The 118,533-nt window shown below is 36.2% G+C and overlaps 9 protein-coding genes, 2 long non-coding RNA genes and 2 pseudogenes across 20 annotated transcripts; 8 read left to right on the top strand and 5 right to left on the bottom strand.

The window, feature by feature from the left end:
- Window positions 1-278: 278 nt before the first annotated feature.
- Window positions 279-1,125, bottom strand: LOC147507363 (uncharacterized). Its single transcript, XR_015216180.1, has 3 exons — window positions 912-1,125; window positions 737-835; window positions 279-642 (listed from the first exon to the last, which is right to left on the bottom strand). It is a non-coding gene; the product is annotated as an uncharacterized LOC147507363 (long non-coding RNA).
- Window positions 1,126-8,668: 7,543 nt separating this feature from the next.
- Window positions 8,669-11,098, top strand: LOC147507362 (beta-carotene 3-hydroxylase, chloroplastic-like). Its single transcript, XM_086599043.1, has 5 exons — window positions 8,669-9,123; window positions 9,204-9,263; window positions 9,350-9,421; window positions 9,511-9,645; window positions 10,966-11,098. Exons 1-5 carry the CDS (start codon window positions 9,055-9,057, stop codon window positions 11,086-11,088), a joined length of 459 nt encoding a protein of 152 aa, XP_086455169.1. The 5' UTR covers window positions 8,669-9,054; the 3' UTR covers window positions 11,089-11,098.
- Window positions 11,099-18,390: 7,292 nt separating this feature from the next.
- On the top strand, window positions 18,391-21,352 carry LOC147507361 (uncharacterized). The gene is made up of 2 exons (XM_086600090.1): window positions 18,391-18,420; window positions 19,000-21,352. The coding sequence occupies exon 2, from the start codon at window positions 19,002-19,004 to the stop codon at window positions 19,536-19,538; it is 537 nt and encodes a 178-aa protein (XP_086456216.1). The 5' UTR covers window positions 18,391-18,420; window positions 19,000-19,001; the 3' UTR covers window positions 19,539-21,352.
- On the bottom strand, window positions 20,563-31,103 carry LOC147507360 (ARM repeat superfamily protein). Of its 4 annotated transcripts, none has more exons than XM_086600085.1 (17): window positions 30,796-31,103; window positions 30,538-30,709; window positions 29,956-30,264; window positions 29,750-29,839; window positions 28,694-29,158; window positions 28,489-28,596; window positions 27,824-27,954; window positions 27,617-27,749; window positions 26,040-26,346; window positions 25,441-25,922; window positions 25,172-25,354; window positions 24,930-25,088; window positions 24,111-24,185; window positions 23,194-23,377; window positions 22,093-22,286; window positions 21,614-21,829; window positions 20,563-21,473 (listed from the first exon to the last, which is right to left on the bottom strand). In XM_086600085.1, exons 2-17 carry the CDS (start codon window positions 30,700-30,702, stop codon window positions 20,817-20,819), a joined length of 3,858 nt encoding a protein of 1,285 aa, XP_086456211.1. In that variant the 5' UTR covers window positions 30,703-30,709; window positions 30,796-31,103; the 3' UTR covers window positions 20,563-20,816. The 4 variants fall into 4 exon arrangements, with proteins under 4 accessions (XP_086456211.1, XP_086456212.1, XP_086456215.1 ...); XM_086600086.1 differs by having other exon boundaries at window positions 29,750-29,832; window positions 30,796-31,102; XM_086600089.1 differs by lacking the exons at window positions 30,538-30,709; window positions 30,796-31,103 and having other exon boundaries at window positions 28,694-29,172; window positions 29,750-29,832; window positions 29,956-29,970.
- A 2,059-nt stretch (window positions 31,104-33,162) lies between these two features.
- On the bottom strand, window positions 33,163-36,140 carry LOC147507359 (pentatricopeptide repeat-containing protein At1g77170, mitochondrial-like). Its single transcript, XM_086600084.1, has one exon. The coding sequence runs from the start codon at window positions 35,586-35,588 to the stop codon at window positions 34,161-34,163; it is 1,428 nt and encodes a 475-aa protein (XP_086456210.1). The 5' UTR covers window positions 35,589-36,140; the 3' UTR covers window positions 33,163-34,160.
- Window positions 36,141-39,786: 3,646 nt separating this feature from the next.
- Window positions 39,787-41,439, top strand: LOC147507358 (GATA transcription factor 9-like; annotated as a pseudogene). The gene is made up of 2 exons (XR_015217629.1): window positions 39,787-40,254; window positions 40,481-41,439. The product of XR_015217629.1 is annotated as a GATA transcription factor 9-like (transcript).
- Window positions 41,440-45,198: 3,759 nt separating this feature from the next.
- LOC147507357 (uncharacterized) lies at window positions 45,199-45,771 on the top strand. Its single transcript, XM_086596261.1, has one exon. The coding sequence runs from the start codon at window positions 45,199-45,201 to the stop codon at window positions 45,769-45,771; it is 573 nt and encodes a 190-aa protein (XP_086452387.1).
- A 15,926-nt stretch (window positions 45,772-61,697) lies between these two features.
- Window positions 61,698-62,721, top strand: LOC147507356 (uncharacterized). Its single transcript, XR_015216179.1, has 3 exons — window positions 61,698-61,799; window positions 61,882-61,977; window positions 62,649-62,721. It is a non-coding gene; the product is annotated as an uncharacterized LOC147507356 (long non-coding RNA).
- Window positions 62,722-78,738: 16,017 nt separating this feature from the next.
- LOC147507355 (lariat debranching enzyme pseudogene) lies at window positions 78,739-80,111 on the bottom strand (annotated as a pseudogene).
- Window positions 80,112-82,013: 1,902 nt separating this feature from the next.
- LOC147507354 (F-box protein At3g59000-like) lies at window positions 82,014-84,054 on the bottom strand. The gene is made up of 6 exons (XM_086596253.1): window positions 83,242-84,054; window positions 82,900-83,067; window positions 82,731-82,781; window positions 82,507-82,647; window positions 82,374-82,376; window positions 82,014-82,160 (listed from the first exon to the last, which is right to left on the bottom strand). Exons 1-6 carry the CDS (start codon window positions 84,052-84,054, stop codon window positions 82,014-82,016), a joined length of 1,323 nt encoding a protein of 440 aa, XP_086452379.1.
- A 9,139-nt stretch (window positions 84,055-93,193) lies between these two features.
- Window positions 93,194-97,759, top strand: LOC147507353 (uncharacterized). Of its 4 annotated transcripts, none has more exons than XM_086600081.1 (8): window positions 93,194-93,487; window positions 93,653-93,713; window positions 93,804-93,840; window positions 94,476-94,553; window positions 94,694-94,766; window positions 95,300-95,339; window positions 95,940-95,993; window positions 97,496-97,759. In XM_086600081.1, exons 1-7 carry the CDS (start codon window positions 93,221-93,223, stop codon window positions 95,987-95,989), a joined length of 606 nt encoding a protein of 201 aa, XP_086456207.1. In that variant the 5' UTR covers window positions 93,194-93,220; the 3' UTR covers window positions 95,990-95,993; window positions 97,496-97,759. The 4 variants fall into 4 exon arrangements, with proteins under 4 accessions (XP_086456207.1, XP_086456205.1, XP_086456208.1 ...); XM_086600079.1 differs by having other exon boundaries at window positions 97,490-97,759; XM_086600082.1 differs by lacking the exon at window positions 97,496-97,759 and adding an exon at window positions 96,647-97,064.
- A 756-nt stretch (window positions 97,760-98,515) lies between these two features.
- Window positions 98,516-101,041, top strand: LOC147507352 (protein phosphatase 1 regulatory inhibitor subunit PPP1R7 homolog). Its single transcript, XM_086600078.1, has 6 exons — window positions 98,516-98,825; window positions 99,530-99,760; window positions 99,884-100,030; window positions 100,133-100,275; window positions 100,458-100,572; window positions 100,703-101,041. Exons 1-6 carry the CDS (start codon window positions 98,571-98,573, stop codon window positions 100,781-100,783), a joined length of 972 nt encoding a protein of 323 aa, XP_086456204.1. The 5' UTR covers window positions 98,516-98,570; the 3' UTR covers window positions 100,784-101,041.
- Window positions 101,042-101,606: 565 nt separating this feature from the next.
- Window positions 101,607-112,387, top strand: LOC147507351 (ultraviolet-B receptor UVR8-like). Of its 3 annotated transcripts, XM_086600076.1 has the most exons (6): window positions 101,607-101,669; window positions 109,260-109,348; window positions 109,430-109,597; window positions 110,609-110,644; window positions 110,752-110,876; window positions 110,985-112,387. In XM_086600076.1, exons 2-6 carry the CDS (start codon window positions 109,273-109,275, stop codon window positions 112,308-112,310), a joined length of 1,731 nt encoding a protein of 576 aa, XP_086456202.1. In that variant the 5' UTR covers window positions 101,607-101,669; window positions 109,260-109,272; the 3' UTR covers window positions 112,311-112,387. The 3 variants fall into 3 exon arrangements, with proteins under 3 accessions (XP_086456202.1, XP_086456201.1, XP_086456203.1); XM_086600075.1 differs by lacking the exon at window positions 101,607-101,669 and having other exon boundaries at window positions 109,159-109,348; XM_086600077.1 differs by lacking the exon at window positions 101,607-101,669 and having other exon boundaries at window positions 110,760-110,876.
- The last annotated feature ends 6,146 nt before the right edge of the window (window positions 112,388-118,533 follow it).

Genomic DNA, 118,533 nt, shown 5'->3' with positions numbered 1-118,533 from the left:
TACAACCGTGACAATAGGTGGTGTGGTATATAATAATAGCAAAACTGTGGTATATATGTTTAACGGATACCACGGTTTTTTAAAGAACCGTGGTTTGTAATGCCCATTATATACCACGGTTGTCAACATAACCGTGGCATATAAGCTATTGAAACCGTGGTTTATATTAGTGTATGTGTTATAATACCGTGGTATATAGTTATACTAAACACTACGGTTTATGCCAAACCGTGGTATATATATATATATTAATAATAATGCTAGTAACAGTTTTCCACTTAAAAACCGAACCTGCATAACAAAATTTACATAGCCTGCCTACATACAACATTTCCATCTTCCCAACAAATTCCAAAATGTACAATAAACTATCAAACATTGCAAAAAAATATAATAATAATAATAAAAAAAACTTCCATTAATTTTTTGAGTGCACTAAGAAAACAAACTTCAAATTCCTTTTCATAAATTAAAAATGTAAGACTCATAAATTAAACTGGAGGGATCCGAACATAGCTAAAACTCATCCTCATTCGCTTCGATTTGAAACACCCCATTTTCCCCGATGAACTGAATAATATCGAGTCGAACACCGTCAAGTTCATCTTGCGTGTATGTCTCCTTCAATTCTAAATTTGTTATCTGGATGAGTCAAAGCACAACATGTGGAGTTACTATATAAGAATAAGGCGAAGTCGTTGAGCCAAATAAAGTGTTTGTCAAAACTTTCGAATACCTTATTTTCAAATGATCCAGTTGAACAAGCTTCTACTATTTCCCTCATAAACTTCATTGTATAATACCCACACTCTGTGCCACCTAGTTGATATGGGCCCTAACATATAGACTCACAACATATGTAAACATATACTTTTCAAAGAAAAAGACAATAATGTGTAGGATTTGTTTACCTTGATCTTGTCCCACTTCAGCGGAACTCGTTTCCCATCAACCCTTTGCAATGTGAGGACCGCACTTCACAATAAGCGATTTTGAGAAGTATGTCTATTTCAAGTGCTCAATAGAAGGCATACATGAGAAACACAACTCCTTTATAAGTGCTAAGCATCTAAAAAAACTGATTGGATGGAAGTGTTAATATCTACAGCAGAGGCATTTTTATATATAAACTCATAATGTTAGGAGCAAAACATGAATGAGTGTTGATCGCAAAACTTACATGTCTCTGTCTAATCTCTCCGAGTTTGACGGTCACGCTCATTCTTTTCTACCAATGCTTTTGCTTGAGGACAGGGGACTCCATAAAAAACTTGACAACAATTTTCATAAAAAAGAGAAATAATATTGATGAATAATTTAGTATGAAACTAGTCAATGCACTTGAATAGGTTTTCTACATTTATAAGATGACAAGTAAAGATAATCATAAACACAAACAAATAGAGAAAAGCTAATCTCCACGGACAGCTGGCTCGCGGTATGCGTTGGTGGCGATCGGTCTCGCTCTTCGTCTTTCTTGGTTTCCCCTCAACGCCCCGGAATTCTCCGGATGATGAAGCACCTTTAACAAAGTAGAATTTAAGCAATTAGCATACTTTTCGGGAGCTCTCTTGATTACTATTGCCGGGAAGGCTTCTTCTTGGCACAAGAGAAAGTGTAAAATCAACAAGATTACCTCCAAAGATTGAAGTGAGATCATCAACAATATTTGTAGTTGAGGATGCCTTCCGCATGGTCGACGAGGTTCGAAGAAGATGTCCGGCCGGGTCGTTTCAGTCTTTGGTTTTTTTTTTCAATTGGGACTCAAAGTAGACTCGATGCAGAAAACAAAGGCGAAAATAATAGTCGCTAATATTTCAAAAAAAAAAAAAAACAATATCTTGCTTCTAATCTTATTCCCCTAAAGCGTACCGAAGTTGTGGTTCTGTTAGGCCTTGGTGCACTGCTAGCTCTACCGCCGAAGAAAGACTCAAGATCATTCTCATTCTTTTGTTGACTCTCTCTTGCAGCAGCCCTCTCACGAGCCTCTGTAGCAGCCCTCTCACAAGCCTCTGCAGTTGCCCTCTCAGCAGAAGCTTGCTCTGCTCTTTGCCGTGCGTCTGCTTCAACTCTTGCAACAGCAAAGCTCTCTCTTGCTTCGCGCAGCTACCTTCTGCTCTTTCCTTAGCATCGGCTGCTGCCCTTCGCGTGCTTCGAGCTTGTATTCTCTGCGACAAGAAGGCCGCGTTCGGCATGCTCACGTGCCTCGGCATTGACCTTATCAACGGCAGCCTTTTTACACCCTTAGCGAGCATCGTTGCTGCTCTCTCCGCGTGCCTCCCTAATTAGAGGCGGGGTATATAGTCCCAAGAGTGTGTCCTAATTCTTAAATTCGGTGTAGTGCAGGCAACTTAGGATCCACTCAAAGTTATCTGTACAACTTAGGATCCACTCAAAGTTAATTTTGAAAGATTCTCGGTGAAGACACTTTACGGTGCTTTAAACTTAATAGATTGCCAAGTTGCCCACCAAGGTATCCACCAATGTCAAGTCCACTAAAGCCGGATTGCTCTCTCACCTAATCCCCACAATCACCATAACTCAAATCTCTTTCATATTGGCCTAAAACATAAGCGTATTCATAACTAGTTGCAAAATAACAACCATTATTATTATTCCCACTACTATAAATCCCATTTTCCATAGTTGAAAATGTAGTATCTCTTCTATCCTCAAACCCACTCGAAATTTGTGACTTACTGTTTTAAATATCTGCTGCAGACCGAGGTTGTGAATTTGAAGGTGTCTTTGCTTGACCATGTTGAGTGGAAAGAACTTCAGCACACAACTCCTCGGGAAGAGCATCCAGAATGCGGGGATTGATTGAACTGAGTCAACTTCACTATTTATTTGTTGCTCTTGGTTGGACCATCGTGGAAGCGCCCGGGCCCAACACTTTCACGAAACCTCACTAACACTTTGAAGGGATGCATCTCGCTACTTGCAGGCATGGTGTTACCTAGTGATGCATTTGATCTCCTCATTCGTTTTGGTCGTAGATCGACCCAAAGGCAACACCTTCTTGGCGACCCGGAGCTTCCAAATACTCGACATTCTCGCAAACCCCTACAAGTAAATGTCGATGGAGTGAACAATAGTAAACATGACAAAGCGGACCTATTATAACATACTCCTAATATCTTCTCAAGATTCTATATTGTCATTCAGTCGTCTTATATACTAAGCGGAGATAAAACACTATACATGTTAACATTTGAAAGAATTTCCAAAACAAAAAGATAGAAACAAACCTATGCAATCCTTCTTCAAGATATGTGCATCCAATGACGAAATCACGAGGCATTTTGCTCTAATACCAATATATAAACAACCTATAATCAACATAAAATATTACGATGAAAAATTCCAAAGAAACACAATTTACACTAACTTTCATTCATTGTGCTCTAATGAAAACAATACTTTCAAAGGTTATACTTTTAACATGGTCTCTCTCCGAGAGAGCAAGATTCCCTACCTTTGCTTCGATAGTGCTTCTCTTGCTACTGCTGTCCACATCCCTCTTTAGAAAGTAGAGAGTCCAAGGTACAAACAGCTCCTTAGGCATCCTAACTCCATCTGTTTGCGGGCGGAAGCGATTTGTTGGTGTAGAAGCACGGGAAAAAGTGACCGAGGGAAACATCATTAACCAAAGCGAAGTTTTAGGAAAATGCGTGCTCATTGACCTTTTGGTGGATTAATCAATACAAATAAGAAGGAATCAAATGGGAGAATAAAAACGAAAAAAAAAAAATCCAATGGCTTGTAAGAGCGACAATAAGAAGGAATGCTTCAATTGCAAGTTCAAAGAGACAAATGGAAGCCTTTGCGCGTATAATATTGAAGTTCATCTCAAGATGAGACCTTCAGAAGATGCCTTAAAGTTCAAAAAGACAAGATCTATGGTTTTAAAATTATGAAAGTTTGGCAATCAAGAAAAAAGGTTATATAGTTCATGTTGGCTGTAGTACAAACGATTTAAACTTCCGAAACATACTAGTTAACCATTTCCGAAAGTAGACAGGCTAATCTCAAACTTACCAATCACTTTCAAGAATTTCATTCCTCAACCTTCTTAGGGAAACAACAATTAATCTAGGAATTATATCATCTGCATGAGAAGAAAAGCATGGAATGAACTAGAGTTGAACTACAAATTTCAGTATATTCTGGAAGGAAAGGTCTAATGACTCCTCAAGTAACTAGAGTAGCCAAAAAGACCGACTCACTTGCAATACTTATGTGGACACATAACTGGAGCAGCCTTCAGCAAGTTCTTTATATCAGTCTGTTGGAAGAGAGAAAAAGCTATGTAGCAGTCACAACCTAGGAAATCAAACATAAACAATTTGTAAGAAAAACTGAATCTTAGATCAACTGGAACTATTTAATTAATACCAAAATTCTTTTGATTTTTTATTAACCAATCGAACCCAAACCAACGAAATATCCCAATTGAGAAAGCGTAAATTTAGTCCAATCTTACGGTTCAACACAAAGCTTAATTTTCCCAAATTTATCAACAAGAGAACCAAATAAACCTAACTTGAGCAGTTCGTCTGCTTAAAAAAAACACTTATAAATTTGCTAGATGGGGTTTGGGTAGAAAAAAAAAAAGGAGATCGGGAGAGTGAGAGAGTGAGAGAGAAAGCATACTGGTTTATTTCCTTCTTCCTCTGTGAGGGTTTGAATGAGGAGACACGAATGGAAAATGGAAAATAAAGACCAAAAGCACAATTTTTTTCTATTTAATTTAATTTAGTCCGTTAGTTCGAATATACCCTTTTGGCTATTATTTTAGTTGTTTCCTAACGGACCGGACTGTTACAAAATATTAAAATACTGCTTTGATAATAATTGGAAAAATAAATTGAAATATACTAACGGAAACCAAAAAGCTCCACAGTTATATCCGTTAGAAAGGTAGTAACGGATATATTTGTTACAAATGAAAATTTTGCCCCTGTTACAAAATGGCCCTTATGGTGTAGTGATGGTGTAGTGATTGGGTTTCTCAGCATTGCGGGAATCCTAAGAGTAAATAGAAGCTGTAGAAGTTGTGGGGAGAGACCGAGAGAATAGCGGGAATCAATTTGAATGAGTTTAAATCTTTGTGTTTTTTTTTTCGCGTATTTGACTATTTGGCATAAAGTCATAAACCCACGATAGAAAGTGGAAAATTTATATACCACTATTTATGTTTAAGGTAGTGGGGATGTGGAGTACTCTCATCTTTGGAAAAAAACTAACCATGGTATATGGCCCAACTTATCCCACGTTTTCATCTAAGCGTGTGACATATACTAGTAAACCAATAACCAAAGAAATTTCCGCCGTGGTATATAAGTATTTCCCACGGTTTTTTAAAGAACCGTGGTATAAACGTTCTTATTGACCGTGGTATATGTGTCATTCTGTAGTAGTGCTTGTTTTCCGAGACTTGAAATTGAGTTTTTTTCTCGTGTTTATCTATAAGTTCCACTAATCCACTCTTGTAAATATAGTGGTCATCTCTCAATCAATTATTTGTTATTAGCGTTTAGCTCAACTGTCCTTTTATGTTTTCACAATACTTAATCAAAACAATATTTATCCAGGAAAAAACGTAGGCAAGGAGCCAAGGATTGAAGCCAAAGTAATTCACCTAATATAAACAAATTCATGAAAGCTATAAAAAACAGAACAAAGTAAACTGAAAGCAATGGTTCCACATTCACATTGGACTACTTTAAAGCATGAGAATTCCTATGGAATAGCTGTACAAAACTATTTAAAGAGAAATAGCTCAAACCCGGAATCCATTCATTCGCTTCATCTAAACCCGTTGTGGCGTCTGTTTTGAATAAAACCGCTTCCACCTTCGTCTTGTGTCTCCTTCGGTAAAATCTTGTCATCTTGTCCTCTAACCCGGCTAATAGTATCTTCTCTTACGCCTCTTTGGATAGTGGTTGCATACATATTTTACCATCCCTTTCCTTTGGAACCATCAAGTAGCCAACGGGGTCATCTTGGGTGTACTTAAAACCCCAAACCAATTGTTCCGCGGGACGAGGAATCTGGCGCTCTTTGTTTTCATCAACATCATTGTCAACCCTAGCGAGTACAGAAACCCACGGACAACCTATCTTTTACATCCCTTTGTTTGGAAATACACAAGTTCTTCAAACAAATAAATTAGAGAAAATATTAGGATTGAAAAAGAAAAAAAATGAGAACACAATAATTTAAAAAGTAAATATGGACCTTGCCTATTTTTAGGTCCGACTTTAGATAATACAAACCTTAGATTTCGATCTTGAGCCTTCTTCCCTGAGTTTGGTTGTGTGTGGCTTCAACTTGAAAGCGAAGAAGAAGCGAGCTTCAACTTTGAAATGAATATGGTGAGAGGAATAGTGAATAGCAAAGCTTCGACTCTTTTATCTGTTTAAATTTTATAGTATATAAACCTAGATGAAAAAAAATTGGAGAGAGTGGAGAGTGAAACCCTTTGTTGGTGGTTTTGGGAGTATTTCTAAAACCAAGAACTGAAAAAAAAGCATAAGTAAAAAAAAAAGAATTAGAATTATGTACGTAGTTTGAATTTGGGGATGTGATATTAATTTGAGAATAGACCAAGGAGAATTAAACAAATGCAGGGAGGTGTCACTAATTATTATTCCATCCGATTTTTTAGGAGCCAATCATATTGTTGGAAGTGTAAAATAGAGAGATATGGTGAGGAGAGAGAATGTGCGCGAGCTTTTATATATATATATATAGATTGGGTATTATATATCAAAACGAATTTCTTAAACAAAAAACATATAGTAGTATGTTGGTTTGGAGTTTGGACCATCTGCGTACAGGTGCACTCTGCACATACTAGACGTCCTCATAGTATAATACCTAGTAGAAATATTTGAATTTCGAGCTTTAATTTCTTCCCATCTTTGGCCTTTTAAATGCAATTTTCATGTGTAAAATTAGGTCTGGCAGACCGTCTGCGATAAATGGAATTTTGGTAAATTGACATAAATCTCATGATATGGAATATTCTTATATTCATGATAGGGAATCTCATTGGGAAGAAGAACTAACTAAACAAAATAGGCAAGTTGCTGTATATTACAAAATTTCGTGACATCTTGTCCTGTGTTCCACATGCAATCACCTTCCAGAGTTCCAGGGCATGGTGGTCATGGGCGTTCATAGCAATAGTTGATTCCCAAAAAATTAGGCATCTTTTTTTTCTCCGTCTCTCTTGTTATGGACTTTAGGGCAATGTGCAATGCATACAATTTTCTTGATAAAACATGAGATCAACGATAACTGAAGTTTTGAAGTTAGAATTTTTTATATAGTTTATCCATACATACACTGATACACATGCGCCAACTTACAGAATTATTGTTGAGCACATGGAAGCCAAAGAAATTTAAAGGAAATACTCTCGCATTCATTAATACATGTTTGTAAATACTAAGGAAATTTGGCCCTTACCTCTATATCAAGTTATCAACTAAGACATTAATACAGTTCCCAAAAACGCTATCGCATATTGTTTGAGTATATACTCAAACGGTTTATCCATGTCGTTTGAGTGTACATTTAAACGATCTCGCCATGTAATTTGAATGTACACTCAAATGACCTCATCACCATGTAGTTTGAGTGTATACTCAAGTGGTCTACGAGTTTGTTTAAGACAAAACTCTTGGTTTTTAGCTAGACGATAGGCGGGGTCGTTTGGGCAGTCTCCAGAACAACATGGCGGGGTCGTTTGGGGACTCTCTTGGGCGACATGGCTAGGTCGTTTGGACTTAAAAAAATTCGATTTGTTTGTCACGATGTTCATTTTAAAAATCAACTTCCACTTAATCAATCCGAACTCGAACTCGAACTCGAACTCAAACTCGGAACGACTTCATCAAGTTTGGGCAAACTCGAACTCAAGTTTAATAAACCCAATCTTCCACCCAAACTCCAAAAAAACATCAAGTTTGAAATCATCAAGTTTGATCAACTCAATCTTCCACGCAGTCAAATTTAATCAACCTAATCAAGTTTAATCAATTCAACTAAGTTTGAGTATATACTCAAACGGGACACGACTTGAATTGGGTGAAGTCGCCAACTTCAATTCCCATTGTTGATTCACAACTCAACACTCGAAGTATGAACACGACAGAAAACTCGAAGTTTTTTTTTTTTTTTTGGGTTCAGTCTCAAGAGAGAGATGATACCGACTAAAAATGTTTGAAAAAAATGGTAGCCGGCCGGTATGCGTTGAGGTGTGGGGAATCTTGGGCTATTATTGTTGGACTTAGTTGTTCGGGCTTGGGGCGGGAATTTTTAATACAATTTGATGAGTGTCCGATTAAATCACCTAGTTTAATTGGGCACTAATCAAATTGGATTGGGCAACCCCCCCAAAAAAAGAAAATATTATAAGTTTGCCATCAAAGCCTAGGCCCAACAACCAATTCACACTACACCATAATAAGATATTTGCAACACGCACCTTTTTTAATTTGCAACGGTTATTTAGCGTTAGTAAGTTTCCAACGTTAAATAAGCGTTGGCAATGTTGTAAAGCGTTGCTTTATTTGGGTGAATTTCTGTAATTAATTGCTAACGCTTAAAAAGCGTTGGAGAAGTGTTACAAACTTAAAAATTTTGCGAAAAACGAAAAAAATCGAAATATAAAACAAAACTTTTTTTTTTCTCTCCTCTCTCTCTCTCTCACCGCCGCATTATTTCAAGATCCCTAATTTTCGCAGTCATCAAAATCAAATTCCATATTGATCGAGTAAACAGTCAATCAAAGAAAGAAGAAGAAGCCCATTCTTCATTCCCAAGGCCACCATTCTCAACTCGTCATCATCTTTTCTTTTGACACAAAAGAGAAATGTTTCTTTGACTATCTGTTACGTTGCTGATGGAACAAGGAAGCAGTTGATTACCCAAATAGAAGAAGAGAATGTGGAGGAAAACTTGAATTCTACTTCATTACGTGTTGCTGAAAGATTAGCTAAGAAGAAATCCAAAAGGTCTACTTATCTTATTGCAGCACTTATGTGTAGTTTTGGAATTACTTCCCTGGCTATTCTCTCTGTTTATTATAGATTTTCATGGCAAATGGAGGTACTTATCTTCTCTTTGGAAACTTGGGGTTGTCTCTTTTTTTTTCTTTAGATTTTGTTTCTTATCTGAAGTTTTTTCAGGGTGGAGATATTCCTGTTGCGGAAATGTTGGGTACATTTGCTCTCTCTGTTGGTGCTGCTGTAAGTTGTTATTCTCTATATGTTCAATAATTGAGTATAGAAACATGGTTGTTTGAATTATTTTATGTTTATGGTTCATTTTTCAGGTGGGGATGGAGTTTTGGGCAAGATGGGCTCATAAAGCACTCTGGCATGCTTCTTTGTGGCATATGCACGAGGTTTGAATCTAACAAATTTGAAGCATTGATTGTTTGTGTAAAAATGAATTGTGCAAAGGGTTGATTGGAATTTGATTTATGAATTGCAGTCTCACCATAAACCGAGAGAAGGTGCGTTCGAACTGAACGACGTTTTCGCCATTATTAACGCTGTTCCTGCCATTGGTCTTATCAATTACGGTTTCTTCCATAAAGGCATCTTTCCTGGACTATGTTTTGGTGCTGTAAGTCTTCCTGTCTTTGAGTCGAGTTGTATGTTTAATTCTGATTACCGTTTTAAAGTAATCATCACGCTTAACTGTCAATTGATTAAATTAACAATACCCTTTTCAATATACTTAGTGAGATTGGTGTATTTAAAATATGATGTCCATATTGTTTAAGTTTTATATACCTCTCTTTATATAAGTCAAGTTGGTTGGTTGGAATGTTGGATCATATATTAGGAAAAGAGACAAATCTAATGGTTTGAAAGTCTCACATTATATTTGACTTGATAATTGTTAATTGCTAACTAATTTAAATTTTTCTAAGAAAGAGGATAAGCCATGCTTTCGATTATATAAATAATCTTAAAGTATGTTTAGTGGCATATTAGATGAATACGTCAATGGAACTAGGGAAGTACTTTCGGAAGCAATACACTTTGTCAAACTGTCAAAGTATACAAAACCAAATACAACACTACCAAATTGTTGGGAACTTTCGAGCTCACACCCTAAGGGGTGTGGTTGTTTGATATTTTATAAAAAAAATAAAATTTTCACGCTAAGTATATATGTCAATTAAGGTTTCTTCCATTTCCACTTAATCGTTTTTATGATTTTGATGTGATGTTTGCAACAAGTAAGAGTGGCGTTAGGGCTACAAGAAGGCTCACTATGGACTTGAACAAATACTTCCACGACAGTTTACCAAAGTCACTTTACGAGTAGCCATGAGGTAGTGCTAGTGATCAAAATCGGGTTGATTTAGGAATTTCGTGAATCGATAATGGTGTACATTGTGTTATTACTATCTTCTACTTTTATAAAAAATTATGTACTGCTATGTTAAAGAGTTGTGTCTTTTCACATCAACCCTATTTTTGATAAAGATTAAAGTTGGTTCAAATATTTGCATATCCTTTATCATGGTATCCGCATGTTTATGGTTTTCGATTCTTTCTTTTTTAATGTATATGGGGATTAGCGGGGCCATCATATGACCTCGTGTGGATTAAAATCAACCCGATAAAGATAGAGAGTAGTATATATATTTTTCTTCTTGGTGAAAATGGTGGCTAAACTAATAATCTTTAACTTGACCTCTTTAACGCGTCTGTTACTTCTTTGGGCTTTTAAAAATTCTATTTGAAGATGCAGGTATAAAGTATATGCATGCAATGTTGACCAATTTCAGCTTTTCTCGATGTTATTATGTGGTGGGAAAAATTGTTGGTTTTATGAACATTTCAGATGCTCCCATAGCTCTTATCCATTGTATATCTGAACTATATCTTATGGTCGGTGTCTCTGCTTTTAATTGTTGATTTGCTGATGCAGCCATGGGAATGCACCAATTGGAAAGGAATTTTCATGGAATCTTCTCTCTTTGTTTACAACTTCGGAATGCTTTTCTTGGAAATAAGCTTGTTGGCCTTTCTACTCCAAAGGAAGCTATGCTAGTGGGTTGGACGATTATTAACCACGAACTTTTGTTATTTGAGGGCATAATCCTATCGTGCCGATATACTTCTCAAAGGTATTGTTTTGTCTTGCATGAGAGCGGACTCAAACTTTCGTTTTTCGGTGGTTAGATGTCACTTATCATCCCTCATGTTAATTATTGTGATCCTTCCGGTAGCGTCATTCTTAGTTCATTTTTCTTAAATGCGGGTATTGGTTGGATAATCGACATAACAAGTTAGGAGTGGGATTAGTGTATTCGGGGAAAGGTGTAATCACTTGGTCGGTTGCATAATAACAACTTGTTTTGGTCCATTTGTAATACTACTAGGACACGATATCATTATATGTCGGAAGTTGATACGGAATACGACGTGTCGTTTATTTAGTGGAGGTGTAGAGTGATCTACCTGCTTTGCATAGTTGAGGCGATCTTAGAATGTATTAAGAAATGATGAGAAAGTGACCATTGATTTTTCACGATGTGAGAGTATGGGGATGACAAAAATCCCGCGTGTGAACTTTGCCTACCAAACTTTTAATATCTCTTGTCCTCATTGAGCTCTTTCTTCTATGTCGAAATTGAGAGAACATACCGCCATTTTCGGGATAGCTTGTAGCAAGTTCACCAGAACCAAGGCTACGGAACACTCCAAAGTAGAGGAAAAATTAAAAAACCAAGCAAAGATAAAAGGGGACCCCCTCCCCGCCTTGATTGAATCTTCAACCCCAAAAGGTCCTCGAGGAGACTTTGAGTTTTGTATTTTCTAGTTATGCATAACGCAATCCTGTGAGTGTGTAGTGAACACTTTCGGATGATTATTTGAGTGTGAGTTTTTGTTATCCGTGCAAATTATTATTTTTTGGGCAAAATTGCGGGTGAGCCGGTGAAGAAAGCAGTGCCAGCACGCACTTCTTGACAAATGTCTGCGCTGATTGTTGGAGGTAAAACTAAATGGTCCCATCACATTTTGCATCTTTTTAGTTTAAATTCAGTTAGGGGCATACGTTATGGAAAAAGTAGTATGGCTTAGTACTTAAAAATCAGCACTATTATCTAGAAATTAGAAACCGGTTTAAGCTGTTTAAGTAATCCTAGCTTGGATCGGCCGCTTTGATCCCCTCTTGCCCATACCCTACCCCCTAAAGGCTAAAATGAACCTAGTTGGTTGGTTCAAAGCCACTTCAAACCATCATATGTATGCTAGTTTACATCATCGATTAACTTGTCACATGAACTAGAAGGTTATTTTGTGATAAGCGTAGTCAGTCCGTCGCATCTCTTGGCATATGCATATAGATAGTTCAAGGATGGAAAGCAAGAATAAATATAGGGAAAAGTAAATTGGAAAATGCATAATTGACAAGTCTCACCTTTCTCATATTTACGGGACTTCTAGGTGTTTTCGATTTTTTGACCATCACTTTTTATTTAGAACGTTCCGCAAAGCACTTCTTATTGTTAATGACCATGGAGCGCCCTTAATTTGACAAACATGCTTTCCATTTTAATGTAAGGGTTGTAAAAATTTGGAACCTTTATATTTGCTTCACATATCGGCTATATGCAAATTATCAAACTTTTCGGTTCATGCCAACATTACTTTCGGTTTGTTCCTTGTCTTGTAATAGGTTTGAATTGGACAAAGAGCATCCGATATAAGAATAAACTACACAAAGAACAGATTGGTGTTTCTCTGTCCAAAAGCTCGATAGTTCCTCGTCATGAAAGCACCGGATCCAAGAATTCTGAGAACTCAATATAACACCCCGTGTTTTATTTCGTTTATTTTCCTAATAATAATAATAATGGATAATAGAAAAAATAAAAAATAGGATAAGTGTTAGTGGAAATAGGAGGCGTGGGTTTATGGGATAAACCTTCTTCCCTATTTCGGGGGTTTTGTTTTTAACAGAAAAGAAAACAGAATAGAGTTTTCTCACGAGAGTTTACGGGGAAAAACTTCGGTGAGAGTTTTACACGAAAAGCGGGATCTTCTTAGAAAGAAAAAAGAAAGAGTTTTATTTTGAGATCTAATTTGGTTCGGAGCGCTAAAGGTGAGTAGATCTTTTATCTTCCATCAACCAATATTACTAAGTCCGTTTAAAAACTTAAATGTCGATATCGGCTAATCGTCAAAATTTCTTTTCGTTCAATTATTCGGCAATGTTATTATACATCTTGTTCATTCTACATCTTTTGTTAGTTAGTTTTTCTTTGTGATCGACTTAATTAGGGTGCAGTGTAAACAAACTTAAGAAATAAAAAGATGATTTGAATCATATTTATTTATTGGTATACGCTGGATATAAGCCTGTTCTGCTGGAGTTTGGGTAAGCCGTTTTTATTGGGTTTTGGGTTGAGGTGTGATGTAGATCAAGTTGCTAGGGATTGTTGTTTGAATTGGAGATTTGAACTGTTGAACTGTTGGTGGAGGTATGTTATGAACGGTGAGAAGCTTAATGGCTGTTCAAACAAAAACCCAAACCGTCCTAAATTTTTGTGTTGTTTGGAATGTTTGTTGTGTGTGAATTTTGTTGCTGTTGTTGTTGGGTTTATGTTGATGGTTGGGGTTTGATTTGGGTCTTGTGAGAGGGGTGATTGAAGCTTGAATCAACCTTTAATGGCGTCGGTCGATTTTTTGCGATTATAAAGAATCAAGTATTGTTGATATGGGTAGATAGGGTTTTCTCCACGAACCAAACCCTGGGGTTTCTTTTTGCCATGGATGGCGGTGGTGGGTGGTGGTGGTCGGTGGTGGTTGTTTGAAATTGGAGAGGAAGGAGATGAGATGAAAAAAAAACGATTTTGGGCTTGGGCCAAAATCGTGGGCTATTATCTTTTGTTTTGGATTTTAAAATTTTGATTTTTAGATTAGACTATGGGCCTTAGGATTTGGGCTTTTGGGTTTTTGAGTTTAGGCATGGCTGACTTTGTTGTGATGACCGAGTGGACTTTGACTTTTTGACCGTGAGAGTGGACTTTGACTTTGACTTTGACGAGTTGACCGAAAATTTGACTTTTTCTAAAATTATGATTGGTCTATTAGGACAAGTCTAGGACTATTAGCTGTTTGACTTAGGCTAGGACTTTTCTAAATATACCTGTGTACGTGTATTAAATACTATGTGATATTTCAGTTTTATACACAACGTTATGACACTTATACATTCATGAAATTAATAACGCGTAAACCAAAAAAAATACGTGAATCAAGATATTCTGTCGTTCTCTGAAATAATATATACAATAGATTTCAATAATGCGTAAACAAAATATACCGCACCCTTTTAGAACTCTCTAAGCCTCAAGTTTTGGAAATTGAGTTTTATGACTGTTGATGTCATATGTTAGGTGGGCATTTATTGAATGTGCCATAAATGGCGGATTAAGCGTTATATAGGGGTATTCATTGAATGTGCCATGAATGACCCGTGATTGTTTGGATCCGCCTAGAGAGGAACTAAGGTATTAGCCGCCATGGGTTAGTTGTATTCTTTGATTATGCGAGTGTTTGGGTTACTTTTGAATACATAGGATATCTACATATGTTATATGAAAGTTCTAACTTTCTTTTGCAGGAAGGTAGGACTAAATAACATCTTGTGCAGGGACGCGGTCCTACCCTTATACAGCAGTGAATATCGGTAAGTTTTAATTCTGGTATTTAGATATTAAAATGAGATATTATAATGAGTTAAGATAATAGAAGTTTTGCTTAGGAAGAACTATCTTGGGGGTTGAGATTTAATTGGAACTACACCTCGTCTTCCAAGCTAAGAATGATTAGGTTATGATAGAGTTAAAGTGTTAGTTGGATAAGAAAAGTTTTAAAATGTTTATATGTGGTTAGTCTACTCATACCAAAAAGAAATTCCATTTTTGACCAATTTTCTTTGTTTTGTTTTGGCGTGGGTGTGCTCTTGGGAACATAGGTGGAAAAGCCGATGGAACCATGGCGTTTGATCGGGATTCTTGCCCGGAGGCGGTCAGGGAGTTTATTCTATTAGGTTTTTTTTGGAAGTATGTAATAACGTAGTTTCCTATTCATATGGAATGAGAATCACGATGTTGAGGGACTGTTATTATTAGAATGTTATATTGATGGTTTATGGGATGGAAGAAAGTTTTTAATAAAGTGATAGTTGTGGAATTTGGAGTTTTTCTTCGTTAAGTTGATCTGTTATGATGTGGGTTTTAGGTTTGGACATGTGTTGTATCCACCTGTCCGGTCATAGCACGGGTTTTAGACAATTGAACCAAGTGATGGTTGAGATATTTATATTTCAATTATTCATTTTAATTGTTTAGAATTGGGTACGTGACACTCAAGGTCTCAATCTCAAGCATGTACTCTCGAGCGAAAAATCTAGCGATTTTGGTAATTTAACACCACTTCTTGTATATGAAGAAATTGTATTATATCTTCACATAATATGGGAATCTATCTAGAGTAATGGTCTCGTGGGATCGACTTTTGTTCCTTGAAGATTCTTGAAAATTCTTGATCGGTTTAGTAATTTCTTTAGTTTGATATGATTTCAAATCAAGGTTGATATAGTTTCATCCTCAAAATTCAAAGTTATGATAAAACTTTCTTGCAATATAGTATCGGGGAAGGTTTTCATTATTGCCTGTGTGATTGTATTACTCGGTTATTGAATGCTCTTATATATTTTTACAGGTATAACTGGAGAAGTTCACATTATTTTATGATGGCGGAAGAATGAAGAAAGAACTTTTGCCCAAGAGTTGTATACTTGTTCAGTGATGAATTTTTCTAGTTTATATTATTTTTCTTTCATTTCATGAAGACAAAGTGCGAACAAAAATACGGTTCAGTTATAAATATTTTTAGAATTAGTTAGGTTTTGATTATATGAGTTATCATTTGTGGTAAGATCAATTGAATATATTGTTACTCATTTCCTAATTAGAGAAAAGATGTAATTTTTTATTCTTTTATAATAAGAAGTGTTTCAAGTTCAATTTGTTTAATTGCTTATTATTATTATTTTTTAATATATTTTTGCTGGAAAATGATTTGTTCAGGTTCATGAAAAGGAAAAATGGATAAGTTCATATATTTGTTTCTATATGCAACCTGTCATTTGCGCTGCTTCTAGGTGTATGGGGCAGGAAAAAAAATATATTTTTTTTTACCCTATCAACACATTAGTAACGGTTGTAAACCGTTGCAAAGCAAAAATAAATATTAAAGTATCTATTAATAATCGTTACAAATCAAACTACGCAACGCTTTTTAACCGTTAGTAATTGTTACTTTGCAACGGTTAATAACCGTTGGAAACTTGGTTTGCAACGCTTTGTAAACGTTAGTAATTGTCACTCTGCAACGGTTATTAACCGTTGGAAAATTTGATTTGCAACGCTTTTTAACCGTTGCAAATATTTCCAACGCTTTACCCACGCCCAATTTGCAACGCTTAAAAAGCGTTGCGAATAAAAGCGTTGCGAATATTATTCGCAACGCTTTTTTGCCGTTGCAAATAGCCTGTTATGGTGTACCGGTCTCGCCATAATGAAACCTTCGGGTCGTTGAAGTAAACGGTCTAGCCATGTCGTTTGAGTGTACACTCAAACGGTCTCGTCATGTCGTTTCAGTGTACACTCAAGCGGTATTCGCGTGCCGTTTAAGACAAAACTCTCAGGTTTTTAGCTAGACGATATGGCGGGATCGTTTGGGCAATCTCCAGGACGACATGGCCGGGTCGTTTGGGGACTCTCTTGGGCGACATGGCTCGGTCGTTTTGACTAAAAAAATTGGAGTGTCTATATAACCTAGCTTCAAACACTCAACATAACTCTCAAATCATTCAAAACGATCCTTCCATGCACAATTCAAATAACTCAAAATATTGTATTAATTAACTCATACAACTAATGTACAAAAGATATTCAAAAAAAAAAAACAATGACATTCAAACGACCTCATTGGGTCGTTTAGGTCATATACAAAACGACCTCATTGAGTCGTTTGAGGCACCTTGAAAATTACCTTACTAGGTCGTTTGGGGTTTTTTCAAGCAATAATTCGATTTGTTTGGACTAAAAAATCCGTCGGGATTGTCGCATGCTACATCAATAGATTTGTCAATGCTAGAATTTTCAAAACGAGAAGATTTTCAATTTCAATTTTTGGAAAAAAAAAATATTTTTCAATTTCAAAATTTGGATTCCTTTGGTATGCTTTCTTAATTCGGTCCAAGAACACCTCCCGAATAATGCATCCACCTTTCCAAATCTTTCCTAATTCACCAAAATTGAGATTCCAATCCTTTCAAGCTCATTAGAGAAGATGTTGTTGCTGGAAAAGATGAAGTTCGAAAAGGTTGTAACCGGTTTTCGGTTTCTCTTTTTAGATGGGGAGTGTATTGGGCTATTGCTATTGGACTTGGTTGTTGGGCTTGGGCTGGAGGCTGCCCAATGCAATTTGGTGAGTGCCCAATACAGGAACCGAAAAAAAGGACTAGGCGCGCAGCGCAATTTGCAGGGAGGTTGTCCTCCGATCCACCTTTGTTGTTTGAAGCCAGCTGTTTATTAGTTAGGCATCGATCTTAATTGTGCTTTTTTATTGTCCTATGGCCAAGTAAGCCAGGCCAGCTACTAATTCTATGCACTGTTTCTTCCTGATTTTGGACTTTGGCACACAGTTTTGTAGTGGTAATGAGATGTTTCTAATAAGAAGCTAGCCTTCAATACATAGAACCAACTTTTTCACATTTCCTGTGATAAAAAAGAGAATGGGAGTTTTATTTTCTTGTGATCTCTTTCTCTCAGAAACACACGTTCAATCCTTCGGCAGTATTGCATGGTTATTAAGATGTATTCCAAAAAGAAGCGCTAGGAAATCATCTAGTACATGGTTGTTGTAGGCCAACATGTGAGTACCCAAGTTGTATTTGTTTCAAGAGACAACTAAATTTATTGCTTTGTTCTAGAGTTAGTTGGATATATTACTTAACCTTTTTGTTTGTATTGTTTCCATTGTCTTCAAACATCAGTTAACGGAACTGATAAGTTGTTGTTTCCTTGGCCTTAGTGGCTAGTTGATTGAGTAGGTTAGCAAGGTCCAAACAGTCACAATCATTTGCACTTGGCAAATCAGCCAAGACATGTTGGGATTGTAGGGGGATGATTGCTATGTATCGGATAATGTAATTAAATGTAAACAAAAAAAAATTGGAAAAAAAACGTAGAAAATTAGAAAAAGTTAATAATTGATATCCATCTTTAGGCTTGTAAATGGTTTCATGAATTGATTGACTGGTGGACGAAATAGACTGCAATCCAGGGTTAAAGACATGTTGGTAAAGAACTCTAGCCTAATTACGTTTTTTCAATATTTATCACTTTTGTTTTGCCGACAAGTAATAAGGAATAGTTTTATTAATGTTACAAGATTTATCACACTGGCTAGAAATTCAGTGTGAGATTCATTTACCAATAACACTATTTAAAGATTGATTAGAATTGAGTGAATTCGTGTGGTATATACTCGTATAGTCGTAGTTTTCATTTCCAACTTTTATTTCCAACCGCCAAAATATTTACAAGTTAGCGTAACATCACACATCTAAAAGAAAATTAAAAGTTATTGTGGTTGGTTCTAGTTCTACATGTCGTTTCATGAAAAAACTAGGGCTTTCGTTATTTATCGTTTCACATTGATTACAAACACGAGAGTTACCAGTGTCCACAAAATTTTACTCTTTAGGATTCTAGCGATGCATAATGAATAGTATAAATTAGACCATAGGTACTTATCTTGCTGAGAACCTTGAGGCTGTTGAACTTGGTTACAACTTCTTGAAGTTTTAACTAGTTTTGAATATCTTCAACGACTATTGAAAAATCTCTGCAAGAATTTAACAAGCTAGTTTTCTTAGTCATGGCGCCGAATGCAGAAACCATTGTTACCACTTATTCTAGGAGCAACAACTTCAGCAAACCACCAAGACTTTCAATGGAAGGTCTTCAAAGGACAGTTTCTGATATTTCCTATGAATTGAGCAAAGAAGTGATGGACGTAAATAAGCTTCCACCTATATCCGAGGTGGAAGACGCCAAGTGTGAGTGTTGTGGTATGTGTGAAGAGTGCACACCTCAATACATTCAACGCGTCAAAGACAAGTTCTCAGGGAAGGTAATATGTGGTTTGTGTGCTGAGGCAGTGAAGGAAGAACTTACAAAGAACGGAGGAAAAGGAGAAGAAGCTTTGAATGCTCATATGAATGTCTGTGTAAAGTTCAATAGGCTTGGTAGAACACACCCTATCCTATATCAAGCTGAAGCCATGAGAGAGATCTTAAAGAAGAGAGCCAAGTCTATTAGTCCTAAAGAGAGGGTGGCAGTAAAGAAGGGTGGCATTATGAGGAGTTCAAGTTGCATTCCGGCAATTACAAAGGATATGACCGATAGGACGTAAAAAGGTCAACTAGATTGATCAAATACCAGAGTGTAGGTTGATTACCCGTCTAATTCCTTCTCAATGTAGTATTTAAATTCTCCCAACTAATGAATTTGTATTAGGTGCTAGCTAATTGCAGCTCAGAATGTAGAACTACTTATAATCAGAATGTAACAGTACAGTGTATATTGCCAACACAAAATACATTTTCGAAAACAAGAGACATTCCTTTATCAACTGGAATTCTCCCATAAAAATCAGAATGATTCTTACTGGCAGGAAGAATGATAAGAAGTAAGTTTTAGTTCATACTAAAGACACCCAACTCGTTCTTAGTATTAAAATCCCTCCAGCCATCTTTTTCCATCAACCCAATCAAAAAACAGTGGTGCTTACTAAATTGGCCCATGTTGCAGAAATCTTTCTGTAAGCACATAGCCTTACTGTTGTGCTCCGAATCGTCGCATGAAAAATCAGACTGCGCACAGCCGTACACCATATATTTACATCCTTGATGTGCATCACTCCAGGAAACAAGCACAATTACAATTTGATGGAGCATGAAACCTTTACGTAAAGAAGAAACCAAGGATTTTCATGAAAAAATGTCCTTCCAATTGCTAATTAGGAACCACTTTCAAACAACCCCCACACCCAAGTGAAATTGAGAATGGGTCCCAAGGCCGACGTTTTGGGCCCAAAGGCTTGACCAGCAGGCATCTGTTAGGGTCTGTGACTAAAATTGTACAGTCCAACATTGGGTAGCCCCTTGTGTGTGAGGCTTTCTGAGTTAGAACTTAGAACCCAGTTCCTTGAATGAGGCCCAGCTGCATTTTGGGGCAACTGTTGGTAATATATGCTGAGAAATCTGAGAGCACCATATGTTCGCCCTAAGTCTATCTCATTTCTCTTAGTATATATTCTTTTTGCATCAGTGAGTTGTCGTTTGGTTAATGGTGTCTTGAAACATTTGGTTTGTAATTGTCGTCAATGTGCTACGTTTGCCTGTCGAAACTGATTTGTAGTAAGTAGTAACCAACGCTAAAAAACCAGCCAAATTAACAAAACAATTCATCTCTCAAACACTTATAGCAACCACAAAGCTAAGAAAGCAGAGAATACTACTACAGTATTCCAATTTTTCCTCGACACTTTCCCCATGAATATGTTAGAGGATCATCTATATTTCATTCCTTTGCTTTTTTCACCAGTTGTTTTCTCTAGATTTCTGGAAACAATTTAGAAAATATATATAAGAGGGTAACAGCCTAACGGCAAAGCAACAAACTTACTGTGTTACACATCCCTAACTGTACATTGGCCAAGTGAACACTTCTGCATCTTCTGAAACACTCTTTCTACAGAAGGAACGTCGACCCCAAAACCAAAACTTTCTCCTCCATACTGAGCAAAGAGGAATTCTTTGTGAGATGATGGTGAGGGTAGTAGTTGAGATATCTCTGGTAAACCAGTGGACGGTGGCGAAGGAACATCTTTCTTCTTCAGAGAGTAGTATACATCAGCTAAGAGCAGCCAGATAAGATCAGGATCAATATATGCAAGCCCTGATAAGGCATTAATGGAAGCATCATGAAGACCCGCAATACTACTGCAAGCAATCCCCACAACGAGACCAGAGACTTTCTTCAGTACTGCCTGCAATGCAGACTCACTTTTTTTGTTCCTGGAAAGATCAGCTATCATGTTAAGTGCCGCTGCTTGGACTTTCAGACTTGAAGTTTCAGCCATTGAGTCCTCTGAAGATTTAGGAATGATCCGGTATGGAAGTTGTAGCGGGGTTTTCTCATCCCTCAATATAGGTTTATTGGTAAATGGAGATGTAGTAAGCAACTTCCAGAAGTGGGGCCCGTCACTGTGGAACCGTCGGGAAAAGAAATCACCTCCACAAATCTGCACTGTAGTACTCACCACGCTCAAGCATCTCCGTATTGCCTAAGAAGATAGAAAATTGAAACATAAATATGAACATGGCAAGATCTCTCATTGGCAAGTGATTAGGAAAAACGAAAAAGGAACAATAACACAAAATATAACTATAAACTGGAGAATAAATTCCAATAGAAGATACACACCAGTGGATTTTTATTTTTTATGCAAATAACCAAGTACGGCCATAATTTATTCATTGCTGGAAGCAATCTATTCTCGTCGGCTCCTTCATCAGCAGCATCCAGTGTGTCTTGAAGATCATGGAATGAGCATAACTGAATTGCATGTTTAATTTCTTCTTCTGTCCCTTTCTCATGCCTAAACGCTTCTTCCACTTTCGCTAGTGCGGTAATACCATCCTATAGAGGGTTGACATTGTGCAAGATACAGAGTTATTTTGTGATATAAATGGCACCAGGTCATGAGAAACTGGTTGAAGATCAGATATTGAATAATCAATGAGATACTTAAAGATCCGTGGATGTTCTGCTTCTCATTCACAAGTTCAATGAAAAATCTAAATATACTTTAGGTTTTACGTTCCGATGTCTTGAGTATGGAAAGAACCGCATAAGAAATAGTGAGAATGGAAAATCTTGAAATAGTTCAGTCGGAAATATACCTCGACAATGTCCAGGGTCACCAAACAGGCTGATTCATTCACAGAAGCAAGTAATGGGGATGCAGCTGTTAAGCACGACCCTGCAATAGATCCGACTATCCTTCTATATCTTCTAGATTCATTCAACTTGAACAGCATTTCCTCCAACTGCTCGAGCTCCATATCAGAACCTCTGCCGCTGGAACAGACATCCTCTGCATTTTCCATCACAGACTTCTAAGTTAATTAAAGTACCCCGCTCAACATTTGATCAGACCAAGACAATGAAACAGTGCAACGTTGAGACACTAGAACTGACAACCTGCAATGCCTAAGTGCATGCTGTTGTGGTCTGTAGAGCACTACTTATTTTTCTCTACTGTAGAACCCTAATACTTATATTTCTCTACCAGATCTATGGCTTGAAAGAATTGGAAGGGTATTGCCAATCACAAAGAAATGCAAGCTTCTTCTATTCAAAGTATGATTTGGAGCTGGGTTTTTGTGTACCCTGCTATGAAGGGAATTAGCTATGATGTATATATGGTGGGTTGGGGAGTCTTATACTGCAAAGTCACTGAGATGTATTCTACTGGACGTTTGATGTGGTTTCAAGTTCCCTTTCACACTACATCATCATTAATAAATTTAGTGTTTTACAGTTTTACTGGCCAAAACGAACAAAATTTAATCTGAGCCTCTGAATTGGAATCCTTTTACTTATCAAAGAATATAGTTCTTCTTATTATACATTGTGGTATATAGAACAAACGAAATAACAACTTCAGACTAGTAGGGTGTAGCAAAAAGGTAAAAAGTTCTAATTCAGGTCAAATCTTATGGTTGACTTCAATTAACTCGCCTCCAGAGTCCAGATCATTGAATCTCAAAAAATAGACTTTCTCCTCCACACTGGTGTAATGAATTTTATAGATATCTTTGCTTATGCATGCAGATGCTTGAGTATACACCAACACTTAATAATAAAACATACTAAAATCTCAAAATATAGATAAAGATTTAAATGTATCCATACTGAAAGCAGGAAGGACAATTCAACTAAGAATGTTAATGCACAATTCTATAATTAGAATAACAGTGTGTGGGAATAGAAAAAGAAACCTGTTTCCATGGAGTTTGCATTAGTATCACTGCCATAGTGAAATGCAAAACCATTTTCAAATTCCTTCCCCTTCGTCTTCTCAACATCAGACACCTTAGATCTGACATGCCTTGAATATTCCACAGCTTGAGTGGGCATTACACACGCTTCACACTTAGATGCCTTGATGATTTCTGCTACACCCTAAAGAAAAAATGTGACGATTATGAGTGAAAGAATAGCAGTCAGATGCATGACACTTTGAAACACGAAAAAGAATAACACGATTATATGAAGAACAATTGTTTTTTTCTAGAACAAAACATGTAGTCTGTGCCTCTATGGAACATATCGAGTACAATATTAAGCATAAAAGGTTGTCTTAAGGGGTGAATACCAAATTTATTGCAGAATGCCAAGCAATCTTGGAGAGTGTTGAAGTGGCTATATAAAAGAATTGGTTGGTTCTGTGGGCAGAGTCAGATTCCACTGCCGCTACTAGTGCTTTTGGTAACTCTGCCTTACCATGGAGAATGAAGCAGAGGTGGTATAACAGTAGGACAAAGCTACACTCATGTGTGATATCTAGTGCATGGAGGGAGGTAAAATTTTGCAGCAGACCTTGCTGCTAATCATGCCTCTACTCCCAATTATAGTGATAGAGTTTAGTATAATGGGAGACCCAGTTGGCTACACATGGAAAATCACCATATCAGTTGTATTTTAGGTTCTCCCAAGTGTTGTATGGGAATACAAAATTTTGCTTATTCAGGGGAAAAAATGGTTTTCTTAAGCTAACAATATGTTGACATGTGAATTTTCAGAGCAGTCAAGCATTTCTTTTATAAGCATGAGATTATTACTGACGTAAAAATAAAGAAGGAATAGCAAAGACAAAACCCTTTATTAATAACTTTGTAGTTAGTATAGATACAACCTTTAAGAATGGCATAGTTAAATTAGGATGCTGATGCCTGCCAAGAACCTCAAGCTCCAAGGAAACAGACCGCATCTGTGAGAGCTTAAAGAATCAGAAGCATGAAATACGAAACAGCTTGAATTACAAAAATATAGTAAGAACGTCAGCCCATTTTACTGGTGCAAGTAAAGCAAAATAAGATTAACACATAACTTTAAATAAGGGTGTCAGACACCGTATTGCTTTTTAAACATGCAACACCTTTCGATAGGCGTTGAAAATCAAATTCCACACATGGCAGTCCGACAATTTGTCCATGTACTATGTCAGTGTACACAGGAATTATAAACCATGGTTGGTTGGAGTAAAATCAGAGAGATTTTACGGGTGGGGACCATGAAGTTCCTTAGTTAATTCTTCACATTAAAGGTACGTTATTTCTACGGTGTAAGCGGTGGAGGGAGTTCAAGGAGATATACTTTGGGGTTTTGTGTTCCCTTGGCGATCTATAATTCAAGAGAGTTATTTTGAAGCTAGTCAAGCTACTCTTGTTGTCATTTATCCGTTTTGCTTTTGTTTGTAGCTTCTTGAGATTGCAGTAGGATAGCTCAGTCTACGCTGTACTCACTTATTATGAGTTATATAAGTTATGATCCTTGTATAGATTCTGTGATCCATAATGCAACCCATTCTTATATTCTGATAGTAGAAACTATCCTAATTATAACTCCTTAACCCTCAACCAGCACCTCCCCTCCCGCGCAAGTGAGGGTGAGAACTGATCCCAATACCAAGGGTTGCAACCCCCAAGGCTTGACCAAAATTTAAAAGGCATACCGGCTCCTCTAGTAATGGCAATATCTCATTAGCAACTCCAACATAAGAAAGCATGGCAGCAACAACATTTGCAACATGAGGATTCAGATCCAAATGGCGTAATTCCCGACATAAAGAATCAATTATGTAGTCTGCATTAGCCACAACAAGGCAACCAACCTGCCGAAAGGGCAGTTCAATATTATTAACAGGCTGAATTAAGTGAAGAATAGAGCAATGAATTTTTGTAATCAAAGACTCACAGTAGGATAACCAGATGAAGCAGAAATAACATGTAAGACAGCGTCAGAAGCCCTTCTTATTTCAGAGCTTGAACAGATAAGATTCTCAAGTAAGAGATAAAGCGATGAATGAAGAAATCCACTAGAAGAAAACTCTTTCCCAAGACACACATTAAATGTGCCTATTCCATCAATTATAACCTGTTGGAAGGAGGAGGGGTATTTCAAAACAGTGTACATAATAACACATTATCAAAAGCACTTGGTAAGAATGAAAAGTTCATTTCCTGGTGTAGCATTGTTGTATCGTGGAAAAGATGCAATGTGATATCTTCTGCGTCATAGTCCATTTGAGAGATGGCCAATTTCAAGTCTATTGGAATATCCCACACTTCAGGGGATAAGTATTCATGTAAAATACTTCCAATGCAATCAATCAAATGACCCCTCACATCCACCCCATGACAGACCTTCCACACAGATTCAATAGAGTACACAACTTCGTCACCCCGTGGTCTATCTCTGAACCTAGACCTACGGAACATCTTAGCAAAATCTTCAACTGATTGATCAGATAAACCATAAATGACTTCATTAAGAATACAAGCAGCAGTACTTGCTTGGCGCACCAGTTGCCCTAAACCACTTCTGCGATAAAAGGAATTCCAACTTTCTTTCCTGTACTGCTTCACCCGAACCTCAGAAATCAGCTGGCGCAAATAATTCAGAGGTATCTCGATGATGACAGATAATGATACTTCCCTTCTGGAGTCTAGCAAAACAAGACCAGGTACAAACAATGTAATACCAGAAACATTGAAAAGCATCAAGGTAGAAACAACTAAGAGTACCTATTATTGAGAGGCCATGTGCAATCAACCAATAGTACCTGCCATTATTGATAAGCCAACAAGTCTAAGAATGCCTGCAAGAACTTGGTAAAGCTTCTGGCTGCCACTTTGACGAAACCATGGAGGCATTTTTGGAACTTCGTAAGCTTGGTGCACGTTATCGAAGGGTGCTTGCAAATGCTTATAAGCAGTGGGAGTGTGAGAGCCAGACCTCAACTCAGTAATAGAGTGCAAGTATCCAACTGACAATGGCCTTTCCGAAATAAACTTGTCAAGAGAACCAGCAAATACAGAATTTTGATCAATGCATAGCGTAAGAACTTCCAAGAAGCGAGAAGCTGTTAACTGCAATTAGTAATCCTCAATATTAAAATGATGCAGAACAGATTCCAGCTGTTAACTGCAATTAGTAATTCTCAATGTTAAAATGATGCAGAACAGATTCCACACAGAGTACAGACATAGAGTGTTTCAATAAAAAAGAAAGGAAATGAGTAGATAAGATAATAACCTATATGGTGATGAAGATTTAAGAACATATTATTTCCGTCAATTTCTAAGCATCAGGGAAAAAAAATGTGTTGGGCAGTTAACGCAACTAAAATCACATGTCAAGACCAGATAAAGACCATACCACCATGTATGGAAAAACAGAAGATTGAAAAGGAAGCAGAAAAAAAATGGACAACTAATCCAGTCCAACAACCTCAAAGATGTTGTCTCCGTGAAATACCATAATCCTGCTCTGAACAAGTTCATTTTGTGGGATAACAAGTAAAATTACCCTGAAGCTACGTTATCAAGGGTAAGGTGAGGCGCTAGGTTTTCAATTGACACCTTCGGCTGCCTTGCTAACGCCTTTGACAACAGCCTGCAACTATTATCACTAATTGCCGCCTTGGCACCGCCTTTGACAACACAGCCGTGAAGCAAACACTTCACACAAGCTTAACGGAAAAAACATGACGAAGTAGAGAAAGAAAAGGTGGGTGGGTACACGGACACAAGTCTAGTGCAGAACTCACTTAACTCGTGGATTATGAGAATGAAAAAATCACAGAACAAGTAAACCATCGAAAGAAAAAGATAGCACACTTTTTACATATACAGAAGTCTATAAAAACATTGAAAATTTTCCCTTACAAAATAAAATTGTTGGAAGACCACAAAAATCAAAAAGTGTCAGTTCATGTAACAAGCCACTGATGAGATGTTGCCAAGCAAATAGATCTTCTATACATCCAGGTCTAAAACAGTATCCCATCAGATCAAGTTTGAGCACACTTACATAAGTGTAAAGGTCAAAGTACTTGAGCACTGAAAAATAACATATATCTAAGACTTCTACAAGTTGGACTGTATCTCAGAAGAAATGCAGTATGTATACAGGACCAGACATCGACGGAATTGGTTTGCTTTTTTTTTTCGTTTTTCAGAGAGTCGTTATAGTCAACAAGAAAGAAAAAATAAGATAAAATCATAATAATAACAATAATACTAACAATCATACTAATAAAAATAAGAATAAAATACTACAGCACAAACAGAGACAACCTTGGCAACAAAGAAATCTGGATCCTACAGAATTGCAGAATTCAAAAGCCCTGGCACTTACAGGAGATCGGAGAAGATTGTCAACGACAAGCTGAGGACCAGAATAGTACATGAAGGAAAGTAACTGTTGAGCATATGCTACTGCATTTGTTGCATCGCTCCCAAGCACAACTCTTGGAAGTTTTTCTATCAGCCTGTTGTACAAACGTAATTTAGTTTTAAGCTTTCATTACATGAACTTTAAACTTCCTACTTAGGAAACACCAACCTGTTAAAGATTTCAGCAATCTCACGCTCTATAAGATGTTTTTCACCCACCTTGAAAAAAGATTCAAGTAAGTCCTGCGCAACTACAGACACATCTTCTGAATCATCACAAACCAGGACACACAAGCACTCCTGTGTTAAACATAACAAGGGAGACATTTTACCAAATCTATTAGCAGTTAATAGAGATAAAGTGAAAGTCGAATAAATTACTTTGTTTCTGGAAAATTAAAATCTACTTTATCATAAGCTTAAATTGTCACTATTAAAAACACCAGTGTGATTTGTCCATGTATATGCCAAGATTTCACACCTGCGGCTTCAACCATTATAATGTAGACAGTAAAAAGTCGCAAACATTGACCAGTAACAACTCATATAACTCCTATAATAATCTTTAGGAACAAGAGTTAAAATCTGTTATCATCAGCATGGTAGTATCTATGTAATAAGGGTGGAGGATGATTTTCCAGCAAAATTTTTGCAATTAAGATGTAAGCATAATATTTACCTATTTGCCATTAAGCCATAAAGTCAATAAGGCTGCTTATTCCTTAAACACAAGACACCAGGGGCACCCACTAGTTACTTAAAAGGGATAGTGTGTCATCCAACCGTATACGCAAACTCAATATACATAACAATATTACAATATCTCTTACTCACCAGCATCATTAATCTACTTCTTTTCAAAGTGTGCTTGCATTCTGATAGCAGTCCCAGTATAGAATCTACAAGTCCTTGCCTCACCTTTTTTGCAGGATGGACACAAAGCTGGCAGACATCAGCAAAATAAAGGTCAGCAGTTTAAATTGGAACTTGTGAAGAAAACAAGTTATAAATTACCACAAAATAAGCAATGGGAAATTACATGAGGAAAAGTTGCAGACATCAGTTTATCCACATGTACTGAAGTTTCCTTGATCCAATCTTTTGTACGATTGACGCATAGAAATCCAACATTGTTGTTTCTGCTTTTATCTTTGGAATCAACTTTAAGGACAACTGCCTGATCACTAGAATCTGTTGCTAATGTTTCATCCTGATTTTCTCTATTGACAGGTAAGCGACGGAGTGCCTCTACAACCGACTTCATGGATTTATCTTCACTTAAGTGAAAGACAGTGCTTTCATTTACAAGCATATCAAGGCCTGAAAGATTTGCCTTGTCCTGAAGAACTATCATAAGAAACTCAACCAAACCTCTTGTTGCTTGCTCAATAGCCTCTGTGCTCCCAGCAGCACCACTAATCATCGTCTTTGAAATATGCAGGACTTTACCGAATTGACTAGCAACACCAGGTAAAAAGAAAGCTAATGCATCTGCTGTTCCAACCTGCAAAGACAAACCTACAGACACATAAAGACCTAGAAAACAAAATTGACGTTATTTATTTTAAACAGAAAGGTTAAGGACTTTGGAGATTCAGGAAAAGGGATAAGGGGCTGTAAGGGATTTTGAATAAGTTGATTTCGAAGGGAATGGGAATGGGAATGGGAATGTGGGAATGAAATGAGGAATAGTTGTTCAGTTGTCCTTGAAGTATCCAGATAGGTAAATGACGAAAGACATTTTCTCCTTATCCAATAAAATGCATGCATCCTCTTCTGGATTTGCGATGAGGATGACATCTGTGGGTTTCAGATTCAGAAGATCTGGAATAAAACAGGTAAAAGAACCAGAGCGAGATATATGATCTTAAGGGTTAAGAATTCACCCATCTTCCCCCTTTCAGATGCCGATAAGCGAAATTTCACAGGTAAAAAGAAAATTCTCTCTTGGCTTTCCTTTATACCTAATTTAACACCATGCACTCAAAAGGAACAAGGTGTAAATTCCACATGATTGCACACAAAATCACTTAAATATCTTTGTTACTCTAAACTAAAAGTCAAAATCATTTTAACTACTTACAAATAAAGTTACCTTAGCAATAAGCACACGAAGTGTAAGAAAGGCTTCTACACGTAGCCTTGCACTCCCGCGATGTCCTCGTGCAGCCTCAGTATCTGCAATCTTTATGTGGATACTTAATAGTAGAAGAATTATTAGACTGAAAAAATGTGTGTGAACGACCATCAATGAAAAACAGCTAACTAACCAATTCAAGGTTAGTTAGAAGTTACACATACCTTGAGAAGGAGCGAGAACCAATGTCCAACAGCTGCAGATGCATTTTGAGATTGAAGAAATGCAAGCAAGCATTCGACCGATTCTGATCTAGGCTTCAGATAAGCAGTATGTGGGATTTGTGAATTAGTACTAGATATTAGAGCAGGCAAGCCACGTATTTGACCACACACACAGGACTTATCAGAACAAGGATGCAGCTGCAAAATCAATGCTTTAAAACACCTTACTATTCCTTCCCTAAATTCCTCAGAAGCATCAGATGGTGAAAGCAATGCCCCATACGTTAACTTCTTCAGTATGACAACCATCTGCAAAAGCAATACCTCATTAAATAAGTAACCATTAAAAATAACATTGTAATCTCTTCTAAAAATGCACATGAATCCTATACGAAACTGTAAAAATGGTCCACAATGTCTCTCAAAGTCTCAACACAATGCTTTCCTATTGGATAAAAACATATATATCAAAAATAGTGTCCGTATACAAGTCTCCATCGTCTCCGCCTCGCTACACTCTCACGCCCACTGTATCTATGCTCCCTTTCATTAAGAAGAATGCATAAAAAAATGTTGGCGTACCTGGTCAACAGAACCTAAATGACATTTCTTTAAAACCTCCTCAAGACACAAAAGCACGCCTTCGGCCACACTATCACTAACCGTGTTTAGCTTTCCATCAGAACTAATCCTTTCCAATGATCTACACCCAACAGCTGCGTCAAGGAGAAGTAGCAAAGGGAACATTGCATAACTGACAAACCAAAAGTACAAACATAAGTAGATGAAATAAATGAATAAATAAATAAAGAGAATGGGGAATTAAAAGTGAAGTGTTACTCGAGAAAAGGCTGTAAAGAATGAGAAGGAGTTTGTTGAAGAAAGTGATGAAGTTGAGAAATTTCTGGAGCATTTTTCTTTGATGGGTTTTGAACAAGGTCTAAAAGTTTTATGCAGTAGGGTTTTAGCTGTAAGAATACGAGGCTTCTTAACTTTTCTTCGTCTTCGTTATCTGTATTATTGTTTTTTATTATTATAATACTTTCTAATTTCTTCTGCAAATTTTTCTTCCATTTTAATGGGAAATCAAATATTGCAAAGGTTTTGGGAAACTTTTTTCACGGAAAAGATTTCCAATGTTTCTGGTTTGTACGAGAGAGAGAGAGGAGTAGAGTTGTTTACTGGACTTGAAAGTTCTTGTGTAAATGGGGGTCCGCAATTTATTGGGCCCGAGGTAAGACGGGCCGAAGGCCCAACGTTTCATTTTCTTTGTAGTAAACACCAATTAACAAAATAGTGAAATCCAGTATGCACTATACTTTTAAAAAACACAAAAGTTTGATCATCCACTACATTACAACCACCCAGTCGAATATCAGTGAAGAAGTTGCAAATTTCTATAGATTTAATACCAACACGCACACAAAAAAACCAACAACCTAGGCTGCAAGTCCAGAGAAGGGCCCAGCAAGTAACTAATGCTAGCTTGAAAGATCTCACATCCGCAGTCATTATTGTGTGATGGCTCCAGTAACATTATGGTCTCTCATTCCATGTCCTGCATGGACTATAACAATGTAACAATAATCTTTCTTTGTTTATAGCATAATCCCTTCAGTCGTAGTATTTGGAATTAGTATTCCGTAACATGCATCAACCACAGCATCAACCCCAACCACAATACGGTTTTTCCTCGCAACCTTAACTCAAGTACTAAATTCTCTTCCTTTTCGCTTTTCAGGAAGATGCAACTTTGCATGAGCTAGCAAATGAGAATATCTTAAATCTTTATTCTTTGAGAACTGGAGTCCCTCATAAGTTCACCAAGTATAAAGAAAAGTTTGAAGCATTTCAATGTTAATCTTTTATAGTTTTTTCTACCTAATAGTAGGGTTATATAGATTTATATATAATATTATAGGAAGTTAACAATTTGTTGAATTATTGTATAATTATAAACTAGATTATGTAGATATATATAGATACAATAGTATCAATTAATGGTTTAAGTAAGTAGTTAATTTCGTTAGTCCATATTAAATTCTTAGTAGTAAACGCACTCTAGTTTTGTGAATTGAAATAAATATATAATTTTGTATATCTATTATTTAGACTTTATGACAAAATAAAATTGCATATGGGGTGGGGTGGGGTGGGTACATATAATATCCACCCCTGACTTAGAAACATGACTCCGTCCTGCTCTCTCAGACCTCAGACCTATGCTTTGAAGAACTATTCCTCTGTCGGTTCCAAAAGTATTCACATAGGTCTTTTAGTATACACTTGATAAAACTTGAAACATGACGGACTATTAAGCCATGTGGTGCTTTGTTTCAATGAAGTTAACGGTCTCAAAGTTGTCAAGTTTGGTTTTATTTTGTAAATCTGAAGTAGAAGGAACGAGTAGTTTTCCTAAGCCAGAAGTCTGACTTTAATTCTCAATTTTGCTACATTCGATTTATACAGTATATTGTATGGCCAACAAATTAGTTGCCCCATTGTATGGCCGGCAAGATCTCAAATGTACTTCCAGGCTTCCAGCTGTCTATTGAGTATTGCCTGGGCATTTATTTTATTTCATTATATACGTTTACCATAACAGATGTTCTGCATGCAGTAGATTGGTGGCACACTCGCACCTCCTTATGACAATTGACAAGTTTCCGGATTTTCTTGGGACCAGAAACCAAGTATAATTGTTGACTTGGCGTTCGGTTAACAGAAAATATGGCTAGGAAGCTCTAACAAAGAACATAATAAATCTAGAAAATGAACTGTGTCATTGACTTTCTAAAAGTAGAGAGCTAGCTAAGCTTGAGTCTTCTTGCCAATGGATGGTTTTAGATACTAAATGCACTGATTCATTCAGATTTTAGATACTAAATGTTCATTCTCGTAAGTTCACACATAGCGATATATTTTATATGAATACCAAGCCTTGCACTATTTCGATCAGCTTGTTTCATCTTTCTTACAAGATATGACAGGCGAAAATTCAATAGAATAGTTGAGACTTATCATCAGCTTTTCGGTTGATGCGCATACGTAATGCAAGAATAAATGTCTAAAATGCGAGGGTCTTGCAATCAACTAATAACAGAATACATGGTGAAGTAGTGAACCCTCTGAGACTCATACAATCAGATAAATCAATATTGGCCCTCCTCTTGAAATCAAGTAAAAGCAGACATCACACAATTAATCTATGGAAAATTATGTTTACTAAAAAACAGAAGTATACATAGCAGTTAGCACATAATTAACCTTTTCAACCGCAGTCTTAAACCTCGACTTTCAACAACAAGAGAATCAAGCTTCAGCCTTCAGCTTTATTACATAGCTTATTCCTTGCTTTATTACATAGCTTATTCCTTGGATGACTCGCACATCTTAAGTTCTAGGTCTGTGGTCTCCAAGCACAATTGCATTACATTGAACCTCAAAATTTGTTACTATACCCAGTCTGTACGCAATGACTCTATAACATCAACAATTACAATTTTTTTTTTTTTTTGCTTGGTAAGTTAAAAACTTGTATTAAAGAAAATTTTAAAAAGGTTACAAGGAAAATGGAAATGCAAGAATGCATTCCCACGTCAAGATAGCCTGTGGTAAACATGATATATGGAACCTCCTATTTATACACCCAAGGGGGTTTGACCATGTGTTCGAAATATCCACCTATAGGCATACTTGATGCTTTCTTAGCTACTAGGTCAGATACGATATTAGCCTCTCTCCATATCTGTGAGACAGTGACACAAAAATGGATTGAGCTCTCCTCAAACAGCACTCCCATCTTCTTTTAGTTTCCACGGCATTGCCAAATCAGACTCCATCCACAATGTTAAGCCATCCTAGGTTGTCCAAAGATGACCCATCAAGACTGATCTTGATCACACTAAGTTCCGAAGGTCCCCAACATATCTCTTTAATAGCTGCTGAATGAGAAGGTCTGCACCTTATCTTTGGTCTATTCATAACTAGAAGATCATGGTTTGTATTTAAGTCTTGAAGGTAGTAACTTTAGACAAGATCCCAGCAGCTTACATATCTTTAAGCACCTGTTTCTTTACACCTGCCTGCTGGGACTGCAGTTTTAAGCCATCATTTTCCAGAAGAACAATATAATTGTTCTACACAGTATTGTGAAAGAGGAAAAGACAAGACAGTTTTTTCCAAATTCTTATTAACTGTCGAACTTAAACTGTAGTTGCACTGTAGGCAGGAGTCTTAGCAACGCTTCTTCCCTTCATTATCATCCTTATTCTCTCAACCTCCTCCCACATCCCAGCACCAGCATACACATTAGATAACACAACATAAACCCCATCATTCCAAGGCTCTAGTTCTTCTAAATGCTTCGCTACCCATTCTGCCATCTCAACACTCCCATGTTTCTCACAAGCTCCCATCAGAGCCCCCCAAATGATCACATTAGCCTCCATCGGCATGTTCTCCACCATGTCCTTAGCTTCCTCAAGCAATCCTGCACGCCCTAACAAATCTACCATGACGCCATAATGTGGCAGTTTAGGCATAATTCCATACTCATCTATCATCATGTTGAAGTAACGCCGACCTTCTTGTACCAATCCACCATGCACGCATGCACTCAGCACACCGACAAAAGTTACATAATTTGGTCTCACCCCGGCTTCCCTCATGCAATGAAAACATTCCAATGCATCCCTCACATGGCCATGCATTGCGAAGCCCATAATCAACGACGTCCAAGTTAACACAGTCCGCTCCACCATCCCCACGAAAACCTTGTACGCAAGTTCCATTCGACCACATTTTCCATACACGTCAATAAGCGAATTCAACATCAGCATATCTGACTTCTCAAATCTTTTCGCTTGAAATACACATTTATGTAACTGAAGACCTAAATTCAAGTCCCCTAAACTCCCACAAGCAGAAGTCACACCAACCATAGTCACATCATCTGGTTCCAACCCAGATTTCAATAATTCCATAAACATACTTATTGCTTCCTTAGCATGTCCAGCATGAGTAAGACCAGAAATAATAGCATTCCAAGAACCCAATTTTCTCTCCGGACTTTGTTCAAACACTTTTCTCGCATTACCAAAATCGCCCGCTTTTGCATAAAGATTTATAAACCCACTCTCACAAAACTCAAACAAATCCAGCCCAAGCTTCAAAGCAACACAATGTACTTGCACACCAACTACAACATCAAATACTTGACAAACTGCTTTCAAAACAATAGGAATTGTGTAAAAATCAGGATGAACATTATTCCTAGCCATTAATAAATAAACCCCAAGTGCTAAACTAGGAGAATCAAATCTTACATATGGTCTTATAATATTATTCCAAAAAAACGCATTTTCACGTAATTTTACCCCACTTGTTCTAATGATTTTGGTATGAATTTGATTCAAATTATGTAAACTAGTGCAATTGGATAAATGGGTTGCGATTAATTGTGCTGAAATGTGAGCTAAGTTTGCATTGAAGTTCATTTCTATTTGTGTTTGATGTTGCGTGTTGCTGAAGCCATTTGGTTGAATAAAAGTGGGTGATGATGGTAAACTGGTTAGACATTTTGAGCTTTGGGCTCGAAATAAAATGAGCAAGCGAGGATGAAATTTGATCATGTGGTACGAAATAACAAGTTTTCAAGTGGAGTCTCAAGTTCACTCCCTCAAAAGACCATTAAAGACGGAAAGAGCCAAAGTTGCTAAATGAAATGGGCTATGGTCCTATATTATTTCGGTCCACTGTTGGCCTCGGCTACCTCATAGAGATGAGGGTTTCGAGACAGTTGAATGTGTGATCCAACGGTCTGAAAATAAAAAACAACGGTCTGAAAATTTGTTTGTTATTTTCGAACCGTTGCACACATCCAACGGTCTGTTCCTATGATGATATCCTCGGGGTTTACGACCTCTTTCATCAAATCGAGCCCATGATTGTCCATACAATACTACAAGTCTACAAGTAGCAATAATAACATTTTTTGGCTAGGGGATGATATTGTCAATATAGGTTATCATTGTGCACTTGGGAGGGTCCAACTCAGGGTACTGCCATGATAAATGGAGATAGCTCTGATGACCAGTTTGAATGTAGGGTTTGGGGGGGATTGATTAGAGACCATATAAAGGGCAGCTTTTGCAGGGGTTTGCTCAGGTTAGCAATTTAGTTTCTCCTCATCGAAAGCTTCCAACTCTGACTCGAACTAACAGCCCATATATGAGCTGGACTCGGATCTAATTACCCAAAGTAGTCTGTGTTTCAACTTTGGCCCAAGAATATCCGACGCACCGTGAGTTGTCACTACAGGGATACACGTGCACTTCTTGCAAACCAAGTGATCTTTGCACATGATCTTGGCACTACCACAAGTACCACTACTATTGTCAAACCTGAAAAGAATCCCTGCACGTCTTAGGTATGTCAAGGAAGATGCTGGAGACATACGATGCTTGCCAAGTGTCATTGACCACCGCTGGTTATCACTTATGACTTTTACACGAATGAAGAATACCTCACATGGTCGGCTGACACTAATCCAACTCTATCACGTGCCAACTGGTCTCCTTCTCAATTTATTTTTTAAAAGAAAGAAAAAAATATATAAAGAAGATAAAGGGAAAAGTTATAAAAAACAGCCTCCCACGACAAGCAACTACAGTTGTGCCTTCTTGCTATCAGTCTTTGCGTTTAATACAAGTAAGAATGAAAGAAAGTGAAAAATGAAAAGAGTTGCAAATAGATATTCACATTTTCTAACAAGAGCAAAACAAACAAGCAACCCCCGGACAAAGTTTGCACCAAGCAACTCTGTCATATAATGTCATACGCCTAAAACTCGTATTTCAATTTTTTTACGAGCCGCAAATTCGTAAAATAAGAAAAGTATTTAAGAGCATTTCTAGGTGGACGCATTCGTGGTCGTATTCTTTAAATTTGAATAAATGCGTCGGAATTTTCCAGAATTCCAACTCTAAGTGGACGCATTCGTGGTCGCATCACATGCTTGTTCGTATTTTTGTTCGCAAATTTGGCAATTTGGATGCAGATGCGGCGCGCCATTGCAAATGTCGTCCCACAACTTTTTTGACTTTGACCAAAGACCACACGGTTAACAGATCGCAGCGCCAACTCCTAATGTCGCGTAGGGATTTTTTTTTCACTTGCGCGCCTCCTAATATCGCGTGAGTTGTTTTCAAATTATACATGGACGATATTACAACTGTCGCGCGACAGTACTAATGTCGCGTGGGTTGTTTTTTGGTAATCAAATTTGCGACCACTTAGAATTGGTTGAAAATTGCGACTAACTTCTTCATTCGCATTCTTCAAATATGAAGAGTATGCTACCACTACCTAGAGATGCTCTAAGTTATTTGAAATTTCTATAGGTGTATACATCAATACTTTTGAAAATATGATGTGTCCACTTTCAAAGACTTGTCGACATTTCCGATATGTGAAAGGAGTGTGTAACTCTTGTATATATATGATTGGGCTGTAGTTGCATGGTGCAACTATTTGAAAAGTCTGTCTCAATGGATTTCCCCTAATCAATAGCAACTACCTTACCTTATCTGATACACCGAACTTGGATTCACCACTACTGGTGTCGACCCAAACATGAGACAAATGTTTGCCACATGGACTCCATAATTGCACTCAAAAAAAGTGAATTAAATTGACAGTCCAACATGGCATAGTAGGTGGTGACGAGGTAAAAAAGCGAAACACTAACTGACACAAGACACGTGGAAGAAAGCATGGCCATTGATCGGGAGTAAGTTGAGTTGTAATTCGTTGTGCTTAAACGTGGGTTAGAGAATTAAGTAATGAGTAGAAACAAAGGGTTGGAGAACAAATGGAATTAGTTAATTAAAAGGACACAATTTTCGAGGTGAAAAAAAAAAATATGAAGCAAAGGAATCGGAGTGTATAATTGGACACAAAAAGCACGAGTAACAGCGACAAACCTGCTAGATCGCTTCCAAAGGACATGAAATTGAACACCAAAGTTTCTGCTTAATTCGCTTATGTACACTAGACACTAGTTGTTCAATTGAATTGCCTTCAAATTTTACATTTTTGTCCTCAGGTAACTAACTATTAGTCAGTGCTTGTGTTATTATGCTTACATTCCATTTTTCTGTAAGTCAATTGATCATAATTAGTTTTCCTTTTTGGTTATCAAATATAAATTAGTTTACCTTTTCTAGTGGAAATTTTCCGCTAAGATTTCATTATTCTGGTAACCGAATTGGCCCACACACATTATATTTTCAAGGCATAGTGGTCACATATTTTAACAACCACAACTATTCATGCATGCAGTGTCACTATCACCGTAAATTACCACAATGCCATATATTTCCATTCAATAAAGACTAAAAACATATTTTGTTGTTATTCGACACTACTAAAACGGAATCCCTGATGTTATAGATCATAGTTCCAACAGCAATTATCCAATTAGTAACGAGTTGATGAAACTAAAATGTATTAAAGACATGTTAAAGTTTCACTTAATACATTTTTTATTCTATGCATTTCGTAAAAGGAACACTCCGGACCAAAACAGTGATTAAATCCCTCGTCCGCTCGACCACGGTGTTGGTGCACAAAGGTAGTATTAATTACCAAATGTATAGGCGAGGTATAATTTCACAAGGTAAATAATTCAACAACTCAGACTATCATAACTGCATCATCAATGTTAAAATGGTGAAATTAATTAGCACATGAACTTTTGCATTTATAATCCTTTACCATGATGAAGGATAAAAGTGGAATTCGAGCTAAACGAGCCAAGTTTTATCATGCTCAAACTCAGCTCGTTAATTACATGTGTATAAAGCGGCGTTTTAGTTCACTTTTACATACAAGGGAGGAAGGAGAATGAGATTGGATTTGGGGAAGACCGAGTTCGTTGATGAACGAACTGCATACGTATCTTCTCTTGATTTTGGGGAAGAGAATAATCAGGTATGACGTAGTTAATTCATGTAGGTAATATTTATAACCGTTGAGTATGAAGATCTGTAAGAAACGTGTGTTGACATGTACAGATGTATGGTTGAGATCAAGGACGAGTGTTAGGTTGGCTTTGGTAGAAATTCTGTAATGATGAGGATCAATAGTTGTGGTTAGTAGCTTGCGGCAGTGGTTTGTGAAAGTGCAGCTTTGGTAATGATTGCATATGAATAAGAGATGGTGTCATAAGTTGAGGTATTATGCGATGAGATCGTCTGTTCGATCTATGTTATCTTAGAGTGAGTTGAAGTAGACCACCTACGTGAGGCAAGTTACTTATGAAGCGAGCTTAGAGGAACGTTAACATGAGATCGGTGTGGTATTTCTATTTATGCTGGACACGTGTCTAATATTCATTAAATGTGAATATTACTTCCTCACAATGTGCTTTCAATTGAGTTATAGCTCGGCTCATATAGTTAAACGAGCGAGCTCAAGGTGAGCCTGAATGGCTTGGTCATTTTACACTACAAATATACTATTTGAGTTAAACGAGCCGAACTTTATCAAGCTCATTTGTTACACGAGTTTTAATTTGAGCTCGAGCTCGGCTTATATAGTTAAACAAACGAGCTTGAGCCGAGCTCCAAGCCGCTAGCTCAAATTCCACACTTAATAAAGGATGCTAGTAAACACAATTTATCAAGGACATACTAGTAATTGAACAGAAAAGGGTAAACACTTTTTCCTATTGAATTAGCTAAAGTTTCGTTACCAAAAAATGACACTAGTTGATTAAAAAAAAATTTGGCACATGCTTTTAAACCCCGTCAAAACGCATCACTTTAGCTGTCCGTTTGTCACCTTCAAAACACAATTAAGCGCTCTTCACTCTCTCCCTCTCTGAAACACAACAAACAACTCCCTCTTTCTCTCTCTAAAAAAAAACAACCTTCTTCTTTTCCCAACTCTGTAAATCCTAAAAATTCCCCATAATGGAATCACAGAATTTGTACTACAACACCCAAACCACACAATTCACACCAGAGAAACAAAAACCCAACGAGAATTTCGTCATTGAAGACTTACTCAATTTCTCAAATGAAGAAGAAATGATTGGTGGTGGTGATACATTTGATTCATATTCAATTAATGGTAATGGGAATGGAAATGGAAATTGTTCAAGTGATTCTTCTACCGTTACTGTTATCGATAGCTGCTGCAATTCTTCTTTCTCCGGGTCTCAAAAATCATCATCAACAACAACAACAGAATTTCCCGGATTCTTCTCAACTGTCTGATGAACTCTGCGTTCCGGTAATTCTTCATTGTTTGAATTATTTGAATTTTGAATTAGTAAAGTTTTTGAAGAAACGTAAAAAGTTGAAAAAGTGAAAACTAACGTCGGTTTGAATTATTTGTTTCTTTGAATTTAACGATGACGTCATCGCAATTATCAAATTGCATTATCAAGAAACTGAAAGGTTAAGACAAAATTTTAATGAAAAATTGATGATGAATTTTTGTTGGTTGATGTTAACAGTACGACGACATAGCTGAACTAGAGTGGCTATCAAATTTTGTTGAGGAATCATTTTCAAGTGAAGACATGCAGAAACTCCAACTCATTTCAGGTATAAAACCTGAAATATCAGAAACTCATGAATCACAACCCAATCCGATATTTCGACCTGCCGAAATGTCTGTTCCTGGTAAAGCTAGAACTAAGAGGTCAAGATCAGCTCCTTGTAATTGGTCTTCAAGACTACTCCATTTATCTCATTCCACACCAGAACCAACACCAACACCAACACCGACGATTACCTCATCGTCTTCGGAATCGGATGTTTCCATGAATTTTGGAGGAAAAAAGACTACGAAATTTTATAAGAAAAAGGAAGTGTCAGAACGTGGAGATGGACGGAAATGTTTGCATTGTGGTTCGGATAAGACACCTCAATGGAGGACTGGGCCTTTGGGTCCAAAAACATTATGTAATGCATGTGGTGTAAGGTTTAAGTCGGGTCGACTTGTACCCGAGTATCGACCAGCAGCTAGTCCTACGTTTGTGCTTGCTAAGCATTCGAATTCGCATAGGAAAGTTATGGAGCTTAGAAGGAAAAAGGAGATGATGAGGTCTGATCATGAACAGTTTTTGTACCCGAATGCCATGTATGGAGTTTCGGGTGGTGATTATTTGGTCCATCGTCAAACTGGGTCGGGTTTCACCCAGCAGCTAATCTGATTGGAGTCCTAAGTAGAAAACATATCAGGTTTAGTTTAGTGAATTTCACTGTTTTTTTTTTGTCTTAGTTTTCCAAGTGTATGAGTTTCGATTATGAGGCTAATGTCAAAGTTTTGTAGGTTTTTCAGTGACGTAAAAAGATGAGAGTGGGAAATATAGTTCTTTCTGTTGGGGAGAAAAATTGACGGCAATGAAATTGCTAATTTCCTTTCCTATTGTAGGAATGTATGGGGAACTCTGCAAGCAATTTTGGTAAATTAGGAAATTCATTTGCTTGACTACTACCTTTAGTTAATTGATTATGAATAGCTTATGCATAATTGCATGAAGTCTGCAATAGTGCCGTGAACCAACGATGTAATCTAAGGGTTTGACAATTTTGTGATTCCAGTATTCCCCTCTTAATAGTCAATTATCACAAGTTCTAACTTCTAAGTATACACATGGCCCACTGTTTTGCACAATCAAAGGCTGGTGATTACCATGTGACTCAATCCCAACTCACATGCATGATGATGTAAGACTTGGGATCTCTAATTTCTTAGACGATTTCATTTGTTAATGCATGATACTGGGAATGTTTGCTATTGTACTAATGTAGTATTGTTACCCAGAAGAAGCTAAAGAAGAAATGGTTTTTATTGGTTATGCATCGTTTTCTTCAGTTATTAAACTCCCACTCTCTTCTGCACGGAATTTCTGAAAAAGGATTTCTTTTGCAAGGCTAGAAAGGAATCAAGGATACCTCGAGCCACAAGTCACAAATACGATTTTTTCGCTCGAAAATTTTAAAAATAATTTTGTTTTATTAAGTTCACTTAAAATGTGCATATGCTGATTTTTGTAAGTTATTTTGAGTTTGAATTTGTGGAAATATTATGGATTACCTCTGTACCTGTACCCTTAGAAAGTATTCCCGATGGGGTATACTGTATAGCATTTACATTGATGACCATCAATATTCATAGGTGAAGCTTGCTTGTGCCCTCGGCCCTCCTGTTTTTGGCTTAGGAGGCAAGGACATTGCCTATGATAAAAGGCCAGAACAGAGGAATCACAAATCACATGGGAAAGATAGAAGAGGGATGGAGGGAGTACTTGTATGCATATGATTGTCTGCGTGATCCTAGACATCGCTGATTCAGATATTTAAGAAATTAGCTGATACAGTTTTCAAATTTCAAGTACCAAACCCAGCTACTGTATTGAGTATATTCGATACTTTTTTTAGTCCTTTATAGTATACTTTGCTTCAAAGAAGAGCAAAGGGACCGCCACATCCATCCATCCCATCATGTGCATATTATTGTAGTGCAAGTGGATAACCAAATATTCAAATTTTATTGGGATTCGAATTCCTATTTGAAAAATAAGATGTCATTTGAAATTTTTAGATATGATATTTGGATTGGATTCTGATAATTTTTTTTTTTTATGTCCAAACTAGTTTCGGATTCAGATTCTGATCCGATAATATCCGACCTAATTTTTATATATAATTAATTTATTAATTATTTATTGTATAAAATATTATATAAAATTGTAAACTAATAATATAAAACTATAATAACAGATAATAATAATAATAATAATAATAATAATAATAATAATAAATGACAAATATATACATTTCTACTAGTTTTTATAACGGTAAAATAAATTATTTAAGGCAAATACAATTTTAATTAATATTAATTTTCGGATAAAATATTATCTGATTCAGATAGAATTTTTAATATCCGTCGGATTCAGATACAGACATTATCCGAACCCGTCTGTGTTGCACCCCTAGCATATTACAATTGGAACTTGCCTATAATGTACTGTGACCCAAATGGTTACGAACTAGATAACAATTTTCCAACTAACATTTTTTTTTTTTGGTTTGGTAAGCCTGTTTTAAATGAGATCAGTAATTCCTTGATGCTTGCTGTCGGGGTTCGAGCCCCAGACCCCTGGTATCATTACCCAAAAGTTTTACTGATACAATCAAATTAGATTGTATTGGAAATTAAAATGCAAGAAAGGAAAGATGATAGATAGGATGGGATTAATTCGAGAAAATCCGGGAAACTCTAATTAGTTCTATTGAGGGAACCACCTCCAATTTACATTGTTGTGCAAACAATTACAATAATCAACTTACCTTATTTATTAACTCACAAACCTTAAATACAAGTTCATGTAACCATGTAACTTACAATCAGCCACTACAAAGAAGTGCCCACTACCACTACTACTAGTCTCATAATAACTAACCCACTAATATTATTAACTTAGATATAATGCCTAGATAATATGAGACACTAACTAACTCAAATTAGATACCATCAATCACGTACGTAACAACTCCATCCCTCTTGAAAACAACCTTGTCCTCAAGGTTCAATTGTTGAAAGTATTGATCTTCTTCCGCGATCCCACAAGCGGCGATTAGCTCTATAACATTCCTTCCTGGTGATGATGTTGATGGCAACAAGAAGTACCAATATTGTCTTGATGTTGATGGGGTCACTTTTCATGCTAGCACCTGCTTTGTATATTGCACAACCCCAAATTTTGCTTACAGCACCGCCTCACATTCCCTTTAAGTTGCTTGACCACACAATTGTTTAATTGTCACCAAGTACGGTACGGGTTTAAAATGGTGTACTTGAAAAAAACTTAGTTCGTGTTTTAAACGGAACGTATCGGAAAAAAAAAAAAAAAAAAAAAAAACGTAAAAAAACACAGGGCATAAAAAACGGGTTTAAAACGTATAATACGTAAAAAAAAAATGGTAAAAACCAATGATAAAAAAATATAATAGATAAGGAGTTTGATTTTTTATAAGAGTGGAAAAAAAAAATAGGCACATAAAATAAAAATAAAAATAATAAAAATAAAAGAAAATTCAAATACATGAAAGTATCAAATTATAATTACTCATCCAAATACTAAAAATTTTATATTCAGTACCAAAACACGACTCTAAATAAGATACTACTAATTACCAACCATAATTGCATAATCAAGTAATACAAATAAGTTAATAACTTTAAAATTTCCAATTATTAATAGTCTAAAACAAAATAGAACTGTCTCAATAAGTCAATCGTTAGCCCACTTTTCAAAAAGGTAAACTCTAAAACCCTTTTTTCTTCTCGTGTTTTCTTTTAGATGATTAAAAATAAATAAAAAAAATAAAAATAAAAAAATTAAACAAGAGATTTTCAAAATCTCGGGTTTTAAACAGTTTTTAAGTTTAAAACGCATTTTTTTTTAAAAAAAACCCGGGTTTTAAACTAAAACAAGACGCCTTGCAAATATCTCGAGTTTTAAACACGTTTTTTTTCAAAAAAAAAACCCCGAATTTGGTGACAAATGGTTTATACGAGATTGTTTTTTTTTTGGAATTCTTCCAATTAACATAAGTTCAGTGACCACATTGAAGTTCTTGATGCCATTGAAACACCTTTGCCAAGATTGCTAGATTGTCCTTCTTGTAGCGGGAGTGCTTCATAAGTACTGGAGGACTCATCACCAGCAACCGGAGGTCTAGCCAACGGACTACCTTTTGATGGTACAATAACAACTTCGAGTAATTGATTTGTAGAAAGTTGTATTCTGCTTTTTGTGTATAGGGCGAGACCTGTGCTCAGATATAGTGTGTATAGGGCGCGATCCGTGCCTCAGGCTTTCGAGATGTCCAGTAGCGAGAGCGCAACCCGCCTTCTCTAGCATAACCAGAGCGCAACCAGCGCCCCGTGTTTCTCAAGCCACCGAATTGTGGTGTTTCCTATTTTGTAAACTTTATATAAATAATTGTAATCTCTTTAGAATTCAATCAAGTAAATATATACACTAAATTGAATTGAATCCTCTGGTTCTACATGGTATCAGAGCCAAACCATTGAAATCCGCTGCATTGAATCTTTAAATCTTAAACCCATTATTGAATCCTTGAATCTTAAACCCCTCTCACAAAGTTTTATTTTTTTATTTTCTTCAAAACCCTAAATTGTTTTTTTTCTACAATGGCTAAATCTGACAACAATTCTTCAGGCATCATTCATCACCACTACACCCCACAAGACAACTCAGCGTTCCCAAAAACTGTTCCATTAGATGAGTCCAACTATACCATCTGGGCTCCTCTCATGCGGATGCGGATTGGAGCAAGGGGAAAGCTTGGTTATTTGACTGGCGCAAAGGTTGAACCGCTTATGAATTCGTCCGAATATGAAGTTTGGGCAACAGATAATGAAAAGATAAAAAGCTGGCTTATTGATTCTATGGAGATTTCTCTTATGAACCGTTATATTCGTCTTCATACTGCAAAAGATATTTGGGAGGCTGTGGAGAAGACCTTCTATGATGACTCTGATGAAACTCAAATTTTTGAATTGAATATGAAGTGTTTTGAAGAAAAGCAGAATGGGAGACTTATTCCTTCCTATTACAATGAATTGGTAGCTATGTTCCAGGAGATTGATAAGAGGGTGACCTCCCAGCATAACAGTGTTGAAGCTGTAGTCCATGAAATGTCCACGATGTCCAGAATGCATGTTCATATGGTTTTACATGGCCTAGATCAGGAGTATGATTAGGTGCGTGGAGAGATCCTTCGGAAAGAACCTAAATTTTCCTTGGAACAAAGCTATGCTTACATTCGTAAGGTACAATATGAGAAACAGGCTATGGGGCCCTCTGTATCAACTGAATCCTCTGTCTTGGCTGTTCATAGCAAGACAACTCCTCCAGTTTTTTCTGGTCCTCCACGCCATCCCTTGTAAATCAAATCCTTGGGCAGATAAAAAGTGTGGTGTTTACGGAGACTTGGGTCATAGCAAGGAGGGATGTTATGAAGTGATTGGTTATCCTGATTGGTGGGACTTCTTGAAGAGGCCACGAAAGAATTTAAGCAAGGCCGCCATTGCTAATATTGTGAATGGAGACAACGCTTTGGCTAGTGTCGTGCAATCAGGTATGAATGGTAAGGTTATTTTGAATAATACATGGATAATTTATTCAGGTGCATCTAACCATATGACAAATGGCCCTAACCTTGTGAAAAGTCTTAGACCTTCACCTCCGACTGATGTTTCTACTGCTGATGGTACTCCAACTTCGGTTAGTGGAGAAGGGTCTTGAATCTGTCTTAGTTGTTCCATCCCTTGCTTATAACCTATTGTCTGTTTGTCAAATTATCCTCGCACTTACATGTATTGTAACATTCTATCCATCTTTCTGTGTTTTTCAAAATATTCTGACTTGACAGATTCTTGGTTATGGTGTTAGAAAGGGAAAACTGTACTACCTGGACTTGACAGAAACTAGCGAGAAATAAAGGAATTTTCTGGGGCAAGCTAATCAGGTTAATAGGGTCGAGAATGCAAAAAAAGTTGTGTGGTTTTGGCATCGTAGGTTAAGTCATCTATCTTTTAGTTATTTGAAGAGGTTGCAACCTCAGTTATTTTCAGTTGTTAGTGAGTCTAAGTTTCATTGTGACATTTGTGAACTGGCCAAGAGTCACCGTATTTCATATTCACCAAGTATTAATGGATGTTATGTTCTTTTTATGAAAATTCATTCTGATGTTTGGGGTCTTGCCAAAGTTTCTTCATTTTCTGGAGCTAGATATTATGTGACTTTTATTGATGATTGCACTCGCAAGACGTGGGTGTCGTTACTGAAAAACAAAAGTGATATATATGGGATATTTACTGATTTTTACAAAATGGTGGCGACGCAGTATCAACAATCTATCAGGGTATTTCAGTATGATAATGGTGGAGAATTTGTGAATGGCCTCATGTCTGAATTTTACAAAAGAATTGGAATTCATCATCAAACCTCCAATTCTGGTACCCCCCAACAAAATGGTTTAGCCGAACGGAAGAACATGCAGTTGTTGGAGGTTGTTCATGCTTCTTTGTTTGGCATGAATGTACATCGATCCTATTGGGGTGAAGCAGTGAAATCAACAGCCTATGTTATCAACCGTACTCCCTCACGGGTAATTGAGTTCCAGAATTCTTATCAGAAACTCCATACACTTTTGTCTATCCCTAACTTGGAGCCTCGGGTGTTTGGATGTACAACTTATGTTCATATCCCACAACCAGAACAAAGTAAACTTGATTTTCGTGCGAAGAAGTGTATTTTTGTGGGTTATGCTGAGTTTCAGAAGGGGTATAGGTGTTATGATCCGATTAATGCCAAGATGTATATATCTCTTGATGTCTCATTCCATGAATCGGACTTCATTATTACTCGGGGAGTTCCCAGTCTTCCCTTCGGGGAGAGTGGCGAAGGAAGGAATCGATGTCTTTGAAGAATTGAAACACTTGAAGAACGATTTGAAGTTCCTGAAGCAGAAATTGATCTTGTAATAGTGGAGACAGAAGCACATGATCCGGATGTATCTGAAACTGTAGTACACGACATTTCCCCTTCTACATCAATAACTAAATATCTCGATCAGAATGCTCCACCTCAGGTACCTCCTACAACCTTTAATAAGTTTGTTGGGGTAGAAAGTCTTGAACCTAGACAATCACAAAGAGCTAGTAAGGGAGTTCTTAAGAAACAATATGAACTTGACATCAAAGCCAATGCTAAATATCCTATAGCTAACTCTATGTCTAACCATAGCCTTTCTAAGACCCATGCACTTGTCATAAATCAATTGTCTACTGTATCTATTCCTAGTAACGTGCATGATGCTTTGAAAGATTCAAAATGGAAAAAAGCAATGAATGAAGAATTGGAAGCCCTTCAAAAGAATGTAACATGGGAGGTAGTTGATATGCCTATTGGAATGAAGAATGTTAGATGTCGTTGGGTGTTTACTGTGAAGCTTAATGCAGATGGAACTATTGATAGATATAATGCGAGATTGGTTACCAAGGGATACACACAGTGTTATGGAATTGATTACGAGGAGACTTTCGCACCTGTAGCGAAAATCAATACAGTCCATATTTTAATTTCACTTGCAGCAAATAGAGATTGGCCCTTGCACTAGCTTGATGTGAAGAATGCATTCCTGAATGGGAACTTGGAGGAGGAAGTATACATGGATATGCCTCCAGGTGTGAAAAACCATCCCAAAGATGTTGGGAAGGTGTGTAAACTGAAGAAGGCTTTGTATGGTCTGAAACAGTTTCCAAGAGCTTGGTTTGAAAGACTTACACAATCAATGAAAGTTTTTGGGTACAAATAGAGCAATTATAACCATACCTTGTTTATCAAACACAAGGATGGTAAGATTACAGCTCTAATTGTGTATGTTGATGATATGATCATTACAGGAGATGATCCGAAGGAAATAAATGAATTACAAAAGTATTTGTTGAAGGAATTTGAAATGAAGGATCTAGAACAACTTAAGTATTTTCTGGGTATTGAAGTTGCAAGGTCTAAAAGTGGGATTTCACTCTCACAGAGGAAGTATGTCCTTGATTTGCTTGCTGAAAGGGGACACCCATTGAGATGAATCACAGACTCGCCATTCATTCTGACCAAGTTCCTACTGATAAAAGCAGGTATCAGCGTCTTGTAGGAAGGTTAATCTATCTATCTCATACTAGAGCTGATATTGCTTATGCTGTGAGTGTGGTTAGTCAATTTATACATTGTCCTAGTGAAGAACATATGGATGCAGTCTTTCGTATCCTGAAGTATTTGAAAAAAGCACCTGACAAAGGTTTACTATCTGGAAAGTATGATGCATTGGATATTGTTGGATACACAGATGCAGATTGGGCTGGTGATAAAACTGATAGACGGTCTACATCAGGATATTTCACTTTTGTCGGTGAAAATCTTATCACTTGGCGTAGTAAGAAGTAGAAAGTTGTTGCCAGATTGAGTGCAGAAGCTGAATTTCGAGGTATGGCACAGGGAGTATGTGAATTGTTATGGATTCGTACGATCTTGATGGAATTGGGCTTTGAACTTCAAAAGCCTATAGATTTACATTGTGATAATAAAGCCGCCATTCAAATTGCACATAATCCAGTTCAGCATGATAGGACAAAGCATGTGGAGGTTGATTGTCATTTTATTAAAGAAAATCTTGACAGGAAGGTTATTCGTTTTCCGTTTGTAACCTCTGAGGAGCAATTAGCTGATGTTCTTACCAAAGATGTATCCCACAAGGTGTTTGACAACTCAGTTGACAAGTTGGGCATGATTGACATCTATGCACCAACTTGAGGGGGATTGTAGAAAGTTGTATTACGCTTTACGTGTATGAGATATTCAGATATAGTGTGTATAGCTTTTCGAGATGTCTAGTAGCAAGAGAGTGACCCGCGCCCCGTGTTTCTCAAGCCACCGAATTGTGTTGTTTTCTATTTTGTAAACTCTATATAAACAATTGTAATCTCTTTAGAATTCAATCAAGTAAATATTACACTGAATTGAATTGAATCCTCTGGTTCTACATGATTGTCGTAGTGGTTTTCAGAGATCTTCCATACTTTGATGCATGTTTCGACCAAATATGATCAAAACACCAAGTGTTGATGAAAAAGACGAAGAACGTAGAAAAGTAATTAGAAAAATGATGGTGATCGGGGGAATGATGCTGTACCTTGTGGTTGCCCTCATTACCCAAATTTGGGATCAAGTCTCAAGAACGAAGTTCTAAATGAAAAATAGTTTGGTATTTATATAGGTAGAGCGAGAGAGTCCTTGTAGCTCAAAGTAATCTTGTAATTGAGTAATTGTGATATACTATAACTTTCAATCGATAATTATCTCTTTTAAAAGCGAATCTGGATATAAATCAAGCATTACATTAGTGGCAAGCCATGTGCTAAGGTTCATTGATCCATGATAAACCGTTAAGCAAATAAAGTGGAGACTCTACCGATGGGCGTTTGATAATAAAGGTGGGGTCGAAACCGCCCCTCTTTGGCGCGAGCAAAGTTCATATGGCAAAGAAGAGAAAAATGGCCGGAATGTATGTTGTGTTTGCGAAAAAAAATAATTGGAAAATTGATGAAAAAAAATTTTTAATTATCGGGGAACAAAATAATGTGAAACTAGCATTATTATGCAATGTAGTTAAATAAAAAGATGACGAAAATGCACAAAAATAAAATAAAATATGCCGTAGAAATAAAATTGCAAAAAAAATTTGATTGATGAAAATTGTACCAGCAGCATGTAATATCAGAAATTTGAATTGACGATCGTGCAGCGGAATAGCGATACTTTGATTATACCGTTGAAAATTAAGCGTAAAGGCGGTTTAGTAAAATAGTAACATAAGTTAAATACTAATTGAACTCAAAGTGTTAGGATGTGATAAGAATATAGAGTAGATAAGAATTGAGATGACGGATAAAGTTTGGAACAGAAAAGAATCTTCGAACCTTATATAAGACAGGTCTTTGCATATTCCAACCTATGAAAATACATTTATGCGCTCATTCCAACCTAGCGACTAACTTAGAATCTGTGAATAATTGTAGCTTAGTCGCCTCTAAGCTACAATTATTCACAAATTCTAAGTTAGTCGCTAGGTTGGAATGAGCGTCCATGGTTTTTTCATAGGTTGGAATATGCGGCACAACACTTATATAAGGTTCGAGCTGTTTTCAAGATCGAGTTTCCAAACTTCATCCGTCATCTCAATTCTTATCTACTCCATATTCTTATCACATCCGAACACTTTGAGTCCAATTAGTATTTAACTTACTTTTATTACTATTTTTACTAAACTGCCTATACGCTTTTAATTTTCAACGTATAATCCAAGTATCGCTATTCGCTGGCATCGTCAATTCAAATTTCAGATATTACGTTTGACAATTTTCGCTAATAATTTTTTTGCAATTTTATTATGCGGCATATTTTATTTTATTTGCATTTTCGCCATCTTTATTTAACTACATTGGATGATAATGTTAGTTTGACATTATTTCGTTCCGATAATTAACGAATTTTTTTTTCGATCAATTTTCCACTATTTTCGCATCTACACTTCGCTATACATTCGCTCATTTTCTTTCTTCTTTGCCATATGTACTTTGCTGCATGCCAAAGGGGATGGTGTTTCGACCCCATACGCGGGCAAACGCCTATTGGTAGGAGTCTCCATTTTATTCGTTTATCGGCGGGCTAAAGCCCACCGCAATATCATAGATCAATGTACATGCCCATTAACTCAATGGCTGGGGCACATGGTTTGCCACTAATGTATGTTGATTTATATCCAGATTCGCTTTTATCAAAGAGATAATTATCATTGAAAGTTATAGTATATCAGATTCTTCAAGCTACAAGGACTCTATCTACCTATATAAATACCAAACTATTTTTCATTTAACCACGTTCTGAGACTTGATCCCATGATTGAGGCAAACCGCATATTTTGATCTCATCATTTTTCTAATTACTTTTCTACGTTCTTCGTCTTTTTCATCAACACTTGGTGTTTTGATCATATTTGGTCGAAACAATGCACTCAGCAAAGCTTGAGGCCAATTCATTGGCATGTTCCCTGCATTCGTTCAACAGATCACGCAACTCACATATATCTCTCTCGGAAACCATATTTGATTACTAAATTTGTGAGAACACAAGCCGAAGATCGAATGGCTCCGATACCACTTGATATAATCAAATTAATAATTTGATTTAGTGATTGATGGTATCTAATTTGAGTTAGTTAGTGTCTCATATTATCTAGGCATTATATCCAAGTTAATAATATTAGTGAGTTAGTTATTATGAGACTAATAGTAGTGGTAGTGAGCAGTTCTTTGTAGTGGCTATAAGTTACATGATTACATGAACTTGTATTTAAGACTTGTGAGTTAATAAAGAAGGTAAGTTGATTATTGTAATTGTTTGCACAACAGTGTGAATTGGAAGTGGTTCTCTCAATATAACCAATTGGAGTTTTCGGGGTTTTCTCGAATTAATCCCATCCTATCTATCATTTTTCCTTTTGTGCATTTTAATTTCCGATACAATCTAATTTGATTGTATCATTTACCGACTTTGCTAGTCGGCACGTGTATTTTTTCCAACTAACATCATTCTTGATATAGTATAAGAAAATCATTTTCCAACTAACATAATTTACATTGGTAATTTGGTATAAGAAAGTCATACATCATATACTAATTTAAAGGAAAAATATAGTCCTTTATCAAAAAAAATAAAGGAAAAATACAGTCCCAACTCCAGTAAAATATTATTTTTATTTATTTATTTTTTTTTCCTAGCCGGATGTCCGGGCCAGCTTACGCGCACTTCGACTAATCAGGCCCGGTAAAACATTTGGATTTCTTACTTCAGGAAGTTTTGCAAGTCAAAATCGCTGACACCAGCATCGAGGAATCTACGCTAGATGGTAATATGGACATATGGTATTGCCTTATTCAGGCATTAGGACCGGGGGAACTCATTGTGTTAATCAAAATAAAAAATGGGTATGAAACTTTAACAAAAATTTTGTTTTTGAATGTTAAGTCTCTGAAAATTAGAAATGAAAAATCTAGAGTTCTGTGAAATTAGCTAAGAAACTACAGCTGCGCAACCCACTACAGGACAAGCCACGGCTCAATATTTCCATGTTGGCCGAGATATCCTAGGCGTAAAAAACCAATATATATTGGATATATCAATATATCATTTGATATATATCTTTTTGTTGAGTGGTCAATTTTTTCTGGTATATCAATATATCGGAAATATCACCAATATATAATATTGGTTAATAAAAAATCAACTAAGTCAACAATATATATTGGATATATCGATATATATCTATTTGAAATTGTGTCAACATATCCATCTGATATCTATATCAATCAATATATCTATATCTATATCTTAATATTAAAGCTCCCACAAGGGTATTTTTCGAACTCTATTAAAATTCCACGCCAACTCTTATTAAAACCAAAATTTCTCTCCTATTTGAAAACGAAAATCTTTTTTTAGAACTTGAATTTTTCTCGGGAATCCTTCTCCTATTAAAACAGAATCTCTCTCCCAATTGAAAATGGGTTTTTAAAATTTAATTAAAAACAATTTGTTAGAAAATTAAAACAGGTTAGTGATTATAACGATAGTCCCAATTTTCTAAAAAAAATATAAATGTTTTCAAAAGAGCCGGTGCGTATGCACGGGCCTACAATCTAGTCTTAATATTAAAGCTCCCACAAGGGGTATTTTTCAAGCTCTATTAAAATTCCACGTCATCATCGCCTATTAAAACGGGAATTTCTCTTCTATTTGAAAAATAATTTTTTTTTTACAATGGGAATTCGTCTCTTATTATAACGGGAATTTCTCTCCTATTAAAACAAATTCTAACACTTCTAATTAAAGTGGGAATCATTCTCCTATTAAAATGGGAATTTATCCCATATTGAAAAGAAAAAATCTAGCATATCTAATTAAAACTGAAATTATTCTCTTATTAAAACAGGATCTCTCTCTAAATTAAAAAAAAAAGTTTTTTAAATTTAATTAAAACTTCATTTAAAATAATTTATTAGCAAATTAAAACGAGTTAAGCCTAAAACGGTAGTCCCAATTTTCTAAAAAAAATTTAAATGTTTTCAAAAGAGCCGGTGCGTATGCACACTTAAAGCGAGAATTCTTCTCCAATTAAAACAAATTCTAACACTTTTAATTAAAACGGAAATCTTTCTCATATTAAAATAAGAATTCCCTCCCTATTGAAAAAGCTTAAAAATCTAGCGTATCTAATTAAAACGGAAACCATTATCCTATTAAAACAGAATCTCTCTCTCAATTGAAAAAACTGGTTTTTAAAATTTAATTTAAAACAATTTGTTAGAAAATTAAAACATGTTAGCGACTAAAACGGTAATTCCAATTTTCTAAAAAAATATAAATATTTTCAAAAGAGCCGGTGCGTATGCACGGGCCTATTAAAGCTCCCGTAAGAGGTATTTTTCTAGGTCTCTTAAAATTCCACGACATCAACTCCTATTAAAACGGGAATTTATTTCCTATTGAAAAGATAAATTATAGCAATTCTAATTAAAACGTGAATCATTCATTCTCCTATTATAATAATGGGAGTTCATTTTCTATTTAAAAAGAAAAATTTAGCACTTCTAATTAAAACGGAAATCACACTTCTAAATTAAAACATGATCTCTTCCCCAATTAAAAAATGGGTTTTTAAAACTTAATTAAAACAGTTTGTTGAGAAATTAAAACGGGTTTTTAAAATTTAATTAAAATAATTTGTTAGGAAATTAAAACGGGTTAGTGACGAAAACAGGAAATCACGATTTGTTAAAAAAAAATTATATATGTATAGTTATGATTGTTGAACAAGTTTTTAAAAGAGTCAGTGCGTATGCACATGTCTACTTTCTAGTCTTAATATCAAAGCTCCCACAAATGGTATTTTTCGAACTCTATTAAAATTTCACATCATCATCTCCTATTAAAACGGATATTATTCTCCTATTGAAAAAAGAAATTCCAGACACTTCTAATTAAAACCGAAATTATTATCCTATCAAAATGGGGAATTCCTCTCATATTATAAATAAAAATAAAAATAAAATGATATCACTTCTAATTAAAACGGAAATCCTTTTAATTTCTTATTAAAATGAGAATTCCTCCCATATTAAAATGGAAAAATATAACATATCTAATTAAAATGGGAATCATTTTCCTATTACAATGGGAATTACACTTCTAAGTTAAGTCAACTATTAAAATTGAATCCTTTTCCCAATTAAAAAATGGGTTTTTAAAACTTAATTAAATCGATTTGTTTGGAAATTACAATAGGTTAATGCTAAAACGGAAATGAATCACGATTTGTTATAAAATGTATATATGTATAGTTATGATTGTTGAGTAAGTTTTTAAAAGAACTAGTGTGTATGCACAGGCCTACAAGCTAGTATATCAATATATCTATATCGGGTACCTAAAAACCAATATATATTAAAATATATCGATATTTCAACCGATATTTTCGGCTTAGATGAGTTGACACTTGAAACATAAATGAAAAATTCAGTTGCATTTGTGTGCTCACCAAATAAACAGAACATCATGAAAAATGGAAAGCAAAAAGAAAGAACCAAAAGTGCAACCTACAGCAAATTAAGAAAATTACTCTGTCTGAAGGTTCGTACAACAGACAACAATGTTGTTGTGGCGATCACGTACATCATGCATTCATGCATGGTAGTTCTGCAGCTTCTAAAGATAGAAATGAATAAGTGATGCATTTAATTAATGAGCTGTTCTTCAGTCGAGATGTAAATGTGGGCCTTTGGATAGAAGTCCTATGAATAAGTGGATGTGATTTTAATTAGATTTAGCCTTAAAAGTTAAATAAGCATGTGCATAGTGAACGTAACAGAGCATCAATAAAATGGATAACAACTAAAGAGCCAATGAACCATATAATGTAGCACATGTACCAACGTGAATCGCAATACTGTTTGAGACCAATTCCGATAATGTATCCAAAATGTAATGAGCATGGCTTACGCTCCCATGTGTGTTGGCAGTCTCACTCTCATCCATTCCCCTAGTTTTCTACGCAATAGATGATTGTGTTCCAAATTTGTGTTCGCCAGTCCCTACTGCTCTGTCACAATGCATGACATGGTGCATTTTTTTTTACTAATGCGCTCCCAAAACGTAAACAGGATAGGTGAAGAATATGCTAATATGTACAAGATTGTTGGGCAGAAGTTGAAAAGCTTGCACACCTTGGGATTGGTGGCCTGGTGGGTAATAGTGTTCTTTCACTAGAGTTGTTAGAGAGAAAACGCATAACAGATTGAATTGAAAGTGACGAATCAATAAATCACCGCAATGAAATCAAAGAAAAAGATCAGCGATACAACATAGAACAAAAGTACTAGTCAGAAATTCAAGTGTGAGCAGAAATAGCCAAATATTAATCCAAAATATCCACACCTTATTGAATTTTTAATCAACTTTTGCGGTATTCGTGAGAGAAGAATTGATGCGAAGTGGCGAGAAGAGATGTTTTTAAAGGCTATTTATGGTTAACGCAAATCCTCCTCTTTTTTGTGACTCAAAAAGCATCACAAACATGTTGGAAGATCAGAATTCTGCGGGTAATAATCGGCAATGGAGGCCAGTTGTGGATAACACTCGTGTGCTCTCCTCCTCTTTTTCATCCTTGCATCCTGGGCTAAATATAATGGCACCAGTGAATTTTGCATGTACGATAGGGAATATCTCTCCAACTTTATAATTTAATCAAATTAAGGTTTTCAAAAAAAAAGAAGTTTAAGGGTTGGTTAAATTTTGGTAATTCACGAATATTGTGCCTTTGGAAAACTAAGCCTATTGGTAATTGGACCAATGGAAAACAAAGCCAATTGGGCTTAATTGACAAAGTTGGGCTTACAATTATGAGGCCACTATAGCGGTGAGGCCCTCACCAGCCGGCTCATCTGCCTATAGGGTGAGCTGGCCGTAGTTTAAGAGTTTAAAGGTGAAAATGATTATATAGAAGTAGTAACAACTATCTCAAATTAAATATATTGTTTAACTTTGAAGTGGGGTGATTTTGGTCTTGGGCGTTTGTGCAATTGTGCCTACCTTCTAGTGCCTTGTTAAGCGGGCAAATGTGCTTATTGCACATGAGCTCCAACTCTTGTCAATGGTGTATAGTGACCCTTTCATCGAAAAATAAAATGGTGTATATATACTGACCCAAATTATAATCTTTTGGACTACCGCATTTGCTCACGTAACTTGCTCTACATAGGCTTGGGTAGATCATGAGGATGATGAGAAACGTGGCGAGGCCAAGCTAGATTGTATATTTGGGTATATTTATATTTAATATTGAATTGTATTATTAATGAAAAGTTTAAGTGATTTTCGACTTGGAGAGTTATAACCAAAAACAAAAAATAGTTTGGATAACAATCTTCTCTCAACCGAGTAAAAGATAATTTAAAGTCAAATATTACAAATTTTGCATCATTCTGAAGCCCAAACCTTAAAAAGCCAAGCCTCCCAGATGAAACTTGAATCATTAGATTAGGAGGTCGATTTTCTTGTCCTCATAATGAATTTAGAGAAGTAAATAATTACAATAAATCAGTAATCATTCCACAAAATTGTGTTTTTGAATAACAAAGGAACGATTGGGAGCACCATCTTTACGATTTTCATATTGTCTCTATGGTCTTTATGATTTCTCACTTCACTGCATGGGAATCTAAAGTGTGCGGACATTCTCACTCAACTAACACATAGTTCAGGGGCTAATTCCTTATTGAAATGTTGTACTCTACAAAGATTTACTAATACCTCAATAGAAGACTTGCATTGGAGGGAAACCACGAAATTATCATATATACTAGATGGTACCTACATGGCTACATGTTACACTTTCCATTCAATATACCATTCAAACTAAAGAGCATTTTGCTAGAATATACCTTTTATTAATATGTGGTTTGTCCTGGCTTGAGTACCACATATAGACCTAGCATGTTGTGTTCTGATTTCTGACAACACAAACTATACACATGCTATTTTAGGCTAAGTCCAATGGTGCGGCAAAACACCAAATTTGACGTAAAATGTGATCCAATGATACGTTAAAACGTTATAACGCCAACGCTATCTTTATAAATTTCTCTATTTTTGCAGTCAATTTTAACGTTATAGCGTATGCTCTGGCCGCCATTCGCAATGGCGGCCAACAAAAAAAAAATCCAAATGACTCTGCACGCCATTGGGAATGGCGGTTAGAAATTTGATCCAATTCAAACAATAACCTGCACGCCACTCTGAATGGCGGTCAAAATCCAATTATTATTTTCCACCCGCCACTCCCAATGGCGGTTAGAATTGATTACTATTTTTTGTTTTTTTTAATAACTTAATTTATGCAATTACCATTCTATCCTACCTTTTTTTTTTTTTTTTTTTTTTGTCGTCTGGGTGTTTTTTTACTGAAAGGGGTAGAATGGGGAGATTTTTTTTAGCTACACGCCTGTGGGAGTGGCGCAAAAATTTGGTTTTTAAAAAGCCGCGCTGCTGGAGTGGTGTACAAAAAGCCGGGTTTTTTATTTGTTGGCCGCGCTTGGCTGATGGCGGGTAACAAAAGTCAATTTTATATTAAATATTTTGGGTGCACGCCACTGATACTGGCGGGTGAAAAAATAAACCGTTGGATTTGATTTTCGCTATCCCACTAACGGCATTACTGTGCTATTGTGGTTTGGTGTTTTGCCGCACCAAACCATTGGACTTAGCCTTAGCATCGGGGATAGCATGTGCACACATTTGTGGGGTGGGGTCTAAAGTACTAAAATGGCTTTAGTACCACATATAGACCTAGCATCTGCATTAGACTTGAGCATACCATGGCGGAGGCAATCAGGCAGGGTTAAGACTTAAGAGCAATAGTGACGGTTCCCGTTGGGTTAAGATAAGAGCAATAGTGACGGTTCCCGTCGTAGTTGATTTTTACTAGCCAAGATATAAGCAATTTTCTAGAAGAATAAAATTAAAAATAGAGAAAAATAAATTTATACGTCTGATTTTTGTTTGCCTTAAATTGAACATAGCAAGCGAGAGTGTATTTCTTAAAATCGCAAAAGTGCTAGAAAACTCAGTTAATAAAGGAGAAACTCCATATAGTGTTAGCTATTTGGACATGTTACAATAGCGACGGGAGACAAAACATGAAAAGCTGTATATATATACAGTGGCGAGCTAGGGGGCCAGAGTATGCCATGGCTCCAACCAAAAAAAATACTACTAGTACTTGCTGCAGTCTTGGTAAAAAACTTTGACCAATAACCCACTATTATCTCTTTTGTCCATAGAATAAAACCTCTCCTTTGCTGATATTGGGTGTGTCCGGGGGGATATGGTAATTTCCACCTAATTAATTTCAATATGTTTTATCTATGGGAATATATGGGTCCACACTCCACACCCACTAAAGTTCTGTACGTGCATTTACAAAAACAAAAACGTTTGCATGTGCAAAAAAGAAAACTACCCTGGTAAGCCTTATCCTATCACTCATGCTCCTCCAATTGTTAAGAAGCATACGGAAATGGACATTAGAACAGATGACATTTCACATATTAACAGGAGAAAAGAGAAAAAAAAGGGAAATAAAGATTTAAAGATAGACAACTTCTTCAAAAATTATTATATATAAATTAATAAGACTAGAGTAACAAATACTTACAATAAACTATCCTATCCAATTAATTATATTATTTAGCCCAATAAACTAATTAACCTAGCTGATTAGTGGTTGTAATCCTACACTTTCAAAATTGGCAATCTCTGTTATTATGTAAATTAACGTAAATTGATGATTGGATAAAGGCTTAATTACAGAAACATACAGCGTACTTAGGTCCTCTTAACACTTGTATCAACATATAATTTTTTTTAACAAACATATCAATGTACTATGCCCAATTTCACAAAAATAACAAGTGTGTTAATCCTTGGATAAATTAACAATTGTTTGTTTACGTAAAAAATAATTATCTAAAATTTATTAAAAAAAACAAGCAAATTGACGTGTAAACAAACTATTTAATTTGTGTTGCAAATTTGTAGTGCTCACATCGGCTTACCCTGGAACAAATTCCTGGCTCGCCATCGATATATATATATATATATATATATATATATATATATATATATATATATATATATATATATATATATATATATATATATATATATATATAGGTCCAAACCTCTAAATCTGTAAGAGCAAGTCCAATGGAGGCCTATATGAGTTGCTAAAGGGCCATATAGCACCTCAACCACAAAAATGTCATTCCAATGAGACTGCTAAAAGGGTCTTAAATTTGGAAGGAGTTAAAAACCTAGCCAAAGTTAAGATTTTCGCTAGTAGTTGCTATAATAAGTTTAGGAGATGATTTTGACATATTTTTTGTGATGCATTTATTTATGTACAAACGGCAGAAACTATATCATCTGCCTCCCGTTTTAATTAAATAAACGGACAACAGAAACTCTACTATCTGTACCTAGCATACGCAAAAACTGAGAAATCTTGTTCTTCTTTTCATATACAGATTCCCTAAAAATTCATAGTCATTCCACTCTATTCATTCCATTCCACTCACTCCACAATCTATTATCATTCATTCCACAACTCAACAATCCACACATCCATTCAACTAACCAAAATTCATTCATTAAACAAATATAATTTAATTCATTCATTAAACATAATTCATACAAACATCAATCAATACAAACATAAAAAAATACAAATAAAAATAAACTAACTTCGACTTGAACTCTCGTCAAGTTGTTACTTCTTTGATTTACTCCCTCGCCGTGATTCTCGCAATGTCATTTCTAGAATATGCGCTTCTAACTCTGCGACTCTATCATGTGATTTTTGCTTCTCTTCACGTTCGGCCACCAAATAATGATAATATTCGTCGGTTGTAGTCATAAATGAATCGCGCATCCCATGCATCATTAGCTGCGACTCGGCACATTGCGTTCTAAGTGTAGCTTACAAAAAAATCAATAACTTTAAGAAAAATCATCACTATAAACTAAATATAATTCAAGTTTCAAAATATAAACCAAATACTAACCTCATCTAGAGTGTCAAAATCCAGAACAAGATTCGAAAGATAACTTTGATCAACATGAGGTATAGAATATGAAATAGTGACAGTTCCAGTCGTAGTTGATTTTTACTAGCCAATGTGCATGATATAGGCAATTTTCTAGAAGAATAAAATTAAAAACAGAGAAAAATAAATTTATACGTTTGATTTTTGTTTGCCTTAAATTGAACATAGCAAGGGAGAGTGTATTTCTTAAAATCGTAAAAATGCTAGAAAACTCAGTTAATAAATGAGAAACTCCATATAGTGTTAGTTGTCGGGACATGTTACAGTAACGTCTGGAGACAAAACATGAAAAGTTGTACATATATTAATATATAAATCAAAGACCATTAATACTGAGTAATGGAAAATGCTCCCAGTGACCCACGTCAGCCCCTTTTTTTTCTCTGAGACTGACACATCAGATTTTACATAAAAAAAGGAATTATACGCTCTTTTTTGGGATTTCAATTGTTCGTAACCCAAAATAGATAAAAACCTTTTCTATATTTTTTTTTCAATTCTAAAAAATACTTCCAACTCTCAAAAAAGAAAATTCATCTCTTCAAACTCTCTCTATTATTCTTCTCTTCTTCCAAAATTATCACTTTTGTTACTATGTCTGATACAGAAAGAAGTTAATACAGTCACTAAATGGTTTCCTTAATTCTACAGAGTATTGTTATGAGAATAATGATTCAATCGCTACCATTATTATGTGCCATTCTTACGTTCTTTGCATTTGGAGGTGCATATTCTATTGATGTAAGTGTTTTTAACTTATTTGATTTTTTTTTTCCGAAAAAGTAGATTACTTTGTAGTATAGTTCCTCATATAAATTTCTTTAACTTATTTTGTTCTTTTGCATTAGTTTCCCTTTCTTAGATGGAAGAGTAATGCTATTCTCGCCGCAATTTGCATCATGGGTGCAAGAGCATTTTCTATTCAAATTTGCGTCTTCCTTCACATCCAGGTATCATCAGAGTATCTTAGCCATATATCTCAAGTTTATTTCATATAATAGAAGAGTTCATAACATCTATGTTAACTTCCAGAGATATGTACTTGGGAAGCCTATGGCGTTTACAAGATCATCAGTTTTGGCCACAGTGTTCATGTGCATGTTTGCAGTTGTTGTCTCAGTACTCAAGGTATTACATCAATCATATTCAGAAATCCTTAAAAGCGTGAATATTATTTTCTAAACAAAAAGTTGGTAAGGAACAAAGACACCGGGTTGGTAATTTGGGTGTTCAATGCAAAAGGCATACTACTAATGTTAGCTTTTTCCCTTTCGTGACTCATTTACAATAACTAGGAAATGTTAGTGCTGGGAAAAATCGATTTGATTTTTTCTATTTTTGTTTAGATAGGTAGATGATCCTGGGGTACGCGTACATGGGTGACCTTGTGAAGGCTCCATTTGAATTGAATTTAGTGCGACTAAATATTAATTGGTTTTGGTGAACAACTACAATTGTTAAATGGCTTAGGTGGAGTACGTAGTCCAAATTCTCAACTCCTAGAATTCACTCCTTCTCTTTCATCATGGTCTCCATCGTCCTTGCCTTAACCCAATTAATCACTTAATCCCATATGAAAAGGGAGTGCTAACTTTATTCTTACATTAATGTTTGCGCAAAGTTATGGTAGCATTGAACTAGAAGATGAGATGGAATTGCAGTGCCGTGAGAGATCACTAATCTATTACATCAAAATTATCTCAAAAAAACGGATCTGGACATATAGGAAAAAGTCTGTAATAGCATATATATTGACTTCTAAGTCGAGTATAAATTTTGTAATTTGGTTTGAACTTTAGGATATACCTGATATGGACGGAGATGAAGCGTTTGGAACGAAAAGCTTAGCGATTCTCTTGGGTAAAGAAAAAGTAAGTGTCTACGTTTATAATTCTTCAACCATATATCTTCTGATAATGGGATCCTTACATAGAGATCCTGGAGTTTCTTTTATTCCTCTTTGGTAGTTGTGTGGTATCTACAAGATTTTATTTTCTTTTGTTGCTGTTATAGGATTTGTTTTTGTCTATATGGATGATGAGCGAGATGCCGATGATGCAATTCGAGGACTTAACAGGATGGAATTTGGAAGACAGGACCGGCGGCTTCATGTTGAGTGGCAAATATAATGCACCTAGCAGAACAGGCAGTCACATTTGAAGTTGAGGCTACTAAACGTGCCAATGACGCAGAGATTGCTTGGGAGAGAGTAGAGAAACTTCTTTCCACTTCCATCTTAGGTAGAGAGATCTCTTATGGTTACTGGGTTTGGATATGAACATGATGATGCATGGGCGACAAACATAGAGTTATTCAAAGAATTTACTGATATCAGCAGGATAAGTTGTAATTCATCTTTCGATAACACTTGCAAAGGTGTTTTTGGTTGCTTCATGAATTGATTTACTATTCATTTTGCAGGGCGTGAGATGGCTAGGTGCAGCTGCGGTGGACATGTGTCATGTAGCTTTGGGAATCGTAGAAGCTTATTGGGAATACCGTCTAAAGCCATGGGACATGGCTGCAAGAGTTCTGGTAATGTCGTTTGCATAATTGCACAGTACTCCACATTAAGACAGTTAAAACCGTAATGAAAAACAATCACATTAACTCATTTTTTTAGTGTTCTGTGAGGATTTCTTGATAGCCCTACATGTAAAAAATTGGGTAAAAAAACGGATGATGGACAGTATTGTGTGAAACTGATTGCTTTTCTAATTTTTATTTTACTGAAAGAATTGAAAGCAAGTATTCCAAAAGTAAGATGTTCAACACTTAATTTGCCAACAAACCTCCTAGAATGAGGTTTGTGGCATTTATTTGCTTGCTTTGACCCCCAAACTGTGGGAGTGCGGAAACTGATACTGAATTTATGGCAATGGGGAAGAAATCGAGAACCATCAAAGACATTCTTTTGACAATTTGAGTGGAAATGGATGGGGACGAGGGGTACATTAGAGATGCTCTCATACATTTGATTTATACTACTATTTTACTCAATTTTGTCATGCAAAAATATAAAGGATGAGGATATATAATAAAAGACGAGTCTTTGTTTGAGGAGGAGGAGGGGAGCCAAGAAATTCATGGCAATGTTAGCAATGAAGTAGAGGGAGAAATAGCAGCTGGTATTGATTCTGTACCTAATGAGGAGCCAAATCACTCCATCGCCACATCATCACTACTCCAACCACTCTAGCACAAACTTCTCTCTCTCATCAAAAAAAGGAACCGTAATCTATGAAAACCCTAACCGGGAAACAACAATATTCATCTTCTCCCATTGTCTCATTCAGGCATTTCAGCAACCCCCCTTGCCTTCTACAAAATTTAATCAAGTCTTCCACCCTAGAACTCCCCATCAAAATGAAAACATCTCTTCTCATCAGCAATACTTCCAAGATTGTTCAATCCCTCATCATCAAAATTGTATGAGAAGAGATAAGAAAAACTTTCGGAATATCTTTCACCATTCATAGCTTCTACTTGCAAATCAGGTATGACTTCTCTTTTTGATTGTTTTTAATTTCCAATTTCTTTTGAATTTCCATCATATCTAACGCTTTTAATTTCCAATTTCTTTTGAATTTCATATATGTCATTAATTCAATATCTACTGTGATATATTTGTTTCCTTAAATCTTTAGTTAGTTTTTCTATCATGTCCTACTTCCATCTTTTTACCATTAGTAGAAGAAAATTATTTGCTAAGGAAAAGTTTAGACCTTCAATCTCAAGAAATATATACACCAAGATCATTGATTAAGAATTACTTTGGTATGATTAAGAATAGACTGCTTCTTGCATAGTGTAACACACCACAGGAGATTCTTCAATCTCGCCAGAAAATGAAGAAACATATTTGGTCTCTCCGGACAAAAGAAGAAGCTTCAGCTAATTGGAGAAAGTGGTTTGGGAATAAACATGACAGGGAATGAGAATGCATGATTGGTAATTGGCTCAATTTCACTCCCCAATATAAAGTTTTAACTACATATATGCAAGAAAATGGTTTTACTTCTAATAGGGATGACCTGTTAAAATATACTTGCAATGCATATAATTTAAAGAGGTATGAAGAACAATGCAGTTCTGTGAAGCGTCATTAGGCAAAGTGCATTTCTTTGATAGTACATTTGTTTCATTCCAAATTGGATATAAGACAAATAATTTAGTTATGCGCACTGGAATAAATGTGCTGCTATTGGAAATAGTTGGATTTAGTTAACTACCATGGAGTTCGTGTTGAGGATTTACAGTTAGGTGTCATTTGAAATCTCAGTATTCAGTCCCCTAAGGTGTTAGTTAATAATTAAGCTTTTGAGGAGACAATATTCTATATACGTTGGGTTTAGTTTGGAAAGATGTTCATGTTTTAAGCAAATAATTTGGTTATAATTGAAGATATCTTTATATTATTGGTATCCAGTAAATATTTATGCAAGGTATTACTTCACACCTCTGAACTTTGTCGGGTTTTTAGGATTCATTAATGGACTTCTACATCAGGAATGACTCTGATTATTGAATACCTAAGTGATCTACATAGGAAAAATTCCTTTCAGAGGGTGGGTGTAATGTCTAGAAATGTAGGGTTTTGACATATACAAACTTTATTCATGAAAATTAGAAATTTGTAAGGGCAAAAAGGAATTTCCCTCTTTCTACATATCTCATCATTACTTGACTTTATCATGTTTCAGTGTCTACTCACGTTTTGTAGAAAGCATAGAGTCACAATACGAAGCTCGATGAGGAGTTGTAGTCAACGAGTTATCTCTAATGGAATGTATTCTAACAAACGTTTAATATGGTAAGAACAAAAGTTTGTATTTCCCTGATCATGCATTGAAATGATTTATCATGGTGAACTAGAAAATTTTAACTTTGATCTGCATTGTATGGAATTATATAAAAAAATATATGTTTTCCAATCTTTCTTAATTCTTTTTTTGTAGTGATTTTCAAATTGAGTTATGTTGTCTTTATGCTTATATGTATAGAGTAACTGAGTTTGAATGGAGGGATTTGGTTGAATAGGTGGTAAATAAAGTCATTCATAGAAAATTATGTTAGTTTGGTTTCTCCTTCGCCCACCTTCTCTTAAGCTTAATGGCATCCATCTGTAAGCCTAGCTACTTAAAGATCCAAGCTCCATATAGTATATATTCTGACTTTAAATTCTGTTAGTTTGGTTTCTCCTTCAGCCACCATCTCCTAAGATTAATGGCATCCATCTGTAAGCCTAGCTACTTAAAGATCCAAGCTCCATATAGTATATATTCTGACTTTCTAAGAATGTAGTTTCCTTAAACTCCATCTTTTCTTTGTTGTGATGCTGCCTTAGTTGTTCATTCGAACTATGTATGTATTTTGAGAAGGCCAAACTAACTTAAGATTCTATTTATATTCTTTAAATTTGCACACAATTTGATAAAAGTAAAAACTCTTTCTATGATCTACAAATACATATAAACAGTTATTATGCTTTACACGAATTGTAGATCAAACCGCTTGACCAAGTAACTTATATTTTGTTGGATTTGTTCCCGATCCTTGATAGCTATGCTGCTAGCAATATAGGCACAGTTAATAAATTGATATATGTATTGTTTTCATCTCTTAAAAAAAAATAGAAAAACATAAACTCTTCAAACAAAGTATGCAATGAATCATTAGCTATCAATATACATATATTATTTATTCAAGTGGACTTTAGGCTTTTGAGTCATTAGCTATCTATGTAGCAAGTCCGGCCATAGGCCGGGCCAAATGGCTAGTATATATATAAACTTTAGGTCCAAACCTCTAAATCTCTAAGTGATGGATTGGATACTGTTATTCAGAGTTTCAAACATATGGCTTGACAATAGAGAGATAAAGGGATTATAATAGCATTATCAACGTGCTGTTAAAAAAAATTGTGACACATCATTATTTTTGCTCGGTCAAAATTGCTAAAACCAGTTTATGTACCAACATATTTTTTTGATATTTTTGGTTTCTATTTCGGACGACAAAACTGTCCCGTGAATTTCAATTTTTTTATTAAAAAATCAAACAAACATTCAAACGGGAATAGTTGTCCCGTCTATCCCAAATTTTTTTACTAAACAAAAAATCAAAACATTGAAATGGCAAAACTTGATCCGTTCAAAAAATTCAAAAAATGATGATGAAATTTTTTATTACATCCGTTTTAATTTTTTATTAACTGCCAACATCTGGACGGCTAAAATTGTCCCGTCACTCCCGTGCGAGTGCGTGGCGGCTAAATTTCCGAGTCTTTTGGTCGAGAATTTAACAATTGATGAGATAGAAATAGGTGTTTGGCAGTGCGTTGGTGAACGAAATTGCCAAAAAAATTGCTACCTCTCACATTTCTATTAGAAATGGAATATAACATCATGTTGATGATGCTCTAACGGTGTGCCTGATGTACTAATAACTATAAAGTAGCTTTTTAAGAAGCTCAGGACTTTTTTTTATCAGGGAAACTTTTGTAATTGACTTTCACATAGGAAATACCCATTTTTATGAACAACATTCTACAAGCAATCTACAATTACTGGCAGATTGGAGTTAAATCCTTTGTCAAGACGAAGGAGAGTAACTCTTTACTTTTATTTGATCTAGAAAATCATATGGTACATCTGAGTATAAACTAATAACAGTCTTAAACTTGGTCTAGAAAAAGTTGTGCAGCGTCAAAATAGAACTCATCTGTTGGAGAATGATACAGCTCTCAGCTTTCGCCATATTTTATGTGTATAAACAACATTAATATCAACATCAAGTTCTGAGTAACTTGGACATAAGTTCTTCATTCAAGTCTATTTCCATCCTTTCATCATCTACATGCTAACAACAACAATGTAGCCTAAACACACCGAGCATAATATGCATGTTATACTTTCTTTTTGCTAAAGAGTAATTTTGATTATAACTGGAAAAATGTACAGAGAAAGATGCAAAAGGAAAATAAAAAGGGAAGAGTTACAATTTGTATTTTAGGTCTTTGGAATGGATTTCTAGGAGCTATTACACTTAAGCAATTAAACTTGTCTATAGTAGGTTGCCGCTGCGTCTTCTGTTCGCGTCAGGAAGAGTGGTTTGCCGTGCCACCAAGCTTTAGTCCTTGTTGCTAGCCTGCATTCTTGTTGAGCACTTGTCTCCGCTAAGAAATTAATCTCCTTTATACTGTTAAAAAGGCAATAATGTTTAAGGTAGATAATACCTCATTTTGCAAATGGCTGACATATGTAAATTGAAACCAAAAGTAAGCAAAAGTTTCCTATAAAATCAAGTAGAATAGATATTGTAACTAGTCAAAACTATAGTTGTCCCAAGCATCGACTTTTCATACTTCAGAAAGTATTGAAGATGAATATCCAACTTAAAACCAATTGGTGATAAGTGGAGCGGCCCAAGATTTATATATTGATTGGCTAGGCTTTAAACACATGATATGGGATTATAATCTCAACACGCCCACTTACGTGACCAATTTTTTAAACCAGTGACGCGGAGTATCATAGGTCCTTTGGGCCAAAGAAATAACCTGCTCTAATACCATATTGAAGATAGACATCCAACTTAAAACCAATTGGTGATAAGTGGAGCGGCTCAAGATTTATATATTGATTGGCTAGGCTTTAGACACCCGATGTGAGATTATAATCTCAACAAAAAGAAGCACAACCCCACATCGAAGTATCATCAAGGAGCAATTGTTTTCGAGCAAAGAAAACAATAAAGAGACGAGGACAGCAGTAACAGGAAACAACCAAGGCGTGGATTACATACATTGTCCTTAAGGAAAGATTTTACCCCTTCCAGTGGTGCAAAAAGGCAGCAATGACATCTTCTCCTCACAGGATACAATGGTTACAGCAGTCTGACTTGCACTAGAACAAACTACTCTTTAGAACGGCGTATACCTCTCTTTGGCGGCTAACAGTAAGAAGAGAAGAATAAGAGGCATCAACAGTAGCTTGGGTTTAGAAGTGCGAGATGTGTTTCTGTATTGAATGCCTCTTATGGACGCACCGTCCTTGTTTATATAGAGGTAATGTCGTCGATTTCCAAAACAGAGAAGGAACTCTACTCGGAATAGAAGTTGGTCACAATCGGTTTCCAAAACAGAGAAGGAAGCCTACTGGGAATAGAAGTCCGAATCCATAAGTAGATTGAAATACATTAAAGAGATTCCAACAATTCTTCACTATTTCAAAATCCTTATAGTCCCCCACAATTTTGGAATAGAATATGACAAAAGAAAGGGTTACGAAATGCCAGAAAGAATCGAAAAAGCAATGCCTAAGATATTGGTGCCTTATTAAACCAGTCATAGGATAACATGTCTTATCTCACGTGAAAGTGGTAGATATAAAATCTTTGAATCAACATTCCCTTGTAATAAAATAGATCATATGCGCTTTTTCGCCCTGTGCTACTTGTGTTTCATGAATGCTCTAGGATACATGTCTAAATATCCATAAGAACCGACCTAGTTCTACATTCATATAGGTGGATTTCCATCAAGTGTACATTGCAGTTAAAATACACTATCTCATAATAAAATGGATTATGGATTCTAATAAGAGTAAAATAACTCATCCTTACTTATTGCAATTCATGTTATACAATGTATACAAAAATACTATCTCGTCATAGGGTGGGACGTCTCAAAATAAAAAATGATAGTATATCAAAGCGACTAGATGACTTGTTTTTCCCTTTGAACCTACTTCATGGGACATGGGATCTCCAATCACATAGGTAGGGTTGCCATCAATGTCGCCCTATATCTTAGGCAAAAGTCCCACCCCCTTCGACGTTTCAACCACTTGCCTCCTGCTAAGCGGTTTTGTCAGAGGCTCGACGAAATTTAACTCTGACCTCACATAATCTAGAGCCACAACTCCATATTTTAGTAGATGTTTTATAGACTTGTGTCTCAGACGTATATGTCTGCTTTTCCCATTGTACATTTAGCTCTTTGCCTTGCTTTGCTATTCATACCGATCCATACAATGCATAATTTGGAGACGGTTTTGTACCAATAGAAAGATCTGCCAAGAGGTTTCGAAGCCACTCAGCCTCAGCACTTGCTTTAGATAAAGCAATAAGCTTAGTCTCTATGGTTGAACGAGCTATCAAAGTTTGCTTAGAAGATTTCCAAGCGACTGCACCTCCACCAAGGGTGAAAATATAACCATTAGTGGACTTGATATCATGAGAATCAGATATCCAGTTTGCATCACAATAACCCTCTATCACAGGTGGAGTTTGTCTAAAACGTATGCCATAATTCATTGTTTCTCTCAAGTACTTGGCTAGTCTCTTTAAAGTACTCCAATGTTCCTTGTTAGGATAATGAGTGTATCTGCTTAACCTGCTAACTATATAAGCAATGTCAGGTCTAGTGCAATTCATCAAGTACACGAGACTACTAATAATTTGGGCATATTTAGACTAAGATACACTATGTTGATTATTTTTCTTAAGTCACAATTTGCCTCATAATAAGGACCGCGGGCTTATTATCATAATAGTTAAACTTTTTAAAAAACTTCTCAACATAATGCTCTTGTGAAAGCGTATAGCCATCACTGTTTCTGACAATTTTGATTCAAAGAATCACATAAGCTTTTCCCAAATCTTTCATTTTAAATTGGGAGGATAAAAACATATTGGTGTTTCTCACAACATCAAGGCTATGACTCATGATTAACATGTCATCCACATATAGACAGATAATCACATATGTATTCACATCAAAAGATTTAAAATAAATACATTTATCAACATCATTAATTTGATATGCATTATACATCATTACACTGTCAAATTTTTTATGCCATTGTTTTGGTGCTTGTTTCAACCCATATAAAGACTTAACCAATTTGCATACCTTATGCTCATTCCCTGGTACTATAGTACCCTCAAGCTGAATCATATATATTTCTTCATCAAGATCACCATTCAAAAATACAGTTTTTACATCCATTTGATGAATAAATAAATTATGAATACCAGCTAGAGCCATTAGAACTCTTATAGAAAAACTTCTAGTTATAAGAGCATAAGTATCAAAATAGTCAATGCCTTTTTTCTGGGAGAATCCCTTGACTACTAGTCTAGCTTTATATTTCTCAATGAAACCATTTGTTTTTAGTTTATTTTTGAAGATCCACTTGTAACGTATATGTTTCGCCCCAGGAGGTAGATCAACTATCTCCCATGTGTGATTAGATATAATCAAATCTAGTTATGAGTTTATAACATCTTTCCAGACAGATGCATCTCTAGAACTGATTATTGCCTCATTATACGTTACAGGATCATCATCAACGAGAAACTTGTAAAAATCATCACCAAAATTGGTGGATTTTCTATCTCTTTTACTCTTCCGAATTTCTTGTTCAAAATTTTTAGGATTTGATTGTTGTTCACTAGGAGCAACCAACTTCTCAATGCCAATTTTCAAAGGAAACACATTCTTAAAGAAATAAGCATTTTTACTCTCTATAATAGTGTTAGCATCGACAAGGTTATTATAAAATTTTACTACTAAAAATCTATATGCAACACTATTATAAACATAATCAATGAACATACAATCAACAGTTCTAGGTCCTAATTTTCTCTTTTTAAGTTTGTTCACTAGAACCTTTGGAAAACATCCCCACAATTTGAAGTATTTCAAGTTAGGTACATGACCCTTCCATAATTCATATGGTGTCTTATTCCCTGTTTTCTTATTGGGTATCGTATTCTGTATATGACAACCAGATAGGACTGCTTCCCCCCACAAGTTTAGGGAAGCTCCAGAACTTACAAGCATAACATTCATCATCTCTTTTAGTATTATGTTTTTCTGTTCTGCTACTCCATTAGACTCAAGAGAGTATGGTGAAGTAGTCTCATGAATAATGTTATTCTTGTCACAAAAGTCCTGGAAAGGGTTAGACTCATATTCTCCACCCTTGTCAAACCGAAGTCTTTTAATCTTACAGTTAAGCTGGTTTTCAACTTCAACTTTGTACTTGAGAAACATCTCACTTGTCTCATGCTTGTTTTTAAGTAAATATACCATGGTGTACCTAAAGAAATCATTTATGAATGTAATAGAATAAATTTCCCTCCTCTAGACATGGTACTTCTAAATTCACCCAAATCCGTATGAATAAGAGTTAGTAATTTAGTTTAATTTTATCTCTAGAAATAGTTCTGCAAGGTTTGTTTGTGGCTTTAGTCTCAGCACATATTTTATATTTATCATTAGAAAAATAAGAAATATTAGACAATAAGCCACATGCTTTCATCCTTTTCATATATTGAACATTCACATGTCCTAATCTACCATGTCATATATTAAAAGAGTCAAGCAAGTAAGTAGAAGCAGATTTATTCTCATTCATAATAATGTTGTCAAGTACATTTAACATAAAAAGACCACTGTTATTACAATAACCTTTTCCAACAAAACTCTCATTCTTACTCAGAACGAACTTATCACTTTCAAAAGTCACCTTAACATCAGCTTTTCCCAGTAATGACACAGAGATAAGATTCTGACGAATCTCAAGAACATGGAGAACATTACTAAGTGAAAGGGTTTTCCCTGAAGTTAACTTCAGAAGAATCTTGCATGTTCCCTCAACAGGAACAGACCTTGAGTCACCCATATAGACCTTTTCATTTTTCACTAGTATGTAATATGAGAAGGCTTCAAGATCACCACAGATGTGGTGGGTAGCACCAGAATCTAGTACCCAGTTCTTTTTTCCAGTGGCCATGAAGACTTGTGACACTATAGCAGCGATTATATCATCTCTCTCAACTAAATTAGCGTTGGGAGGATCATCTGTGTCCTTCTTGTGCCTGCACTGAAAAACTCTATGTACTGTCCCGGTTTACCATAGACATAACAATTTCCATTGTCAGTACTACTCCTTTTAAAAGAAGTGCCTTTGACCTGGAGATTCTTATTCTTGTTGTACTTTTGCTTTTTAGAGTTTTTGTTGTACTTGCTGGGATTACCTTCAACTATACTGGCTTTGGAATTGAATTCGTTAGATTCTTTTCCTCTATATGAATGTGAATGATCACATCCTCAAGAGTCATATGTTTGCGTTTATGCTTCATACTATTCTTATAGTGTTTCCAAGACTCGGGGAGTTTTTCAATTAAACATCCAATAATAAAGGTCTCGGGTAATTCAATACCTTCAGTTTTCAAATCATTAACTAGCACATGAAAATCATGGATTTGAGACGTTACATCTCTATCCTCTCTCATATGAAACTTTAGAAAATTCTTTACAACATATTTTTGAGTACCAACATCTTCAATTATGTATTTTTTGTTCAAACTATCCCATATATCACGTGCATTCTTATTTGAACAATAAATATAAAAAATTTCATTAGACAAGGTACTCAAAATTATATTAGATGACTACATACCTTATTTCCATTGAGCCAAGCAGCTTGATTTCTTTCGAAATCAATAGAACCCTCCATGGGTGTTGTATCAGTGAGATACTTTGTATAGTTGAGTACATCTAGGGCTGAGAACACCCTTTCTTTCCATCGCTTGAAGTGAGAATCACTGAAGGATTCTATCTTAGACACATTGGACAGGTTGCGAGCAGACAGAACAGGTGTTACATCCCTCATATTAGAAGTAACCTTCATAAAGCCATAATTGGTTTCTTTGTTCAGCGTGTCTGGTAGTGTAGACATATCGTGTTTCTTTCCTTAAGTTTGTTGTTTTCGAGCAAAGAAAACAATAAAGAGACGAGAACAACAGTAACAGGAAATAACTAAGGCGTGGATTACACTGTCCTTAAGGAAAGATTTCGAACCTTCCAGTAGTGCAGAAAGTCAGCAGTGGCGTCTTCTCCTCACAGAATATAATGGTTACAGCAGTCTAATTTGCACTAGAACAAACTACTCTCTAGAACGACGTATAATTCTCTCTGGAGGCTAACAGTAAGAAGAGAAGAAGAAGAGAAAACAACAATAGCTTGGGAATAGAAGTCCGAACCCATAAGTAGACTGAAATACATTAAAGAGATTCCAAGAGACAAATCTGTGGCCGGAGTATTGAAGACCCTTTTGCAGAAAACACAGTGCTTAAAAACACTATCCCCTTTACCCATAGTCAAATAAGTAAAATATACTAGCTTAAACTTTTTCTCGACTGAGTTCAGGAATATCATAATATCGAAAACTACGATGTTTTTTGAAATATGAGTTCTACTAAACAATTTCAAGGCAAAACAAAAATCTGGTGTATCAGGGGCTACTGATTAGGGATATATACCAGGAGTCATGGTGAGCTTTGGACCTCGCATCAAAACACGAGAATAGAGAACCACTTTGCTCTGTTGTCCCAGTTACTAAGTGACAGATCGCCATTGATAACAGGTTTATCACGAGAATTTAATAGAATTGAGAATATCCTTGTCATAAGTCAGAATTAACACTTAAAGATGACCACTTGAAGTATCAACCAGGGACTAATAGTATGTTACTAAAGGGAGATTGGGGGTAAATGAAGAATTTGTTTGACCACCAGAAGATATATCTATTTTAGCTGCTGAGATACGACATTATTGCAATTATAATGATAAATGGTTCTCAATTGCAAGGTTTTAGAAAGTGTGTCCTAGAAAGCAAACCCCAGAATCAGAAATCGAGTATTAAGTATGAATAAGTAGGTGCATGAGCACCGTAACTCAATTGTAGTTACTAGAAGTACCTCAAAACCATCCTTTTATTTTAGTATCCAGGCAGCTTTAGTCAAGCTTAGTTGCCTACTGGTTACTGGAGCTCTCTTCTTCGTTGTTTGAACAAAAAGACCTTCCGATGAAACACAGTCAACCAGGAGTTAGAACTGTAAGTAAGACTGTAAGACTAACTTTTGTGCGTGTGTGTGTACGCGACCCAGAGAAGTAGTTCATTTATATATTTATTATCAATTCGATGATATGTTCTATGTTTTTTCGTCCAAAAAACTTAATGGTTGGTTACCATATACCTTTCTGACCTGTTTTCTGGTCATTTTCACGAACTGGAGGTTCAATAACACCATAAGCCCCAGAGCATCTAACGCAAGTCCAAGGAGCTGATCTTTTTTGTTTTATTGGCAAGTCTGTTTTAAATGATATCAGTAATTCTTTTAGAGGGTTAAGATAGACCCACACCAGTTACATTGAAGGACCCTAGCCCGAAGGCTCATCAACCCCGAAGGGAACCTAAGCCTTCGCCATTTTAAGTAGACCCAACCGCCTCCACTTTGTGGTGGTGAACTTGCTTTTGCTCCTCAACCCCAAAGGGAACCTAAGCCTTCGCCATTTTAAGTAGACCCAACCGCCTCCACTTTGTGGTGGTAGACTTGCTTTTGCTCCTCGGCAACCGCCTCCACTTTGTGGTGGTGTACTTGCTTTTGCTCTTCGGTCCACCTATCGTAGCAGCATTTTGTCTCTAGCTCGATGGCTCACTTGGCCCAAAGGTCTATCACATAATTACACAATAAATAAATCCCAAACAACACTGGGTGAGATTCGAATTTGAAACCTCTCCCATGAGGAGAGGGATACACAATCAATTGAGCTAGAAGCTCTTGTCCCTAAATTTCAACATTTCAGATCCTGGGTCCGCTATCTTTTTTACCAGCCCTTCATCGATCACCTCCCTAACAGCTGCCACTGATTTGTTAACTCATCTGTTCTGCTGTTCAAAACCTCAACTACCACGCTTTGTCCACCAAAATCATTTACTTAGCAAAACAAGTAAATCAAAAGTAGATAAAATTCCTAAAGAATCAAATTTAAGTACCTAAGATTTACGAGCGCACTAGTTCAGATAGCTAAATTTAAAAGCATGAAATTGTGGAGTAGAATACACAATAAATACCCGCACATGAAGTACTGAATAACAGCTGACCCAACTAGAATTTTCGATACAAGCCTCTTGTCCCTTCATATCTTGATAATGTTGCAGTCCAGAATCTCCTTGCTTGGGTACATCTCAGATGCTAATAAAACGTACTATTTTTGCTCTTTTGTGTGTGTCAGACCTCTGAAACAATTTTTGGCTGTGAAACAAGCCCTAGATGTTCTTTGCCTTCTCTTTCTCTTTGTAACATATGTTCCAGAAAAGACAAACATTGTACTCCATTGTCGTTTCTGATTTCCCGCCCTTGTTGGTAATATTTTGTTCAATACATGTATCTTCTTGTCAGTGGCCAGTCACAAATCCTGCCCTGCAAGCATGCGAAGTATCCTGCAAAACATACCTTATGGCCTCGAATTGCTGAGGCGCGTTAGTGTCTCCTCAAAATCTGGTCTTAGGAAATTTGTATCTCCTATCACATACTTAAACCCACGACATTCTGCAGCGTGATTTGTGATTAAATCATCATATGCATGAAAACAACAATATATGGTAATTGTAAACCATGTCGACAACTCACCATCAGAATTCAGAAGCGTATTACATCAAATGCAATTTTTTTTTTTTTTGAAAAAGTAAGCTGGGGTTAAGGTATACCCCCACCTAATATTATTGCAAAAGGTTAAACCTTACAAGCTAAGCCTCCCTAAGAGTTAGATCATTGAAAGGAGGAGCACAAAGACACTATATCGACAGACTTCAAACCTAACATACATAAGATAACATATTAGTCATCCTACAATCGAACTTAAGAAAGTAGAGATGATAATCCTACTTTCTAGTCATGATTTCTTTAACAATCTTAGAATGATCCTTTCTAAGATGAGTCTATGCTTTCTCATAGTTGCAAAAGAAACCTTCGCAAGCACAACACACATAAGTAAGTCCCAAAGTATCATCCCAAAACTCTTTGGTGTAGTCTTCAAGATTTCTCATCTTCTTGTTTTTCATTAGCGAATTTTACCTTCTTCATCATAGCAAGCGTAGGCTCTATTTCTCTGAAGAACGCTCTTGGATCCTTTTGCTTCTTTTGGCTTCCACGGTAGTCCATTGATTTTGATCCTTAGAAGGCGCCGAGCTCTTATGCAAGCCAATTGTTGGGACTCTTTGTAAACATCCGTAAAAACTTCGGTCTCATTATCGAGAGATCATCATCTTCATCCTCATATCCAAAGAACTAGCCCTTCATACATGTTTCATTCTCTACTACTTGGCGGTTGATTAATTGGAATAACTCTAGCCGATGACTTTGTGTTGGTGTAACCGTATTACTCTTATCTCTAGTTATTTGAAGCTCCTCTTTTGCGATTGAGGAGTATCCATAGTTTCACCAATCCTATTTACTATAGGAGGTGTTATCGAAAGCGAGGCACATAAAGTGCTAATTGAAGTCCAATGGAAGGATCGACTCGATTATCATGTCCACTAGTATTGAGCTCTTCAACCCTTTGTTCCATTTCCTCGAAAGCACCACTACTTTGGCCGATTCTTAAATTTCTACTTAACAAGAAGGACCCACACAAACTATTGGTAATCGACTCTGCAAGAGGAGAGTTGAAGACCTTGATAACATTCTCTCAGAATGGTGCGGACCACCACTTGAGTAGGAAGTCGACCAATCCTTGTTGTTGTTTTTCGAGCACCAAAGCATTACTACTCGACCATTTACATTTTTTCGGAATCCAAGTATTAACTTCTGATCTTATTGCATTTGTTTGTCTTGTGTCCAAACTTCATACATGTGGAGCGGGGAGGAAGGTTTCCATGGATACTCGACACCAATGCTCATTTCCCTCTCACCAACTTCAATACTAACAGATTTTGGGTAGTGAAAGAGTAATGGAATCTCAACACATACCCCCATAAGCGATAGTCTCGCTTTTTAGCGGTGGCTTCATCCATACACATGGGTTTAAGCTACCAAACTTGCAAGAAAAGACAATCCATTTTAGTCCCACAACTCTTTTCGGAACATTCGACATCTTAATCCCTCTTTGGAACGGTAGAGATTTTGTTTCTCATCCTTTCAAATTTCAACATTCCAAGGTCCGATAATGAAAATTCTCCCAGCAATAAAGATTGGCCCCCCTTCTAGAGCCATCTTCCTATCCTCATCAACAGTAAAGGTAAAATAAAACAAGTCCCTATCTGTAGTTAGCTCCATCGAACCCTTCAATTTCCAAGCTTTCTTAAGTGAAGCTTTCACATAAGGAAAAGCTAGTCTTTTTTCTAGAAAATACCCTACCAAGGTATCTTTCCACTCCTCAACACCCTCATCAATGAGGTCTTGAGGTACTACAACTACTCTATCGGTAAGTTCAGGTGTATAAATTCTCAAAGGTGTAGTATTTTTAGAAATACAAGAATTACTAAAAAGAGAGCTCCAAGACATAGGTTGTCTTGAAATCGGTTGAGAGGTAGAATCCCCCATGATCAAATAGAATATTGGAAGAGAAAATTCGGATCTTCTTCAACCTGCGCGGTCTTGAGAGATACCATAAAAGGAAAAAAGAAGAGCGAAGAAGAAAATACGAGTTTCTTACCTACTAACTTTTGCTAGAAAAGGAAACTTTTAGAGCACTGGATCACAGGTTGCAAGATATCCTATCTAACAGCTAGTCGCCTGAGAATCGCCTCAAAGAGTGACCCCATACTATGATTTTAAGCCAACAAGATAAAATCAAATGCATTTTTTGTTTTTGGTTTTTAACTTAAATCACTGAAAACAGAAATAACAATTGTAAAACATGTAGCGGACTTCAACATCAGAAGCAAATTAGGTTAAAACTCAACGCAAAAACGCAATCTATAATTCTTACAAGTTAAAAAAATATCTAAAATAGTATTGTCTTTTGGTTTTTTTATGTTCTTATAAACAAAGTACTTGACCAAGTTCCTCTATGTACAAATGTACAATACATTGCCCAAGCCACGTAAACAATTCATTTAAAGTGACTTGCAAACTATTAAGTCAAGTGGCGCGACTGTTTCATTCGTAAACCTGCTCTCGTTTTATCTTCAATCCCTCTCGTCTTCCTTTCTGTCGACTATAGAGGATTTCCGTGCAAATCAAGTTTTCAGGTTTTCCAATACTTAATAGGAACCGTTCCACTTCAATCAATACAACCTCATGGGCATGGGTTGAACCAAATTCTGTGGTTGTAGAGCATCATTAAGAAGATATGGAAGCTCTAAAAGCTCCAATAAGGACTCTGTTTGAGGGTTTCTACAGTGTCCAGAAAATACATAACCTTGAGAGACGGACCGATAAGGATCATAAGGTGGAGCAGTTTGCACAAATTCAAACGGCTTTTGGGTCCCTCGGGTTTTTAGCTTGCTCCTCACCCACTCAAGGTGATCTTGGAGTTTCTCTGACTGAATACTCCAAAGTTGTGCTGGTTTTCTAGTTAATGGAAATACAGAATTGAATTTCCGTGTGATTGCGAGCCACTCTTCATCATATCGAATCTCATAAGGCCCTGGCTCTGAATCAATTTCGAAAACTTGCAAAAAGCTGCGACCTGGCAAACATTTGTCCAGGGCAAGAAATTTTGTCACCGGACCACCCTCGCCATGTTGAATAGCAGCTGCAAATTTGCAGTGAATATGAGCAGAGAACCAGTAAAGCGGTTTCAGTTTGTGTAGCAGTTCCGCAGCTGGCTTGCTTCCTAGTTTCCTATTGCAAATATCACTTTCCAGTCTGAGATTATTTTTCTTTTGCTGCAGAATTTCCCTCCAGTTTCCATAGTCAGTAATATTGAGAGGCCAGTCATGGGAAAGAAAGATGTCAATGGGTTCCTTAACTTGCATGAGCTTAGAGACATCATACTCACGTTCATAGTACACAGACCTTTTCTCCTCGTCGTTGTAAGGAACTCTCTCATAGTGTCCCAAATTGTAGTAGTCCTTATTGTAAATTCCAGATAAGCCACCAATACGAATATTACCGAACTTGATAACTCCAGCGGAACCTAAGAAGTATATGTTGGGTGCTGCCCATCCACCATAGTATAGTTCCCACAAGTAATTGGAGGCTTCGTGATTTCCTCCAATAAAAACAGTAGGAACAGGAGCAAGTTGTTGGCCGGAGTAATACTTCCAAAACGAGTTCATTTTGAGGTATTTTTCTGGTGCCGCTACGCATTTCAAGTCTTCCTCGTTTCTTACAGCTTGAAAGTCACCACAACAAATTAGAAGGTCAATTCTCTTGTTGTCCACTTTTTCCAAGTGCGAAAGAGTGGCGTACACGTTATCCAGATCTCCATGCATACAACCTTCTACGGCGATCCTCATTACTGCAGTTTGGCTAAATCTAAAAGAGGGGGGGTTAGAAACAAGCTAATTATTTAGCAGAAGTGCAAAAATAAAACAATCAAAACCTTTGACCTTGAGATTAATGTGATGTGAGGCTTGTGAGCAACAAACAAATTCACAAACCTTTTAAAGAAGAAAACTAATCCAAATTAGAATAGAAGAAGAAAACTCTTTCCAATTAGAATAGATTTCGGAAACTAATAAAACATCGTTGGGTTCACCGACTACCTTTTCTAGGCAACTACTACTTATATAAATACGGTTAAAATAGAACAGAAAGGAGGGAAAGCTTCTATGGAGCGTGACAGAGAAAGAGCCATGTCGATCACCAAAAATAGATTTGTTTCAGGTAACGTTTCTCTCCCATTCCTCTTTATTGTTCACTGAAAGCCATTACTTTTTGGTGTTGTTAGTCATTGTTCATCGGCATAATGATTCTATGCAAAGCAAAACACATATGGGGAGGGGATATTGAAGTAGATGGGAAACATTAGAAACTTCTTTCCCCTCCTAATGTTTGAAAGGAGATTGCTTTACTAATTTTGTCTTTCGAAACAGCGTTAAAAAGTTTCAATGAATCTGGTTGTTGTTTGTTTGCCTTGAACAAACTGATCCATGAGTCCCGTTAGTGTTTTGCATGTGGTTCCCCTAGCTGCTTTTGTTCTGTTATTTTTATGCTTTGTTTGAAATCCAAAGTGTGAGACTTTTCCATTATGACATTTAACTAGAACTAGAATAGATTAGTGTGTATGATTGTGAGTCGAGGTATTTGTTGAGTTGTTTGTATTAGAAACACCTACCAATTCCTTCGGTGATACCATAGAGGAAAAGTTCTTATATTTTTAGGGGCGGGCACACCAGGGTATGAATCAAGCACCAGGGTATGACATGCACATTACACTTGTTTGAACATGGAACTTTTGAAACTGTGTCAGCCTTTTTCTACAAATGTCCTGGTCCTTGTAATATCAATTCTACATTCAAAGAGCTCATTCTATATGTATGATTTTCGTAATTCAAATTATCTTGTGAACGAGGATACAGTTTTAAAAGGCTAAGGTTATTATTTCCTCTGGACTCTTTTATATTAATTTATCCACCTGAATGCAGAATTTGATTTATAGCATTGAACTGTAGGTATGTTCCTTTCCTGTCTCATTGGAAGCTCATCTTCTTTATAGTGTCCTGATCATGTTAGTCACCTTGACACAAGTGCTTGATCATGTACCCTTAAATTCTTCAACGTGCACAAAATTTGTATTAATTTTGGTTTTTTACACTGATTCAGGACACAGGAATTTTGACACAACTCGCCCATTTAATCCGAACTATTCCTCTAACCAGCAAACCTATGGAGCATTTAAAACCTGCACTCCGTTTGCACGTCAATGTGACACTCCTCAAGTCTGGAGCATATCAGGTGACACACCTGGTCGTGGTATGTCACCTTACTCACACTTGGTTGGTGGTTTTCCTGGTCATGTTTTTCGACCTGGAGGTCATCCTAATCACAGTGGAGTGCTTAGAGCCCACTTCAACAACTGTCCCAACACCGGTTTTGGACAAGCAGGTAGCGCTAATCCTAATTATGGAAGAGAAAGTGGATCACACTTCAACAACTGCCGCACCCCTGGTTTGGGACGAGGAGCTAATCGTAGTCCTCATACTGCAATATGCAGTGGACGCGGTTTTAGCAGAAGCACCAGCACTTGCTTCGGCAGGGGTACTAAAAGAAAACTAGGTTTCCACGGTCATGTCATGGCTAGAAAGAGACCTGAGCAATTTTACCACAAATCCATGCTAGAAGATCCATGGAAGTTTTTAAAACCTGTAGTTAGAATATCAAGTGCTTCAGAGGATTTATAATCCTGGCTTCCGAAATCAATCAGGAGCAAGAAGACAGACAGACTCAGAAACCGTCAATGCATTTAGAGTAGGACCAAGTTTTGCCGCGTGCTTAGTTGGCTCCTTTGAAGAGGTTGCTAATGATTTCAATACTGCATAAGGTGTATTATGGACAATAACGAACTGAGTTTGCATTTCATCTTTTAATCAATAAGAAAGTACATTTGCACCAATGTAAGCAGTGTCACTATCCATATGATTCTACCAGGATAGAATTATATTACAAGTAAAAATCTGTCCAAACTAACAGTAGCAATGTCATTGCATGTCTTCAATTCATTCACTGTGAACATGTACAAGTTCAGATGTAGGACTTATCATTTTTCAGCAGCTCACCTCCTATAAAAACAAGAAAATGTGTACTTTAACTTAAAAGAGGAAAAAAACTAATGAAGCTAATTCTAACCAAGAGAGTAGGGGATGAACAAAAGAATCAAACTCAGTTACCTCAGAGTCTCAGACACTTGACCATAACATTGTTAGGGTCGACCAGTTTTCCCATCAAAAATTTCAGTACAAACATCTCGAATTCAGTCCTTTCAGCGACCAGCAATTCAATTTCTTCAAGATGTAGTAGTTTACCTACTTGTGCATGTTTGACTTCGAACTCCTAATAGAGAACAAATACGTGCTTAACTTTCAAACTTAGATTAGTACAGTAAAAGTTCAGTATAGAAGTACCACTAAAGCTACCTCAAAAGACGCTGCTGGAGTGAATTCTTCATCTCGGTAGTCTTCCATTAGCTGTTCAAAAAATTTAAGCCAAGTATGGTTAGACAGTTAGTGAAGCGAACTAAACTATGTCATATGAAACGACTGCGATTTTACTCTCTTTTGGGATTCAATAAAAACTCCAATTTACCTCAAGAACTTTAAGCTCAATACGTTCGACGTTTGGGCAGCACATTAAGAGAAAAAGAATTGAGCGCAAACACCCTCTCGAGTACCAACAATCCAAGCATAGTCTTCGAAGATTTGGAAATGTCAGTTTGTCCCATTTGGTTATATCTGATGTATTTGATGAGATGATCTACGCAGATAGAAACAAATACAAATACGAACAAATCTGAACTTAACTCGTCTCTTCAAATTGTAAATGCCAAGAAAGTTGTGCACATAAAACAACACTGGAGATGTAAAGTGCGTATGTACTAAACAAGCAAGAATTGAACCAACATTAAAAGAAAGCTAGATTGCTGCATACCTCTAAACAAGGAGCAGAAAGGCAGAACACCTTAACCAATCTAATACTTTGTAGTAGACGAAATCTTGATACCCCACATTCATCATGACTCTCTCTTTCAAAGTCAAGGCTGAATTTCGTTGAAAGTCTTGCATATTGAAGTGACAAAACTGGTGTTTTAAAAATGAATCTCTCTCCATTATCGATGTCAAGAATATCACTGAGGGTTATCTGCACCAAGCTAGGAGTACACATTAGGAACGCACATAGATTTTCATCACTTATACCATCATCAAGATAGAAGTCCTCTAACAGTGGAGCATCGATGGTAAAAATGTCATTGCTCTCAAATAAGCATTTCTTGAACCTGAGTTTCTTTAAAACCGGCAGATGTAAGCCACAATCAAATCCACAACCCGATTCTAACGATACATTTGCAATATTGAGTAGCGTGACCTTAGAAAACCTTTGATTCTTCAGTGATGCTACAAAGTTAGTGGTTCTTAAAGAAAACCGACAAATGTTCCTATCATCTAACTTCTTGAGCACTTCATCCGTATTGACTGAAAAACAATCTAAACAAAGTGATTCTTTCTTCGACCTATTCATCACAAGAACCCATTTAATGAATTTCCCAAAATCTTTCTTGGCACCAAATGGGTGGTTTTTGAATGCTTCTTCATTAAAGTTTAGTTGTGGAACTTTACACCAAACCCTCCTCCACCTAGTTGATAAGGTGTCGGTAATCACGCATTGGTGTGTGTTTAAGAAGGAAAGAATCTTTAGTTTGAGTTCTATGGGTAAACGGGTTATGAAATCTTGATCAGAAGCCATGAGAAGAAGAGTAGTTGCTTGTTTTCTTGCTTAGGCTTAGGCTTTTTCTTGATGATGAGGTTTGTAGGAACAATGAGTTTAAAAATAACAACGGCTTAAATTTTGGATAAAACTTATGCATGGCACATTTCATTTAAATTCGAGTGATATTTGTGATTTTAACATGGTCAACCAATACCTCAAAATTGCAATGGGCTACGGTCTTTCCCCTGGCTCCTGGGTGAGATTTGATTACAGATTTACAGCTGCTATGAGCACGTGCAACTAGTTCAAGAGTGCAAACTCTCTCTACCTACAGGCCCAAATCAAACTCTTTCTGCCTCCCTCTATGTCACTTTTTTCTATTACGGGTCATGCAAGTAGATATCCAAATATTCGAATCCGATTCAAATTTGTATTCTAAAAATCGGATAATAAAAATTTCAGATTCGGATATTTTTTTTATGTTCGAACTGGTTTCGGATACTGACATATCCGCATCCGATAATATCCGATTCGATTTAAAAAATTAATAGTTATTATATATTATTTATTTATTTATTTTTTATTGTATAAAATATTATATAAAATCATAAACTAATAATATAAAACTATAATAACAAAATAATAATAATAAATAACAAATATATATATTTATACTAGTTTTTATAGTGGTAAAATGAATTATTCAAAGCAAATAAAATTTTAATTAATTTTAATTTTCGGATCGGATATTATCCGATATCCGTTTCGGATATCCGAAGTCAGATTCGGATAATTTTTTTAATATCCATCGGATTTGGATTTGGATTCGGATTCGGATTCGGATATCGGTATAAATTTTCGGATTCGAATTCGAATACAGGCATATCTGCATCCAAACATATCCGTTTGCACCCCTACTTTCTATGCTGGCATGTTGGGCTTCTTTGAAAACTCTTCAAAACCATCAAACAATCCTCATCAGAACGAGAGAAGAAAAAAGAGAATGGTTTTTCGTAAAATTCAGTCAAAAACTTCATTCCAGGTCTCATTATTGGTTTTGGTTTTGGGCTACTCCCCAAGAAGAATTCCACTGGGGAAAAAAATAATTCCTTTGCTTACTTCACCTAATTTGAAGCAGCAAAGGCAACAAACTGTACCTGGAACTGATGAAGACCTTAAAATGGTCCTTCTCTTTTGAAACAATGGGAAATGCTTAAAATCAACAATTTTGCAACTGTGGTGTGGAATATACTAGGGTGAACTTAGAACAAGTTTGTTTCTAGGGATACTTTTAATTATTTTCTAGAGATACTTCTATGTTGGTTATGCTTAAATTCATTGTAACTATTATTATTTGATTTGGTTAGTGGGGATCGATGAGCAATAGTTATGGTTCACTGCAAATTAAGGATAAAAGGCTAATATAAGTCATTCTGATAGCATCATGGATATATATATTTTTTTAGTGGAAATTTTTATTAATAGCGATAACGAGTTTTACAAATAATTAAGACAAGCGTGCAACAAGCTACGCCACAAGTCCTTTCTGAATGGCAAATCTTATCTTCCTATAAGCAAACTCGTTAGAACTAGCTGTCATAATGTTATTGTCCACAACTTTTTGAAACCTCTTAAGGAGCTCAACAGACTGTTGTACCAAGAAACCAAAAGTGTCGAAACTGAACGGAATGAAACAATGTTGGTTAGCCCTACAAGCATCCTCGTGTTTCTCAATCTTCAATTCCCTGCCGCTGCTCTATTAGTTGCTTCTCCTACCTCAAATACTCCATTCCCAAACCCTACCAATTAACGGAGATGCTCCAGTTTCATCAACACACGCATGATTCCCCTCCGACCAACTGTAGATTAATACATCCGCAAGCCGAAGCGTCGATCTACCCTCGTTCGGATCAGTGAGAAAATTAACAGGAGTCTCCTTCTTCACTTGTACCCCAGCCCTCCAAAATGCGTCACATAAAATGTCTTTGACATGATCATGTTGGTATTTGAAACTTAGAAAATGTCTACAATGTGATGCATGGTCCCCGAAAGCATCCAGTTTTTTGTTTTGTTTTGTTTTGTTTTTTTTTTTTTTTTTCCCATAAGTTAATAACTATATTAAAAGTAAAAGATATGAGGACGATACATTGTTTCATAGAGTTTCTCTAGCTAAATCTCAAGTAGACACCATACGGTGCCTCCTATAGTCTCATTTATTGATCCATGGGGGCTTTCATTGCAACTCCTGAAATCTCATTTGGTATTGGTGGCCAAAAACTCATTTGGTAGACGAAATCTAACACTTTGTAGTAGACGAAATCTTGATACCCCACATTCATCATGACTCTCTCTTTCAAAGTCCAGTCCAGGCTAAATTTTGTTGAAAATCTTGCATGTTGAAGTGACAAAAATGGTGTTTTAAAAATGAATCTCTCCCCATTATCGATGTCAAGAATATCACTGATGGTTATCTGCACCAAGCTAGGAGTACACATTAGGAATGTAGATTGATTTTCAACACTTAATTATACCATCATCAAGATAGAAATCCTCTAACAGTGGAGCACCGATGGTAAAAATGTCATTGCTCTCAAATAAGCATTTCTTGAATTCTTGAACTTGAGTTTCTTTAAAACCGGCAGATGTAGGCCATAATCAAATCCACAACCCAATTCTAACAATACATTTGCAATATCGAGTAGCGTGACCTTATAAAACCTTTGATTATTCAGTGATACTACACAGTTTGTCACAGTTCGAATTTCTAAACAATTACAAAGTGAATATTTGAAATATAAATATCTCAAACATCACTATGTTCAATTGTCTAAAAACTCAGGCTATGACGGGGTGGATACAACTCATGCCAAAACCGAAAACCCACATCATAAAAGAATCTTAACAACAAAATATCTCAAGAATTTCTCTTTTTCACTTTATAAAAAGGCTATCTTCCGTCCCAATAAAACATCAAACAAACTTTAAGAATAAAAGTCTTCAATATCGTATTCTCATGTCATATGAATATGAAACTACGTTATTACATACTTCCAAAAAGATCAGACCTAATAGAAATAAACTCGGATTTCGCTCCGTAAACAAATCCAAATCGGGGCGTGGTTCCATCAGCTTCCACCTATGTTCCCAAGAACACACTCACGTTGCCAAAACAAAGCAAACATGGGTCAACAAAATGGAATTTGCTGGTATGAGTAGACTAACCACATATAAACATTTACAGTCTTTACTTAACAAACTAACACCTTAATTATATTATAACTTAATCATTCTCAGCTTGGAAGACAGGTAGTTCCGTCATCTCAACCGGCATAGTTTCTTTCCAAGCAAAACTTCATTTATATTAACTCATTCTAATAACTCGTTTTAATAACTAAATAATTGCATTAAAACTTACCGATATCCACTTCTGTATAAGGGTAGGACAACTTCTCTACATAAAATATTATTAAGCCCTACCCTCCTGTAAATGGAAGTTAGAAATTCTAAATAAACATATGTAAATATCCTATCAGTATGCAAATGCAAGTCCAAGCACACCCGTACAATCAAGGAATACAACTAACCCGCAAGGCGAATACCTTAGTTCCTCTCTAGGGCAGTCCAAATAATCTAGTCATTCATGGCACATTCAATGAATACCCGAGTCATTCATGACACAGTCAATGAATACCCATTTATAACGCTAACGGGCCATTTATGACACATTCAATAAATGCCCACCTATCACATGACATCTTCAGTTATAAGTCTCATTTCCAAAACTTGATGCGTGGAGAGATCTAAAAGGGTGCGGTAAATTGTTTACGCATTATTAGGGGTGTCTCTTTTTGCCGAATTTCCGATTTTTCCGAAATCCGACCCGAAATTGGTTTGGCTCTGGGTGTAGTTTTCATGGGCCGATTTTCCGATTTCCGAAAATTCCGAAAACAAAATTGGATCGGATTTGGATATAATTCTAAAATCCGATCCGATCCGAAAATTCCGAAATTTCCGATATTATTGCCAATTTATTCCGAAAATATATACTTCTCTCACTATCCACTTGATTAGATCTCGACCGTTTCATACATTTTCTAGTTTTTTACTTCTAAAACAAAACAAAAACATAACCTAGCCGCATTTACTTCCCCATTTGAATTGGACCACTCTCGTCATTACACCGCCCGCCATAACAACAATGATAAAAAAAAAAAATGTCATTGAGTCATACAATGACTTCCGGACCAATCCAAAAGCCAAATTCCAATAGATAGAATATTATGTAAAAAGCTACTTAGAGTCTAAGATCATAATCCATTATTTATCACGGACTTCACGCTTCAATTTCCACACACGAAAAAAGATTGAAACATTACAAATATCCGGACCTCAACGTAATGCAATGCTTGCTATTGGTGGTCGCAGGTTCTTTTCATGTTTTTCTTGGATCACTTGTTTGAATGAAAATGGGTTTTCTCAGTAAACAAGTGCGTATTGTTGTTGGTACATTGGTGTTGTGGACATGGTTTTCTCTCCCTAAAATGAACATTAGCGTATGATATTCCAAAAATAATTGAAAGTAAAGAGATCTTTGAAAATTTACCAAGTATTCGAAATTTCCGAAGTTATTTGAAATTTCGAAAAGTTCAAATTGGAAATATATTTTGAATCAAAAAAAAAAATTGGATCGGATTTGGCTAGCATATTAAGTTCCGAAAAAAATTTGGAAAAATTCCGAAGGAGGTTAATCCGATCTGATCCGATCCGAAGTCACCCCTACGCATTATTGAACTTTATTGCATATGTTATTTCAGAGAACGGAGAAATATCTTGTTTCATGTATTTTACGCGTTATTAATTAGATTGATGTCAAAGTGTCATAGCGTCGTATATTATAAAAGACTGATATATCACATAATAGTTAATACACGTACACACGTATATATAGAAAGGTCTTAGCCTAAAGCCAAGCATGTTAATAGCCCTAGACCTATCATAATAGACCAAATCATAATCTGAGTTAAAAGTCAAATTGGGTCAACTTGTCAAAGTCAACCCTGGTCAAAAGTCAAAGTCAACCTGCCAATGGTCAACATCAGTCAACCAGCCAGGTCAACAGCAGTCAACCAGACCTAAACTCCTCTAACCCAAAAGCCCAAAGTCTAAAACTTAAGTCCAAAATGAAATAGAAAAAGAAAACACTCAAGCCCACATAACAAATTTCGGCCCAAGCCCAATAGCAAAAATGAATTTCGCTGTCATCTTCTTCCTCACTTCACCAGCGCCTCCACCACCACAGCCACCATAACCACCACCCGCCACCACTACTAAACCACACGGTTTTAATCCCTACCAAAAACCCAAACTACCTATACAACAAAATCGTGATTTCCTCTCTTCTCAAAATTCGCGTTTTTGTCTGCCATTGATGCTCCTGTCAACATTCACAGCACTCAAACATAATTCAACCCACACCTAAACCACTCGGTTTCAATTCCCAATCACAACCCAACCCTATTGTACCATCTACTTGATTTCCCCACTTACAAAAACATCCGACGGCCATTAAAGCTATTTCAGAGCTTCAACAGTATCGCTCGGCACCACAGAGCAGTGTCCACTCAACACAAAACCCTCAACACCTTACCCGACATCCACCATGTTCAATTCATAACAAATTTCTAGGATTCAAATGAAAATAAAAGCAGTTGATTGTTCAATTTACAATGTCGACAAAAATGTTCATTCCAAAGTTCGACAGTATGTAAACTAAACAGAACGAACAGAAAAATAATGAGCAGTGGAATAAGTTCGTAAAATGTTTAAATAGCAAACTAGGAACAAAACTATGAGTTCGGTGAAAAGATAAAACTATCTACTCACCCATGATTAGCTCCGACTGTCAGCTAGCTATCCGTAGATTTCCAGAAAAACTTTTTTTTCTTCTCTCAATAAAATTCTCCCTTTTTCTGTAAAACTCTCTGTTTTTTACCAACCCTATTTTTTTTCTTTTCTGTTTTTTAAAAACCCCCGAAATAAGGAAGAGGGTTTATCCCATAAACCCACGTCTCCTATTTCCAGTTTTCCACTAACACTTATCCTATTTTATTTTATCTATTATCCATTATTATTATTATTATTAGGAAAAAAATAAAACACGGGGTGTTATACAGTTAGTTTGTCGTTCTTCAAAGAAAACCAACAAATCTTCCTATCATCTAACTTCTTGAGCACTTGATCCGTATTGACTGAAAAACAATCTAAACAAAGTGATTCTTTCTTCGACCTATTCGTCACAATAACCCATTTAATGAATTCTCCAAAATCTTTCTTGGCACCAAATGGGTGGGTTTTTATATAGCTTTTTATATTGTTTTTTTGTTTTTGTTTTTTGTTTTTGTTTTTTTTTTAAGTTAAAATTTTGTTGATAATAATTACGAATTTTACAAATAATTAGGACAAGCGTGTAACAAGCTCGATAACAAATTTTTTTTATTGATAATGATAACATTTTTTTTTTCTTTTCCGCTCGGTAAGTTAAGAACTGTATTAAAAGTAAAAGATATAAGGATGGTACATTGTTCCATAGAGTCTCTCTAGCTCAATCTCAAGTAGACACCATACGACGCCTCCCATATTCCCATTTATTGATCCATGGGTGCTTTTCATTACAAGAAATACTCTCGATCGCATCATGGATACTATATAGTAAGTAATCTTGTTTTAAGTACGTATGCTTAGATTCAGGATAATTGGAGGTAGAGGAAGAAGTAGAAGTTGCTTTGAATGAATTTTACTGATGTGTCTCATTTATATGGGAACCATGAATTGTGGTTTTGGTTGTTAGACAAGTTCTTAGGACGCAAGTTGGAATTGGAAAAATGCTCGTTAATAAGCAACAACTATCCTCGTTTTTTGCCAAATATTTTAGATTGCATTTCCTGCCCTCAATTGAATTGTATTACTTAATTGCAGATGTTGCTACTCGGATGTACGCAGACTTCTCTCTAAGGTATAGTACTTCAACGAATATCTTCTAGAGATCTCTATCTTCTATGTAAAGTTGAAGGTTCTTATTTCACTTGTTCCCTTTACTTCATCAGATGGTTGCATAGTTTGGGATTTTGTGGTTGTTAATTTTTCGATTTATATATGTAATTGATCGATTATCACTAGTTAATAAGAGTTTCTTGTTTTAACTTGGACACTTTGTTGTAGTTGTCTGTTTAGACTTCGGACATGCCAGCCCACTTTTTCCAACTATATTTATTTTTTTGTTTTTTCCTCTCTAGGTCGGCCTTGTACGTGCTAGGTAAATCAAATTTTAGTTTTGTAAATTAGTGATATGTGATGTGTTCCTAAATCCTAACACCAATGAAATGATACACCGAGTGACGATTTGCATGTTCATGAAATGATATTGTTTGTTTGGAGAATGATGCCGTTCACGCAACTTCAAGTAAAGAAGCGATGCAATTACCTAAGCATGAGCTTGAAGAACTAAGGGGGTGTTTGGCAACACATCTAAAAGCCACTTTGTGGCTTTCTGGAAGGATAAAAGCCAAAAGTATGTTTGGTATTATTCCTAAATAACAAAAACTATAAAGAGAAAAAAATTAGCTTTTTGAGAAGACAGATTTTTACTTTCTATGGGGCCGTTTGGCAACTATGGAAAAACCAAAAACCATCAAGCTAATTTTATTTTATTATTTTTTTTTTATTAACATAAAGCATGTATGACAAATCGCAATTTCTAAAGCCGAAAAGATAAAACTAAATAGCCAAGAAGTTCAAAATTAGTTTAGCATCAAAATTTTAAAAGTAGCATAAGTAAATGGAATCAGCCACGAGATAATTATAAAATATTATATATATTCCCAATATCGTAATAGATAATATGCATTTCAGCAAACTCTCTCGCAAAGTCGAAGTTAAAATCAATTGAGAATAAACAAGTTTGCTAAATACGAATCTTTATAATTATCCAAAGTTATCTCTACCAAATTAGCAACATATAATGTGTATATATATGTAAAAGATATAATATGATATAGTATGAATATGTATTTCATCTAGCAATTCACTGGATAATTAGTAAGAAAAAAATATAAAAAACAAAAAAACATTAATTCATAATTTCATTTCAAGGGGTATTGTACAAAACATTGTAGAACAAGTGTATAAATATAATCACGCCCCTCCATTTTTTTTGTATGAAAAGTGAGAAGAAGAAATTTATTTGACCAACTCGTAGGGAGGTCTTTTTGGGTAGGTATTACTAGTGTTCATGATTTCGAACGGAATTGCATAATTCTGATGGATATTTTGGGTTTTGAAAAACAAAAAAGAAACGGAATCGAAATCGAAATATCAAAATAGGATAGAAAAAATATTGATTTCATAATCTTGTCCCTCTAGACTCTTTTCTTGTATATATAATTTATGGTCTTAGTCCTCTTCCTCCTTCATGGGGTTATGATCATATTCCTCAACCTTACTCTAGTATTTATTTTTTGAATGGACTCAATATCAAGGCCGAAAATATCGATCGATTTATCGAAAAATTGTTGATATATATCGTTTTTTCAGCAATTCGACTTCGAAAAATCCGAAATATCGGCTTCGAGAATTTAATATTTTTTAAACCGATATATATCGGTAAAACCGATATAAAGATATATATTGACAATATATTCCGATATATTTCGACATATTTGATATATATCGTTTGACTAGATTGGACAGTTTGACTTTTGACCGATTTTGTTGACTGTTGACCGATATATCCCGATATATATCATTATATATTGGTGATATTTTCGATATATCCCGATTTTTTAATTTTTTTTAATATTATCACCAAAATAGGCAAAAACAATATATCGATCCGACATATCGATATGTCTGATATATATCTTTTTTTGCCCCTCCGATATATCCTAATATCCCGAAAAATTGGGCCTTGCTCAATATAACAAAACATAATGGCCAGTTTAGACAGTTTGCTTAAACATGGGTATGTTGGGCAAGAATGAGGAGGAAATTAGGAAATTGAGTCATGTGACTAAGCTTAAGTTTCAACATAATAGGATCAAAACAATTTTTCGATAATTCTGACAACTCAGATAAAAATCTATTTAAATATAAAACTTAGACAACTGGGGTATATGGCTTCAAATTCTTTCTCTCTCTCTCTGCTGGCATGTTGGGCTTCTTTGGAAACTCTTCAAAAAATCCTCATCAGAATGAGAGAAGAGAAAAAGGAGAATGGTTTTCCGTAAATTTCAGTCCAGAAAACTTCATTCCAGGTCTCATTATTGGTTTTGTTTTTGGGCTATTACTAGACTTAACAAAACTCCCCAAGAAGAATTCCAATGGTAGAAAAACCATTCCTTTTCCTACTTCTTCTAATAAGTTGAAGCAGCAGAGGCAACAAACTTCACCTGGAACTGATGAAGACCTTAAAATGGTTTCTTTCTACACTCTCTTTTTAAACAAACAATTTTGCAACTGGAGACTGATGACCAATGGTTGTGCTTCACTGCAAATTGAGGATAAAAGGATAATATAAGTAGTACTTCTGTTAGCATTGGGGATGATTGTGTCTAATTCACCTGGGATTCATGGATTGCAGGTTTTGGTTGTTAGACAAGATCTTAGGATGGGAGTTGGAAAAATTGCATCTCAATGTGCTCGTTAGTACACACCAGTTATCCTTGTTATCTTCCAAATTATTCTAGACTGCATTTCCTGCCCTCAATTGAATTGTATTACTTATTTTGCAGATGCTGCTACTGGGATGTATGCAGAATTGTCACAAAGGTACTTCAACGAATATCTTCTATGTTAACTTGAAGGTTCCTATTTCACTTGTTCCCTTTATTTTTTTGATTGCTGCTATATTTGGGAGATGGTTTTTGATTTACATTAATTCATCACATGGTTGCACAGCTTAGAATTTTGTCCTTGTTAATTTTTCGGTTTAGATATTTCAAAGACCACTAGTTAATATAAGAGTTTCTTGCGTTGGACACTTTATTGTAGTTGTCTGCTTGGACACCCAAGCCCACTTTTTCCAGCAATTATAGAGTTAAGATGTTTTTTTTTTTTTCTTTTTCTTTTGTATATGATATACTATGACATTCGTACCTATTAATAAATTCACCTTATATCCACATGGAGCAAAGGATTCAATGCTCCAGTTTTGAGTCAATCTCAAGTTTCAGCTACATGTTTTCCATATGTGTCCATGTAAATGACTTTGTTCTGTTCGAGTTACTTACATTATTACCTATCTTCATCTAGGATAGGTTTTTTTATTTTTTTTATCTCCATTGTTCATCTAGGATACATGATTCTTTATGTATGCTACTGTCTCATTGAGTTCAAGTGGTCGAATAATGCTTACTAGAACTATAAGTATTTGAATATCTGTACTCTAACATATATGTTTGTAGCCAGAGGTTGCTTTTGAGACAATGGGAATCCAGTGGTCAACCTAAGATAGTTGTTTCATGCAAGAACCAGCAAGAAATGTAAGCAGGTGATTTTATTTCGAGTTATCAGTTTCTCATTATTTAAATGAATTGCTAAAGAAAAACTTTGTCCCTTGTTAATTTTGGCACAACACTCTTCCTTTTTCTGATGTAGTAACTCATCTTGATAATTTGTTCAGGAATAAGATGAAGGAAATGGCAGAGAGCATTGGACTTCCAACTTTTGTTGTTGCTGATGCAGGGCGCACTCAGGTTCCTCTACAGTCTTATTTATTTTTTAAGTAATTATTTTGACTAATGACCTGTGAACCCAAAGTCTTAATTTGTCTTTTTCATTTAATTTTCGACAAGTTGCTCAATTTATTAGAGAAAAGCTTAATACACAAAGGATGGAAGTTAGAGATGACATACCTAAAAACTCTAAAATATGAAGAGAGAATAGACTAAACTCAAAGGTACAGATTCCATTATGATTCAGAGCAAAGTAATTACCCTCAACAATTACCTTTTCTATTTATTCCAGGTAGTATAACATGAATATGATTTTCTCTTTCTTGTCGTGGCTTAAGAGGATCAAGTGGTAGAAGATAATTATATTTGTGGAGGAGTTTGAGAGGGCACATATAAGTCAACCTTAGACAAGGTGCTTTATTGTTTGGTGAAGGAAAACTTGTTAAATGATATGACATGTGAGATTACAATTTGAACTGATCCAGATGTCAGGCAATTGTATTTTAAATGTAGAACCTTTGTTCGGAACTTGAGAACCCGCATTTCTTGTGCAGGTTATGGCTGGATCAAAGACTGTCCTTGCCATTGGACCAGGTATGATCCTCTTGCTACTTAATACGTGATATGTGTATGAGTAGGGATTTTTATCCATGTTGTAATACTTCATTGTTGTTCTGTTGTTCTACAAGTTGATTTGGTACATAATAGACCTAGGGGTAACTACTTGTAGGCTTTTATCGAACGGAAAATTATGATTATTATGAAAAATATAAATGCTGTCAAAGCCAAACCCCTGTTTTTTGGTGTTTTAATTCACGGAGTATAAATTCTGGAGCTTTCCAGAATAACTAGATTATGTAAGTTAAACCCAGAACTCATACGAAGTTGAAATAGAAATGTCGATTCAATTAGCTTCGATACATATATGAAGTTGTATCTATAATTGGTTCTTCCTTTTGTCATCTTCACTGTAAAGAGAATTCTAGACATTTGTTGCCTTATATATCTTTTCTTTTGACAAGCATCAGTATTGTGTTACTCATCTTTGTTATCATGGACAATGGGATAGCATACTGCCTTCTCTTAATTTCTGCAACACCACATATTTATATCATCTGCACCTCTGGTTACTACTATAGACTTATTAATCGACACGTCCTTTGCTAGTCCCACTACCTTTTTGTATTTGACCAGGGAGAAAGGCATCTGTGGATTCAGTAACAGGGAAATTACGCCTGCTTTAGTATCGTAAGTTACTAACAAGTGTTCATTCTCGTTCCATGTGAATGTAATTTTCTTTATATTTCTCATTTGTACATTTTTGGTTTTCAATTGACTATCTGTCAGCATATGTGAATATACACATTAAAAGAAGTGTGTGCACCAGTATATTTGTTAGAAGTAGGGCTCAGCATTCAGAAATTACTGTTCAGGTTCGGTTTGGCAATGTCTAAATTTGTGGTACTTCCTGTTTGGCAATGTCCAAATATATGGTACTTCCTGTTCAGTATTTATAGCGCATTCTGTAACATACATTCCACATTATTAGTTTTGGCATTTCAGTTTTAAAAATGTTAGCTTCTATTGGTTTTACTTTGTATTTTGTTTTATTTTGTCTTCATTGCTTTGTTGGGGTTGCTGGCTGTATTAGGGGTTATGGCGTTTCTTTTGGTCTTGAGATATTTGCTTTTTGGCTAATTACTCAAGCATTGATGAAATCTTCATGCTTTTACTAATATATTAACTATTACCGATCCAAAAAAATAAAAAATTTTAAATTAAAAACCAATCAGCAGAAGTAAGGTTTGATCAGAGAAAAAGATGTAATAAAGCAAGGTTGGGCACATCACCACATTGTATTGGTAAATAGGAAAAATACTGACTTCTATAAAGATTCTCAGGTGGTGTTACAAGGATAACGGCTATAGTTCTGTGATTCTGTCTGAGCTAGAAGGTTCAAGTGAAAAACCTAGTTGGTAAAGTAGCTGATTTCTGACTACCGGATGGCGATTGGACTCGACAATTACTTAGTGGAACACTTGCAACTCCCTCAAGGATGTGTGTCTAAAATTTTCCGACGAAACTGCTTCTGCTCGTGTATCTTTATCTGGTGATTCCCACTTCCAAGGGCAAAGCCCCATAGTTCTAGGTCAAACAAGTCTTAAGAAATTCTGGAAGTTAAATATTCCTCCTAGAGTTTAGTTGCTCAAGTTAATTTATTTGGAAAATTCATAAAAACATGCTTCTGAAAGCAGGTAACTTGAGAATCCCAAGTGTCGGTTGTGTGGAATCAAAAATGAAGATATCGTGCATCCTTTATTTCGTTGTTCTCGATCATCTTAGCCTTTGGATTCATAATTATTTAACTTATATTTCGACCTGATAGTTTTGATAGTTTCCACCACCTTAATCTAAATGTTTATATATTATAGACTCCGGATATAGTGAATTTGTATCCAAAACAACTGTGGCCTGTTCATAATAGATTCTATTCGGATAGCTAGGATTTCTTGGCTGCTCTCATTTTCACTCGTGTAATCCTTCATCTCTAGCTGAAGCCTGAATGTGGAGATCTAGTAGTCTGTTGATCCAAAACATGTCTCTAACTATGTCGCTAGTGTTATTGAAAACAGCTGTGCACAGAGATGATGCTTATATTTTTCCACCACCTAGGTGGCTTAAAATTAATTTGATACTGCATACAATATAGAAAAGTTCTCATATTATTTTACTGTTTTTGTCAGAGACAGTGCAGGGGAGGATACACAAAAAAGGACTTTGTCTATTCAGCAGGTGAAACAAAATTGAGCGGTTCAGTGCTGTATTTAAAGGGATCCAATCGAGTATTCCAAGACTTGGAAGCAAGCTAGTACTTATTTTGTTCGTAGGAGTAGTTTAATATTTTTATACATTCAAAATTGTACCATTTCAACTTTATTTCTATGCCTCGGAATTCGGAGACTTGTAACTCTATACCTTGTGAGTTAGCCAATTGAATTGGTGTGTACTGTGCTCCTCCTTTTGTAAAAGAGAAGTTAATCCACTATCAAAACTAGGGGTGGAACTTGGTCGGGTTGAGACATAACCTGAGTCCGACCCGAGTTTCAAATGTTTCAAATCTAGTGTGGGACCAAGCCCTAGTCGGTCTTTAAACTTTCAACCCAAGTCTTAGCCCAACCAATTTAGGTTGGGTCGGGTTATGTCGGGTTGGTTAAATTTCTCGGATTTTTTTTTAAATTATGAGATAAAAAACACTAAAATTGAAATCTTCTAATGAAATCAAAGAGATTTGATTGTTTGAAAGGAAAACTAACTATATTGATTATAGATTCTCAATTTTATTTTTTATAAAAATAAAATGATTGAAAGATATATCTCTAAAATAGAGATTTTCAATTTTATTTTTTTATAAAAATAGAATGATTGAAAGATATATATATATATATATATATATATATATATATATATATATATATATATATATATATATGCACATGGGCTCGAATTTTGGTTTTTTGATATTCTAATCCGAGTCTAACCCAAAACTGAGTTGGGTTTTGATTTTACAAAACCAAGCCCGGCAACGTTTCTTATATGTTAGTCCAGAACTAACAAAAATTGGGTTTTAGTCCATCGGACTTCAACTAACCCAACCCAAGTTCCACCCCTAATCAAAACATAGTGACTACGGAATTTCGACCTGGAAAGTGATTTTCCAATATATATACCGATATCTTCAGATATATCGACATAGACCTATTCAAAGCCAGAAAAAAAAAACTCATTTTCCAGTCCCATCAAATTTTCTTCAATCAAGCTCAAAAAATGACAGACGAGTCTGAAAAAATGGAAGTGGAAGAATCAATTCTGGATTTAACGAGCTATCAACTACATGACCTAGAAGGAATTGAGATTCCATCAAGTTTAATTGAGTTGGATTTAACAGCTAATAGATTGTCAACATTAGATTCTCGGATTGGTCTTCTTACACACCTTAAAAAATTGTCTTTGCGTCAAAATCTGTTTGATGATGCTGGGATTGAGCCAATTTCACAGTGGAATGAGTTATCTGGAATTCAAGTAGGAGGCTTTATCTCCTTTTTTTTGGTTTATGCTAAGTTTCATATATAAGGGGCATCTCAGAATTGTGTATAATTTGGTTATAGAAGAAAATGAATGAGTAAATAGATGAGCAAATGAGTTTCTTACTGATCATGTGAATATATACTGAAATTGAAATAGCATGAAAACGCGTGTTTGTGTTTGAGGTATTTATCTTTTGTTAAACGTTTAGGTTTCGGAAAGGATTTGAGTGTGTGATAAATGAATGCATATCTGGCATTGTGCTTTCTTTTTAAAAGGTAAAATATGTTGATGATGCATTGTGAAACTGAGTTCCCATACAATTTGGTGATGAATTATAAGGGCTGCAATTGTCTCTTTGACACTAGAACATATTCTCAGTTTGTGTTTATGGCCCTGTTCTGTTGTATACATATATACTACATTTATGAAGTTATTTGATGTGGGAATAGGTTTCATTATCTCACTCATCAGGCTGGTCGGTATATATATATATATACTTCAAAGCATGTAAAACTTTTAGCACAAACTTACTGTTTACGAGTGTGAATTGACCAGGAATTGCTATTTTATTCTGAAAATAAACATTGTGATTCATATATGATGTTACATTTTCCCTCATTTCACTACTAGTATGCAAAGTGAATGGTTTCATTCTTCTGTAGTAGTTGCATTTCTAACTGAGGCTGCTTTTTCTGCAGGAACTAGTGTTCAGGGATAACAAACTAATGAAAATGCCTGATGTCAGCATTTTCAAAAGTCTTTTGGTGTTTGATGTATCTTACAACGAGATACCGTCCTTAAATGGTGTCTCAAAAGTCTCAAGCACCCTCAAAGAACTCTATGTTTCTAAGAATGAAGTGACAAAGATGGAGGAGCTTGACCACTTGTACAATCTGCATATTCTTGAACTTGGTTCCAACAGATTAAGGGTAAACATTACTTTTGATTTTAATTTGTTCGTTGAGACTCTCGAGAGTTTAATTCATCTAGTTTGGAACAGAAAGATTTGAATTTACCCTTACAACTCCATGTTGAATTCTATCCTTTCCCAGGTAATGGAGAACTTGCACAATTTAACAAATTTACAAGAGCTGTGGCTTGGACGGAATCGTATACGAACTGTTAACTTGTGCGGGCTGAAATGCATCAGGAAGATTAGTTTACAGAGCAATCGTTTGACTAATATGACAGGATTTCAAGTATGCTACCTTGATAGCCTTTTCTTTATTGATAAACAAGAACAGAGAATAATGTTCGTCATAGTTTGCGTGACTAATTTAGTTTACATGCTTCCCTTTCAGGATTGCGTTGCATTGGAAGAACTGTATCTGAGCCATAATGGTATTTCCAAAATGGAAGGCTTATCTACATTAGTTAATCTTCGGATCTTGGATATTTCCTCCAACAAACTGACAGCAGTGGATGACATTGAAAAATTGACCAGGTTTAGATGATTTTTCTCGGGTTTTTTTTTTTTTGATATAGTAAGGGGTGTTCTTCTTCTGTTATTATTACTATCTGGCCTTTCTTTTTCCTGGTTTTTCGTCCTTCTTTCTTTCTTCGTCATTGCATGTATTGTTTATTTGACATTTTGACCAGACATTCTTATGGACTGTTGCTATGTAGATTGGAAGATCTTTGGATGAACGACAACCAAATTGCATCACTGGATGGCCTTGATCTAGCTCTTGCTGGTTCAAGAGATAAACTCACAACCATTTATGTTGAACACAACCCATGTGTACGATTATTTATACGTCATATTTGTTTTTTCAAAAGATTTACCTCCTGGATTGCATACTGAATGTGAGGTTTGTCTTATGATTATGTCCAATTCCGTACTGAAGTATTGAGTTGCTTTGTTCCTGCAGGCAAATTCTCCTAACTATACCAAGACCCTGAGACAGTTTTTCCCAAATCTGGAGCAAATTGATTCTTATACATTCTCATAAGGCAGGGCCTTGAAAAAGGATGAGTAATACACGCTAGGATGATTTAGATTGTATTCTCATATGTAACTGTGTATTTCCTGCAACTTGTTTCACCGTTGTTAACAAATGTGATTTCATCAAATGCTAGTTGCTGGATTCATATCAGTTTTTGTAGATTAATTCCGAAAACATTGTAATTTACTTTTCTTTTATTATATGGGTCTCGCCGCAATATTAGGTTGTGAATATACAAGTGTAGTAACATTTTTGTCACCTTAATTGATCTTGTAGATACAAATCATCAATCACAAACCATTTGGGTGCAAAGGAGGACCACTAGCAGAATATAGTGAAAGTCTGGTTATGCTACTACAGTACTATTCTGGTTCTAGACTTGCTTTTCTTGAAAACAGAAAGAATGATTGGGGTAGGGTTAGTGTTGGTGTAGGCAACGTCAAATCTATGAATAACTGTCGTGCTGATAAACTGTGTCAATGAAGCAAATGGAGTAAGCTTTATCCTAGTTTCCCTTAAATACAGATGAGATGATGTTCAGTTGTGAGACAGTCAAGTAGTGTTTGTTATTGGTTTTATGCACTTACGTGTAGCAACTTCTCACAACTCATGAATCTATGATTGAATAAAATCTCACTTTCTCACAAAATGGTTCTAATCAAATGATTCATTGTGTTGTTTTGGACTTTTGGTTGAAATACTTCCTAGTGTTATTTTCTCGAAGTAGTCTGATACGTGTTGTTTTCATGACAAGATCTATAATGGATGCTTGCCACATGGGTGTGAAGTAAAAACTACACATATATCGCTTAGAGTAGTTCATTTTGTATTTTGCAAGCTCGTCTGTTTGAGTGCTCGAGTTCAAGAGCTGTTGCTACTCCTCACTCCTCAGGTAACAAGTTAGATTACTAGCTACGAAAATTGCGGGTCAGCTATTGACCGATCAACACCTCATCAGCATGTAACGGAATTTCAAGGTTGAAATATATCAACGTTGTCTGCCATTTGCACATAAGCATGCCTCTCCACCGATCCGATCAAGAAAAAATTTAGAGATCTGAGCGGGTGTAATAAAACGGGTGATTTCTTTTGCTTAATAAAAAAAAGCCAATTAATATGTTTATAAGGTTTTTTTTTTTTAAAAAAAATTTAAGTCCACAAAAAAACCCAAAAAAAAAAAGCCTGCAAATCTATATATTGAGAACGTTTCACTTCGGAGATTTTCTTGGCTCTACTGCGGCTTAAAGCAGCTTTACTCTCTTGAATCATTCTTTCAATTTCCCTCTCTTTCTTGTTCAAATTTCAAACTGAGAATCCGAGTGATTTGGGTGTACTAACATTATCCGGGTGGGGGTCACGGTTTTCTCTCTATCGAAAGTAGAGAATTAAAAGGGATCTATCAAGCTAGGGTAGAAAAAGATTCTCTAAGGCCTCTTCTTTTACATATCTTGTCTAAATACACGGATCCAATTTCTACATCGGGCTCTATCACTTTACTTGTCTAGTGCAAGAACCCAATTTTGCACAGGTAGCGGCGACTAACTCGCTCAATTGGTAAAACCGTAAGGGGCACAAAGGGAAAGATGTGAGGGATGAGGCTCTACAGAAATCCAAAAGAAAACAAACATAGAAAAACTCCAAGTGAAATGAAGAATGCATTCGCTCAAAGGAGAAGAAACAAGTTAATATTGGTTGCAAAAGCGTGGCGAGAAGGTCCACAAGCAAAACAACGCGCTAGTTGGGAAGGCGTATGGAGGAAAACATATTGCCTTGACAGATTTTTGCGGCAGAGGTACATAGATCTTTGGCAAACAAAGGGAGAAACAAACATCGAAATGATCACAAAAGGATTTTACAAGATGGTGTTTGATAATGTGGAGGAGTACAATCATGTAAAAACGAGAATGGACCTTGGGTTATACAAGGATTCATACTATCCATCAAAAAGGTAAATATTGAGGCGTATTGGGCGCAGGTCGGCGGCGGTTTGAGAGTGGATTTCACGGGTCCAAATACATGGGCTCCCAAAGGGATCGGATAAATGAAGAGAATACTAGAATCATTGGGATGAATCTTGGTAAAGTGAAAGGGGTTGATATCGGTTGTTCATCAGAATTCAAAAAAATTCTTGTGGTCTTGGCGTTATTATGGACATCAAGGAACGGCTACTTAAAGGTATGGAACTTTGCGGAGATGGGAGAAGTTATTCCGGTGACCTTCAATACGAAAAGTTAGACATTTTCATTACTTTTGTGGATGTATTGGGCATGATCTGCATTTCAGAAGCATCTGAGACAAGCCTGAGTCGAGAGATAAGGAAACTGGGAGGTTCTCCTAAAGATATAAAGAACAACTTCTCTTTTTCATTTGAGGGCAAATGTGTTTTACAATGGGCAGCTTCCTCTTCCCGACAACGATCACTATCTCGGAACCCCCAAAAACCAAAATTTTGGACCGATTCGGCCCGAAAAGAAAGAGTCTCGAGTGCACGATTAATCGGCAAGGGATGGGAACATTCTCTACTCCACTAAGGGGTTGCCAACGAGGCTTCGGGAAGGAGAAACGGGACAAGGGAGACAGAGGAAGCCAGGACAAGGGAGGAAGAGGAAGACAGATCTGGTCTGACTGGAGTCAGAACGGATAGATTAGGTCTGCATGATCCTATGTCAGTAGCCGTTGGGGGAACAGACATGGAGGGTCAGAAGGAGGGTGGGGGAAACAATCAATTAGTGGTTTGGGCAAAAGGCCTGGAGTCTCAACATAAGGTAGCCCAGGAGGACTGTCTGAGTTTGGGCCTTGGGCCAGCTCCACAGGAACAAGCTCTAGTAATCTGGGGATTGGATAACTCACAAATGGATCTGGATCCCCAAAAGATGGATAGGGTAGATGGGGCAAATAAAGTCCGGGTGGACAAATTGAATTCTCGGAAGATCTGGTGGAGACCTGGGGCTAGCTCTGAGAAGTGGATCTGTGGGATTAGACAACAGATCTGAAGAGGTGCACGCCTCGCCGAAAGCTCTCCCATCTGGTTTCGAGACATTCATGCCATATCTTGAGAATATCAAACAAGATGGGCTGCTGCAAATCAACACCTCAGCAGCAACAACACCAACCCCTTTTAGTTTCTCTGGATCAAGCACACGTGGTAGGGGCTTTAAGAAGTTGGTGTCTCGAGGTAAAGGTAAAGGTAAGGGGTTGGCTAAAAGAGGTGTGGTTTCATTACAAGGGGTTGAAGTGGGGGAAAAAAGAAAACTCAGTGATAGCTCTGGGAGAAGGCTTGGAAACATGGATGATGGTGAATGGGAACGATACTGTATTAGGAAGGTAGTAAGGCAGTCAAAAAAAGCAAAAAGAGAGGCTGATGATTTGCGAGCTAGAGGGTTGGGGCATATGCTCATCCCTGATGAAGCACCAGTGATAAGCATTTCAAGTGATTCACAAGTCTCCACTGACCCATCAATCTCTAATAGATCCCTGGACTCTACCATCCCATCTGAAGACTCAGGTCACTCCATCCCTGAGGACCAAATTCCCTCTGATGCTTTTACAGAATGGGGGGAAGACTACAACTCTCAAGAGGAAGGAGCAAATTTGGATGCTCAGAATAATGGGGGACAAGAAGAGGTGTCGGTTGGGAACATGCCTATGGAACTAGCTCAAGGCAGTGTGGAAGGAGGGGAGTATGATTTCGAAGATAGTATTACTCGGATCAGGTTCCCACAACCAAAGCCAATAGTCGTGGATGATTCATGGGTGATCAAAAAAGGATCCGGTATAGAAGCGAAAACAATTATAAGGGGAATGCTTTCGGGTAAGGTTAGAAAAAGAAAGAGGTAGGCGATAAGGAAAGAGTGGTCTAGTGGTAGTGGAAGCGGTGGGGGTCCGATGTCTCCTCCGGGGGTTGCGGTAGTGTCCCACAACATTTGCCTCGGCCAGATATGATACAAGCTTGGAATTGCGGGGAATAAGCTCCTCCCACGGCAATTCAGAATCTAAAGGACTTAATAGGTAGATTTGATCCCCGATATTATTTGTCCGTCGAAACAAAAGTAGGCTTGGAAAAGATGCAAAGGATAAGTAGGATGATAAAGTCTGAAAACTGCTATTGTGTTCGGTGAGGGTCGGAGATTGGGGGCCTTGGTTGTTTCGGAAGGAAGGGTAGACCTAACTATCCTGGGGGCTACAAGGAACCAGGTGACAGGTAAATTAAACAATTATTTTTGCTCTGAAACATGGTTTTTTTCTTTTGTGTATGGGGCACCCTTAGCATGTAATAGACATAAAGTCTGGTCGGAGCTCAGGGATGTAGCTGCCCTGATCCCTGGGCCTTGGTGCATGTTTGGGGACTTCAATGCCATTTCATCTCTCAATGAAAAAATTGGGGGAAGAAGTACTTTGGACAGGAGTATGGAGGAGTTCAATGGTTTGATAAATGATCTTGGCTTGATCGACCTAGGATTTAAGGGCCCTAAGTATACTTGGAGCAATAATAGAGCTCCTCAAAGTCACATAATTGAAAGACTTGATAGAGCTATGGCTACTGATGCTTGGGTTTTTCTTTTTCCTAATATGCATGTATATAATGTGGTAAATGCTAGTTCAGACCACCTGGCCATCATGATAAATCTAAATGACATAGAGGAGAGTAGAGGAGACCATGAAAAACCCTTTAGATTCTATAACATGTGGTTCACTGATAGTACTTGCATGCCTGTTATTTCTACTGCTTGGAATTCTATTTCTCATGATTTGCCGGATATCAATGTCATTCTTAAACATAAGATAACTAAACAGCATCTCTCCATTTGGAACAAGAAAGTGTTTGGAAATATCTTTACCAATATTAAAAAGTCAATAAAAAATTTGGAAGGTCTTTGAAGAAACCTTTCTCTTTAGCCAATTATGAAACAAACAAAAGGTTTAAAACCGAAATTTTGTTTGAGTGGTTGGTAAAGGAGGAAGTTTTCGGAAACAAAAATCCACTATTCAATGGTTGAAGGAGGGGAAGAATACTAAGTTTTTCCACTGTCAACCATTTTTAGAAGAAGGAAGAATAGTATAGAAAAGCCGAGGAGGCAAGGGGGGATGGGATGGAGTGTAGAGAATCAAGTAGGGAGAATATTAACTCCTACTTTAGAAATCTCTACCACTCGATCATCCCCAAAGAAATGAGTATATCCTAAATCTTTTCAACCCTTGTATCACGGATAAGGAAAATGAGAGTCTTCTACGGCTATCCCTTCTTATGAGGATATTTGGAGAACGATGAAAAAAAAGATGGGCAGCCTCTTAAAGGCTCCTCTGGACTGATGGGTTCCAAGGGTGTTTTTATCAAAACACTTGGGATATTGTAGGGCAGTGATATTGTTGCTTTTGTTCAAGATTTCTTTACGAGGGGGAGCTTAACCCTATGTTTAATGAAACTTATATTGCTCTTATTCCTAAAATAAATAATCAGGAGGCTGTGGCTAATTTTAGACCTATAAGTCTTTGTTGTAACATTATAAAGTTATCTCTAAGTTGTTAGCCAATAGACTGAAGAGACACCTAAACAAAATTGTTTCCCCCTTTCAAGGGGCTTTCATAAAAGGAAGAAATATAGGGGATAATACTGGGTTGGCTTGTGAGCTCTTTCACCATATGAAAAATATGAAAGATAAGAAGAATGGGTAGGTTGCTTTAAAACTAGATATGGCTAAGGCCTATGATAGGGTAGAATGGTCTTTGATGGATAACATCTTTGAGAAGTTGGGGTTTAGCCAAAGGTGGAGAAGCTTGATTAAACAATGTATATCTATTGTTTCCTTTCAAGTCCTTTTGAATGGGAAGCCTCTTGATAAGATCATCCCTGAAAGAGGCCTGAGGCAAGGGGATCCTCTATCCCCCTATCTTTTTATCATTCTATCTGAGGCTCTTTCAAGGATGATTGCCAAAAAGTGAAGAGGAGGGCAAATCCATGGGATTAAAATTAGGAGAGCTTCTCCTCCTATATCCCATCTTCTCTATGCTGATGACCTTATCCTGTTCACAAGAGGGAATCTTGAGGATGGGGGACACCTCAAGAACATCTTGAAGGAATACTGTGATGCTTCTGGGCAATTGATTAATTATGATAAGTCAAGCATTTTCTTTAGTAGGAACCTGAAGTTTAGAAACAAAATAAAGCTAAAAAAGTTCTGGAAGATGAGGCTTTTTGATCCAAAGGATAAGTATTTAGGGATTCCTATTATGTTGTCTCAAAGGAAGGCAGAGGATTTCGACTTTTTAGTGGATAAGATCCATAATAAGATTAAAAAAGGCTGGAAGGCCAAGGTGTTATCCCAGGCTGGAAGAGCTACCCTCATCCAGTCTGTGGTTCAAGCCACTCCTCTGTATAATATGTCGACTTATATGCTTCCTAAGTCTACCTGTGACAAGATAGACAAAGCATGCAGAGAGTTCTTTTGGCATGGCACTGAAAATTCGAAAAGTGTCCACACCATTGGGTGGGACAAGTTATGCAAACCAAAATCTGCAGGGGGTTTGGGTTTTAGAAAGATGAGAGACATTAATGTAGCCATGTTGGCCAAGCTTCCTTGGAAAGCAGCTACTGATTTGGATTCAATATGGACAAAGACTCTTGCAAGTATATATGGAAAGAATTGGATTGGGGATGTTTGGAAACCACCTGGGTATGCTTCCTACTTTTGGAAAGGCATACACAAAACTTTCAACTTGATTAATGGGGGTTTGATATGGGGGATACATAGTGGGACTTCCACCTCTGTTCTGGATGACCCTTGGGTGGTATGCAATGGACAACCCAAGACTCTGAGAGAGCTAGGGGTGGAAGACCCCAGACTGGAAGATCTTCATGTGGCAGACTTGTTCCAGGAGGACAAGTCAGGATGGGATGAAGCAAAGCTCACTGACTTCTTTCCTCCTTTCTTAGTTGCAAGGATCAAGGAAGTTTTAATCAGACCCTTGGGGCAAGGAAAGGATTAGATGGTTTGGAGTGAGGAAAAATCAGGAAAACTCACTGTGAAATCTGCTTATAGACACATCTCAAAGGAGAAGAATATAGGGCAAAGCTCTAATATTAATACTCATACTGTGAGGCACATATGGCAAGCTAGACTCCCAGCTAACCTCCAGCTGTTCCTATGGAAAGTGTATATGGATGCTTTGCCAATAGGGGATAGGCTGGAGGCTAGACATATGGTAGGGGAGTTCTCCTGCCCTTTGTGCTACAAGAGTATGGAAACAGATAGTCATTTGTTTTTTGATTGTGAGTGGTCCAGACTGCTGTGGTTCACCTCAGGCTTAGGTCTGAGAATGGAAAACAAAGGCAGCAACAATGCCAAAGTATGGATCACTAAGTTTCTTAGTTGGAGTAATAACAAAAGCCAGCACATATCTCAGGCAGGAGTCCAGGCTTGTTATCTGCTTAACAACATCTGGAAAACAAGAAATGAAGCCAAGTTTGAGCAAAGGGCACCAAACAGGGAAAGAACCATTAGAAGAAGTGAGCTGGAGGCCTACAACTGCATCAATAGCTTTGAAGAGAATAAAAAACAGAATGAGATCTCTAACCCCCCTGAGCTTATTTTAGATAGAGTTAACTATGATGTGGATGCACTGTTCCCTGTGATTCCTAATGATTGTGTTAATTTAAGATTTGATGCTGCTTTTCAGGCTTGCTCAGGAGAGGCAGCAGCTGGGACAATAGCATGGGACTCGGAAGGCAAAGTGATAGGGGCAGGCATTAGGAAATTCAAAGCCAAATCTGGCAGAGGAAGCGAGAGATGGTTTCACCGGCGGCAATAGGGATAGGCCATTGCTTTTGGATGGAATGAAGTGTATATAGAAGGAGAGACCTGTTGAGGAGAGGTTATAAAGGCACTTAATAGCCCGGTCGTGTTCATGGGTGTATGAGAGCTTGAGAGACTATGTAGTTGTCCAACTCTGTTTTTGAGTTACGTAAATTTGATGGATAAACGAGGAGTCTAATGGTGAGGCTCATCAGTTAGCACAATGGGCCTTCCATATGCAACAAAGGGAGAAGCTACCATTTTGTATCCTAACAAACAAGATAACCCCTGTAATGCTGTAATGCTTTAATTCTATAAATATATGTGGTATTATCGAAAAAAAAAAAAAAGAAAAAAAAAAAAGAGAACGTTTCACTTCATAATCAAAACAGTAAAAAGTAAAAAACCACCCAAGAAAACTTTTAGGCCAGCTAGCACTCCACCACTCAGGCCTGTAATTTTTTTATTTTATTTTGTTTTAGAGTGTTATATCACTTATATGTGACATATGTATTATAGATTAATTAAGACGATTAATTCTGATTAATCACTATAAGCTATTGTAGCGATTTGATCCCGATTAGCGCTTAAACTGCACATTCTGCCATAAAACAGGGGTCGATTTATAAACAATATCAGCATTGTGGGTGTTCTTATTAAAAATAAATAACCCAGACATTTTTCATTCTCAGCAAAACAAAAAAAATGGTGAATCCTGGAAAGTTATCTCAAAAGGTCATCTCACTTGCTGCCGGAGAAGCTCATACTCTCGCTCTCACAGGTACTCCTTTATCTTTTGTTTGTAGTAGAAAACATGATAACTACGTTTCAAGTTCAATATTGTGGATATTATTGTTTACAGGAGATGGGTGTGTGTATTCATGGGGAAGAGGGACGTTTGGTAGGCTTGGTACTGGGAAAGAAGATGATGAACTGTTTCCGGTACGAGTCGAATTCGATAAGGCTCAAGGAGATAGACCCAAGTTTGTAGAAATTGCAGCGGGAGCCTATCATAGTCTTGCATTACAAGGTTTAGTTTTACTATGGCTGTATGTAGTTGTTACTTCTGAGCATATTAAGTGGCTTACACTTTGTTATTGTTATGTTTGAGTTTTCAAGATTACTATACATTCTGTTCTCAAGAGCATTTTTAATGGTATTTTAGTATTAGGGAGCTGTTTTAACCAAAATGGTTCCTTAAGCTCTGCTATTAGAGAATTATCTCTAATGGGTCTCTTTTCTTTGCCAAATATAAGGGACGCGCAGCTAAGGAGGAGCTGTGTGTTTATCCCTTAGCCATGTCACATATATAAGAAGATGGAAAAAATAAATGAAAAAGGACATAGACTGAAACTTGTGTCAGATAAACCAGTGTTAAGAGGGGTAACTCATGCAGCTCTCCCTGAGCTCATGGGTAAAAGATATATGATTTCAGAATTTGAGGATTATGATCACCTCTCAGTTAGTCAGTTGCCAGATATTAGAGAAAGTTAGAGGTTTGCGGAGCGTGTCCATTATCTAGAATCATGGACTGTGGGGTAGGACATAGAAGTGCTGTTCTTGAACTACGGAGACAACTCCTGTAGTTTTCTTATCTTTCTAGGCATATTCTTAGTGCAACAGTCAACTTTGGTAGGTCATCCAACAATTACAGTGTTGACGTTCTTGGACTCAAGTAGTCACATCCTGGTGCACAAGCCTTTAGTATCAAAATTTATAATAACTGAATACTATAACATGGATATTTCTCTTGAAAAAATAAAAATAAAGAAAAAAAAGGCGGAAGTAAAATAGGAGGAATGACATAAAAATTAGATTGTAGGGTTAAGCATTTGAGTGAATGCCACTTTAGCTAAATGGAAGCTTAAACATCAAAAAACGAAACGACATAACTGATAATCTTGTGTAGAAGCGATGGACAGCGGAGTGTCGAAGCTTTGTTGTATTGGATATGGGCATATCTCTACATTCCTATTGCTTTCACTACCTTCCTGTACAACTTGATACTCAAAACATTTATCTCTTACCCTTTTGGTTGCAGATGATGGAGCTATATGGTGCTGGGGTTATAATATTTGTATCCTTTATACGAGATATCTTTCCCTAATTTCCTTCATTTCAATGAAGAAACTATTATAATTATAAACTAGTAATTGTCCTGTTGTTCCTTTGACTGTTGCATGGATGGCCAGCTTGGTTTCAATCTAGAAAACTCCTTAGTTCCGCGATTCTTAGAGGGCTTCCTCGAGTTAGGTTCTCCTGATTCCTTGAGAGATGAATCAAGCATAGACAGCAAAAAACCATTGAAGGTGGCTTACAAAAGAAAACTATTTCCTCATCAAGCCGAGTAACAGTTTTGTTTTTCTATGGCCACATATATTGGAGGTTATGATGGAGAAGTTGACTAACTCTTGCAGGTTTGTTCAGTTAAAGCTGGTGGGATGATGTCACTGGCAATTGATAGCCTTGGAGCCCTGTGGATTTGGGGTAACTACCCTCCTCAGAGCCATAGCGGGGATGGAGAGTTTTCTCACATTAGCAGCTCGGCTCCACTTCCTGTATGGGAATTCCATGGCCACACTGTTGTTAAGGTAGCATGTGGAAATGAGCATGTTGTAGCCCTAGTCAGTGCTGAAGAAACATTTACAGGTGGTGATCTCATTTGCTATTCGTGGGGTAATAACAACCACAGACAATTAGGCCTTGGGGATAGGGAGAATAGGCTGCGCCCTGAAATTGTCAAGACTTTCAACCGCGAATGCCCTTGGGAAGTTTATGAGGTAGCGTGTGGGGCTTTCCATACAGCTGTGCTCACCCGCAAGAAGATACATGGTAACATGATAGATTCCTCTCACCTTGAGTCTCTAGAACTAGGGGAGAAGGAATCTATCTGTTGGACTTTTGGCCTTGGGGATAATGGGCAACTTGGACACGGAACCACCAATAGCACATATTTGCCAGAGCCTGTGAAGGACCTGCCACCAGATGTGTTCTTGATTTCTGTTGACTGTGGTTTATTTCACACTTCTGTTGTATCTTCAGCTGGGGATGTATGGTCATGGGGTATGGAAAAAGGTCTTGGTTTATGCCCAGATGCAAGTTTCACTGGTACTGATGCTGGGGATGCGCTCTCTCCTCTGTGGATTCCGTGTAATGAATATGGCTCTAAGTTTGTTGATCCCCTCCAAGTTGTATGTGGAGCTGCCCATACTATAATTGTTGCTCATAGTGGGTATGGGCTTTGGGCGTGGGGAAGAGGAAGGAGTGGTGCTCTTGGAAGTGGTAATACAGCTGACAGTTATGCTCCCTACAGTGTGATGTGGCCACCACTGGATGAGGACTTCCAGGATGCTTTGGAGATTGTTGGTGAAGAAGCAAGAATACAAGATGAGGAACCAAGACGGTTGGCAGAGATAGATAAAAAATTATCTTTGGCCATGGAAGAGATTCAGCATCTTCGATCCAAGTTGACTCTAACTGAGCGCTATGTTAGCATACTACATGGCTCTATTTTTGGTAAACCTTTCGAAGAGCAGGATCTTCCACCGTCACTGCAGAACTCAGGAATGTTCGATATTGCTAAGGAATGGGAGAATACATTGGACTCTGCAGACCTTGTGCAGCTCACTAGGATGGAGTCATTTTACCATAACATGTTATCCAATGTGAAAAATAAATTATTAAAGAGAAGGATTCAGGAGCTGATTAATGAGTGTCTTCATTCTTCAACCAAAGGAAGTTAAATGCCTCTGTAAAGGAACTGCTGCTTTACAATAAGATTGCTCATTCATAAAGACTAACAAAACATGTTTACCTTACAGTTCTGTGAAAGTTGCGCATATGTTCAATTGTTTTTTGTACAGGATTTGTTTTGGAATAGAGAATTGAGAATTTGTTCTCTCAGACACATATTCCTCAAGTGTTAGAGCCCATAGTTTAATGGGTTAACCTGGATCGACATTAACAATGAAGTTCGACATTAAAAATGAAGTTCGTTTGTTTGGTATATGTTTCGTTTGACTTAAATGAAGCTTCCTATTTGGTATATAAGCTTCATATTTCATATATTGTGTATTTCGTATTTCATGTATCTATAATAAGTTTCATACTTCGTATTTGGTATAAGCTTCATATATTTCGTATTTCATGTTTCAAATTTCGTATATCATATTTCGTATAAGCTTCATATTTCATATATCGTATTTCATGTCATATTTTGTATTTGGTATAAGCTTCATATTTCGTATTTCGTATTTGGTAGAAGTTTGTATTTAGTATAGCCTTCGTATTTGGTACAAGTATGCAAACCTTGCTACGCATCGGTTTTTTTAAGTCTTGAAACCCGTCTCTCGAGGTCGATAGTTAGTTAGTATGGTTTTTTTTAGATTCTAATTGTTAATGATAATTGTAATTATATAGGAGAGACTCATCTATTTATTTTTTTTAGATTCTAATTGTTAATGATAATTGTAATTATATAATGATAATTGTTAATGATAATTACTTATAAGCATATTTATAAAACCCAATTTGAAGTCATGAATTGAAGGCAATTTTATCCATTATACTCTCACCAGTGGATAGCAGTTTATATTTTATCTATTTTTTAATAACAATATAAAGACAATAAGATTAATGTCAATCATTAGTGTGTAACATCACGTTAGTACTTGTCCACAACACCTTTTAATATTGTCTTACTAATTTTTGAAATTCAAATAGTACTTAATCGATGCTTTCTATGCATTGTGAATTGGTAGAAGACTCAAATTGGTTTGGTTGGCCAAAATCACACAAGCATTCTGGTTCTGTTGAGACCTTTTCTTCATTTTTTTTCCCAATCATGACAGCGTCTTTAAATTATATATATCTAAGTCCGTTTATCGAAAAAAATAAGACATTCGTCTTTAAGTGAGCTTTGTAAATGTTGTCTTATAAACATTTCTAAGTCTTTGTGTTCTATTTGCAAAAGTTTAGTATGCATATTGGTCTACTAATGATATGATGTTCCACTGCCTATTACTCTCAAACAAATATTTTAGTAGAACTATTATGGTTCTATACCCATGGCTCCTGACACTGTTTTTCTCAGCTTCTAGACAATTATAACATATAAGTTTACATTGGATCCTACCCAAAAAATCATATAATCATCCTGTAATTATTGAGCTCACAATGCCTTATAAAACTTTTGATGTTCATACAAATGAGGCAGAGAAGAATCGGTTGCTGTTGACATAAATAACATACTCCCAACCTTGCGTTTAAACATTCTTAAGAATTGACTTTGTCGTACGTACAACCATTTCATAGAGCATCTTAAGGTCAATGGCATCACACACATGATAGTTCCATTTTGTAATGGCAACTCAACCGCAACCATAATAGTCAGGAGTCGAGATAGACGTACTAAAAAAGTATGCTTAAGGTTTGTTCCTCGCCACTTTCTCCCAAACAAATTCAATGTAGTATGCACTCGTACAAATCCAGAGGTCAGTTAAAGTCTTTTGCAATGTAGGCTGTATTAGCACTGAACTTCCATCCTATGCTTTCAAAGCAAGTGCAAATCAGCAATGCCAATCCAATCAAATATCTGCATAAAATGGAATGCAAAGTCCTGAAGAACACAAACATATATTTTGAGAGAAATTTGTGAGAAATTATATTCATATACAAACTGAAAATTCATACAACCTGTAACTTGAAAGAGTTGACCGTATTTTCACCATGTGACTGAGGCGATAGTACATTGCAATAAGTGAACACAACCAATCTAAGGGCATCTCCAATGGGGGGTGTAAACCATATAGAGTGGAAATTTTACACTTCAAGTATCAAAAAAACTCTTTCCAATGGGAGTGTTATACTGTAGGTAATAGACTATTAGTTGATAGAGGAGGTGGGGTATTTTCCATCTCGCTATTAGTTGATAAATATCTCAGGCGACACTCAAACACATGTCTGAACTTAAGTTCATCTCACACGTCACATTAACTCACGCCTATTTTATTTTTTCTAAGATTTTTTATCGTTCGCAACGGCCAAAGACAGTCATTTATAGGTTGTCTATTTTAATCAACCACGGACGTTACTCGGAGTGACGTACCTTTTATTTTCTTTTTAGTTAAATCTATTTGAGACAGATTTTGACCGTCGTTGTTTATCAGCTTTTTCAATTTTACAAACTCATCCACTTTCCTGCATTGGATACCATTTTGGATGTGGAAACTATTAGTGTGTAATATGGGTCATACAATCCTAATGGCACCTGTTTGGTGCTTATGTGGAGATGTATATTCCACTCTCCATTGGAGATGCCCTAACTAAACATCACAATCATGCCATTACTAATATGCCCCGACAGTGAGGTCATCGCTTCCTTCCTCTCCGGATTTCGATATGTGGATTACCCATCCCTTCTCGATTGATAAAAAAGATTTAGGTTCTAGTTTTCCTTGCGACGGTCCGGGATGCGGCAATCTCTCACTTTCTTAACAGGCGGACGATTCGGATCTGTCGCTCCTAACCATGAATTCCTGAGTCAAATAATGTTGTCCATGCTATTGCAAATATAAGCTAAGAAGAGTAAGAAAATCCCAAACATAAAAAAGAGTTATTGCTCTACATGACAATTATATGTAAGCAGAAACCCTGAGGTACACAAATCAAGTCTCATGTAATCAGTACTTGTGTGCATCTACTCCTTTAATTGTTTAATCTCATCATTGCTACTTTCATGTAACACATACGTGTCAATGAAATATACATACACGTTTTAACATCATTTGTTATGGTAAAAACAACAATCTCCAAAACATTCATGACACCGAAAAGATCAAATAACCAATCCCAAGAAAAATCTCTAAACATCTATGACAAGCAAATACCTTGAGTACAAAATATTACATCAAAATACGGCTAACAGTACGGTACTTAAAAGAAAATAAATAAATATTGTAGTGAATATAAAGAATAGATGTCATTCACACTCAACACATTAATCGACTATCAAGAATTTATATAAATGGCTTATGTTTCAATTCTTTTCTTTTACCTCTTCCAAACAGCTGAAGAGCTTGGAGTTATTCCAATCCACCTCTTCCAAAATCCAATCTCCCATTTTTTTTATTTTATTATTATTATTTTTTGGCTGGCATTGGCCTAAATTTCCCACCACTCCTCAAAGCTTGGTTAAGCACTATAATATGGATATAGAAAAACAACTTAATTCTTACAATTGGACATGTCATGGACATGAAAGGCAACTCACCAAACTGTTTTGCAAAATTTAGTTGAGCTTTTGCTCTAGCCTGTCTCCAAACACCTGAAAATGCAAAAAACAAAAATAATAATAATAATAATGACTAAAACAATAATTAAATTTAGAATCGAAACATTAACACCCAGGGATAAAAGCAAAGAAAGTTGTAATAAAAAGAGAGGGATAAGAGCCAAAATGAAGTGGGCTAATACAGTAATACCAAGCTTACCAGAGAATGGTGAGAGTAACGAACCAAGCTAAGAGTAGGAACCTAGTCACTTGAGAGACCCAATGAAATCAACCAACTTTAACAAAAAGTGTATCACTGACCAATAGGCTTGCATGACAACACGTAACGCTAAGTTTTGATCGAAATCTACGGCTAAGAAGTGCAAATTCACATTGACCAAAGAGGATATCCTGATACCAAAGAGGAGATGAGAAAAGTTAGGTTGGAAATCAAATAATGTCCAATTGAACTAAGAAATATATTAGTTCTATTGGTGTTGTTCGTTGAAAGTTCCCTAAGTGGAAGCATATGTGATGAGAACTTGCAAGTTATAATTTTCATCTATTGGGAAAATATCAAACAAACATGCATTTTCTAGATGAAATGGTGGATAGACCAAAATATGGTGAATATATGCATCCTCTCCATGAATTAGTATATCACAGCCAGCCATGCATATATTGGTATTTCTTTGAGTATGGGTCAAGCTCTGAGCTGCTCCTTTTTTGGGATACGCCACATAGTGAAGAAGTTTGTGTCGCATGCAGAGGGAATGTATCTTACCAATTCCACTAACAATGCAAATAAGATATCAATCACCAAATCAATAATAATTTCCAGTTTCTAAATAATAATGTCCTAAGTGCCAACAAAGTCGATAGTTAAGATCAGGAAAAACGTTACATAAACAAAAAGCATGCAAATACTCATGCCTAACCGTTTCCAATCTACCATAATGAATAACAGCGAATGGAGTATTGGAGTTCGACAAGAAATTATGGTTAGTGGATCAAAGTTGCACGGAAAGAAAACAATTTGACACTGATATCAACTGTCAAACTCAATGGACAACAAAACAAATGCATACATAAAGCAGATGAAAGAGAAGGGTGGTCTGCGGCTTACTCATCACAACTCAGCTGTGAGCAAAATTACTATTGGTTTTCGCATGCAAAACCAAAATCTTGAATCTTCATCGACAAAGTTAAAAATTCGGAACCAAAATATTAGTAAGACCAACTCAACCAAAAACCAATGTCCATACTCTAACACCAAACAATAATCCAACAAATATAGTTATTCTAAAATTAGGAAAAGTTCGTACCTTCTGAACACCATCCCAAAGATGATTAGAAATCAAGAACAACTGAGTGGAGAGAGAGAGAGAGAGAGAGGTGGGGGTTTTACATGTGTTGGATAGCTTAATAATAGGAGAGTTAATATAGGAGAACAGAAATATTAAATGCTCATTTAGTTGATATAGGCGTTTCCAGCAAGTAAATAAGAAGTAGAAGGTTTAGGGTTTAGAAAGAGAAGGATCGGTTTTCTTTAGCTATTGTATAATATACAATTTAATTATTACAGTGAATTGGAAATTAGAAATGAGAAGCACTGAAACGCAAACGCCAATTAGAAACGGATTTAAGCATTTAAGAGGCAACAAATTATTTATTATCTGAAGTTGGCGAGGCTTGGGGATTAAGCACCAGACAACCTGACAACGTCTGGAGCCCAACTATTTAAACTATTTATTACATCATTCTGGAAATTAAATTGTATGAAAAGTTTGCAATTAAACCAGCAAATAGATTATAGAAACGTCTTTACATTTTCTACTATATTAAAAGTTTTATTATGTTTTATTTAAGAACGTAACAATTCTCAATAATGTTGGATCAATTTGTTTAAAATTGCACATGTATAGAGAAAGGGGAGAACGGGATGGGTCATGACTCAAGAAGGCTTAATTATTATTTTTTTGTAACTGATTTTTTTTTAAATAAAACCCATTTATGGGAGTAATAATTCATTTACAAAACATTTTAATTCTCTAAGTAAACCTTTTAAATGTCATTGAGAATTAGCCTCAAAGGGGTTTCAAAATGATCCCAACCGCACACGTGTCCCTCTTCTAACGCAGATCCCAAGAAAATTTGGACCACTCTTTGTCTTTCCATTTTGTTTTATTATAATAGATAAGCTTCATTTGACTTAAATGAAGTTAGACATTAAAATCTGGTCATTGATTTGCTCAATAAAATCTGATTTGACTTTAATGAAGTTCGACATTAAAATTTGGTTACTGATTTGCTCTATAAAAATTTGATTTACTGATTTGCTCTATAAAATTTGATTTGCTCTATAAAAATACAGTAAATGTTAGCAGACTATTTAGTACAGATATTAAAATCTTCTGGTTACTGATTTGCTCTATAAAATCTACTATGTACTCTCTCTCTCCTGTTGTTATTCATACTCTCTCTACTATATCCACCACCAAGAACTCTCCACTGATATATTTCTTGAGAATGATGAGAAATCCTATTTCTGCATACAGAAAAAATTCAATACGGAAAAAATTTGGATAAAAAAACAAAAAAAAAATGTAAAATGTACAATTCGTCTTTTATATGGGTATAATACGAAAAAATCATTTATATTTTTTTACATTTTAAGGTTAAAATGTAATAATTTT

Source organism: Coptis chinensis, chromosome 3, assembly GCF_015680905.1.
Source record: "Coptis chinensis isolate HL-2020 chromosome 3, ASM1568090v1, whole genome shotgun sequence".
Lineage (NCBI taxonomy): Eukaryota > Viridiplantae > Streptophyta > Magnoliopsida > Ranunculales > Ranunculaceae > Coptis > Coptis chinensis.
This window is presented reverse-complemented; position numbering and strand designations above follow the sequence as displayed.

What these genes read in the sequence shown, in the direction of transcription:
- LOC147507359 (XM_086600084.1), bottom strand. Translation starts at nt 35,588, where the DNA reads ATGATCAAATTTCATCCTCGCTTGCTCATTTTATTTCGAGCCCAAAGC.
- LOC147507353 (XM_086600081.1), top strand. Translation starts at nt 93,221, where the DNA reads ATGTTGGGCTTCTTTGGAAACTCTTCAAAAAATCCTCATCAGAATGAG. An exon ending in AATTGCATCTCAATGTGCTC is followed by an intron (nt 93,714 to 93,803) that starts GTTAGTACACAC and finishes CTTATTTTGCAG; the next exon opens with ATGCTGCTACTGGGATGTAT. An exon ending in TGCAAGAACCAGCAAGAAAT is followed by an intron (nt 94,554 to 94,693) that starts GTAAGCAGGTGA and finishes TAATTTGTTCAG; the next exon opens with GAATAAGATGAAGGAAATGG.
- LOC147507354 (XM_086596253.1), bottom strand. Translation starts at nt 84,054, where the DNA reads ATGGCTTCTGATCAAGATTTCATAACCCGTTTACCCATAGAACTCAAA. An exon ending in TTGAGCTTAAAGTTCTTGAG is followed by an intron (nt 82,782 to 82,899) that starts GTAAATTGGAGT and finishes TTTTTTGAACAG; the next exon opens with CTAATGGAAGACTACCGAGA. An exon ending in CTCCAGCAGCGTCTTTTGAG is followed by an intron (nt 82,648 to 82,730) that starts GTAGCTTTAGTG and finishes GTTCTCTATTAG; the next exon opens with GAGTTCGAAGTCAAACATGC.
- LOC147507362 (XM_086599043.1), top strand. Translation starts at nt 9,055, where the DNA reads ATGTGTAGTTTTGGAATTACTTCCCTGGCTATTCTCTCTGTTTATTAT. An exon ending in GATTTTCATGGCAAATGGAG is followed by an intron (nt 9,124 to 9,203) that starts GTACTTATCTTC and finishes AAGTTTTTTCAG; the next exon opens with GGTGGAGATATTCCTGTTGC. An exon ending in CTTTGTGGCATATGCACGAG is followed by an intron (nt 9,422 to 9,510) that starts GTTTGAATCTAA and finishes TATGAATTGCAG; the next exon opens with TCTCACCATAAACCGAGAGA.
- LOC147507361 (XM_086600090.1), top strand. Translation starts at nt 19,002, where the DNA reads ATGGCGCCGAATGCAGAAACCATTGTTACCACTTATTCTAGGAGCAAC.
- LOC147507352 (XM_086600078.1), top strand. Translation starts at nt 98,571, where the DNA reads ATGACAGACGAGTCTGAAAAAATGGAAGTGGAAGAATCAATTCTGGAT. An exon ending in ATGAGTTATCTGGAATTCAA is followed by an intron (nt 98,826 to 99,529) that starts GTAGGAGGCTTT and finishes CTTTTTCTGCAG; the next exon opens with GAACTAGTGTTCAGGGATAA. An exon ending in GACATTGAAAAATTGACCAG is followed by an intron (nt 100,276 to 100,457) that starts GTTTAGATGATT and finishes GTTGCTATGTAG; the next exon opens with ATTGGAAGATCTTTGGATGA.
- LOC147507360 (XM_086600085.1), bottom strand. Translation starts at nt 30,702, where the DNA reads ATGTTCCCTTTGCTACTTCTCCTTGACGCAGCTGTTGGGTGTAGATCA. An exon ending in ACGATACAACAATGCTACAC is followed by an intron (nt 25,355 to 25,440) that starts CAGGAAATGAAC and finishes TCCTCCTTCCAA; the next exon opens with CAGGTTATAATTGATGGAAT. An exon ending in CTTCATCTGGTTATCCTACT is followed by an intron (nt 25,089 to 25,171) that starts GTGAGTCTTTGA and finishes CCCTTTCGGCAG; the next exon opens with GTTGGTTGCCTTGTTGTGGC.
- LOC147507351 (XM_086600076.1), top strand. Translation starts at nt 109,273, where the DNA reads ATGGTGAATCCTGGAAAGTTATCTCAAAAGGTCATCTCACTTGCTGCC. An exon ending in TCATACTCTCGCTCTCACAG is followed by an intron (nt 109,349 to 109,429) that starts GTACTCCTTTAT and finishes TATTGTTTACAG; the next exon opens with GAGATGGGTGTGTGTATTCA. An exon ending in TCATAGTCTTGCATTACAAG is followed by an intron (nt 109,598 to 110,608) that starts GTTTAGTTTTAC and finishes TTTTGGTTGCAG; the next exon opens with ATGATGGAGCTATATGGTGC.
- LOC147507357 (XM_086596261.1), top strand. Translation starts at nt 45,199, where the DNA reads ATGGCTAAATCTGACAACAATTCTTCAGGCATCATTCATCACCACTAC.